This window comes from Diabrotica virgifera, chromosome 9, assembly GCF_917563875.1.
Source record: "Diabrotica virgifera virgifera chromosome 9, PGI_DIABVI_V3a".
Taxonomy (NCBI): domain Eukaryota; kingdom Metazoa; phylum Arthropoda; class Insecta; order Coleoptera; family Chrysomelidae; genus Diabrotica; species Diabrotica virgifera.
This window is the reverse complement of record NC_065451.1, coordinates 114715152-114859330: the sequence shown is the minus strand read 5'-3', so window position 1 is coordinate 114859330 and position 144179 is coordinate 114715152.

The window sequence follows — 144179 nt, the reverse complement described above, 5'->3', positions numbered from 1 at the left end:
GGCAATGGAACGAAGACAGATATCGAGAAAACCAAAATAGAAATAACACCCGCACATATCAAGAAGACAGAAATGATAATAGAAGGAATGAACAGGAAAACCGTGGAAACCGATACGGGTCCGAGAGACCAAAAGAAAATAGAAGAGCGGTAAACAATACGCAAATAGGTGAATATGAGGATGAGAGACAAAGCGACGGAAGAAGAAGCGAAGAAGAACAGCAAGCGTCTTTTTACGAAGGCGCTCACTAAACACAAAGGAACAAACAGGAATTTTTTGTCACCCGAAGGAATTTATTAAATCAGCAGGAAACAATGATAAAAGAAGTGGAGTAAATTTAAAATTTGTAGATGGTTTTATCAATGAGAAACCGATTAAAATTATGATTGATACTGGTTCAGAAATTACACTGATTAACAGAAAATTAATAGAAGAGGTTGATTTAACGAATTTAATTTACAAAATTCCCAGGGTAAATTTAGTGGGCGCAAATAAACGGACTTTGGCAACAATAAATGAAGGAATACGAATTAGGATACGATTGGGCAAGAAATTTTATGCACGACAATGTGTTATAATGCCGAACATGATGCATGATATGATCGTAGGAGTGGATGAATTGTCAGAAAAACATGTGGTGATAGATTTCAAAAATAATACAATGAAAATCACAGAGGAAAAAGAAGAAGAACAGGACATTCTGGAAATGGACAAGGAACATAAGAAACGGAAAAAGGATAATGTAGACAAAAAACAAACGGTGGAAATGAATTTGGCAATGAAGCAAGGAAAGAGAAGAAAGAGGAGAAAGCAGCAGAAGATAAGTAAAGACAATGAAACCTGGGATTCCTCGAAAAAAGAGATGAGCCCAGAAGAAGAAAAAAGAGTGACAAAAGAAAATGAAGCTTGGGATTCCTCAAAAGAAGAGATGAGCTCAGAAGAAGAAAAAGAAGAAGAAAAAAAAAAGGATTGACAAAAGAAAATGAAGCTTGGGATTCCCCGAAAAAAGAGATGAGCCCTGAAGAAGAAAAAGAAGAAAAAAGATTGACAAAAGAAAATGAAGCTTGGGATTTATCAAATGAAGAGGTGAGCCCAGAAGAAGAAAAAGAAGAAAAAGATTGACACAAGAAAATGAAGCTTGGGATTCCTCAAAAGAAGAGATGAGCCCAGAAGAAGAAGAGATCAGAATAGAAAAAGAAGGCAAAAGAGATACTATTGAAACTGTGGTATTTGAAGAAGAAGTATGCAAAATGGAGGAGGCAGAATACACAATAAACATGTGTAAAGAATCGGAAGAAAACGAAAGAAAATTGATATGGGGAGAAGAAGAGAAGGAACTGCGTGTAATATTGAGGGGGTATGAAAATTTAATAAATGAAGAAAACAGAGTAGCCAAAAAGTATGAACATTCATTTGAGGTTAAAGACTTAGGAAATTTTCGATCGAAAACGTACCCAATCCCATATAAGTACAGACACTGGGACAAAGGAAGCAATTGTTTTTCAGGCGGAAATAAATATTTTGACATAAGAGAAAACTGTTGTTGTTGAGAGAAAATCATTTTTTCGTTGCACTTATTAAAAACGATTTTATCTCAAAACAAGGCGGGGATGTTATTGTGGATCAATCTATCAATCAAAGATAGAATAAAAATTTTAATTTTTTTTTAATATAATGCGGGCACATAAATTTGATCCACCCTGTACATTGATTTGTAACTATTTATTAAAAGTAGTTTTTAAGAAGTGATTTATCGTTAGTAAGTTTTTTCCCTGAAAAATAGAACAAATTAGGGGAGAAAGTGATATGAATAGACAATAATTGTTCAGGGTATTTGGAGATTATAACGGTGTTTTGTTATACACGAAGCCAATAGCCATAGTAATTAGTTCTTAGGAAATTAAGGTAAAGAAAGTTTGGAATTTTAAATATGTTTGTTTAATGATAGGAATATTTAGATAATTTCCGGAAAGTCATAAGTTTGGGTAGGAATATTTTTGAGAGAATGACTGTTTGTTTTCAAATAAAAAAAGGAAGGTGGGGAGATAAATGTTTCTGATTGACTAGGCACTTTGGAATGGGGAAAGTTTTGTTTTGAATGTTGAGATAGTTTTAGGAAAGAGGAACTCATTATGTTATTGGCATCGCTGAAGAGCAGTCAACGTTTTCGTGGATAGTTAGATAGCAAGTACCAGTGGGTGTTTTGATAGTGGAGAATAGAGCTGAAAAGTGGAACGAGAGACAGATCAAATTGAGACGAAATACCTCTTTGATTCTGTATTACTGTGAGAAGGAGAGGAGAGAATTTTTGGAGTTTGTGTTTTGTTGGAGATTGGTGCTGGTATGCTGATAGATTTGAAGCTTGAGAACGGAGAGGGCTTTGATGGGTAGCCTAAAATAGTCAACGAGGGAGAGCTGTTTTGGGTCAAGAGAAGACATCAGAGTGAGTGAAGCAAAAGGTCAGTCAATTTATGTGAAAGATATTTTTATGTTCAGAAACTAAAATTTTGAGTAAAAGCACATGAATTAAGATTCCAATATTTCAAAAAGTAAATAGGAAGTATAGGTAATTTTGCGAATACGTAAATTTGAATACGAAGTTTGGGTAGGAATATTTTTGAGAGAATGACTGTTTGTTTTCAAATAAAAAAAGGAAGGTGGGGAGATAAATGTTTCTGATTGGCTAGGCACTTTGGAATGGGGAAAGTTTTGTTTTGAATGTTGAGATAGTTTTAGGAAAGAGGAACTCATTATGTTATTGGCATCGCTGAAGAGCAGTCAACGTTTTCGTGGATAGTTAGATAGCAAGTACCAGTGGGTGTTTCGATAGTGGAGAATAGAGCTGAAAAGTGGAACGAGAGACAGATCAAATTGAGACGAAATACCTCTTTGATTCTGTATTACTGTGAGAAGGAGAGGAGAGAATTTTGGATTTTGTGTTTTGTTGGAGATTGGTGCTGGTATGCTGATAGATTTGAAGCTTGAGAACGGAGAGGGCTTTGATGGGTAGCCTAACATAGTCAACGAGGGAGAGCTGTTTTGGGTCAAGAGAAGACATCAGAGTGAGTGAAGCAAAAGGTCAGTCAATTTATGTGAAAGATATTTTTATGTTCAGAAACTAAAATTTTGAGTAAAAGCACATGAATTAAGATTCCAATATTTCAAAAAGTAAATAGGAAGTATAGGTAATTTTGCGAATACCTAAATTTGTTTGTTTAGCTTGTTTTATCAAAGTCATCTGGAACAAACCGATAAATTGTTTTTTTTTAACTAGAATAAATTTAAGTGGTAAAAATTTCATTCGGACAGCTGTGTCCTCAGGTTTTAAATTTGATCGATGTTTAGAGTATTGAATTTGATAATAAAAGACAATTCTGTAGGTTTATTTTATATTTCTATTTAGTTCCTTTTCCTAATATTTTTTCCCGATTAGAACCAACTAAGAGATACTGAAACCACGAGAGAAGATAAGTATAACATAAGATAATTTAGATATTTTTTTTTTTGTATTATAAAAAGGCACCCTGAGATTTTTTATTATTATTTTTTTGTATGATTTGCGACAATTGGATAATTGATTAAATAATTAATTGGAGTAATCAAATAAAGATTAAGTGATATTAAAGTAATAAAAAGTAGATCATAACACTATATATAACATTACATGACAACAATTATAAATAGAGGAGGATATTATAATTACCAATAAACATGAAACTATATATTTAGATATTCATATAGGGAATATCACTTGAAAGAAAAGCAGTAGGCAGGTTAGACAGTATACAGGGTGTTTCATTAATACTTGAAAATATTTTAACTGTAGATCCTTGGGCGCAAAATATTAAGATTTAACCAAAATCACTTAAATAAAATATAGCTCCTTACTAATAAAATAAAACTACCTGAGTTGCAGGGTGGTTTATTTAATTTATTAAATTGAAAATTATTAGGACCAAACACTCTAAAATCGTCTGACATATCCGTGTACTTGGCAGCAAGTATAGGTACCTACCATACGCCCTACTAAATTATGTTAAACAAATGTTTCTGGCTACTTCCAGAGGTGTACTACGGGTTGGTTGACCCTTCCCAAATTCTATGCCACTGGCGGAATTGCTATTTTAGTACAATTTTTAGATTCTCCAATACTTTGTATGTAAATAATATACTTCTCATTCGTAACGATAAAGTCATTAGTTTTCGATATATCTGAAGTTAAAAATGAAACGGCACAGTTATTTTGATTAATGTATTATGCCCCTTCATTTTAACTTCGAATATCTCTAAAACTAATGATTTTATCGTTACGAATGAAGAGTATATTATTTACATAGAAAGTATTGGAGAATCTAGAAATTATGCTAAAGTAGCAGTTTCGCCAGTGGCGTAGAATTTGGGAAGGGTCAAGGGGGAATTTTTTAGCATAATTTAGTAGGGTTTAGAGTACCTACACTTTCTGCCAAGTATGATAAGGATATGTCTACTAGTTTTAAAGTACCGGGTACAAATAATTCTTAAAGTTTTAAATAAAGAATAAATTATTTAAAAAAGATAATACTTTAAAACTATTTGTGTCATATCCGTGTCATACTTAGCAGAAAGTGTAGGTACTTTTATACTAAATTATGTTAAATAATTATTTCTGGCTGCTATCAGAGGTGTACGACAGGGGAAAGTGAATGGTTGACCCTTACCAAATTCTACGCCACTGACGAAACTGCTATTTTAGAATAATTTTTAGATTCTCCAATACTTTCTATGTATCTAATATACTTTTCATTCGTAACAATAAAGTCATTCGTTTTAGAGATATTTTAAGTTAAAAATGAAGGGGCAAATATTAGGGAAATATTAATCAAATTAACTGTGCTTTCATTTTTAACTTCAAATATCTCGAAAACTGATGACTTTATCGTTACGAATAAAGAGTATATTATTTACATACAAAGCATTGGAGGAGAATCCAAAAATTGTACTAAAATAGCAATTCCGCCAGTGGCGTAGAACTTGGAAAGGGTCAACCATTCACTTTCCGATCGTACGCCTCTGGTAGTAGACAGAAACGTTTTTTAACATCCTACATTTAGTAGGATGCACAGTACCTACACTTGCTGCCAAGAATGACAAGGATGTGTCAAACAGTTTTAAAGTACTGGGTACAAATAGTGTTTTAATTTTTAAATAAAACACCCTGAAACTTAGTAAGGAGTCACATTTTATTTAAGTGACTTGCGTTAAGGTTAAATCTTAATATTTTGATCCCAAGAATCACAGTAAAAATATTTCCAATTATTAATGAAACACTGTATAGTGGCATAAAGATATAAATATATAAAGGTATATTTATACATATTATGCAGTGTGGTAAAGCCAAACGGAATAAATTGAGCGATTTTCGAAATAAATCCCGAAACAGGTTGATTTTTTTAAATTATGATTTTTTGGCATATTAAATCATACTAGTCGACGTAATCTATGATTTTTAAATAAAAATTAATAGGTGTTGTGCGTTACCTGTTTTGAAAGGCAATTCAGTTCTATATTCGATAATATAAACATTAGCGTAATTATTTATACAGGATGTCCAAAAAATTTTTTTAATTAATTGACACAAAAACAAGAATGTGTGTTATTTATTTAATTTAAAATACATTTTGCTGCTGTCAGACACCAAAAACCAATGTTTATTTAATAAATAAACATTGCTTTTCGCTTAATTTAAATGTTCAAGCTGCCACCCACCTGCCTCTTGGCAGTTTGAATATTTAATAAGCAATGTTTATTTCTCAAATTAATACATATTTTTTTCTGTTTTCTGACAGCAGTAAAATGTATTTTGAATTAAATAAATTACGCACATTCTTCTTTTTGTGTGAATTAATTTAATACAAACAATTTTTTGACAACCTGTACAAAGGTAGATGTAGGTATATTACAGATTAAATAATATTTACCCATACAATATTTTTCTGGAACTGCTTTTGCTATAAATTTAAAATAAACTATTCATAATAATAAAAGATTTATATTCATAATGGGTAAGTTATCATACTGCCCTTCAGAAAAACCCTCTTCGGTCATTTAAAAAAAAATTGTCTTAACAAAAACACTAAAATATTATGAAATATATATCTAAAGATTTATAAAACTGAGATATACCATAAAATTATTAAGCAAATAAACGAGTATCAAACATAATGAATTAATGGCGGGTACCACAAACAGTATAATGATATGACGTCACGCCCAATGGGGCTGCGTTTTGGGCTAGCTGCTATAATTTGAATTTTTCTCGATTTTAATTGTCTTTAGGGGCCAAACGAAAGACAAAAACAACTTTTTTTCTTTAATATATTTTAAATTATGTTCTGTTGTGATTTATAGCAGTTCTTTCGAATTCAAAATTGTATGCAAGTTCCCTATTACATTTACTCATGTACTAAAGAAAACATTTATTATTCAAAGACATACAATATATCCTCAATACGTTTAAAGTCAATCATGTGCTCTATTAAGCACATTTTCCAATTTAAAAAATCATTATCCCTCGCCTTTCACCCCTAAGTAGGGACCACCTATTAAAAAAATCCGCTGAACACTCCAGGAAATCAGTTCTGATATTACATAATAAACACAAAGTTGCCAACACAAAAAACCAACTAAAACATTATTCTCCCTTGTAATTACTTCCCCTATTGTTCGAAAATATACCCTCATGATCGTCTAGATTTCCCCTATGTAACGTTAACTAACCATAACTCTGTCTAATAGGCGTAACTGGCTGAAAAAAGTCCTCAATCTACTTATATAGTAAACATTGGCGCACCGAAAGGGTCCCGTCCAAGTCTGCCTTTTTATGACTATTTAACTTACTCTTTTGATGTTTAAATATTGTTCTGAAGCTGTTTCTTTGTGGCATCTTATGCAATTTATTATTTTATTGGGAAATAAGTAATAATAAGAATAAGAAATTCAGACATATATTATACATTATAAAGTAGAAGACTTTAAAATAATATTGCCAATATTTATGAGTTGCGTTCCTGGGACGACTTTATTGAAAGATAGTTCATTCGATTACATCATGTCAACTTAAACTTAAAAATATCCTTCACAAATATCAAAATTCTCGTGTTAGTGATTCCATAGTAAATCATGAGGAAAAACCAGAAAAATACCTAATGACACTATCCCGACATGGTAAGTATTCGGTCTTACATTCAGTTTACTCTCAAAATTAACACCAAATTCTGATTTTATATGTATGTTATTTTAAAATATAAATAATATTAATAATACATAAATATATAAATAATGCTAAAGTATAAATTATGTATCATATATATCTAGGAGTAATATATTTTTATTATGTTAGTTAAATATATGTAAATGTTTTATACTTGTATCATATACCTATTCTAGATATGTAATATTATACTTAGATGTAAAAATTGTCTGGCTAATTGGTCTTTACCAAAGCCATCAAATTAAATAAAAAAAAAATATGTATCCTCGATATGTTATTGACTCACTAATCGTGGTATTTTCTTTTTATCCATTTCCTCTTTTAATACGGGTAAACACATCCTACTGCATTCTGCCGAGGAATTTGTGATACAATTGGTTTCATTTAACATAATTAGAGCAGCTTCTTTGATTTTTCTCTTTTTGCTATCTGATTAACTCAGGACTGTAGGTACTTGAATCTTTCCACTGAACTCTATATTCATTGTCCCATGTGTGCTTACATATTTGAGATCTATCAAAATCTCTATTTTTAATATGAATGATGTTCACTTATTCTAACGTTTAATAGTCTTGATGTTTCACCTAAATAAAAATGTTCACATTCACAAGGTATTTTATAAATACAATTCTTTGTTCCTTCTTGTTCATTGTTAGGTTTAGTTTTAGATAAAATATAATCTCAATATGTTTGTTGTTTTGAATGTTGTTGAAATGTTAAATTTATTTCCTATGGTTTTAAATTTACCGGATAGTCTTTTTATATAGGGTGTCCCAAAAGTAGTGGAACGGTCGAATATTTCGCGAACTAAACATCAGATCGAAAAACTGAAAAATACGTGTTCAATAATTTTCAAAAATCTATCCAATGACACTAAACACCAACCCCCACTACACCCCCTGGAGGTGGGGGGGGGAGTAACTTTAAAATTTCAAATGGAAACCCCTAGTTTTTCTAGCAGATTCGGATTCGTTACGTAAAAGTAAGCAACTTTTATTCAAGACATTTTTTCAAACTGTGGATAGATGGCGCTACAATTGGGAAAAACTATGTCATTGGGAAAACGATTTATCCTGATACCACAGGTAAATTATAGAAACGGTCTAATATCTCGAGAAATACACTTCCAAATGAGAAACCAAAGGAAAAGGTTTTTAATACTTTTCGAAAACCTATCGAATAAAACTAAACATGACCCTCCAACCCACCCCCTGGAGGTGGGGTGGGGGGTAACTTTAAAATCGTTATAATAATTTTACGAATAATTTTTAATACCGTCATACACCCCCAAAATGACGCTTAGTTCTGGAGATACTGACCACGGATGGTGAATGGCTAATTTTGGTGTTACTTTATGTTTTTGACGGCACTGAAAGCGAAAATGTAGTTTATTTTGAATTTTAAGTGGGGAAACATTGTCATAATCGCAATTTTGCCCTAAAAATAAAAAATTTAAATCACGTTTTTCTGAGTTTAACTCATGGGGACTTAAAACATGGGACTTATATATAGCAAGCCTATATATTGTTCTAATAAAAGCTATGAATTTTTTAAAATAAAATGTGCACATTTGTGATTTGCAAAGTTTAATCACAAAAGTTGAGTGACAGAATTTAAAATGTAGCTTTTTAATTACGTTTACGTTAAAATATAGAGCACAAAGATGTTTTGTGGGAAGTTTTTTATATAAAAATGTTTTATAGAAAAATACGATGGTGCAACTTTTAATACTGACGTTATACACCCCCAAAATAACGCTTATTTCTCGAGATACTGACCACGGGTGGTGAATGGCTAATTTTGGTCTTGCTTTATATTTGTGATGGTGCTGAAAACGAAAATGAAGTTAATTTTGAATTTTATGTAAGGAAACAATGGTCGTCTATTATTACCGAGGGTCAAAAGTCCCTGGAAACCTCTATAATGTTTATTTTAATAAGTTACAGGAGTGAAAAAAAAAGAGAAAATTTAGTGTAATTTTTAATTTCAAATATCTCTTTCAAAAGAAACTGTTTGTTTATTCTAAGGGACTTTCGGCCTCGGTAATAATGTAACCTTATATTCTGCGTTTAAATTTTTCAAAAATATTTATTAGCTTTTTCAGGATTCGAAAAAAATTAATGCATTTAAATAGAATTGGCCCGAAATGTTGCGCTCACGCTCTAATTTTTCGATTTCTGATTTATTACTGGAATTACGTAACTTAGAGTAAGCTCCTTAACTACACCCGATGGATCCCCTTTTATGCATTATATTAAACGATATTAGATATTCGAATCAGGATGAGTCTCGAGACTCGGAGTAAACTGCCGTTTAATCAGGCCCTTAGGTACTGTTCTGGTCCAAATATTCTTACTGAATGTCTACCGTGAGAAAGCACTTTTTCTGTCTCGAATAATGCAACTCTAGACTGCACATGACACACCTTTGAACAAACAATAGCAATAGATAAAAAGTCAATTGTAGCAAAATAGCCGAGAAGAACATTTATCCAGGCGTGCGTTATATATTATGTTATGTAGGCAAAGAAGATCGTAATTGTTGGTCTTATAATTGAATGTTCATGTTTTGGATATGCGTTATTAGATACGTGATGGATACTAAGTAAGCATTTACTTTACATACATCAATCAAAATTATTGAGATAAAACAATTTTAATTAAAAGGAACTAAATAACTGTATTTCGTTCGATCGATTTTTATTTTTAAATCATGATTTTTTGGCATATCATACTAGTGATGTGATCCATCTGGGCGTGATGACGTAAGCGATAATTTTTTAAGCGAATACTTCTTATCGTTCGGTATGGAATTTTGGCGGGTGTAAAATCGTATTGGGTGGGCGTCATTCAAAAATCGTGATGCGAGAGCGTCATTCAAAAACCGTTATGCGATAGGTTAGCTTGCGGTTACTCCTCGCGAAATACCTAGGTACTTTACTTAAACTTATATAGGTACTTAAACAAATATATAGGTACGTTATATAAGAGGAGACAGTAGCGATCAACAGGTAGCGAAAACGCGTTCCAAGATTGCGGCTGTAATTTTAAATATTTTTTCGAGATATTTGGCACACGTATTCGTAATATAATAAATTTGAAAAATCATATACAGGCTCGTTTTTTTAATATTGTATTTAATTACAGAGTAATTTCCACAAATTAATATATTTTGCAAATTGGGCTCTGTACCGCCATTCTTTATTATATTACGAATACGTGTGCCAAATATCTCGAAAAAATATTCAAAATGACAGCCGCAATCTTGGAACGCGTTTTTGCTACCTGTTGATCGCTACTGTATCACCTTAAAATAATATGTTTAAATTTGAATAAAGGAATTATATTTTTTACACAGATTATATTATATTCTAATAATAAATTAACATATTTGTATTTATATCAGCAAAGCATACGTTATTTACGTTTGAGTTTGACACATCCGTCAATGTCAAAATAAATTTTAAATCAGGTATTAATAAAATATAAATGACATTTGATAGTGAATTTAATTATTATATAAAATAAAAAAAAATTTATAAATACAATTTGAGTATATTTTGAAAGGAATAACTTATTAACAACTTTAAAAAGGTTTGTACACTTTTGGGTAACGGCCTCTCCTTTAACGGGAGTAACTAATGATAAATGGATTTTTTCATCTATTGTTGATGATTCAAAACCCGATATTTACTATACTTGATCAGTATTTAAATTTTTCGCTACATTAAATAAAATATTGGTTACTTTATTAAAAAAATAATTAATGCCTGGTTGCCCAACAAAGCTTAAGCTCCAGCTTAGCACAGCTCAGCTTGTAGATAGGGCTGCTTTAAGTCTCACTTACTTTGCACCCTAATTTTCGATTCTTATCGATCCAATTCACGTGGCAATTGTAAAAAGTTTTAAATTGATCTGATCTTAGACTCAATGGTGTAGGGCAGCGTTTCTCAACCGGTGGATCGCGACCCACTAGTGTGGGTCGCGGGCGAATTTTAGGTGGGTCGCGACGTGGCTCTTACAGTAGCTGAATAACGTACATATATATCATCATGGGTGAGGGATGGGTCGCGAATATGAAAAAACATCAGAAGGTGGGTCGCCAGGCATAAAAGGTTGGGAACCACTGGTGTAGGGCGTTAATTTCGTAAGCTGAGCTCAAGGCACGGCTTAGGCTTGAGGCATTTATGCAACTTTATTTATACTAATTTAATTGGTTTAGATGTATGTAAGACATTTATAATTTGAAAAATTTGAAAAAAAAATTATTTTGAAAGTTTATTAATCCTAAAATTGACGGGTAAAATTACTAGATATTAATTATTAAATTGGGTATATACATATTATACGTATATTAAATTGCAGGAATAATCTATATTTTAAATAAAATTAAATCTAATCGAATGGAATCGAATTGAATCGAAACCGAATATAATCGAATATGCAAGAAGTATTCACTTCTGTCGGCACTTCATTTGAAAGGTTATCCAATTCTCAATAAATTACATGTATTCTTCTTTTTGCGTAAATTAATTTAATTCAAAACAAAATAATTTGGACACGCTATATAAATAATTATATTAATGTTTATATTACTGAAAAAAGAATTGAACAACCTTTCAAATGAACTATCACACGACCCCTATTCCTATTTAAAAAATTTATCGATTACGTCATCACGCCCAAATGGATGACGGCGCCAGTATGATACATATGCCAAAAAATCATAATTTAAAAATAAAATCGACTCAGGATTTTTTTCCAAAATCTCCCATTCGCGAAAAAATGAATTTAGTCCATAATTTTGCCCCTCTCTGTATTATATTAAAAGATTTAAAATTATTGTACATCTGTAAAACATCTAGGGTTAATGTCGTCGATATCATTTAGAATATTTCTACGGTCACAAATCCTGTTGGAATGTTCTTAAATAACTCATGTACCAACTTCCGAAATAGCATCTTTATCAAACCGACTTTCTAAGTCGTTATTATAGTAGTATTATTCGTCACTTCCTAAATATATTTAAATCATTAGGTAACATACCGTAATAATTTATATGGCCTACAACGAACACAAAACTTGTCATCGATAATCTAGTGACACAGAGAAAGAAAATTTATTCCTGAGGAATTTTTATCAACATCTGCTGTATTTTTTATTAATATTAATGGTTTTGTAGTAGCACTGATCGTTACTTTTTTATTTAATTTATTAGTAATTTGTTATTCAAATGAATGTGATTCCGGTTTAGGAAAATGTTAAGTTTACTATTAACAATGCAACTAGCTTACACGAAGCAACGAAGCACTAAAAAGCCCAAAACCTAGGAACTTTGTGCAGTAGGATGAATCGTCATGCAATTTTTGCATTCGATTCATTCATTTTGCATTCGAAAATGCATTTTCAAAGTGCATCTCGAAGAGATGGAAAATGAAAAATTTAGAACTCAGGAAATATTGACCGAAATGAGTTTAATTTTTATACTTCAGGGTTTTGGAGGTCACTGAACACGAATTTCATGACGGCGATGGTTTCCGAGGTATCTGGTGGCCCAGGCTGGAACTCGTCGCCTGGGACAATCGAACGATCGAATAATTCGCAAAATAAAGATTGGATAGAAAAACTGAAAAATATTAAAAAAAAAGATTAAGTTTTCACTCTTATGGCATACAAAACAACATAATGCTATTCTACATCCCACCAGAATGAAAACAATGGGAACCTTCTCTGGTTACACCTCCGAGGCTTCTACAATTTACAAGCCATACGGATGCTGAGACTAAGGAAGATGAGGGAATTCTACAATTTGCAATTCACGTCCCATCTGCTCATCGCGGTAAAGTTCCAACGAGAATGGTTCCCTTCGTACTCCAATCAGAGTAAATGTAAATCAAAAATGAATAACCATTTTCAATTTCGCTGCAAAACGAAAATACAGCCGAACCATATTCTAGTCCGATCAGAGAGTGCAGCAAGCACCTCTACCGGTTTCGAAACTTATTAGTCTCTCATCAGGAGGCACATATGCTGCTCTCTCTGATCCAACCAAAACAAAACCCCGGCGTGCAGTCCCGAATCGCAACGAACGAAATGGCATAGATGCCCTAGCGGCAACTGCTAACAAAAAAAGTTTTCACTCTAATGGCATACAAAACAACATAATGCTATTCTACATCCCACCAGAATGAAAACAATGGGAACCTTCTCTGGTTACACCTCCAAGGCTTCTACAATTTGCAAGCCATACGGATGCTGAGACTGAGGAAGATGAGGGAATTCTACAATTTGCAATTCACGTCCCATCTGCTCAGCGCGGTAAAGTTCCAACGAGAATGGTTCCCTTCGTACTCCAATTAGAGTAAATGTAAATCAAAAATGAATAACCATTTTCAATTTCGCTGCAAAACGAAAATACCGCGCTGAGCAGATGGGACGTGAATTGCAAATTGTAGAATTCCCTCATCTTCCTCAGTCTCAGCATCGGTATGGCTTGCAAATAGTAGAAGCCTCGGAGGTGTAACCAGAGAAGGTTCCCATTGTTTTCATTCTGGTGGGATGTAGAATAGCATTATGTTGTTTTGTATGCCATTAGAGTGAAAACTTTTTTTGTTAGCAGTTGCCGCTAGGGTATCTATGCCATTTCGTTCGTTGCGATTCGGGACTGCACGCCGGGGTTTTGTTTGGGTTTGATCAGAGATAGCAGCATATGTGCCTCCTGATGAGAGATTAATAAGTTTCGAAACCGGTAGAGGTGCTTGCTGCACTCTCTGGTCGGACTAGAATATGTTTCGGCTGTATTTTCGTTTTGCAGCGAAATTGAAAATGGTTATTCATTTTTGAAAAATATTTTTTAAATATTTTTCAAAAATCTATCGAATGACACTAAACAAGACTCTCTACCCCCTGGAGGTGGGGCGGGGGCAACTTTAAAACCTTAAATAGAAACCCCCATTTTTTATTGCAGATTTGGATTGTTTACGTAAAAATTTAATAATTTTTGGAATGAATTATGGATTTGTGACAGTCAATTAGTGTTCTTTCGTCGAAAACAGCTGAAAACTTTGTATTATAATAAGGGCGTGGCATCATAGTTATCTGCTACGTATCACTTAATGGTTCCCTTGTGGTGGAATGCCTGTTTTTAGAGACCTTTGTTATCGCTAACAAGTATGGAATAATAACTGTGTTTCCTTTATTTGCAGTGAAAAAGCCAGCCAGCCATTTTTATGAAAAACTGGCCCCATTTTTTCTGTGATTGGAATTTTGAAATTTGATGGAGTTAACAGTTTTTCTTCTCTTTAAGGTATTATAAACAGTTTCTCTTAAAATCTTTCATTTTATTACGAATAAAAAGAAATGAACATTTGACAATTTATCCCTTAAGAGTCTAAATTCAATATTGGAAGTTTTACACTGAAATAAATATTGCATTCATATTTTTTATAAATTTTTGATTGCAATTTTTCTTCATAAAAAGTAAAACCAACTTAATGTCTTCTTAAAAAAAAATTATTTAATTAAATTTTCTAATTTATAAGTGAGAAGTGACAGCCGCCATTTTGTATGTGTATGTCAAATTCCACTTGTAAACAAACTATACATATTATTTCCTTAGTTTTGAAGAAAAATTGCCCAAATATAAATTCAAGTCATCATAGTGTTCAAAAAGGTAATTATATTTTGTTTTATTCTAAAGATAGAGAAAGACTCTTGCCCATAATTTTAACTGTTTAAATAGGATAATGAGTCTAATAAAAAAGGTAAATAAACTCACTGAATAACATGGTAAGTTTTATTCAAACTTTAGACAGGAATCCCAGTGAAAAGTAACTAACCACTATAAAAGTTTTTAGGTGAACAAAAAGACAAGAAAACCCTAAGTGAGTTTTCCAGAAGTTCTTGAAAAAGGCGCTCTTTATAAATATTATCAGGAACATCTTTATCATTATCAGTATTTGGCACTCCTCATCCCCTAACCTCTGAAACGGTACTCAGCTCTCCGACCAAAACGCGAATAGCCGCCAAGCTACCACAGCAATGGGGTATATTGTTCTTCCACTATAGACCCTCTTTCTATTTACTTGTTCCCATAGTTTTCAACCCCTTCAGAGTAAGTACTCCATTTGCGACAATAGTAAATTGTGATGATAAGATATGTCCAAAACCATAAATGTCCAGTAAATAAGATAGGTCCAATAAATAAATTTTATTTTAACAGAAAAATATTGCTTCTTGAAAGTAAAAGACATTTATTTCTTGTCCCCTACACTCTAGACTCTAGACCATTTTGATGTGTGTGTATAAGGGAACAGAGAACTGTGAAAATAGGGCCACCAAAAAACTACTTTTAGCAATGTTTTTAATTGTTTATTCTTGAATATATTCATGTTAGTAAAAAATAATGATAAATTAATTAAATTAACTTTATAATATTGAACCCCCTCTGTGGCTCAGTGGTAAGAGCGCCTACCTTTGGATCGAAAGGTCCGAATGGTCGTGAGTTCGAATCTCACCAGGGTAATAAATTTTTCGTTTATTATAAATTAATAAATGAAAATAGTTTCTGTCCTTGTGGGATCGGTACTCACCGGAGAGACCGCAGACGTTCGGATACAATTAGCGTCTCTTTGCACAGACAATGACGTCGACTTTGCTAAGTAAGAAGACACTTACTCAACACACACACTACACATGAGACTAGGGGACATCTTGGAAATTAGTGCACCCTAATATGTGTATGTAGATTTTGGCATTGGATCCGATCATCACTTGTAACACCGTTGCCGTATCCTCTATTTTTCATACTATCGCGTTACAATTTTTTGTGATATTATACACGAGCGAGACACCCTCAAAAAAGCACTTAGTTTTCGAGATACTGACCACGTAAGGGTAAATGGCTAATTTTATTCATACTTTATATTTTCGAAGGTGCTGAAAGCGAAAATGGGGTTTATTTTGAATTTTATGTGGGGGAACATTGTCAAAATAGCAATTTTAACCTAAAAATAAAAAGAAAATTAAATCACGTTTTTTGCGTTTACCTCGCTACAACTCTGTCCCATTTTAATATTTTTTTCTAAAATTTTTACAGTATAGATATAGCTCTAACATTTCTGAAGACAAAGGTACCTGCTTCAAGTTTCTATTCTTATCATGATAAAGGTTATGAATTTTTCAAAGAAAAAGGTGCGGATTTGTGCATTGCAAAGTTTAATCGCAAAAGTTGTGTGACGAAGTTTAAAATTTAGCTTCTTAATCACGTTTATTTGAAAGTAGAGAGTAGGAGAGTACAAAGAAGTTTTCTGGTAAGTTTTAGATTAAAATGTTTTACAAAAAAATAGTACAACTTTTAATGTCGAGATTAGAAATCCTCCATATAACGCTTATTATTTGAGGGACAGACAATCTAGGTCTAATTTCTCACCTTTGGTACTATCCTTGGATTATAAGCTTTCATTTAACACCTCATTTGTCATTCTACCTAGTATAATGTCGGAGAAGTAAACGTTCTTATTCTATTATTCTTGTAGGTACATTTAACATTGACTGAAATTATGAAAGAAATGGCATAGCAACACTGTGACGCACAAACATAAGATTCAGCTGTGCGTTACATAGGGTGCACTAATATCAAAGATGTCCGAGACTAGGTACCTAAATGCAAAAATTCAACGTAATACCTACCACATATCATACCTACCACGCCAATAGCCACTAGTTGTCGAGGCATTAGCTAAATAAAAAAAATTTATAATATAAATATATACAGTTTTATAATATAAATATAAATAAAAAAATGTTTGACCTATGGTGTTAGTTGAGGTTTGTATAAAAACTCATCATCAAACAAATCATTCTATTTACTCTTTTACCTCTACCATGAACTCAAGTGACCACGCTAAAGGGTTAATAGAATCTCCCCCATTATAAACTTACCCACACCAGCGCCTAGACTAAATGTGGCGCCTCAATGAATACAAAACATTGCATATTAATGACATAAATCGTAATAGTAAATAGTAACCAAACACGCATATAGAATTATGTATACGCAAACCCTTTTGGAGAATTTATTATTCAAAATCAAATAAGAAAACGTACGCAATGCTGTTACATCTTTTAATAACTGGTATTGTTCAAATACTCTGGGGAACGGTTAGCTAAAAATTTATGTATTTACATTGATGCAACTAACGTTCTAGTATTTACAGTAACTAAGTAAGTAGATTTAGATTTTTAGTTTATGGTCCATAGGCGTCCAAAATACGAACTAAAGATGATCAGTAAAGGGCGGGATGTATGCATTTAAAAGCAGCCAAAATATGCGCATATATAATAATATGCTTGTTTGCCTTTAAAATATGCACTTATATGCCTTTTTTGACCAAATATGCTTGTTGGTATGCAATATTTTTTAATTTTTATTATAATAAAGTGGAGTAAAAAACAGATTGAGTTCTAAAAAAATGTTTATTTTAAAAATAATTAGAAAAAACAAAGAGAAATAAAAATAAACAATTTTTTAACCTGGAGATGGTACAAAAGGCATTTACCACTAAATATAGTTTTCAAAATTTTCAACCAACAAGGTTTATCATTAAAAATATGTTTGTATAAAGGGAAGCTTCTTTCAACGTCTACTGATGTAATCGGACAATACTGCAACTGAGGTAGTAAAGTAATACGCCAAGATATACAGTCGGAAAAATGAAAGAATACCCATGAACAGCATACCCAAGACAGCAAATACAACATAAGTGATTGATGTGATCGTTCATGGGTATTCTTTAATTTTTCCGCCTGTAACTTCGTTGTATGATTTAACTTCATAAATGTTTTTTACTGCAGTTAAGAACGTAGGCTCAAAATTTCGGACAAATTCTTTTTAAATGCATTCATTTAAGTCCATAGGCGTCCAAAATACGAACTAAAGATGATTAGTAAAGGGCGGAATGTATGCATTTAAACGCAGCCAAAACATATGCTTGTTTGCCTTTAAAATATGCACTTATATGCCCTTTTTGACCAAATATGCTTGTTGGTATGCAATATTTTTAATCCACTCTACCTCATATTATTGTATAAGTTTTTAGTTTGTGAAAACTGTCATTATAGATAGCAGTGCGTGAAGAATTTAAAGTGTGCGTGAAGTAGCAATATATTTCAAATGGGATTTACTTTTTCGCTCTGTTTTTTGGCACACTTTCATATAATCAAATATTCTTAACTTTTGCGTTGTCATGGTGATGACATGTGAGCAATAGATTACAACAAAAGTTTAGACAGTTTTGTGGTCTGAAAGAAGTTTTAAATGTCACAGGTCTAAAAATTGTAGAATAGAAATGAATTCCAGGGACGAAAAGTTATAGTTTTTTTTCATTTGTTTATGGTAGATACAATATTGTATGAAACTGTGCGTGAAGTACTTTTTGCGAACTTACGCGATGTATAGCACTCGCCCCGCTGTCGCTCGTGCTCTAAACATCGCGTGCGTTCGCAAAAAGCATACTTCACGAACTGTTTCATAAATAACTATTAATATATTATTATAATAAAGTGGAATAAAAAACAGATTGAGTTTTAAAAAAATGTTTATGCTAAAAATAATTTGAAATAACAAAGAGAAATAAAAATAAACAATTTTTTAACCTGAGATGGTACAAAAGGCATTTGGTACTACTAAACATATTTTTCAAAGTTTTCAACTAAGAAGGTTTATCATTAAAAATATGTTTGTACAAAGAGAAGTGTAACGCCTCACAACCCGGCCTAATTCTTCTCGATATTACTCCGCGTTACGAGTAAAGGCCAGATCTTCCACGGCGATTCGAGGCGACCGCTGCCAGAGTATTTAAGAACAGGAATCCGATCACAGGCCAGTCAGTCAACGAACGAGCCGCGACGCGTGAGATAATTGTATTCGAAATCGGGTTTAATGAAATGTATTAAGGATCGTTTAAACACAGCGATAAATCAAACAACTTATCAAGGTCAATCGAGTTGTTGCAACTTATCATTGTGTGTAAACGGTGCATCGCACAACTTATCAAAGTTGGAGTTGGGTTGAAGGTGGTATCGCATTGAATCGCAGCGTCTAAACAGCGTTTCAACTTGTCATCACAACTAGTTGCTGTGACTTGTCGTTGTGTTTAAACGACGCTTTATATTAGTTACCGAAGTTATTATGTTTAGTTAATTAAATCATAAATTTGAGTTGTAAATAAATTAGATGTGTTAGTTGGTGTTATTTGTAATTATTAAAATAAATAAGTGATGTAAATAAAATAATATAAGTAAGTCTTCCTTTATTTAAATTAAACTTAGTGCCTAAAGATATAAATAAATAAAATAGTAGAGTCAATCGCGTAACAAAATGGTGCAGAAGTGCACCAAAATGGAATATCAACGTAAATTTTCGGTTTAAATAAAGTGTGGAACCTTTAAAAATAAATAAAATATAAATCGTAATAAATAAAGTGTGTGATCATGTCTACCTTGTGTAAGCTAAAAATTGCAGACCTGAGACTTGAATTGGAAGAAAGGGATCTGAGTTCTACTGGGAAAAAGGCTGATCTGGTCGAACGTCTAAAGAACGCTCTTCAGGAAGAGGGTCAAGATCCAGAAACCTATTTGTTTGAAGACAAGCATGCTGCTGTGATCTCGTCGATTTCGAAAGTTTCCTCCGATGTTTCCCAAGTTTCGACAGACATTACATCGCTAGAGAACAAAGTTTCGACAGACATTACATCGCTAGAGAACAAAGTTTCGACAGAGATCACATCATTAGAGAAAAAGGTTTCTAGTGAAATTTCCCAAGTTTCCTCGGATGTTTTGAAAGTTTCAACAGACATTACATCGTTAGAGAAAAAGGTTTCTAGTGACATTTCGAAAGTTTCGGGTGATATTTCATCCCTTGAAAGCAAGATGACTAACGAGATCTCTGCTAGCATCTCTAAAGTCACCTCCGATTTTGACGACAAGATATCGTCCATAAAATCTACTTTTGAAGAAAAGATCATAGTGTAGGAAACAGAGGTTGAACCTTGCAAAATGGACACAAGTCCGGTTTTATTTTTTTTCTGGCATATCAAGGGGTGCTTATTATAAGACTAACTTTTTCTGAAAAATTTTCGCCCCGGAACCCCCCTTTTCACCCCTTTAAAGGGGGTAATTTATGGTTTTTGCAGAACGTAGCCCTTCCTGTACCTTTTACAAAAAATTTCTTTTATAGAAATATGAAGAGGACTATATTTTCTACTATTTATTTCCGACAGCATCTCTCTATCATCCGACGTTTAGCAAGGGTGGCGCCCCAAAGTTGACAAGTTTTTAAAAAAGATGTTTTTAAAAAAATATATTTTTCCCTAACTGTAACGGAAATTAAAAAGAAATGCTGCGGAGATTATTCACAAATAGATGATTGATTTTTTGGTATAGGTTTCACTTAAGGGTAATTGCCCTTTTTTTAATTACAGGGTGTTACATTTTAAAAAACCCCTTTTTATACCATCTGAACCGCTTATGCTAGAGTAAAAAGACTTTCAGCGATTACCCATGTACTGGTGTTATTTACAAATTTGTATAATGCACCCCCATTTTTTCCCCGGAACCACCCAAACAAAAAGAAGAATAAATAAATAAAGTGATTTTCTTGGAATCCTTCACACACAATGCCCTTCATTAATATGCTTCATATATCATTTTGTGCAAGTTATTATTACCCATGCATGGACACTAAAAGCGATTTCCTAGTGCAACCCTTGTAGCCAAAAACAATAAATAAAATGGGGGGTTGAAAATTTTTTTTCGTTTTTTGCTTTTTGATCCATATGGGCATATGCTTCATCAATAGTGCTTTTTAAAAATATATATGGTTATTGCAACATCCCTGCGCAAACCACCCCTATCCTTGAAAATATACTGCAGAAACTACCCCTATACCTTATCCAGCATGTTTTTACGATTTTCTCATTACCTATTCATTTTTTTTAAACAAAACTTATATAAGGTTAAAGACCACTATTTACTCTAAAAATTAGGTCCTATTCTTTTTTTCGTTTAAGCAACCGTTACGGCACAGTGGCGCCGTAAACCTCATATATGCTTTGACGGGCTCCAGTTTTTGTTTATTTTTTCGTCATCTGTTTGTTTTATTGATAAAGTACTTATGTAAAATAAAACAACACAGTGTAACCTACAAATCATGACCTATGCACATTTTACATTCTTTGCTCCCCAAAGCTACAGTGGTGGCCCAAAATAAATTTTTTCATATTTTCGCCACCTACACGCATTTTATTGCGTTAATGCTACCTTAATAGCACAATATTCACCCCTAAGTGGTCGCTAAGCAGTGGCGGATCCAGGGAGGGGTGATGGGGGCGATCACCCCCACCGCTCTCAAACCAAGTGATATTATATTTGAAGATTATAAAAATATTCATTTATTTTTATAGAAATACTTATATTATATTAATATTATTTTTATAAGAATGACTTTTATGCTTTAGCGACAGTGGCGGATCCAGCATCGTTAAGAGGGGGTGCCAATTGGTTAAATTTCTATAAAAATAAATGAATATTTTTATAATCTTTGAATATAATATCACTTGGTTTAAGAGGGGGGGAGGTGATCACCCCCATCACCCCTCCCTGGATCCGCCACTGCGTAGCGACCACCTAAGGGTAAATATTGTGCTGTTAAGGTAGCATTAATGCAATAAAATGCATGTAGGTGGCGAAAATATGCAAAAATTTATTTTGGGCCACCACTGTGGCTTTGGGGAGCAAAGAATGTAAAATGTGCATAAGTCATAATTTGTAGGTTACACTGTGTTGTTTTATTTTGCATAAGTACTTTATCAATAAAACGAACAGATGACGAAAAAAAAAAACAAAAACTGGAGCCCGCCAAAGCATATATGAGGTTTACGGCGCCACTGTGCCGTAACGGTTGCTTATACGAAAAAATGAATAGGACCTAATTTTTAGAGTAAATAGTGGTATTTAACCTTGTATAAGTTTTGTTTAAAAAGAACACATAGGTAATGAGAAAATCGTAAAAACATGCTCGCCAAGGGATAGGGGTAGTTTCTGCAGTATATTTTCAAGGATAGGGGTGGTTTTCGCAGAGATGTTGCAATAACCATATATATTTTTGAAAAGCACTATTGATGAAGCATGTGCCCATATGGATCAAAAAGCAAAAAACAAAAAAAAATTTTCAACCCCCCATTTTATTTATTCTTTTTTGCTACAGGGGTTGCACTAGGAAATTGCTTTTGGTGTCCATGCATGGGTAATAATAACGTCCCAAAATGATATATGAAGCATATTAATAAAGGGCATTGTGTGTGAAGGATTGCAAGAAAATCAATTTATTTATTAATTCTTCTTTTTTTGGGGTGGTTCCAGGGAAAAGATGGGGGTGCATTATACAAATTTATAAATAGCACCAGTACATGGGTAATCGCTGAAAGTCTTTTTACTCTAGCATAAACGGTTCAGATGGTATAAAAAGAGGTTTTTTAAAATGTAACACCCTGTAATTAAAAAAAGGTCAATTACCCTTAAGTAAAACCTATACCAAAAAATCAGTCAGTTATTTGTGAATAATTGCCGCAGGATTTCTTCTTAATTTCCGTTACAGTTAGGGAAAAATATATATTTTTTAAAAACATCTCTTTTAAAAACTTGTCAAATTTAGGGCGCCACCCCTGCTAAACGGTGGATGATAGAGAGATGGTGTTGGAAATAAATCGTAGAAAATATAGTCCTCTTCATATTTCTATAAAAGAAATTTTTTGTAAAAGTTACAGGAAGGGCTACGTTCCGCAAAAACCACAAATTACCCCCTTTAAAGGGGTGAAAAGGGAGGTTCCGGGGCGAAATTTTTTCAGAAAAAGTTATTCTTATAATAAGCACCCCTTGATATACCAGAAAAAAAATAAAACCGGACTTGTGTCTATTTTGCAAGGTTCAACCTTTGTTTCCTACACTATCAAGGAAATAGAAAAGAAAATGCAGGAAACTGAAAAAGTGGACAAAGTGGTGGAACACATCTTAACAGATATTAAAGATGATGAAACCAAATACAAATTGGAGCCACGGTCGATAGTTGAAGGGAGTGTAGGTCATGCTCGTGTTAAGGTGCCAAATTTCGACGGAAAGTCATCATGGAACAGTTATAAGAAACAGTTTGAAACAGTTTCAAGAGGGAACGGATGGTCTGAAAAAGACAAAGCTGTAAATCTGGTTATTGCCCTTCGAGGAGAGGCTTTGGATGTACTCCAGACCATAGCTGTAGAGGAGACGAATGATTTTGAACAACTTATGAAGAGACTAAACATGCGTTATGGGCACGAACATTTGGAGTATTTCTATCAAGCGCGGCTTAAAAACCGACGACAAAAGAAAGATGAAGCTCTTCAAGAATATGAGCTAGATATTGCCAGGCTAGTACGATTTGCTTATCCAACAGCTCCCGAAGACATGATGGAAATGTTGGCTGTTCAAACATTTATTGATGGTCTTCGTGATCATGAAATGCAAAGAACACTGCGATTAGCTCGTCACAAGACGTTGGTCGATGTATTGTCCGCGGCCCTCGAGTTTGAATCAGCTACGCAGGCCTCTGGTGAGTACAGTGCAGTTCGAACTGTGAAAGAAGAAGAGGATGAAGACAAACTTGACCAGCTGGTAAATATGATGAAAGGCTTTACATCGAAAAAAACGAAGACCATGAATTGCTGCAATTGTGGTGAAAAGGGGCACGCACGGAGGTTAAGGAAGAACGCAAATCAAGAAACTCACCAGCAGGAAATAAGAGAGCGCACAGACCCTAGGGGGGCAGCCTCGACTCAGAACTACTCTAAAGACCATCTCATACTAATAGCTTCTTTGAAATGTCGTGAAGATAGTGTATATGTAGATGGAGAAATAAATGGTAAAAAGTATACATTGTTGGTGGATACCGGAGCGACCAGGACCATTATACGACCGTCAGTTATAAACAGCCGTAAGAAACTCTTACCAACGAGGTTGCGACTGCGGACTGCCACAGGTGAAAATGCCAACACCCACGGATAAATCCAGATACAATTAGGGATTGGAGCAGAAAAGTTCGTCCATACTGTCATAGTTGCAGACATCGAAGATGTTATATTAGGAATGGACGTAATGAATTTGCATGGATTTCAATTGGATTTTAAGAACAGGGTAATCAAAGTTGGCAACGAGGAGGTATTTCTTCATCCACATGATGACAGCACTATGCTAGCAGCTATTAGAGAAGATACAGTTGTGCCTGCGAGGAGTGAAACGATCATCGTAGCGCGGCTACAGGGAATTGTAGAAGAAGGAACACCTGTTATGATGGAGCCATGGAACCACGACGAGGAGGTTGGCCGAGGAATCATAATTGGAAAGGAATTGGTTACTTCTGCTAAAGAAATTCCCGTGAGATTGATTAATATCAATGACTACCCGGTGACCATCAAGAAGGAGACAAAAGTAGGAACTTGTGTACCCGTGACGTCCATAATCCGTCAGACGACAACATCAGATAATTCCAACGACAAGTTCGACCAAATGGTTGCAGTTGCAGGCCAGTCTCTAAACCAAGTAGAAAAAAGGAAATTAAGGGAATTTCTTCGGCAATATCGTGACATATTCGTACCGAAAGGAGGAAAGACAGGAAGAACGACAGTTGTCAAACATAAAATTGACACTGGTACCGCTAGGCCAATTCGTCAATCAGCTCGACGATTACCACAGGCGAAGAGAGAGGAAGCTGAAAGGATTGTTCAAGAAATGAAGAAAGACGGAGTGATAGAACATTCTACGAGCCCATGGGTCTCTCCAGTGGTCCTAGTCAAGAAGAAAGATGGAACTACGAGGTTTTGTGTGGACTACCGTTTGTTGAACAATGTTACCAAGAAAGATAGTTATCCTCTGCCTCGGATCGACGACACGTTGGACACATTAGCTGGAAGTAAATTGTTTTCTACGTTGGACTTGAAGTCTGGATATTGGCAGGTAGAAATGGATCCAGTGGACAAGGAGAAGACGGCCTTCACGACAGGATCTGGATTATGGGAATTCAACGTTATGCCGTTTGGACTCTGTAATGCTCCTGCGACATTTGAGAGGCTTATGGAAAATGTGTTGAGAGGGTTATCTTGGAAAACGTGCCTGGTGTATTTAGACGACATAATCGTTTTGGGGGAGACGTTTGAAGACCACCTGAAGAATTTAGAAGACGTTTTTAATCGACTTAAAGCTGCCCAGTTAATGTTAAACCCCAAGAAATGCCAGCTATTTCAAAGTAAAGTCAATTATCTGGGCCATATAGTCAGCAAAGAAGGAGTGGCCGTGGACAAAGGAAAAATCGATTCCATTAAGGAATGGCCGGAACCAACTGATAAACATCAAGTGAGAAGTTTTCTGGGACTATGTACTTACTACCGGAGATTCATTAAGAAGTTCGCAGATATCGCTAAGCCATTAACGCGACTTACAGAGGAAGCAAGGGATTATTGCTGGGATGGAGACTGCCGAACGGCCTTTGAAACTTTGAAGAGGCATTTAATTACAGCGCCAATATTAGGGTATCCACTGCCAGAAGGAGAGTTCATCTTAGATACGGATGCAAGTAATGTGGGAATTGGAGGAGTGCTGTCGCAGATCCAAGGAGGACAGGAACGAGTCCTTGGATATTTTTGTAAAGTGGTTTCAAAACCTGAACGAAATTATTGCGTCACGAGAAGAGAACTTCTAGCAGTAGTCAAATCAGTGGAACACTTCTATCAATACCTCTACGGAAGGAAGTTTCTAATCCGAACCGACCATGCCGCCCTTAAATGGTTAATGCAGTTTAAGAATCCAGAGGGCCAGATAGCCAGATGGATTGAACGACTTCAAGAATATGATTTCAAGATCGAGCATCGGGCCGGAGTTAGCCACAGGAACGCTGATTCTCTATCTAGAAGACCGTGTCCAGCAGAATGTTCCCATTGTAACAAAACAGAGTCAAAGGAAGCAGCAGTACTAAGAACAACAGTGGTCAACGACGAGTGGACGCCTACCAAGATCAAGGAAGAACAAGAAAAAGATCCAGTTTTACAGCAGATTCGAAAATGGAAAGAAGAAAATCGTCGACCATCTTGGCAAGAAATATCAAGCCTAGGCTCAGGAGTTAAGACGTATGGGGCCCAGTGGGACTCATTTATCTTGGAAGACAGCTTGCTCAAACGAGTAATAGAAAATGATGATGGTTCAGTGAGGAGAACACAGTTGGTGATTCCAAAGAGCAGAATAGCCGAAGTACTTCGTCAGTTACACGACAGTCTACCAGGAGGGCATTTTGGTGTAAAGAAAACCCTTCAGAGAATTCGGGAACGATTTTATTGGATGAATAGTTCCGACGATGTGAAGGACTGGTGTAAGAAATGTACTACCTGTGCTACAAGTAACGGACCCTACCGGAAAAGAAAGGCTCCTATGAGACAGTACAATGTTGGAAGTCCGTTTGAAAGAATAGCTTTGGATATTGCCGGGCCATTTCCAGAAAGTGACAATGGATGCAAATACATGTTGGTGGTAATGGATTACTTCACGAAGTGGGTGGAGATCTTCGCAATTCCAGACCAGAAGGCCGCCACTATTGCAGATGTGTTAATCAAAGACTGCATCAGCCGATTTGGAGTACCTCTGGAGATCCATAGTGACCAAGGAAGGAACTTTGAGAGCGATCTATTTCAAGGAATCTGTGATAAACTAGGCATGAAGAAGACAAGAACCACGGCCTATCACCCGCAATCGGATGGAATGGTGGAGCGTATGAACAGGACAGTTGGCAAGTATTTGACAAAGATGGTGTCCAATCATCACCGAGACTGGGACCAGTACCTTCCGTTCTTCGCAATGGCCTATAGATCTGCTGTTAATGAATCAACTGGCCAAACACCAGCAAAAGTCCTATTTGGACGTGAGATGCGTCTACCCTGTGATCTAGAGTTTGGATGTCGACCTGGAGAAGATGTTGCTGGTGAGGATTACGTGAATGAATTACGAAGAAGAATGGACGATATACATGAGTTGGTCCGGTCTAACCTTCAGATCGCTAGCGACCGCATGAAGAAACGATACGATACCCAAGCTGAAAAGGGATGTTTCAAGGAGAACGACAAAGTCTGGCTTTATAATCCAAAGAAGCGAACAGGTTGTTCTCCCAAGTTGCAGCAGTTCTGGGAAGGTCCGTACCTCATTGTCAAGAAAATCAATGACGTTGTCTACCGAATAAGCAAGATTCCTAGGGGAAAGCCGATGATAGTCCACCATAACCGGTTGGCGCCCTACGAGGGAGACCACGACGTAGATGAAGAAGTGGAAGTCAACCAAGTTCGAGAAATACCTGACCTTACCTTTGAAGAGTTCATGGGTGCCTACGGAGGTACCGGTAAAGCAAGACATGGTGTTACCACTGAAGAAAAGCGAGATCTTCTCGCACTTCCCGATGACTACTCGCTGGCCCATACCATCCCGGCCAGTATCAAAGACGCACGAGGGTTGGCATGCGCCTTCCGAAGGAAGTTTGGTCGAGTTGCAGAACTTCAATGCCAACTGCCAGCTCCTGACAAAGCATTGAAACTCCAAGATGCATCACGTTACCTATTCTATCTGGTAACAAAAGACACTGTCCATGACCAACCTACCTACCAAGATGTATGGGATGCATTAATTCAATTGAGAGAGCACGTGTTGGAGTCCGACGTGCAAAAGTTAGCCATGCCAAAGTTAGAATGCCGCCAATTAGACAGGAGAGTTATCCGAAATATGGTAGAAGAAATTTTTAAAGGCACCGAGGTCCAGGTGTTGGTCTGTTGCAATCCGCATAGTTACTGGTGCGGAGAGAAGACCGTCCCCTGTCACTTTTATACAACTGGGAGTTGTAAAAGAGGGTCCAGTTGCAGATACCAGCATCCAGTTCCAGTCCCGACAAGGTTCCAGGAGGAACCATCTTTTAAGGAGGGGGCAATGTGACGCCTCACAACCCGGCCTAATTCTTCTCGATATTTCTCCGCGTTACGAGTAAAGGCCAGATCTTCCACGGCGATTCGAGGCGACCGCTGCCAGAGTATTTAAGAACAGAAATCCGATCACAGGCCAGTCAGTCAACGAACGAGCCGCGACGCGTGAGATAATTGTATTCGAAATCGGGTTTAATGAAATGTATTATATTAGTTATCGAAGTTATTATGTTTAGTTAATTAAATCATAAATTTGAGTTGTAAATAAATTAGATGTGTTAGTTGGTGTTATTTGTAATTATTAAAATAAATAAGTGATGTAAATAAAATAATATAAGTAAGTCTTCCTTTATTTAAATTAAACTTAGTGCCTAAAGATATAAATAAATAAAATAGTAGAGTCAATCGCGTAACATAAGCTTCTTTCAACGTCTACTGATGTAATCGCACAATACAGAAACTGAGGTAGAAAAGTAATACGCCAAGATATAACTTCGTTGTATACTTTAACCTCATAAATGTTTTTACTGCAGTTAAGAGCGTAGGCGCAAAATTTCGGACGAATTCTTTTTAAATGCATTCATTTTTTTTTCGAATCCTAAGAAAACTAATAAATATTTTTGAAAAACACTAACGCAGAATGAATGAAAGATTACATTAATTCCAAGGGCCGAAAGTCCGTTAGAATAAACAAATACATTCTTTTGAATGAGAGATTGGAAATTAAAAATCACACTAATTTTTTTATTTTTTTCACCCCTGTAACTTATTAAAATAAACATTATGGAAGTTTTCAAGGACTTTCTGCCCTCGGTAGTAATTAATCTTTGATTCTGCGTTTAAATGTTTCAAAAATATTCATTAGTTTTCTAAGGAATCGAAAAATATGAATGCATTTAAAATGCATTTGTCCGAGATTTTGCGCTTACGCTCTTAAGTATTAAATCCTTCATTCTTTTTTACAATAACCTACAATTTGTTCCTTAATTAACCTCCTACTTTACCAGGAATGCTTTACATTTAAGGGAAAAGTTTCAATAATACCAATTCAGTCTCTCAAACTTAAATTTCTGCTCTTTAACGAAGATATGATGTCCGGTATTTTGAATTAACCTTAATAAAAACAAGATCTTTAGCGAGAATTGCACTTTTTACAACCCTTTACTTTTCACAACACATTGCGAATCTAAATCCAAAATAAGCCTTTAATGGTTTCGGAATATTCTGAGTAGAATATTGCGGCCTTAGTCCACGTTCTCCACCAGATAATAACAGGTTCTGGAGGTAAACTAACTCCTGGTATTCTCTTCATATACATCGGCACTCTGAATGTACGTATCCATACAACGGTGATCCGTGCTCGGTGTAGCTGCTCAAATGGATACGGCATGCGCTTCCCTACATTTATCCGCAAACCGGTTGAATCGAAGAGGGTGAGTGCCGAGCGGCGATCACCAACATATCCACTATGTGGAGCTGCTAAACCGAGCGCGGATCACTCGTATCTATGGATACGAACCTTTAAGCCGGGTCCAGACACGTGTAATGTAATGCGTAACGTAACGTGTAATGAAACGCGAATTCTGCGTTTGGACGGCACTACGAGCATTACATGTACCATTCGCGCTGGAGCTCGCCGGGACCCATCGGTTTTTGCCATGAACAAAAAGGCGCTCGCAGCACTCGTTTGGACGGCGTTAGTGAAAGTTTTACCGTTTGGACGTGTGACGAGCAATCGCTTGACGAATCTACCTGATTATACCAACAAAACCCCGGTATTTGGGATCCAAAAAATTTAGTCTTCAGTTAGTAAATATGTACATACAAATAAAAGCAGTATAAAAAACTACCTGCTGTCACGACCTCCCTTATTCGTCTGTTCGTAGAAATTGAGTGGAAACCAAGATTAAGATTCGCTAAACGATTCGTGTGGACGTTCGTGCGACGTCCACACTGTTGATGCTAAATTACACGTTATCTTATATTACACGTTACACGTGTCTGGACCCGGCTTTAGAGGTGCTTTTACAAACACTTTTTTCACAATTTAAAATTAATTTATTTACTAAAGGATATTTGTGCGACTCGGTTTATTCCATCTAATCGTTGATTGAAATATTAATATTCCCCAATATATCAATCAACGATCTAATAGACAAGTCACATGTACCGTATTGGGTTAAAAAATTTTTAAGTTTTGGATTACTTTTATAATACTATACGGTATTGCATCACTCACAAACACTAAAAACTTCTCATCTGAGATTTAATTTGTTGAGAAAAAGCTCGATAGGGATTGCTGAATAAATCGGGTTACGGTCACATTATTAGTTTTGTCTAGCTACTTGGAAGCTACTAAATATGGGTTTGTTACTTTATCTTCTTGCAAAGATCCAATCATAAGATGTGCGATATATACCGCAAGCATCTGTGGTTTCATCAATAACAATGTAAGAAATTTTATCACCCAACGATACTCTAATTTCATTCAAAACTGTTTCATATACTGAACGGACATTTTTCTTAACTAAGTCAGAAATAGTTTGTATATAATATGTTTGCAAGAATCCTCCAAACTGAGAATTTTGCAACTTTTTTATAGAATGTTTGCTGCGATCAAAGCCCTTCATAATAGTCCATTAACTGACGGTAAAATATTGCAAAACCTGTAAATTTTAAAAAACCGCTTGGATTGACATGAAGTTTGGCATACACACACATAGCTAACATGCCAAAGAAAAAAAGTGATATTGTGCCGATGTGTGCTTTTGCCTTGGGGGTGAATATCACCCCTTCTCGGGGGTAAAAAATATACGTTCAAAACATCTCCGGAAATGGATAAACTGACTAATTCTAAGAAAATTTTGTTCCATTGAATTTTTTAACCAAGTCAATACTTTTCGAGTTATTTGCGAGTGAATATGTTCATTTTTCTGCAAAAAAAACACGATTTTAGACGGTTTTTCGCAAATAACACAAAAAGTAAGTATTGTATTGAAAAAAACATGCTTAGTAAAAATATAGCATATAAAAAAGTAAAAAATGGTGTACATATGAGGTCTTTAAACCCAGTACAAGCAAAGTTATAGCTAATAAAAAATAGATTCATATTAGTCAAATTCCTAATCGAATATTTCAACGTGAAATAACCAAAAGATGAAGCAGTTTTTGGGAAAACTTATTACATCTTTAAAAGTTTTTAAAAAAAGTTTCTAGCATCAAAAGTAAGCGAATTACGCTCAAAATAAAGTTAGTCACTTTTTTTGGTAAACAAATCGGGAAAATCATTCTGTAATAAGCATCTCAAATGAAATTAATAATTACCGCTTCACAAGTTGCTTTACTCGTGTATGTATTGTTTATATGATCTGTAAGTTTCATCGATTTAACGTGCTTATTTTTGAAAGGGCTGTAGTTCAAAGGGCTTGAACGAGTCACTATTCACAAGTGTATGCAAATTTAGAAACACCAAATCTTGACCAATTTTTGTCTTACAGAAAAACAAAAAATCCAGAATATGCAGAAAAGCCAAGTCTACATTTTTTATTGTGCGAAATTTTTGGTATCACTAATAATTTTTAAGATATTTTGAAAAAAAGCATTTTGTTCAAAACGGAAAAAATTTACGTTAAAACCAATATTTTTCAAAAATAAGCATTTTGAACCGATGAACCTTACAGATCATATACGTAAAGCAACTTGTGAAGCGGTAATGATTAATTTCATTTAAGATGCTAATTAAGGGGTGATAATCCCGATTTTTTTATCAACAGAACAGAGACCAACTTTATTTTGAGCGTAACCTACTTATTTATGTAAACTTTAAACTTTTCTGTTTTTTTAAACTTTAAACACAAATAGGGTTTAAAAGTTAAAATGAGTTTTCCTCAAAAATTGCTTTATTTTTTGCTGATTTTATGTTGAAATATTCGATTTGGAATTTGGCGAATCTAAACCTGTTGTACATCTTAGTTTCTACTAGGTCTAGACACAGCACACATACACCATTTTTGCTAAGAATAAGTTTTTCGATAAAATACTTACTTTTTGAGTTATTTGCGAATAACCGTCTAAAAACGTGTTTTTTTTTATTGAAAATGAATATATTCACTCGCAAATAACTCGAAAAATATTGACTTAGTGAAAAAACTATATAGAACAAAAGTTGCTTAGAATTAGTTAGTTTATCGAATTCCGGACTTATTTTGAACGTATATTTTTTCACCCCCGAGAAGGGATAAAACTTCCCCCATGGTAAAAGCACACATCGACACAATATCACTTTCTTTATTTGACATGTTAGCTATGTGTATGCCAAATTTCATGTCAATCCAAGTGGTTGTTTAAAATTACCAGTTTTACCAAATTTAGCAAAAGCCGTATCTTCTTGAAAAATTTCCTTTTCAGGTTTTGATTTTTCTCTAATATTTTGAAAGGCATTTTTTGACACTTCTGTGCCAGTGTAACATTGTTTCAATATTGGTTCTGGTCTTTGTCTCGGAAAAGTTCTTCAATATACTCTTGCTATGTCTTTATTATCTTGGCCTCTTGAATTTTTGTTCATTCCTGCCCAGCAATGTAGTGATATATGGATGCCAAATTTGTATTTTTTATATTCTATATTTTTGTTTACTTGTTTAAATATTTCGGGCAAGCCGTTTTTGCTTATAATATTTATATCTCTTACATTAAGTCCTACACGTTTTCAATAAATTTAGCAGCTTTATATCTCTAACAATTTGTTTTTGTTTCAGATTAAGAGTGACGTAGAAATTTTGGTTGACAAATATTTTGGGAGTTTATATAAGAACTATGAACATTCCAGAAAATGTTTGGTCAGACAAGCTCGGGATGTACTGGTCTGTGAATATCATGGCTGCCTACAGAAGTTCGAAGGAGAGTTTTGCGTCCAGGCGGAGAAACTGTTACAGCATATCAAGGTACAATATTCAGTTTAGTATATAACCCTCGTAAGGCGGTGCGGAGTGCAGCTGCACCCCAGACCTCGTTTTTATCACCTATCTTTTTTAATAATTTTTTTTTTGATTTTTGTCCATTTTTTATTCGCAATAAATTCAATTCCAAACGCATTCCACACATTACAGCATTTAAAACTCTTTGCGTTTACTTGAATTTTTTTTTTGGAAAAATGGCTGTAGGGTGCAAATGATGAAAATTTCGTATCCTGAATTGGACGTTTCTGATGTTCCACCTGGAGCTAACAGAGTTACAGGACAAGGTATGTGTTACTTATGTCAGAGAAAAAAGACCGAAAGTCCCGGCATAACTGTATTGAGTGTAAAAACTTTGTGTTGCTCACTCTGTGTAAAATTTCATGTGTTTGTCTTGCAACAATAATAATTTTTTTAAAGAAGAAATGAGTACTTTGTTTGTGAAATTATGTTTCATAGTATAATAAACAAGTCCTAAATTATCTTTCAAATCAATTTCCCCGACGTTCACATATAAAAAAATGGGTATACAGATGGGGTGCAAATGCACCCCGCATCGTTGTTTACGTAATAATCTAAGCACCGCTTTACGAGGGTTAACAGATATTCGATAGTTGGTTAAATGTGTAATATAATAATATATTATGCATCGAGCATTTAATGATGGTCATTATGAAGCGAGTATGAGGGATACGAAACGAGCCGCCTAGCGGCGAGTTTCGTATAGAGTACGAGTTTCATAATGATAATTAAATGCAAGTTGTATACACTATTTTTTCTATGATCATTCACAACAAAAAATATATTAAAATTTATTAATTTTGTAACGCAAACAAATTAAGTAATTTGTCAGTTTGACAGTTTGTTTATGTATTGAGAACTATCAAAGCGTATGTATTTGAGTCGCCATTGGTCACTGCGCGTATGCCACCTTTCTCCGTTGGTTAAAATTCTGTATCATAATGAAAATATGTATCATAATGAAGTTCATTATGATACAGGTAGTGACATCATAATTGATATATTATAGTATGAAAATAGAAAAACATAATAAAAGTGTTCGTTTTTACTATTTTTTAAGTTGTTAATTTATTCCATGTGCCACATCTTCACAACTCAAATGCTAAATATTGTTCAACAGTGTAAAATGGTGTCCCATTTTGTTCATTCTCATTGCTTGCGTTTAGGTTTTCCTCGAAGTATTCTCTCCATATATTTTAAGTTTTTTGGTTCTCTGATCGTAGTTCTCCATCCTTGTTTTTGCACAACGTCCGTCTTTGCATCAATTACTGTGTGCTTTATTTTATCCTTTTGTAGAATTTTTTCGTTCGTGTCTGTTACTACGCTTTAGGATTTTTTTTACTTGTTTTTTTGTAAGCCACTATTTTCTTTCGTATGCTCTGTTTCTCTGCGGATCGCGACATGATTATTTTTAATTGCCTCTATTCGTCCTCTGCAGTAACTTCATCTCTAGTTTAGTTAATTTTTATTTGTAGAGCATGTTGATCCTTGTTTCTTTGAAAATTTTTTGCTCAATTAGAAATCCAATGAAATCAATTAATTTGTGGTCATCTGATTGAATACAACCAATAAAACCAACATTATACTGAAAACAGATCCCATGGAAAACGAAATATTCAATATTTCAAAATGTCACGATTTGGTTGTAATACTGATGAGAATATTAATGAAATTATCGAATCAAATATACCAAAGAATACTGTTTACAGTAAAAAATTTTCTATCCGAATAACCCTCGAACATTGATAAATGCTCAAAAATTTTTTAACAACTTTCTCAAGCTTGTTGCTTACAGGCAACAGACCTCCGCCTACGGCGTCGGTCTGTTTCCAAGCAACAAGCTTTCGAAATCTGTTATAAAAATTTTTCGAACTATTATCAATGTCCTTGGGTTATTACTACTGATGATTGGCTGTCGAATTTGATTTGGTTCGTTGTTACGAATATTACTAAGTTGTTTATTAAGTTTATTTTTTTACTGGCAAATAATCCTCCTATATGTTAGTAAGGCAACCAAAAATGCTTAAATATATATTTATCTACTCTATGTCATATTAAGTAAGTTTGTCATTATAAGTAAGTATATATGTGTAAGTTTTTAGTTAGTGAAAACGGTCATTATAGATAGCAGTGCGTGAAGTGTTTAAAGTGTGCGTGAAGTAACAATGTATTTTAAATGGGACTTACTTTTTCGCACTGTTTTTAACACACTTTCATGTAATCAAATATCCTTAGCTTTGGCGTTGTCATGGTGATGACATAATGAGCAATAAATTACGACAAATGTTTTGACAGTTTTGTGGTTTGAAAGAAGTTAGAATTTTTAAATGTCAAAGTTCTAAAAATTGTAGAATAAAAATGAATTCCAGTGACGAAGAGTTACAGTTGTTTTATTTGTTTATTGTAGAGTAGATAAAATATTGTATGAAACTGTGCGTGAAGTACTTTTTGCGAACTTACGCGATGTATAGCACTCGCCCCACTGTCGCTCGTGCTCTAAATATCGCGTGCGTTCGCAAAAAGCATACTTCACGAACTGTGTCATAATTAACTATTTCATCATCCAGCCTTCTGCGACCAAATTTGAACGTAAGCCTCCCCTAATTTCTTCCAGTTCTGTCGGTCTTGGGCTTCCTTCAACCAATCACCAGCAACCCTCTTGACGTCATCTGTCCATCGTGTAGATGGTGTACCTCTACTTCTTCTGTCTGCTCGTGGTCTCCACACTGTAATTTTGTGGGTCCACCTCCCGTCCTTCATTCTGGCTACATGACCCGCCGAATTTCGCATCAGTCATGCTACTCGCTCTATGACATCTGTGACGCCTGTCGTTCTTTAGCTTTCCTCGTTTCTGTCTCTGAGAGTCAGTTTAAGTAGTGGCCGTTATATTTTTCTTTGAAGATGTCTGATAGAGCTCCATATGCAGCCCATGCTAAGGTCATTCTTTTTTGCAGTGTGGCAGTTTGATTGTCCCTGGCAATTTGGATTTCAGGTTTGTCATGTATTGTGTCTTTCCAAAATTTATGTTTAAGCTAACTTTCTTACAGGCGGTATAACTCAGTGAGCATAGTTCTAATCTCTTTTAAGTTGTCTTTGTATAAGAACTACGTCATCTGCGAATCGTAGGTAAGAGTGCCTTTCGCCGTCGATATTTGTTCCTTTGGCGTCCCACTCCAATTGTTTGAAAGCATGTTCCAGTACTGCCGTAAAGAATTTGGTAGATAACGTTTCTACCTGTCTAATTCCTCTTTTGATTTTTATAGATTTGGTTTCTATGTCGCTAAGATTTTTATGCCAGTAATTTAGAACCGCATTCACAATAAGTGTGAAGAATACCTGAGTCGTTCTCAATATGGTTTTAGAAAAGGTACAGGCACCAGAGAAGCAATTATGGGATTGACATTAATGGCAGAAAGGTATCTCGAGGTTCAAAAACAGCTGTATGTGTGCTTTGTCGATTATAGAAAGGCCTTCGACCGCATTAGACACGAAAAATTGATTGTGGTGCTAAAAGAAGTAGGGCTGGACGGACACGACATAGCTATAATAAGCAATACATTCTGGAACCACACAGGATGTGTTTCAACAGACAACGGAAATACCAATTATGTAAATATAGAACGAGGAGTGCGTCAAGGGTGCATTCTGTCCCCTCTACTATTTAACGTCTATGCGGAACATATCATCAGAGCTTCTCTTGAAGATCGCCCTGAAGGTGCCAGAGTCAATGGAATTATCATTAACAATGTAAGATATGCCGAAGACACCGTAGTATTAGCGGAAACAGAAGACCAACTAAAAATATTGATGAACATACTATCAGAAGATAGTCACAGACTGGGCTTGGATTTTAATCTTTCAAAAACCAAAATCATGGTATTCCACAAGGGAGCGTTCAAGTATTACGTAATGCGATTTTTGAAGATTTTTGGCCCCCCCTCCTCCCCTACGTAACGCACTGTAATGGAGTTTAACTATTACGTAACGCAATTTTGGAAGATTCTTGACCCCCCCCCCCCCAACATGCGTTACGTAATACTTAAACGGCCACCAAGAACCCCCATGAACAAATTACACCCAACATACAAATCAATGGTATCACCCTTCAGAGTTCCCAAAGCTTCATATACCTGGGCAGAGAGACCACACAAAAGAAATTAAGACGCATTGAAATAGCAAGATCTGGTTTCATGAACATGCGTAAAATGCTCTGTAACCCCAAGCTATCAGTCACAATAAGATTGAGAACACTAAACTGTTATGTGTGGTTTCTATTACTATATGGCTGTGAGACCTGGACATTAAAACAGTATGACGTCAACAAACTGAATTCATTCGAAATGTGGATGTACCGCCGAATGCTAAGAATAAGCTGGACCAGCAAAACTAGAAATGAAGAAGTACTGAAAATAATGAACACACGTCCTCATCTGGTCAACACAATCAAAATTAGAAAGACGTCAGATCTAGGACACATAATGCGCCATAGGGAATTTGAGCAGGTCCAGGTAATATTAGAAGGCAAAATCGAAGGTAAAAGGGGTATAGGAAGAAAAAAAAATCCTGGCTCCGAAACATCAGAGATTGGACTCACACAACAGGGAATGACTTAATCCATCATGCCCAGAACAGAGAGAAATTTGCCATATTGATCGCCAACCTCAATAGAGAAGGCACTTAGGAGGATGAGGGTTTCTTTGTGTGGTCGGACGGTCATGGTTGAATTATTGTATACGTTCGCTATCAGTTTGGAGTACCGATAATCTATACGACTTTCCTCCAACGCTCTCATTATGCTGTTAATTTCTATCGTATCAAATGCTTTGCGAAAATCTACGAAATCCAGGACCAATAGTCGGACCAATATACAATGATGAGCGCGCTAATAACCGACAAAATAACGCAAAAGATGGAAAACATAACACAGTGTGAAATAAAAGGAGACGAAACTAGTAGAGGTGGAAATTATCGATATAAACGTATACAATTAACATTACATTACATATTTTCCCACTTTTAGGTGTCTGTGACAAGAGTATTTTATAAAATTCTCCTGTCAGAGTGATAGTTGTCATACCCCTCCGATAGGTCTAAAGCTGAGAAACTATGTAATGTAGTGTTAATTTATACGTTTATATCGATTATTTCCGCCTTTACTAGATTCATCTCTTTTTACTTCACAATGTATTATGTTTTCCTTCTTTGCGTCATTTTTCCGGTTATTAGCGCGCTCATGACTGTATTTTAGACAATCGTGTTTTAAAGAAATTATACGATGTAATATTAATTTTGAATCCCTGGTTGAGTGCCGTTACTAGCTACCCAGAAGATGGAACTTATTTCAAATCTTACTCTAATTACGATTTTTTCAGCAGCTCCGTATTAAACGATTATAAACGAAAAGTATGAATAAATGAAGAAGAAATGTAGAATCCTACATTTAACTTCCTGTCAAATATTATTTTTATTTAATTAATTTTTTTCGTAACACATATCACATCCGTGTGGTGTTTCTACCAAGAATATGAGTGATGATGGACCGACTGAAAGAAACATAATTCAATAAATTTTGTAATGGACATTGATAAATTATAATACATCTGTGCATCCTTATTAATATTAACAATAACCAAAATTACAGTGACCCATCTTAAAATTTTAATTAAAGAATTGACCTGTCAGGCATAATTTATTAAGATTTGTTTTTTAATTGAAAATTTTATTCATCAAATTAATTACTATCTTTGCTGGATATTAAGTGTAACACTTTATGTCAATTGTATTGACCATAGATTTTTTGAAAGATGTCCTTGACACTCGTTATTTTTATTACCTGTTACTGATACTGAAATCAGAAATATTTTGAGTGGCTTGAAAAATTCACATTGTACAGATTTTTATTTCTTACAAACAAATAAATGTTGAAACTCTCGATATCAATATTGACAAATTAGTTTTACTTTATAATAATTGTCTTACAGAAGGGATTTTCCCAGATCTACTAAAAGTAACAAAAGTTAATGTCCACTGTCCAAAAAGGGCTCTTGAAAAAGATAAAATTGAAACTATCGTCCCATCTCTATCATTCCAATTTTCGGTAAAATTTTTGAAAGTATTCTCAATGCTCGTTTGATAAAATATCTAGATAAACACAAAATACTTCACTGTAATCAATAGGGCTTTAGAGAGAAAGTGTAGCACTACACAAGATATACAGACAATTGTGAGAGATATAGTTGACGGCTTAGAGGAAGATCCTTTCGTGTTTCTGACATTATGTGACTTATCCAAAGCTTTTGACTGTGTTTCGCATGAATTACTGTTGAAAAAATGCATAAATACGGTATTAGGCAAACCACTCTCAATCTATTTATATCATATTTAACAAATAAAAAACAGGTAGTTTTTCTTTTTAATAGATATTCTGATTTGAACACGGTCGAATATGGGGTTCCTCAAGATTCGATACTAGGACCCATTTTGTTTCTCATTTATCTGAACGATTTATTTCACTACACTTTTCCTATAAAATGTGTGTGCTTTTCAGTACTAATACTGATATTAATCAACATAATTTAAAAATTAAAATAAATAGTGATACTTGGAAAACAAAAAACTGGTTTCTGTATAATGAGCTAAATGAAGACAAAACTCAGAATTTGATGTTTAGTTCCGATTGGAAGTATGTCTTAGGAAATAGTGTCACACAGAAATTTTCTAGATTATAATTTGGACTGAAGTGCTTAAATTGACTACTTAAATTCTAGACTTGCTAAAACTATATTTTTAAAACGCAACTTAGTTTATATTATTATGATTTCTAAAAGTGAACTTATTAGAATGATCTACTTTGCACTGTTCCATAGCCATTTGCAGTACGGGATAACTATTTGGGGTGTATCTTGTCACGCAGACAGAATTTTTAAACTACAAAAAGAGTAGTGAGGATACTTTGTAACCTCGGAAACCTTTTTTGGGTGGTGCTAGAAAGGTCACCAATGGAGACACTGCGAACGGCAGCCAGATGGTTGGTGGAAGCGAGTCGTTGGTTCGAAACTAGCTTTTGGAACGTGGAATGGGGCCAATAGAAGAAATAGGTAAAGATAAGACAAGAGAAGGTAGATTAGAGAAGAGAGGGAAGCAGATAAAAAGATAGATAGGTAAAAGTACCAAAGATAAGGGAAGATAGAAAGAGGGCGCCACTTAACTTTTTGGGGTTACAAGGGGAAAATTAAGAAACCTTAGAGACGGAAACAGGTATGAACAGTTAATTAGTAAAAGAAATAAATAAATGTTGTCAACACATTAAAGTATATTCGGTGACATTCGTCCACCTACTTATCTATAAAACTTATTCTGCGAGATCTTTCTCCTGGTCCAAGATAATATAGTGATAGTTATGTTACTTAGCAAATATTTACAGGTTATCTCTTATTAGGAAACTTATTAGGAGTAGACAAATAAAAATCGTAAAATAAACAAAAATAATATATTGAACAAATGGTTCACCAAAAGGGTGAATCCCAAAAAAACAACAAGAAATAAAGAGGAAACTATATACACAAAATAAATAAAAACTGCACCAACTATTAATGTGCGGTTGGGTAGAGGTAGAAATAAACAATAAATATGATAAAAGAAATACAAATATCATATGGTAAAATCATTCACAATTAAAAACACAGTAAAGAGAGCCTGGTTATTAATTTAAAAAATCAAATCAAGCATCTATCATGAAAAATCTCTCTGTACTGTTTTAGGGCTTATCTCGAGATAACTGATATGGTAAATTTAATGATAGATAGAAAATATAAAGGAAAAATATATAATAAAATTAAAGGCAAAGCGTACAAAGTTAACAAAAGTTTATAGTTCAAAATTCAAAAACCACCCCGCACTCGGTTTTATAAAAAATAGCCAATCGCACAGCTTTTAATTAAATAGTTAATGTTTGTAATTAATGTTTGATAATGAAAAGTTCTTATTTAGTGAATAAAAAGTTCTATTAATGAAATCGCTGTTTTTTAGTGAAATAAATTTAATTCGGTGGTTAGCCTTAACCACATATGAAGAAAGGGTAGATAGCCCGTAGATTAGCTCTACTTTCGGAGATAATTGGATATATGTTTCATTAAGACGCTTACAGTAACTGATGATGTTGCCTCTTAACTTGCACTGAATCTAACTAGTAATCAAGCACTGAAGTTACTTATATTGTGATTTGGGATCTAATCGTATGTTAGATCTCAATCAGGAAGATGATATAGTGATTTCACACTAAGATAAGGTAAGAGAGTGGCTTCTCACTCCCAAGATATATTGCTGATAAAATATAAGATACTAGAGACACACGTCTGCACTCCCAGATACTCAGTCACCCAGTCCTCTCCTAATCGCAATTTTTACGATGCTTTTCCTCTAACAAAAATGGGGGTATATCCCCTCTCAAAAAATTGCAACTCTTAAAAAAGTAATCGACCTATTTTGGTTTTTAGGTATAGTAACAATATTTTAGTTGTAAAGTGTTCAAAAAATATAGATCCTTTGAATTAGGGTGGCGCTTCAAACAGGCCGCAAAGGAGGCAAGGAACCTAACGGGATCTTAGTAGACTGGTAAAAGGTTTTTGGCGCTATATCGGTAAAGAGCTTTTATTACCCTAATTTTAACGTTCTAAAAACGGAACTAGTTTTATGATGCGAAACTTGTAGTTTAAATTTGTCTTTATGGAAAAAAATTCTAACAATACTAGTTTATTCTTCTTCTGCAAGTGCCATCTTCGTTCCGAAGGTTGGCGATCATCAGAGCTATACGTATTTTCGAAATTGCTGACCGAAACAATTCGTTGTTGCTACAGCTATACCATTCCCGTAGATTCTTTAGCCAGGAGTTTCGTCTTTTCCTATGGACCTTTTTCCTGCTATCTTCCCCTGCATAATTATTCGAAGCAGTTCATATCTTTCGCCTCTTGTAATGTGTCCCAAGTATTGCAGTTTTCGTTTTTTGATCGTAAATATGACTTCCTTTTCTTTATTCATTCTTCTCAAGACCTCGACGTTTGTGACTCTCTCCGTCCATGATATTCTCAAGATTCTGCGATACATCCACAGTTTAAATGCCTCTAATTTTTTGGTATCAATCTTTTTCAGCGTCCATGACTCCATTCCGTAGAACAGCACAGAACTAGTTTATTAGGGTCTTTATAAGCTATTTGCGTAACCAAATATGCCAGTACCGTTAGTTCCTATCGTTTTGATAATAAAATTAGCCAAGGGTAGTTATTTACGGAAACGGCCATAGGCGTACCCGTAATGAGAGTTAGTAAGCTTAAAATCTAATCCAACAGGTATATTAATTATTTACTAATCCTATTATATAAAAAAATGTTACAACTTGCAGGAGCAGAATATAGGAAACACTGTAAACCTTTATTTCTGAAATTAGGTATTACGCCACTAGCTTCAGTCTAATGAGACGCTAATTGATATTCATGCCAACAAAGGTAAGTTTAACATAAACTCAAACTTCCATGATCACGATAAAAGATCTAGAGATGCTATTAGAGCACAACGTTTTAGGTTGACAAAGAACATAAAACATTCGACTGATGTTGGTTTGTACAACTTTTTGCCAGTTGAAGTAAAAAGTCTTCATTTACTATCGTTTAAGATTAAAATAAAATCATAATTTGGAACATTGTTTTTACTCAAAGACAGAATACTAAGTACAGCTTTTATAAAATAGTCCTAGTTTGGTCCGGTTTTTTTTCGTATTCTAAAAATATTTCACGTTTTTTTGTTGTTATTTCATGTTTTTACGTTTTTACATAGTGTGTTATATTAGCTTAAATTGTTATTATAATAAAAGTCAAAGTTTCACAGTATCGTGATAGACTTCATAGGTACCGGACGTATTTCTATCAACAAAACCAGTGATAATTACCGATATCGGCTATTAATTATTTAATTTTTACTTTGTAAACTAGTTTAAACTCTTTTTGCGATAAAGTGTACGGAGTGTAAATAGCTCCCCCTAAATGGGGGAAGCTGTAAATATACAGACGCCGTTAGGTGAAACGATTAACCAGACAGTGAGTGTAAATAACTCTAAAAGTGATGCGAATTATGAATCGGTCCCCGTACAAGAGATGGATACCACTGCTTGTTCTGTAGCAACAGCTGGAACCAGTCGTCAGCTCATTAGTGATAATGAAAAGGATATTCATAAACAAAACAAAATACCTAAACTTTTTAACCTAAGGAATGGAGATAAGTATAATTTGAATAATATTTGTGTTTATATCGAACGGAAAAATATTCAAAATGCAGGTCGGTTGCATCCTTTATGTGTGGCAGATATTTTGCATAAGAAATTGAACGTTAAGAATATTATTCAAATTCGAAGCGTTGGAAAAAATAGAATAAAAGTTTGTCTAAAAACATGTTCTGATGCCAATGCTTTGGTAAACAATCCTCTTTTATCAGAAAATGATCTTGTAGCGTTTATACCAAATCATTTATTGGAAATTAAGGGTTTGATAAGAGATGTTGATACTCAATACGATACGAAATATATTTTAGATAACATAACATCTTCCGCAACAGTAGTTGATGTTAAACGTACACATCGTAGAATAGAAAAGGATGGTGATATACAGTATGTCCCCAAAAAAACCGTCATTGTAACCTTTGAAGGGAATATTTTACCCAATTATATTTCAATAAATAGTGTTTATTTTTCGGTAGAGCGGTTTTTCAGCAGAATTACTCAATGTTTCCGGTGTCTGCTTTTTGGACACATTTCCGGGAACTGTAAAAGGGTTGAGGAATTGTGCATTAAATGTAGTAACGTAAAAGGCGAAAATCACGTTTGTAACGATTCAGAAATTCGCTGTATATATTGCAAAACTAATGACCATGTTTCCATTTCAAGAAAATGTCCGCATTATGAGAAACAACGTAAAATTAAGAATATTATGGTTGTGGAGAATATTTCCTTTATTGAAGCAAGAGAAAAATATGAAATGTCTTATTCGGGAATATCTGTTAAAAATAGTTTTTCTATTTTGTCCAACGAAAATTTTCCGCCTTTACCAGCAGTTGAATCCAGGTCTGGAAATTCTAACTCCTTTTTACACTCCAATTTTAAGAAAAATAGCAATTATGTTTTGCCCACACATCCTACACGTAGTCCTACCGGCAACAGCAATAAAAAACGTCGAATTTCTAATGACACTCCTCCTCCACAACCGATGTTCCCTTTTCAGTTTGGCCCTAATCAACCACTGCCTCGAAATAATAATCCACCAACTTATCAAGATTTAAATAATAAAAACATTGTAAAGTCAATTGCAGATTGTATAGTTGATTTTTTAAAAAGTATTCATACTATTGAAGATATAAAAAATTTAAATAATGATTTAATTCAAACAAGAATAAATAAAGTGTTGGAGGACACATGTAAAAAGTAACCTTCACTCCATTACTAAAGACATTAAATATTTGTCAGTGGAACGCACGTTCTGCTGTTTCCAATAAAAATAGTTTAATGCATTATCTTGTAAATAATAATATTGATGTGGCAATAATAAGTGAAACATGGTTTAAACCCAACAAAGTATACAGTTTTGTAGGTTATAATTAATGTAATTCGTAAGGATAGACAAGATGGTTTTTCTGGAGTTTGCATTTTGGTCAAAAAATCGATTTCACACCTAGAATTAAGCATAGTTTCCAATTTTGATGTCGACCTTCTTGTTTGTGGTATTAATATTAAATTCAACAATAAAATTTTAAGTATAGTTTCCGTTTATAGGGCACCGGACATTAAAACCAACACGACTGATTGGGTAAATATTTTTTCGCAATTTTCAACTCCATGTATTATTGGTGGGGATTTTAACGCGCATCATTCTACCTGGGGATCGCATAAAAACGATTCTATTGGTAAACAACTCATTGAAGCAAGTAATAATTGTGATTTTGTAGTTATGAATACGGGCGAACCTACGTGCATTACTCGGCCAGGCTGCAATGTTTCTATGATAGATGTTACCTTTTGCTCCTCGGATGTAGCTAGTGATATAGATTGGGCAGTTTACTCTGACACACTAGGATCGAATCATTTTATGATAAAAATAACTCTTGCAATGCAACAAATTCCGCAGGATATCACAGTTCCGCGATATAGATGGAACCTAAAAGGAGCTAATTGGGAGCAATATAAAGAGATTGTGGAAGACTATTTTTATAATTTTACTGATGCAGAATATCCAACCACCAAAGAAAAATATGCATTCTTAATCAATTGTATAAATAATGCAGCACAAAGAACTTTAAGAGAATACAGACCATTTAAGTGCAAAAATCGAACACCTTCACCTTGGTGGGATGCAGAATGTGACAACATAATTTCTGAAAGAAAACATTTACTGCGAGTATACAAAGAAACCCCCACAGAAGATAATTTTCTTGCTTACCAAAAATGTATGGCACTTACTAAACGAACATTAAAAGAAAAAGCTAAAAAAAGTTGGATTGAATGGTGTTCCAATCTCAACAAAAATACTCCAGCGAGCATGATATGGAAACAAGCAAAAAAAATGAATCGTAAAGCAATAAACCTGGGTAAGCCACATAATGATGATTTAATAGATGAGTTTTTTAATCATGTAGCTCCCCAGACTGTTCCTTCCACTGTAAATATCGAACAAACGTTCTTAGATAAAAATCATTTTTTGGCAAAAAAATTTCACATTAATGAACTAAATTATGCTTTAATAAATAAAAAGTGTACTGCCCCGGGTTTTGATCAAATAAAGTATCCAATGTTAGAGAACCTACCAATTATAGCAAAAAGGTTTCTTCCACAAATTTTTGATGAGATGCTTGCAGGTGAATGCATTGAAGACTTTAGAAAAATTATAATCACACCGATTCCTAAACAAGGTAAAGACCCTAATTTGGCCCATTCGTATAGACCGATTTCTCTGCTATCATGTGTGCAAAAAACTTTCGAACGTATGCTAAAACATAGGCTAGAATGGTGGCTACATTAAAAAGACCTGCTTACGCCCTATCAATTTGCATACAAAAGAGGAGTGGGTACGCTAGATGCACTTACAACCTTAGTAACAAATATTCAAAATAATTTCTCTAGAAATAACTATCTTCCAACAATTTTTATTGATATTGAGAAAGCATATGACACCTTAAGCTTAAATATTTTGAGTAAAAAAATGATTATTGATTTTAAAATTCCTAAGGCAATAGTATATGCTATTGTCGGATTATATTCAGAAAGACATGTTTATGTCAGGGATTTTAACAACCATTTATTAGGCCCAAGATATGTTTTTACAGGAATTCCACAAGGAGCTGTCTTAAGTCCTTTGCTTTTCAATTTATACACAGCTGACCTACATAAATTAAAGTTGGAAAAATATCCTTTTAAGATTATCCAATATGCAGATGACTTCAGCATATACTGCGAAACAAAGAAGAGAGATGAAGCTTTTGGATTTTTAATGGATACTTACAATGTTGTAGAAATATGGTTGGAAGAAAATCACCTTCAACTGTCGACCACAAAATCAGTAATGACCATTTTCAGTAGACATAATATTCCCAATATAGAAACATTTATAGTAAAACAGCGAGAAATTCCTTTTAAAAAGGTAGTTAAATATTTGGGCATTATACTGGATCACAAACTCACATGGAAATTTCACATAGAATATATGTTAAATAGATGTGAAAAAGGCCTAAACTTTCTGAAAATGACAACTAAAACTTGGTGGGGAACAGATGTTCAGACTTCCTTACTTTTTTATAGGACGTACATTCGCTCTATCGTAGATTATGGATGTTGGTTATATGGATCTGCCAGCAAGAACTTACTAAACAAATTAAACATATTTATAAACCAGTGTCTGCGGATCTGTATTGGAGCCATGAAGACAACTCCTATTGAGCCCCTTTATGTTGAAGCACTTGAGCCTCCAATTTCTCTTAGAAGACATTTCCTGGCCGAAAAATTTTTACTGAAAATTAAACACCAGAACACTTTCCTTTATACCGAATTAATAAATTTAAACAATTATGATTTAACGAATAAATATTGGATGAAGAAAAACTCTCCAACCCTATGTGAAGCTCTTAGAGAAAACACAGTTTCTGCTGATGAAGCTATTAACTTAAAATCACACACAGATACAAATGATTTTGAAACATTTTTTTATGACGTTAAATTTATTAAACCAAATTATGTAAACACTGGAAGAGCAAATAACAACATTATAACAAGCATCTTATCCAATTGGGATTACCACAGTACTATCTACACGGATGCCTCCAAATCAGGAGACGGTACAGGATGTGCCTTTTACATCCCCATGGAAAAGGTAGAAAAAATGTTCAAATTAAAAGCAAATATTTCCATATTTAGTGCGGAAGCAATTGCCATATATCAAGCCCTAGTTTTTGTTTCTAACAGGGAATCCTCCGTTATTATTGTTACAGATGCGATGTCAGTTCTCACAGCTATTAACCAACCTATTTTTCCAAGCACATACTCCAATCCCTATATAATATTAATGAAAAAATTGGTGAAACAATTTAAAGAAAATAAAAAAAATGTGATATTTATATGGGCAAAAGCACACAGTGGGATTAAACATAATGAGCATGTGGACCATTTAGCCAAATTAAGTATTTATTCAGGGGAAACCACAGAATATCTACCAAGTATTTCTGATTTGGTTGCCACACGTAAGGCAGCCTTGAAACATAAATGGAGTGACCTATGGTCTGAGTTTTGCTTTACCAACCCAAATAGATACACTTCTTTACACACAACTGTCCCTGTTTCACATTGGCATAGAACCTATAATGTCCCTAGGCGTTATATAACAACGATATCTAGGCTAAAATTTGGACATGCTTGCTTTCCTGCTCATCTTGCAAGAATTCATGTGGTTGAGAGTAAAAACTGTGTGGAATGTGGAGTAGAAGGTGACCTAGATCATGTAATTTTTGGTTGTGCCAAAAATAATCTGGAATCCACCTTATTATATAATAATATAGTTCACATTACCGGTAAATCTCCGTTTAACGTTTTATCTGCTCTAGCGACTCAAAACAGATTAATTTACGACTGCATAATCGATTTTTTGGCCAAATGTAATATTTTTCTTTAGATAAAAAAAATAATAATTTGTTTTTACTGTTTACCTATGTTTTCTCTCCTTTATATGTTTAATCCTATTTACCGTGGCCTAGTTTTCCTGTATATGTTTTATATTATAATGTCCTGATGGGCCCCTGGACGTGAAGCGTGTGACCCTTGTTATGTATATATATAAAATTTTCTCTTCTTTTCACTAATTGTTGTATTGATTTCCAACTTTAAATTTATCTATTCTAGTCTATATTTAATTGAAAATAATTCATAAACTTTTTACTGCTCCTAATGAGATTAAAAAAAACATGTAACTGGCTGTATGGCAAACTGCCAAAGCCATATAAAGAAAAAAAAAAAAAAAAAAAAAAAAAAAAAAAAAATAGTCAAAGTTTTTCAACCTAATAAAAATATTTAAAAATATTTTTAAAAGATATTTAATTGAAAAACTTATTGGACCATTTTCCTGGTGACACCTCCATGGCTTCTAAAAATTGCAATCCAGATGGCAATAAAATAAAAATAAAAAATAAAAATGGTATATATTTTTATTTTTCTATTAGTATTACTGCTATCGAGTAACTTGGTCCATTTTCCATTGGAATTTACCAAGCTGTGCAGACGGGGTTGTGAATTGCAACTTTTAGAATTCCCGCTTATCTTCATTGCAGCATCCATCTGGCTTGCAATTTTTAGAAGCCATGGAGGTGTCACCAGGAAAATGGTCCAATAAATTTTTTAATTAAATATTTTTTAAAAATATTTTTAAATATTTTTATTGGGTTGAAAAACTTTGACTTTTATTTAGTAGATGTCGCTAGGCACCTACTCCATAACGTCAGTTGCAGTGCGAGGACTAGCTCTCGGAAGATCGTCACTTGAAGCAGAGATAGCAAACCTATGCCTCTCTGATGATGCCTCCAATGAGAGGCGAAAATCGTCGATTTAGAGTGTTGGTTTGCGCTCTCTGAAATAAGTGAAGGTTAAGACAGTTTTGCCTTCGCATTGAAACTGAATAAAAATAGAATAAATTTTTATTTTTGTTTTTATAATATTTATTCTCAAATTTTAGAATGTACCTATGTATTCTTTTGACTTCAATTTTGACTGTCAAAGACAAAAGAAATTTTGTATATTGACTTAATATTATTATTATTTTTTAAATTATTATTAAATTATTCTATTCTATTCTTTTTTATTGTTTGAATTACGAAAAGCTTATTATAATACCTTTTTTTAAGTATGGAGTGGTTCTGAAGAATTAATAGTTCATTGAACTCTAAAATTAAGAATGTAAACTCCAAGCTTCAGCCAAAAAGTAGTAAAACAGGTGTAAGAAACGCACTTGAAAAACAAATAAAAAAAATTGTCAAGAGGCAATACAGAAATGTTGAAGAATGAAAGAAAGGCTGTTATAAATACCCTCCACCCACTGCTAAATAAAATATTACGAGAATAGAGAGATCCCGAAAAGTGGAACGAACCAATAATTCCATTATTGTACAAGCGACAAAAGAGACTTAAACGATTATCGTATCTAGCACATTATCCATGTATAAAAAGAGTATTGGATTGGATGCGCCGAGGTGAGAAACCTTCTTGGCAGGACATTAATGCATGTAGTCCAGAAGTCAAGGCCTACTGGAGCCAATAGAATTGCCTGGAACTAAACGATGATCTTCTGTACATAATCTTTGAGAACGATGACGGGACAGAATTTAAGCTTCAGTTAATTGTACCTAAAACTAAAGTGTCAGAAGTATTGCGTCTGTTGCATGACGGTGCATAAGATGTACATTTTGGTATTACGAAGACTCTGCAAAAGGTTCGAGAACGGTTCTATTTTCTGTAAAGATGATGTAAGAAGATGGTGCCGGAAATGTTAACTGTGTGCGTCCAGTAATGGTCCAGTTGGTAAAAGGAGAACACTCATGAAACCATACAACGTTGGTAGTCTTACCGAAAGAGTAGCAATCGACATTGCAGGTCGATTTCCAGAAACCGATGCCGAAATATGTCTTTTTGGCCTGGATTATTTTACGAAATGGACCGAGTCCTATGCGTTACAAAATCAAGAAGCTGCTACTGTTGAAGAGGTACTGGTTAAAGCATTCTTCAGCCGATTTGGTGTTCCCGTGGAGATCCACTCCGATCAAGGGCTGAACTTTGAGTCAGCCCTCTTCCAAAACCTTTGTAAATTGAATGTCGTCAATCTTAATAACAATTTGTCTCTAAAATTATAGGTATATCAGACACGAGAATAGGCAGGATTCAGAAAGGAATTTTGCACTAGTGACAACTTTTTATCTGTGAAATTTCTAATCGAAAAAGCCAACGTCTAATCGAGAAACATTACATTCAACTTCATATGTACATTTAATTTATAAAAAACTGAAAAACTCCTGATACAAGAGTGAAAAGATACAAGCTAAACATCGTAAAAATGAGTGGCTCATACAATATTCCAGCTACAGAAGAGATGATATGAATATTACGTGGCGCGAAAATGTATTTTCATTTTGATATAAAATAAAATTCTATTTTTGTTTTGAAAGATTTTTCCATAATATTCCATAATATCCAAACTATATCAAAGTTACTCTTTTGTGGCGCGTTTTACTTCGAAATAAACAAATATTACGGAAAAATCTTTCAAAATAAAACTAGAATTTTATTTTCCATCAAAATGAAAATACATTTTCGCACCACGTAATATTCATATTAGATCTTTTGTAGCTGGAATATTGTGTGCGCCACTCATATTTTCGGAGTTTAGCTGTCTTTCATTTTTGTTGAACTTACTGACAATATATATACCAAAAACCAATAACAAGCATGAACTCACTCAACAGACGGATAACGAAAAGTGGTAGTAATGTCACCAAATCTGTTTAACCAAGCACTATATGATGTATTGAAGAAACTAAGTTAGCAAGAAAAAATAATAAATAGAGAACATCTTAACCATCTACGATACGTTGATGATGTCTCGAGGCGATTGATTTTCGAACAATCTTACCCATATAGCCGCAGTTCAAAGATTTGTAGATTTCTTGGTTGAGAACTATATCGCAACTGGAAAATGCAAGCAAGGGACAGAACAGAATGGCGTAGAAAGCTTGAAGAAGTACGAGGCCCTCTAAGAACTGTAGCACTAAGATGATGATGAGAACTCTATCTCTGAAGACGCCAAATTTCCACCTATTATTCAAAATTTATTTCTTTTTTTATACTTGCCATCCAAACATTTTCCAATTTTTTAAGGTTTTAAAAAATGTTCAAATAGATACCTATATTAAAGTAAGAAGTAGTGGTGCCCCTTACTTACTTTTACTTAGTCGTGCCCGGACATATCATTCATAGAATTTCTGTTCAGTATCGGGATACGTCGCGTCGGTTCCATCTTTGTTGGCGAGCCACAAATTTTCGAGGGTCCTCCGATGAGGACAGTTTCTGCATGTAAGAACATGTTCCGTCCTAGTCCTAGGCTCTTCACCGGTTCTTTGAGGTTTTTTTTATTTTTTTTATATATGGCAGGCTGCTAACCTAACCCTACAATCCTCCTTCTTTATCCGTGCTTGGGACTCACTCACCAAGCTACTCGATCCACCTAGTGTAGGGTGACCAAACGTCCCATAAAACGGGATTGTCCCGTTTTTTAACGATTTGTCCCGGGACGCCTAAATGTCCCGTATTTGCGTTGGGTTGATTTTATGTATCTGACTATAGTTTCTCTCTTTAATTTTTCTTCAATTTCGGAATTTGTTTTCATTCTTATTTCTCCCTCTCTTGTTACATTGTGGCCCAGTATTGTTCTCATTATTTTTCTTTAAAATTTTAGAAATCTATCTTCCTCTTTCTTTTTCATCATCATTATTTCCATCCTATATCAATAGGTCTTACTATCTTATATAGACTTCATATTATACTAAGCCAGTATTGTTCTCATTATTTTCAAATTTCAGAAATCTATCTTCCTCTTTCTTCTTCATCATCATTATTTCCATCCTATATCAATAGGTCTTACTGTCTTATATAGACTTCATATTATACTAAAAGTCTACTTCTCAGCAGATTTCTATTAATTCCATATGTTTTTCTGCCTTTCAGGATTCTTTCCTCTGTTTTCTTTTTCGGCTTTTAGAGGTGGATACAGTTTCAAATTTATGGTTCTGTGTTATTAGATATTTCTGAGTTGTTGTGTTATCCTTCCCTGTCGTCATGTATTTTATGTGCTGATTTATCTCTAGTCCTATTCTCTTCGCTTCCTTATCTAATTTTCAAACTGTTTTTATAAGTATCATTTTTTAGTTGAAGTTGATCCGTAATAATGTTTTTGTTTGCAAAGTTTGTCCTCCTTGTGATTACTATCATATTAAATAGTGTCTGAGAGATATAATCATCTTGTTTCATGCCTTTGTTTACATTTATCTCCTTAGAAGTTGTTCCGTTGAAACTGACCCATGCTCTGGTGTTCTTTAGGCTCACTGTTAGCATATGTCTTAATTTCTCTGGAATTCCAACACTCTCTAGCTCCTCCATCATTTTCGTCCGATTGATTGTATAAAAAGCGCTTTTAAAATCTACGAACACATATTAGGTAAGTGCATTTCTCTGTTGTACTCTCTCGATTTTTGATTTATTTGCTCCACTGTTTGTATTCAATTAATCGTCGACGTCCCTGATCTGAACCCGTTCTGTTATTCTCGTAATATGTATTCACTTTTCCCGATCTCCTTTTTTATATATAGGTACTATAATACCTGAGTTCCAAATGGTCTGGTAGTCTGTTTTGTCCATATTTGTTGTATTAGCTGGTTTATTTCTTTATGTAATTCTTTCGTTCGTGTATTTTATTAATTCTACTGCTATTTCATCTTCTCCTGCAGCTTTTCCGTTTCCTAGGTTTTTAATATTTGTTTTTGTACTTCTTTTGTGAAAATTTCTACTTCGTCGTTATCTTGTACGGCCTTACTTCTTCATCGCAGTGTGTTTTCTTCATAGTGAATAGCATTTTTTCGTAATATCCTTTACATATCCTGCTGATCTGTTTGTCTTCAAATACGGTTTCTCCTTTTGGTATTTTAGTCCTCTTGTTTTAATGCTGGGGGTATTTTTTGTTGCACTGACTTTTTTGTAAAATTGTTTTATTTTATGGTTTTCTGTCTTTTCCAATATCCTCCAGCGAAACCAGTCATTTTTCTTCTTTTTATTTCTTGAGTTGCCTTTGTTTCTCGTTATTTTGTATTCTTCTTTGTTTTGTTCTGACGGGTTGTTGATCCATGTCATTCTGGCGGAGTTTTTTTGTCATCTGTCTGTTTCGCAGTCTTGATCGTACGTAAATTAAATATTCAAAGGTAAATTGAAAAGGATTTATAGATCCCGAATTAGCTAAAAGACCATATTTCAATCGCCCCTCCCTATTTGGGTATCGTCTCAAACCTTCCTTGGCCGAGGCGCACTTAGGAGGGGTTTGCGGTTTAAACCCCCTTTCCCCATTTGAAATATATATAAAGAACAGTAGGAAAATGTAACTTGTCTTTCAAAAACAATACAAAAAAAATTCGATGACCAAGCCAATCACCCCCCAGAGAAAAATTCTAGGTGAGCTACTGTTCCTTGGATGTGTCCCGTTTTTCAGGTTTATGATTTGGTCACCCTAACCTAGTGAGTAATGCTGGCGAAGTAATACCTCACAACTTAACGAAACCCAGGATATATAAATCAACAATAAGACCGATAATGACGTACACAGAGAAAACAAGAGCAGATACGGCGAAGACACAAAGACTGCTGCAAACAGCAGAAATGAAAGTCTTACGAAAAATAACAAACCAAACTCTAGAAGACAGAGTAAGACGTGAGGAAATACGAGCGAGATGTAGTATAGCAGAAATCAACATGTGGACCAAAAGAAGAAAAATAGAATGGAATCAACACATAGAAAGAATGACAGAAAATAAGACAGAAAAGAAGATCATTGGGACGACCGAGGAAAAGATGGTCAGACAACGTCAATTGAGGCTAAAAACCGAATAAAAACAGGCATTGAGCCTATTTATAAAGTAGGAAGAAAAAAGAGGAGATATTCCATATTCTGTGTCCCTCTAGCGTCACAGATCACATCATCTTCATCTATTTTCCCCCATTTTACCATGCTTGATTTTACTGTAGCGACCCTCTTTTTTATCGTATTCATAGTTTTCCACGTTTTAAAGTCTAGAGATTGACCAGTCCATTGAACCTAAGGAAGAGAAAAATACTCAAGCGGTTCATCCTGCACTGTCCAAGGAAGTTTTTCCTGGATTTTAGTCACTTTCGTGGTGTTCGAGCTTTGTATAAGGCATGCCGTTCGTCCACCATCTCTTTAATTTTCATTATGTGCTCTGCAACATCTCTGTGCGTTGAGGATTTTACAAAACCCTCTGCTTTATATAGATTTTATAGTGGCTTTGGTTTCATACACCCCGTTACTATTCTGCATGTCTCATTTAGCCCAGTATCAACTTGTTTGGTGTAGGCAGATCTACCTTAAACGGGGCACGCATATTCAGCAGTTTAAAAACACAGTGCCCGTGCCCTTGTTTTTAAGACACCAGTACATGCATCCTATTTACCGTTTTTATGCAATGTTTTCTGTAGGTGAGGGACCGGTCCAGAGTTACTCCAAGGTATATACATAGCTCAGGCGTATTACCCAAAGAATGGTTAACGTCGATCTTTGTTTGTCTCCCCAAAAAGAAAAACGCAAGATAATGCGCCGATTACCGCACCATCAGCTTGATGTCCCATGTGCTGAAGTTGCTACTGAAAGTCATCCATAACCGAATATATCATAAATTGGACATAGATATTAATGATACACAATTTGGGTTTCGCAAAGGCCTAGGAATTCGTGAAGCTCTTTTCTCACTTAATATCCTAATACAAAGGTGCCTAAACGTCAATCAAGACATATATGTATGTTTTATTGACTATAATAAAGCTTTCGATAAAGTATGACATAAACAATTAATGAATGTCCTGAAATTAAAGAAGATAGACTACAATGACCTTAGGATCATATCTAATTTATACTATAAGCAGCGAGCAAAAGTACGTGTTAACGAACAGTTGTCAGAGGAAATTGAAATTAGACGTGGGGTGAGACAGGGATGCGTATTGTCTCCAGTTCTCTTTAATGCCTACTCGGAAGAGATCCTAAAACTCTTGAGGGTGAAACAGCTGGAATAAAGGTGAACGGAGTTCCCATTAACAATATTAGATATGCGGATGACACTGTCGTCTTAGCCGAAAATATTGAAGATCTTCAGAGACTGGTTAACAGAATAGCGACATATAGCCAAGAATACGGTTTAACAATGAACATCAAGAAGACAAAATTTATGAGAATATCTAAAACTCAAAAAAATAACGAGAATCTCCTCATAAACGGAACCAACGTCGAACAAGTAGACCAATATTCATATCTTGGAACAACGATCAACTCCACAAATGATTAATTCCAGGAGATTAAAATTAGAATAGAAAAGGCTGGAGCGAATTTAAACAAAATGAGAAAAGTGCTCTGCACAAGAGATCTAAGGTTAGAGCTAAGAATAAAGTTGGCTAGGTGCTACGTTTTCTCGACTCTGTTTTACGGAATGGAGCTTGGACCTTGAATGGTGAATTTTAAAAATATCATGGACAGAACACGTCACAAACAAAGAGGTTCTGAGAAAGGTGAATAAAGAAATGGAAGTCTTAAGTACAATTAAAACCAGAAAATTGGAATATCTCGGACATATTACACGTGGAGAGAGATACTACTTGCTCCAACTCATTATGCAGGGAAAGATTCAAGGAAAAAGAAGCATAGGGAGACGCAGAATATCATGGCTGCGCAACCTGAGAGAATCGTACGGATGTACATCAAACGAACTTTTCAGAGCAGCCGTCTCCAAGGTCCGAATAGCTATGATGAAGAAGATATACATAGGTTTTCTCTTGGCTTCCTTTGCGCGAAGGTGGAAGGCGCAGACTTAGGTTTTAGAAGGATTAGGTCTCAGGGAATTCTGCAGGTAGTACGCTGGTGTTGTTTTTAAAGCAGTTTCGAGTTTTTCCTTCACTTCTTCAAAACTATTTTCTTGGGCACATATTGCGAGATTGTCAGCATAGAGGAAGTGATTGGTTTCAGTCGGCGCGGGTTGGTTGTTTGTGTATATATTGAAAAGTATTGGTGCTATTACACTTACAGCTCCTTGAGGGAGGCCATTCTTTTGAACTCTATAAATACTTACTTTTCCCTCCAGCATAACGAAAAACTTCTGTTTTGCAGTAAGGATTATACGACCTTACCTAGATAGTGGTTATTGAGATTGTCGTATAATTTGCGGAGCAATGTTTTGTGCCTAACTGTGTCGTAGGCTGCTGTCAAATCTACAAAAGCAGCCCCTTTTTTACGACGCCCTCTTCAATCTGTTCTGTTCGTACGAGTAATTGACCGGTGCAAGATTTGCCGGGTCTGAATCCCCGTTGTGGTGGGATGAGTTGCTTATCGACATTTTTTTCTATTCTGGCGAGGATAAGTATCTCGTATAGTTTGAATAAGTGACACAACAATGAAATAGGTCTGTAGCTACTGGGATTTTCTAGGTCCTTTCCTAGTTTTAACAAGGCTATTACTTGACATTTTCTCCGTGATTCTGTAATTTCACAGATTTTCTAGCACGTGTTACAGAGTTGCAAAATCCAGTTTATGGCCTAGATGCTTTATTTCTTCACTGCATATATCATCCACACCTGCAGCTTTCCTGTTTTTTAACCTGTTCATACCGTCATGGAGTTCTTTTAGTGTCAAGGGATTTCCTAGGTGCTTTGTCTGCTGATTAAATCTTCTTCTACTATTTGGATCCTTATCCGGTTCCGGATCCTTATCTGGATCCGGTTCTTAGTTGTTCCATTCATAAGGAATTAAGGAAGGACTTGGTTTGCTGTAACCTTGTAAGGTGGTTTACGTTCTTTTGGATCACCGCTAAGTTTTTTTTACAAGGTTTCATGCTATTTTGCTAGTGTGTGTCATGTCAATTTTTTCCAGGGTTTCAATTTACTTTTCCTTGACAGCTCCGCAGTCAACCGTTTTCTGGCTAAAAGGTTCAGTGGAATAGAAGGTTTCGTGTGTTCTCATTAGTTCTTTGGACTCGCTTGACATTCCGGGAACAGATTGTTGTCTACATCCTCTGGAGATAGCTTTTCTTGGCACATTTTTTATTACCTCTACAAAATTATCGTAGTTCTCTATTCTTGGTTCCAGACGTAGCAGCTCAGAATCTAGCATGTCTGCATACTTTTGCCAGTTTGTCTTTTTAAAGTTAAATCTCCTTCTGAATGGAATAGCTTGGGGTTTGACTATTGGAAAGATGTTAAAAGGTTGGCAGTAGATTTAAAGAGACATGTTGGTCCAAGATGTATGAAAATCGCAACGGACATAGAAAAATGGAAATTAGAGCTGGGGGCTCTATCCGAACTTATATTTATATAAATAGGGCTTTAGATAAATTAGATAGATGGGGTGGTTCTGTAAATTTTTCATGTGTGAGTTTTTGAAAATTAATTTTTTTATAATATAAAAAAATATATTTTATTGATCCAATAGGTATCTGCCGTATATTGAAATTGACTTTAAATTTGATTATTATTCAATTTATAATTGTATCATAAAATAATTTGACTATTCAAATTTCTTCTGCATTAACTGTACCAATCTTTTATATTGAAAATTGGTATACCATTATGTTTATTTATTAATAGAGAAAGCTGTAGTAGAAAGAGCCTTTCTTACCTTTCCTTTGTTTTACGTAAATTTTGTAAACATAAATGTCAAATTTAAAGAGAAATTTTAATTTTGTTCATTCGAGTTGAAGGAATTCGATTGTAGCAGCGGAAGCGAATAGTTCTCTGTGTGATCGAAGTGCTAATTATTAGAGTTGTTGTTGTTTTTACCAAAAAATGGAATTAAATTCAGATGGCAGAGGAAATCCACCTGACAGAGGAAGGATTGACGATGTTGCTAGTAATATGGATTATGAAGTTAATGAAAAACAAAAACAGTCTGAGGAAATTATAAATATTAATATTAATACACAATCAAAACAGGTACCGATAACAAATCCAAAAAACTTTTTACCAGATTATCAGGTAAGCAATAAAACAAATAATAATATAGGCCAGTCCATAATGTCAGAGGTGAAAAATAAATACAGTCAAGGTGACCAAGGTCCTTATTTTGTTTTTATGCAGAATAAGGAAGGGAACATCGGCCGATTGCATCGTATCGCGACAGCTCGGTTAATTTTAGGTGCAGTACCTGCAATTAAAGATAATATTGTTAATATTAATATTATAGGAAAAAATAAAATTAAAATTGAATGTAACACATATAAAAGCGCTAATATTTTAGTGGAATGTAAAAAGTTAATAGAAAGAAATTACGATTTATATATTCCAAATTTTTTTTACTCAAAAGAGTGGGGTAATTAAAGGGGTAGACAAAAATATTTCAGAAAACGAATTAAAAGGTATTATTGTTCCAAGATACGGCAATTTTAAAGTAATAAACGTTAAAAGAATAAAGCGAAAAGAAAATGATCAACTGGTGGAGACGGGTACGATAGTGGTGTCTTTCAGAGGCCAAATGATTCCAAAACAAGTAATCATTGAGCGAATGATATATCAAGTGGAACCTTATGTTCCAAGAGTAATACAATGCCTTAATTGCATTAGGTACGGGCACGTTACGTCACAATGTCGTGGTAAGAAAAGATGCAGCAAGTGCGGACAGGAACATGATTCAGATGTATGTGATTTAACAGATCCCACTTGTATATTATGTTTTGGAAACCATTCAGCATTAGATCGAAACAAATGCGCTGAGTTTGAAAAACAAAAGGGTATTAAATATATAATGGCAAATGAAAATTTACCTTTTGAAGAAGCAAAATTAAAATACAGCAGTAGCTATAGAACAGTCCTAAATTCAACAAACACAGGAAATAGGTACACAGTGACAACCAAAAGAAAATGGAGCGAAGGAGCTCAAAATAAATCAGTTTATCCTTATTCAAAAGAACACGAAAATATACTGGACACTGCAAGCGCTTCTGCTTACCCGTCGCTACCAGTTATAAACAACCCATTATATCAAAATCAAACAAAAATAGTCCAACAAAACTCACTAACTAGTAAACAAATTACTGATAATATAGTAACAATATTTAAAAATTTCTTAGACAAAAACTTAATTCCAATAGCAAACAAACAAATTTTAGACGACATTAAAAGTAATATAGAAAAAGTTTTAAATGGCCCTAGTAAATAATAAGATTTTACAATGGAATTCACGATCAATAGTGAACAATAAAGGCCATTTTGAAAAGTACATTTTCGAAAATAAATTCTTAGCTATTCTTTTAAGTGAAACTTGGTTAAAACCAAATTCAAAGATAAGCTTTTCCCAATATAACATCTTCCGTGAAGATAGATCAGATGGTTATGCAGGAGTAGCGATATTATTAAGAAAAAATATCAATTTTCAGAACAATTTAAATTTTTATAAAATAAATAATGTCATGTGCGTTGCAGTACAGATTAAGATAAATAATAAAAACTTAAACTTATATTCCATTTATGCAAAACCCAAATTATGTGTGTCAAAAAACGAATGGGTTAAATTTTTCAATAGTTTACACAAACCTTTTTTAATAGGGGGAGATTTCAACTGCCATAATAAAATGTGGGGGTGTGATGTCACCGATCAAGAAGGTATTTATCTTTTTGAGGCTATGGAGCAATGTGGACTTAATTTCCTAAATGATGGGTCAGAAACATTAATTCGTAAACCTATGCATTTAAATAGATCTGCTATAGACTTAACAATTTGCTCTAGGGATATTTATTACAAATTTGATTGGCACACAGAAACTTTGAGTCTGGGTTCTGATCACTACCCAATAGTAATAGAATTTAACCATAATACTGATAGTAACGTTACTAATAGTAATGCTGTCATTGACACTAATGATATATCTAGATCTAGAATTACATGGGATATTAAAAAGGCAGACTGGGCTTTCTTTACCTATCTCTTAAACAATGAAAAGAATAATAATATATCAGATGGTTCAGAGCAAGAATATTCCACATTTTGTGACTCAATCAATTTAGCTAGTAAAAGCTCTATTCCAGAGAGGAAGAGAGGGCCCAATGCAAAATTTAATAAACCATGGTGGAATGATGATTGTAGGGACGCTATAAGACAACAAAAAGAAGCTTTTTTGCAGTTTAAAAGACTATCTAATTACGATAATTACTTAAAATATCAACAAGCAGAAGCTTATAAAAAAAGAATTATTTTAGGCAGCAAAAGAGCTTCTTGGAAAAACTTTTGTAGTAGTTTAAATAAAAATACACCTATTAGCAAAATATGGAATGAAATCAGAAAATTAAAAAACGTTTATAATCCTCCCAATAATCCGATAGTTGAAAATGAGTGGACAGATATATTTTTTAATAAAATTGCTAGACCTTGGGTTATAGAAGGAGAAATTAATCACAGGAACCCAACGGATAATAGACATGACAATGACGAAGCAAACGAAGACAACATGTTTCTCACTGAAGCATTTAGTCTGGAAGAAATAAAGAACTGCCTAAAAAGACATAATAATTCAGCTCCAGGATTAGATGGTATACACTATAGTATGTTGTATAATTTACCCATACATAAGAAAGTTCAACTACTAAACGTAATAAACAATATCTGGATGAGTATGGATATACCACGTGCATGGAAAGAGTACATCATAGTTCCAATTCTTAAGCCACACAAATCACCAAACTGTCCGGATTCGTATAGAGGCATTTCACTATCATCATGTGTGTTAAAAACAATGGAAAGAATGATTAAATGTAGACTAGAATTATGGTTAGAAAAAAATTCTAAAATACCTGCAACACAATTCGGCTTTAGAAAATCATGTTCTACGATGGAAAATTTAACGCACTTAATACTGGATATATATAACTCATTTTCCGCCAACAAGTCGGTATTTGCTACATTCATAGACATAGAAAACGCATATGACAATGTGAACCTACAACTTCTATACCACAAAATGAAGGAAATAGGACTGCCAGATACACTCTGCTGGAAACTTCATCAACTTTACATCAATAGAACTCTTTATCTTCAAATCAATAACAAACTAATAGGACCCAGAGTTTCAAACATCGGGTTACCCCAAGGGAGCATCTTAAGTCCAATATTATACACTATTTATACAGCGCATATAGGTCAAAGCATAATTACTAGCAAACAAGGTAAAATATTACAATTCGCAGATGATATATGCATATATGTAGACCAATTGGAAATAGAACAAGGCAGTAGAAAAATAAATACAGTATTTAAACATCTACAAGAAGACCTAGATCAAATAGCATTAAACATATCAACAAAAAAAACACAAGCTTGTATATTCTCCCGAAAACGAAACATTCCAGAAGTAGTGGAGTTGCAAAATGTCTCGTTTAAAGTTCAACCTAAAGTTAAATATTTGGGTATTATACTGGATAGGAAAATGATTTGGAAAGATCATATTGAGTATATCGTAGCAAGAGCTGACAAAGGGTACAATGCGTTACGAGCAGTAAACTATACAACCTGGGGAGCAGATCCCAACATAGCATTACTAATGTATAGGTCATATATAAGGTCAATATTAGATTACGGATGTTACTTTTACAATCAAGCCGCCAAAACCCATCTTCAAAAAATAGACATCCTTTCAAATAAATGTCTCAGATTATGTATAGGAGCTTTGATGAGTACTCCAATATCAAACCTAAGCGTAGAATGTAATGAACCACCGTTATGGTTAAGAAGGAAAATTCTGTGTGAAAAATTTATAACTAAAATGATAACTAAAGAAAGCATAATATGTAACAACTGCCACAAACTTTGTATAAATGACCTAACCACAGAATACTGGAGGAAAAAGACAACATTACTACTTGCTGAAAGTTACAATAGATTAAGACAATTTAAAAATAAACTACATACATCAACTCTGCCATCTATGTTTCAGATAAATCTAAACAATATACCAAACATACAACCAACCTACATGAGAGATTACTCGAAATTTCCAGTGTACTTAAGGAATGCCATGTTTAATGTGGATATAGAAACTTTATTTCCGGGACATTACCAAATTTATACCGATGCCTCAAAAATGAATTCGAGGGTGGCCGCTGCCGTGTGGGACCCTAGGACAAGGTATAAAGAGGGTATACGACTTAATGAAAATTTTACAACATTTTCAGCAGAACTTATTGCAATACTGAGAGCATTGCAGTATATAAGCAGTATAAACAATAATGAAGAGAAATTCCTAATCCTTACAGACAGCAAAAGTGCTTTACTTAAACTGGAAAGTTTGAAGGACATATCAAACTACATATATATTGATATTATTAAGGCATATATCGCACTTAAGGATAAGGGCAAACAAATATCATTTTGTTGGGTAAAAGCCCACTCTAATCTTAAACACAATGAAATAGTAGATACTTTAGCTAAGAAGGCTACCGAACAAGAAATTGAAAGTGAATATAAATTAACATTAAATGATATTTACGCTAATATTACTAGCAATAAAACCAAAACCTGGCAACAATGGTATAACAACTCAACAAAAGGGCTATTCTATAAAAACATACAATTAAATATTCCAGCTAAATCCTGGTTTAATCATTATCACGGCGAAAAAATCGTTGTTTCATATATATGCAGACTTAGATTTGGACACTGTCTAATTCCAGAACACAAATTTAAAATAGGTCTTAGTGATAGTAATCTTTGTGAATGTGGTGAGTTAGGATCTGCAGAACACATGATACTAAACTGTAGACTAAAGATAATCGAAATAAATCATTTCATGAATCAAGTATATAGAGAAACCAATATTACAAGACCTTTTAATCTAATAACAATATTATCTAGTTTAGACGAACGTGTATATGAGATCCTAATTAAACACATACTTAGTATAAAATTAAAATTGTAAACTATAATACCTGTGTTTATCCCATTTGTCTACCTACCTTTCCGTGGTCTAGTCTTGTGTGTGTGCATTGCTCTGAAAGACCCCTGAGCAGAAGTACTCCTTGTTGACATTCCTTATAATACAATTAAAAAAAAAAAAAAAACAAAAAAAATAATAATAAAAAAAAAGAAAAAAAAAAGAAAGAAAAAAAAAAGAAAGAAAAAAAAAGAAAGAAAAAAAATATATATAAAAATAAAAAATAAAAAAAAAAAAAAAAAAAAAAAAAATAATAATAAAAAAAAAACATAATAAAGAATAATATTGAATAATACTAGAATATATTTATGATATAGATATATGTATATAAATGTGTAATATTGTATGATTGTAGCTAAAGATTAAATTATCCATTTATTGTTATAGAATCTAGGTATATCTTTAAAATACAAAATCTTATTTTAATAGTAATATGTGAGATAAATATCTGTAGAGCAAAAATAAGTTCGGCTAATGGATTAAGTCCACAGTCAGGAAATTCGATGACACACACACACACACACACCTTTCCTTTGTTTTACGTAAATTTTGTAAACATAAATGTCAAATTTAAAGAGAAATTTTAATTTTGTTCATTACCAAATAAAAATTATGAGGTGCAGCACTACTAATTACGAACAGCTTGTTTTTAAAATAATTATACTCATTGATTTTGCGCAATATTTATTGTAGTGCGCCTTCGGAAATACGCGTACCATTTCACTTAACCGCAGAAAACGAGTTTATGTTTAGATTTTCACTTTTTATGTCATATAATTTTGATCAGTCACTAGTTTTCCAATAAGTAGGGTGGATGCTTGGATTTTAATTACTGATTTGCTTTGGAATCATTATATGTCTGATATAGTCTAAGCCGATAGTCTATATCCGAATCTAGGCCGACCTTCACCGTTCTGTTTACCGGATGAAACATTTTTTATTAAATTTTGTACACAGACAAATTAGTCGAGGAAATGAAACTGAAAAAATGGCAAAACCTCGCGATTTTTTCGTCCAGCATCGATTTGTACAAAAATTTGGGATTAGGCTCATTGCACCCTCTAGTTCATTTTCTATATCGAGCTGTTGTACGCTTTTGGTTTTTTAAGGGTGAAAACTACCCCAATTGTAAAAAATTCTAAAATACCATTTTAAACTTTAATATTGTCAAAATTTTATTCTTATTAGTTACAAAATGATTGTTTTATACTTTAAGATATAGTACCATAATATTTCAACCCTTAAAACCACCCATTTTGGAGCTATATATAAAAAAGTTACTTATCCTAAAAGAATAATTTCGGCTTGCATCGATTTACGTAAAAATTTAGGATTAGGATTATCCCACCCTGTACTTTATATTATATATCATGCTAAGGGCGATGATTATTTTTAGGGGTGTAAACTACCCCTTACTGTCAAAAATTATATAAAACATTGTAAACTTTAATATGGGTAAAATTTGGTGTTGATTGGTTAATATATGATTGTTTTATGCTAAAGGGTATAATATCATAATATTTGAACCCTTAAAAACCACCCTTAATTTTTATAAGTAGATAATTTAATTAATCTATATAGAAAAAAAAGTAGAAAAAAATGATTTCAAAAACATTTATTTACAGAAAAATACGAATTTACAAATTTGCACAAATACAAATACAAATAGTTTTTTAGTCATCTTCCAGTTTACGAACCGGTTCAGTGGTATTATACATACATTGTAAATGTTCCATAAGCGGACTATACCGAATTTTTCGAAAAAAAAAATCGTTTTATAAACATAGCTTCTTCATTTTTGGCAATAAACAGTTTTTTCAAAAATGATTTTGTAGGATTTTTGAAGAGCTATAAGACTGTGTAAATTAAATTCTCTTTAACTCCCTTAGTTTTTAATTGGGGTGGGTTTAAAAGGCTCGAATAAGGGGGTGTTTGCTCGTAAATAGAGGTTTTAAACAGCTATATCTCGCTAAGTGTTCACTGTAATAAAAATCTATGTACAAGTAAAGTTTAGTTGTTAATAAAGCTACAATTTAGTGATACATTATTTTTTTCATGAGCACCAGATATATCCTAAAGTTCATTCAAGTATACGCACCTACTACAGGCCATTCAGATGAAGAAGTCCAAATATTCTACGACCAAATATCCTGTGCAATCAAGGAAAATCCTGGCCACTTCTTAATAATAGGCGGTGATTTCAACGCCAAAATAGATACCAAGGAAGACCCCTCTGAAATAATATTGGGAAATTTTGGAAGCGAAGGCAGAAATGACAGAGGCAAACAACTGTTAACTTTTATTTTGGAAAACAATCTCTATCAAATGAACAGCTTCTTTAAAAAGAAAAAACACACAAGATGGACCTGGGAAAGTCCAGATGGAAAAACAAGGAACGAAATCGACTATTTCTTAACAAATAAAAAAGAATTATTTAAAGACGTAAATGCGTTAAACCAGTTCAGCACAAGCAGTGATCACAGGTTAGTAAGAGCTAAAATAACGATATCGATCGAAAAGGAAAGACTCAAAATGATAAATAAGAAACACCCAAAGAAATGGGTAAAACCAACTAATATTCAGGAGTTCGAAAAATATATTAATGATACATTGAAAGATACAACAACAACAGACATTAATATACTGAACAAGCAAATAATCACCACAATACAACAGGCTCAAACTAAATACTGTCCAACAAACCAAAAAGATGAAAAACTAAGTCAACCTACTAAAAGCCTTATAGAACTAAGACGACAGATGAAAGGAGATACAAGTTCCAGCAAAGAAGCGCTAAATCAAATAAATAAGACTATCACAAAGTAAATAAGAAAAGACATAAGAAACTACAATGTAGAAAAAACAAAACAAGCAATAGAGCAAAATAAGAACATGAAAGTTTTGAAGAACGTAAGCGTACAAAAAGGAAAAATAGAAATCAACAAACTAAGAAACAGAACTGGAAAAGAAACTACAAACAGAGATGAAATATTAACAATAGTCGAAGAGTTCTACACAGAGTAACAGTTATACAAATCAAGAAAAAAAGATGACAATGGGCAACCTCCAATTACAGTAAAAACTGGGGTATTAAATCAAGGATCGGATTTAATGCCCGATATAACAAAATCAGAAATCAAAGAGGCTCTGAAGAAAATGAAAAATAATCGAACCCCAGGTGAAGATGGAATAGTATCAGAAGCACTAAAAATTGGAGGAAATATACTACTTGAAAAAATTAAACAACTTTTCAATATCTGCCTTCACAACGCCAATATTCCAACAGACTGGAACAACGCTACTATGATTCTATTACACAAAGCAGGAGTCAAAGCCAATTTAGAGAATTACAGACCGATTAGCCTCCTCAGCCATTTATATAAGTTATTTACGCGAATAATAGTTAAGAGAATGGAAAGAAAGTTAGAGACTTATCAACCAAGAGAACAGGCAGGATTCCGAAAAAATTACGGAACAAATGACCATCTACAAAGTATAAAAACCCTGATAGAGAAAGTAACCCCTAGTTCTAGTTTTTATCGATTTTCATAAAGCCTTTGACACAGTTGAACTTAGCAAAATATTACAGGCGCTTAAAGAATGCAGGCTAGATTATAGGTATACAAAATTATTACACAAAATATACTTACAGGCAACAACCACTGTCAAATTACATACTAACAGTAATCGCATAAAAATAGAACGGGGGGTTAGACAAGGAGACCCAATGTCACCTAAACTTTTTAATACGGTCTTAGAACATGCTTTCAAGAGTTTGGATTGGATGACACAGGGAATAAAAATAGATGGAGAATACCTAAACAACTTACGTTTCGCTGATGATATAGTCATAGTAGCTGAGGATCTAGGTATGGCAAGAGAGATGGTACAAGAACTCGTTGTAGCTACAGAAAATGCAGGTTTAAATATAAACATCTCAAAAACAAAAATAATGACAAATTTGGTACCCAACCAGAACATCAGTATTGGTGGGAAGGAAATAGAACTCGCAGATAGATATAAATACCTGGGACATGAAATTACGATTGGCAGGGATAACCAGACTCATGAGCTGAAGAGAAGAATCGGTCTTGGGTGGGCAGCATTTGGAAAACTGAGAGAAACTTTTAAAAGTGAGTTACCCACATGTCTAAAGAGAAAGGTATTCGATCAGTGCGTCCTCCCAGTCTTGACGTACGGATCAGAAACACTTACCTTAACTAAAGCCTCGGCTACCAAACTAAGAGTCACGCAGAGAAGAATGGAGCGGACAATGTTAGGAATAACTCTGCGAGACAAAATCAGAAACGAAGAAATCAGGAGAAGAACAAAGGTGACTGACGTCATCGAGAGGATAGCCAGGTTGAAGTGGAGATGGGCAGGACACGTAGCCAGAATGACAGATGGGCGATGGACGAAGAGGTTATTGGAATGGAGGCCAAGAGAAGACAAGAGAAGCGTCGGTCGACCGCCTAGAAGATGGACTGACGACTTAAGAAAGGTAAATAAAAACTGGATGAGGGCGGCGCAGGATAGTTGGGGTTGGAAACGAGGGGAGGAGGCCTATGTTCAGCAGTGGACTTTTGAGGCTGGATGATGATGATTATTTTTTTCGTAACTCCAGTATTTCCGGAGATATTTTGAAGTAAAAGGTGAAAAATACGAAATTGCAAAAAATCAATTCTTCTTTAAACTCCAATTTTTCTAAAATTGGGTCTTTTAAATAGGTCAAACTTCTTGGATATATTGGTAATACAAATATACAAGGAATTACAGATAGTTTAAGATTAATTTTTAATGAGGAGGGTAGTTAGGGGGTTGTTTTCACTGATTTTTTCGTAGAGAAAAGCAGGTACCGACGTTTTTTTGATCATAAGTCGCTAAATTTCCATGCTAGAAACTTTCTATTATTATTTTTTGAAAGATCTAATTGTATACTTAATATTTCAAATTGTACATTTGATGAAAAAAGCTAACCTTTAACGTACCGTATCTCGGTTTGTATTGGTCTTAAAGATATTATAGAAAAAGAATTTGATCTGTGTTAATAAAAGATATTATTTTGATAGAAAGAGATTATTTTGATATCTAAAGTTTTTTTGATTAAGTGCATATTTTTTGAGGTATTCTCAAAAAACCCTCTAAAGGAGTTGATTATTTCGTCAAAAAACTGTTACTTTCAAGCGCAAAATAGCTCGAAAAATATTAGTTTTACGAAGAAAATGTAAAAAATATTTTTTTTAGAAGTACTTTGTACTTTTTACATGGTTATAGTTTAATAAAAAATTTCCACCCCCGAGATGGGGTCGCAACCACCCCCAAGGTTTTAGCGTACAGCGGTATGATATAGAAAATGATCCTTGGACTATTCCCTACCTTTTGTGAACATTTCAGGTAAATACATGCTGAAAAAAAAAAATTGCGAGCCAAAATGCTTCATTTCCTCGACACGGCTAGCCAAATAATAGACAAATAATAGCTATCCTTAAGGGGAGGTGTAGGGTCCAAAATCAGCATTTCAAGCACATTTTTGTGATTTTTTTTTAATATGGTAGAAATATTTTATGTTTAAATTAAAGAAGCATATTCAGTAAAATTCAGAGAATACTCAAAAAAAAATTCAAAGAAAAATATTAAAAAATACGCCAACGATGGCAAATATTTAAAAACACCTCAAACAAAATGGATTTTGCGGTAGACATCAGAACTCATCATTGAAACAAAATGTGAAACAAAAAATTCTTTTATTATTTTATGAGTTTCTCGGGGTAACGCTGTCGAGTTTTTTAGTTTTAACGATTTTTGGCTTTCTAGTATCACTCAGAAGTCAAAACAACGTATTTTTTGCAAAAAAAAGGTGAAAATCAACATATTTATTATTGTTAAACAAAAAATAAGCATAAAGCAAAACATATATCAACAGCGTTACCTCACAAAATGTCTATAGACAATATATCAAAATTTTAGGTGCATCGGTCCAGTCGTTAAAATGTCCACCGTCTTTGAAAAAAAAAACACTTTTGAGAAAAACGCGTGTAAGGTTTTGTCTACTTTTATTTTCGATTTTTTTTTTGTTTGTTAAATCGTAACGTGATGCATACCGGAATATTATGTTTTGAATCGCGGTGTCATTTACAAAAGAGAATGGGAACATCTGTTGAACGTCTCTCAGGCACGTGTATTTCCGGTAATTATTGTTACGCAGAACAGTGACTTTTTAGTCTAACTATTTCCTCCTTTATCTTCATAAACTTTCATTACAACAGGAGCCACAAAAGTATGTCAGTAAAAGCATTTGCAAAACAATTGCCTTTATCTCTGATCGACAATCCGGAGCATTTTTCACATATGTACTGTAATGTACCTATTCACCCTGTACATTATTTTTCTAAATAAGAAGTCAATAACAATTCCTTATTAAGGATTTTTCCGTATTTTGTTCGAACGTATGAAAGTCTAAATTATAAACTAACGCAATATTGTTTTTTTGATAATAATATTTTGCTTAATATCTAAATAACTATATTCTTAGTATTAGATTAACTATTTACTGTAAAATTGTATTGTCTAAAATCAATTATTGACCATAGTCAATTCATATCTATGTTTAATTAAGAATATTCTTCTTTTTCTTTTTTTGGCATCATAACCCTGGATGGGTATTTGTCTGTCAGGCTATGTCCTTCCATTCAGACCTTTCTTGTGACCTTTTTCTCCATTGTCTTATATTCATGATGATCAGATTGTCTTCCACGTCATCCAACCATCTCGTTCTGATCCCTCCTTTTTTTAGCCTTCCTAGCGGCTTCCATTGTAATATTTTCTTTGTTGTTTTTGCATTTTCTTTGACATGTCCCAGCCATGACAATCTCTGACCTTTCACAAATCTTACAATCTTAACTTTCATTTAATTCATTAACCTTCCGATGACCAACCTTTTTTTGTTACACGGATGACCAAGGGGGGGAAAATGACCCCAGGTCAAAAATGTCAAAAATGACAATTAACAAAAAAATGAAGTGTTTTTTTTATGACATGGACTTTATGTCATTCAGCCAGTCACAACATGAGTATTAGTGTCATGTGTACTGTGTATGTTGAGTAAGTGTCTTGTTACTTTGCAAAGTCGACGTCATTAGCGTAAAACTACTTGAATCGGTTATTTCGAAAAGGCCACAACTCCAGAAATGTTAATTTTACAGGAAACGAAAAAAACGTTTCATTTTGGTATTAATGAAGATATCTTTCTCTTTTCGGAGTAAAGTTTCAAAATGTGATGCATGACGAAGTTTCATTAACAAATCCAACATAAAAAAGACATAGGTACACTGTAAAAAATAATTTAGTTTTTGGAGTTGTGGCCTTTTCCAAACAAACACTGATGATTTAATGATTAATAATAGAAAATTCCAATATTATTAAGAAAAAAATTTATTAGGTGGCAAAAAAATATGTTGAAAGTTAAGAAATAGTCTTTTAGTAATCTTCCTCTGGTGGTTCCTCACTATTAGTGGTATTCCATAAAATCAGCTCATTATAAAAAACCATTTTGTCTTCTGGCACATATTGTACAAGTTTCTTGATGTTGTCCATTTTTTTCGAATTAATAGGGATTTTTTCTGTGTAAGCAGACTCTGTTGGCAAACTAGGATCAACTCCAGCTGGTTTTCCCAAGGAAAATTCATGAAACATAAGCCCATCGATAAATGGACGTACTTTAACAATTCCCGGTTTTTTGTTGTCATATTAGAACTCATTATAGTGAGAAATTTGAAAAGCTGTTTTCTTTGTTTGGTTTGGTTTTTTTCCCATAGGAGTCAATGCAGAGTACGGTTTTCTTATAATGCATGGGCCACCATTTTTTGAATTCCAAAATTGTTTTATTGTTTACCAGTTCTATAGAAAAAAGAGATTTTCTTGACGATTTTTTTATCAATTCGTAATATTCTTCAGGAAGAAAAATTCGGTCCTGCTTGAGAATGAGTCTTTTTGCTACCCCGAAGTCTCTATCGCACGGGAGGAATGAGGGGCCTCTGATTGGAAAATAATGAAAAATGTAATTGAATTTTCCTGACGAAGCAAGAGCTAGAAGAAATCTTATTACCGTGTGGTTCTTATTTTGGCCTGCACAACCATCTGAAAATGTATGGACCTCTTTTACATTATCAGAAACCTCATTTTCAAAATAATTTTTCTGGAAGGTGCACACTTTCTTGGATCCTTTGTTGGCCTCGCCCTCGTGATAAGAAAAAAATTTAGCTTCTCCTGTTTTTAAGTTGTGTATACTGAATTCAAAAACCCATAGCTGCCGATAATAAAAAATTTCCTGTACAGGTATGTCAGGTATCCACAAATTTTGCATATAATCCATGGAGATTCCTAGTATCTCGTCCGTCTCTGAAGAAAGTTTTTTAATCTGCTCTAGTTTTTTATAAAATTTCTTAGCCCTACTTTTGGGAATTAATAGTTATGTCACAGCAACTCGTTTTGTAATGTCGTTGAGAGTGGTACTTTTAACTTTCTGACCAAGTTCTTCACAAGTAAAACATACATCAACTTGAGGACGACCAAAAGAGTATGTAAAATGTTCATGAAAATACTTCAAATAAAAACTGTATTTCACTTAAGATTCCGGAAATTTTCCGATAAACATTTTATGCATTTGTTTGGCATCCAAAGTAGCAGGCAAATACTTTTTTAATATATTAGCATAATGGACTTACTTTACATCAAATGATTGTATGTGCTTACATATTTGAAAGCACAATTCATCTGGTATTAAATTATGCCTAGATTTAACAGATTTACATCTATTATCTCTTGGAGTGGATCCAGTCACTAGTAGGTGGCATAATCTTCTTACATGCTTTTCGCCAACACCATATAAACTTAAGAAAGCTGTCTTACATACCTGCTTACGTACTCCTTTTAAACAAACATGAAACAATAAATTATTGGGTCTCTCAATACGTTTAATGGCATTCTGAGATTTTCTCTCTCTCTCTTAATGGGAGTTACTTTGATAATATATTTTGTAAGTATGAGTCTTGTGAGTTGTTGTCATCAAAGTCATGTAACGACGTTAACAACGCATTCTTGTCCATTTCAGAAAAATGTTCACAACACTTCTTGCGACAAGTACAGTCGATTCCAGTTTTTCGCGCCATAACTTGTTTTCCCACGTGATTAATGTGGGCTTGGCCCTTAACTTTAGCCTTCTTAATAACTTCGCTTTTATACACGGCCCGATTAATAATACCTTTCTTTCTTTTCCTTTGTTTATTTTCAATAATGACACTAGTTTCATTATCAGAGCTACTCATTTTTGTATAAACAATACACAATGGAACCTAATCGTACTAAAGATAATCGTCAACAACTGGTCTAGGAAACTAGGAAGGTCCGCGACCGTAACCACTAAATCATATTATGTCCGGTGCGCGCAGTTTGTTTCGGAAACGCCACATCTCCGGAGAAGTGGCCTTTTCGACATAAACAGAGAAATACGCCTGTCAAGATAAAGGCGGGTTGACGTTACTAGTGAATAACGAACGTGGCTCACGCTTACGTATTTTGCCCGTGCTATTGTTAGATATTTAATTATCTATTTTCAGACTCGAGCAGTACATTTGCATAAATGCAATGCATAGATACAAATGTACTGCTCGAGTTTGAAAATAGATAATAAAATATCTAACAATAGCAGGGACAAAATACGTAAGCGTGAGCCACGTTCGTTATTCACTAGTAATGTCAACCCGCCTTTATAGTAACGAATAGCCGATATGTGGCGTTTTCACGTGTAATAAAGCTTAAAGGATATTCTGAACAAAATGGCGAAGTTAACTCATTTTGTGAAATTAATGGAGATGTGGCCTTTTCGAGATAACCGATTCACTTGGAATTACACATAATAGTCGGTATTTTACTAAACATCAACTTTAAAATATATTTTTTATTCGTAAAATATAGGGAATTTTTTTTATTTCAAAATATGAGGATATCTAGAATGATATTAAAGTCAAATAAAAAAATAATGAGTTAAAAATTGAAAATAACTTTTGAATTTATTAAAGAAAAACATACGCTGGGGTCACAATTTCCCCCGCTTGGTCGTCCGAAGGTTAACCTCGTCGTTTCTCCTGACTCTCCACGTACCGGCTTGATCTTGCACCGGGTCATATACTTTTCTTAGTATTTTTCTCTCGAATGTTCTGAGTTGGGCTTCCTCTTTTTGTCATTACCCAGGTTTCACAACCATAGATTATTGCGGATCTAATCAACGTTCTGTAGTCATTTTGGTTCTTTTGTCTAATAATTTCAATGTCATCAATCTATTATTAGCCATAGTATGTACGATTTCGACTGGAAATACGTTCATTAATTTCGCTACTTACGGAATTCTTTTGATTGGTTTTTGCACCCAGATATGTGAAGGCATCCACAGGTTCAATAGTTTAGTTATCTATCTATATATCTATATAAGAATTTTTACAGCTATCGTCGCCTTCCTTCTTTCAGCCAACGTTTCCAGTACTTTGTGTTCTGCTATTCTCCATATCTAAGAGCTCGTCTTTTCATGACCTCGTCCACTTCATCCCTCTATGATCTTCGGAATCTACCCCTTCTTCTGTTTCCTATTAGGAGCCAATTCGTAATCTTTGATATCCACCTTGTACGAACAGCTGTTCTCACATATCCATACCAACTTAAACGTTTTTCTTCGATGTAGCCGAGTATGTCTTGTTCTACTGCCATTCTTCGGTTTATTTCCTCATTTCTAATACGATCTATTCTTGTCATTCTGTAGCTTCTTCTGATGAACTCCATTTCAGTTGCTGTAATTTTGGACCTGTTTCGCTTGTTTATTACCCAATTCTCTGCTCCATAAGCCATTCCACTACGTACCAAGGTGTAATATATTATCTTCTTTGTATTTCTGGTAATCTGTTTTTCCATCCGTACCCCGTTCATTTGTTTAATACATGTTCTTGTCTGTGCTAATCTACTGGTTATCTCTTGCTCGGTGGTTCCATTCTTTGAGAGTATGAATTCTAAATATTTGAATTTTTCAGTGCCGTTAATTTCTCTGTCATCGTCCATTTCCAAGTTCCTTACTGGTTCTTGTTCTGTTGTTAAGTATTCGGTCTTTGGTAGGTTTATTTCCAGTCTATTTTTTGTGTATTCCTCTTCTAATTTTCGGAGCATACAGGACAGATCTTCTTCATCTTGAGCCATTACCACTTGGTCATCTGCAAAACTTCATGTGTACAAGAAGTTGTCCCGGATTGGTATTCCCATCCCTTCACATTTTCTTTTCCATGGTTTTAATATTTGTTTCAGGAATATTCTTGAATATTGTCGGAGATGTAGAGCTTCACTGGAATAAGCCTTTTGTGTCTTTAAATTCATTGGAGTATTTATTGTCTTAACTCTTACCCTGTTGTTGTTGTTGTAAAGGTTTTTACGGCTTTTATTAACCTCTGAGTTATTCCGATTTCATTCATCGTGATCCATAGTTGTTTTCTGGGAACCGTATCATATGATTTTTTAAATCGATGAATGTCATGTGTAGTGGTCTATTTTTTGCCATTTTTTCTCAATTAATTGTTAGGCCATTATTAGACTAGGTAACTGGTGACGCAACTAGTGGGGCAACTGGTGGCGCAACTAGTGGCTCCACCAAATTAAAGCACACAAAATATTATGGGCAACTGGTGGCCGATATGAGCAACTGGTGGCGCAACCAGTTACCGTAGTCTAATAGGTCTCATTTACTTAAATGCCCCGTGACGTAATGAGTCACTGGTGGAGCAACTTGGTGGCGTCACCAGTTGCCTAATATAATACTGGCCTTAGGGTTTATGTATGTGGTCTATGTAAGATCTTCCTGCCGTGAATATGCCATACATGCTATCACACTGTTGCAGTGGCGGCCGGTCAGGGTCGGCAGGGTCGGCAGTGCCGACCCACACATTTATAGATATAGATTTTTTTAATATTTATATCTGTGAAATAAAAAAAAATCTGTCAGATAATACAGACTAAATTCTATTCATGGTTTTTAAAAGGATTTGATCAATCCGAGCGTTAAGGTATCCCTGCGCATAACAAACTTCTCAAAAAATGAATGATCCGAGCCATTCATCTGACTTTTCGGCTAGCCGTCCCCAACTCATCCGTAGCTTGACGATTTACACGTAAAACTCAACGAAATAACAAGTCGATGAGCAAGCGAACAATAGCAGATACGGCATGGCAGGTTAAGCGGCAGGTACGGCACATTTCGGTCTGCCGGTCGGTGTTTCATTTGGAAGCATGCATCGGCAGAAATTGTCAAAAATAATCACGCCGTTTTACGTCGTTTAATTGATACTGTAATTTTTTTAAGTTGTCAGGAATTATCATTTAGTGGACATGATGGATCGAAGCATTTGTTAAAAATCAAAGTAATTATAGAGAATTAATAAAATTGTTTTAGAAATACCTATGGACCATTCCACGAACATACGCCTGTTTTGGATTACTTCGACAACGAATATTTTACTGTGCAACATAAGAAGTACGAAAGTAAATGGCGCTAATAATTATTCCAATAAACAACAATGTAATTTGCAATTTACTTTCGTTCTTCGTATTTTGCACAGTAAAATATTGGTTGTCGAAATAATCCAAAACAGGCGTATGTTCGTGGAATAGGGTGTAGTTACTTTCTGATTCGAAGTGTATTCGTAATACAGAATGAACTAATACATATAATCAAATAGTTACATTTTGAATAACGTTGTTGAATCTGAGATTAAAAAACAATTTGCTTTTCGCTGGAAGTAGATGAAATTGATGAAACTTCTGATTATCATGTCATTCACAATTATCAATTATTGTGGTTCGATACGCGTTACGTGGTAATATTTATGAGAGGTTTTTAGGTTTTAGAGATGTGAGTAGAAGCAATAAGGCAGAATATATTTTTGGTGTTTTAAAGAACAGATTCAAATTTTTTGATATCAAAAATAAATTGGTAGGGCAAACTGGGGCAATCTTATGACGGCGTTGCTGTGATGAGTGGTGAATTGAATGGTCTCCAGGCAAAAGTTAAAACTATTGCATCACAAGCTTTATTTACTCACTATTATGCGCATATAATGAATTTAGTTTTACATGATACGTGTAAAAAAATAAAGAATATCGTCTTTTCTTGCCAGTTTAGCTCACCTAAACGGATTACTGCTTTAGAACAAATTTGTTTCGAAAAAAAAGCGAACAGTTTGTCAGACGCGATGCAATTTTAAATCTCGGTTAGTTTTATCTAAGCAGATTATCTCTGGTAGTTTTAGTATCTGTAGCAGATTTTCGTGAACAGATTTTGGAAGTTTTTGATTTTATTATCGAAGGCCATGATTTTGAAAGTGGCGATACCTCGATCCGTGAAGCAATCGGTTTAGCGAACTTTATTAAATAATAATTACTCTTTTAATATTCTTTTAAATATTTTTAAAACAGAGCTTGTCTAAGATATTCCTTGTTGTTCAAAATCAGTCAACTGACATTATTTATTCCAAAAATAGGATACGAAAGCTGGTGCAAAATCTCAGAGATTTTAGTAATGATAGTAGTTTCCAATATATACGCAGTGACGTTTTGGATTCGCTTGATATTTCCGAACCATCCCAAAAAAGACAACGACATGATACATATCTCGAAAAACGTATATCTTGAAAGTATATCTTGAAATTTTGGATACCTACTATTATATGCAAATAGATACTCGTTTTTCGAATTTTGAAGATTTGCAAATTTTTGACCTTTTTGACGATTCAAAATTTAAAAGTTACCTTCGCCAAAGAATTTCCAAGATATTTATTATTACAAGTTAGATACTTAAAAATTATGCCGATCCAAATATTTTCAGAAAATAAGATAAGTTACAAAATATGTATGTATAATTCTATGTAGTAAGTACTGCAATTCATTACAACAAACTGTTCATCAGTTTTCTTATTACCACCAATTTCTGCCTCAAATAAACGGGATTTACCTTGTCTCAAAAGAATCAACATGTATTGTCGAAACACCATGAAACAAGAGAAACAAGAAACAAATACATCAAATAAAAAAAAAAGCAAAAAACAACAAAATCTCCTATGATGATTTAAGCCTTTTAGGTTGATGGTATACCTATATGAGGAGAAAAAAAAACCTTGCCGACCCTGTCTCCAAGGCCACGAGCCGCCACTGCACTGTTGCCTTTGTAGAGAAAAGAAAAATCTTCTGTGTAAAAGGTTTATTTATTTTAAAACCCCAATAAAGGGCTACAATTACAAAACAGAACGTTTTCGCTCTAAAGAGAGCATCATCAATGTTCTTTGTCTAAAAAAAGTATAACCATAATTAGCAACCATATTCTGTTTTGCAATTGTAGCCCTTTATTGGGGTTTTAAATACACAGAAGATTTTTCTTCAATTTTTTGTAATTAATGGTATACAGCCAGCTACGCTATAGAAGAAAAACAAATTGGAATATTGGTCGATTTAATACAATATACAGTACAGGAATCATTCCCAGAGATTGGCTGCTGTCAATGTTCATAACGCTGCCAAAAAAACCAAATGCAAAAGAATGCCAAGACCACCGGATAATAAGTTTAATGAGTCATACACTCAAAATATTTTTAAAAATTATACACCGGAGAATACATAACAAACTTAAGCAGCACATAAGCGACACGCAATTTGGACTTAGAAATGCAATGGGAACGAGGGAAGCCCTGTTCGCTGTAAATGTACTTGTGCAAAGGTGCATGGATGTTAATCAGCCAGTTTATATGTGTTTCTTGGATTACAGCAAAGCCTTCGATAAGGTCAGACATAACCGCCTTATCGAATTACTTAAAAAGAAAAACTTAGATATGAGGGACATCAGGATCATTAGTGCTAACTATTATAATCAGATCGCTGTGGTAAAAGAGAACAACTCCTTTTCAAATGATATACAGATTGAGGGGGGCGTCAGACAGGGCTGTGTCCTGTCTCCTATTTTGCTCAATTTGTATTCAGAGGAAATAATCCAGGTTTGCCGACGACACTATTTTATTAGCCGAATGTCTTGAGGATTTACAACAAATGGTTGACAGGGTGGTAGAAGTCAGCCAAGAAAACGGACTGTCCCTAAACACAAAAAAGACACAATTTTTGGTAATCACAAAAGCTCAACAGCGCCAAGAAAGCATAACAATACATGGAGAACAAATTAAAAAGGTTGAAAAATATAAATATTTGGGTACAATAATTAATGAAACTAATGAGTACACAGAAGAGATTAAAGCAAGAATCGGACAGGCAAGAAATGCTTTCAACAAACTGAAAAAAGTACTCTGTAGCAGGGACATTACAATGTCTTTAAAGATAAAACTTCTGAGATGCTACGTGTTCTCCGTATTATTCTATGGATTGGAGGCTTGGACATTAAAGAAGGATGTTTCGAACAGATTAGAAACCTTCGAGTTATGGGCCTACAGAAGAATATTAAGAATATGTTGGGTGGATAGAGTCACGAATATCGAAGTGTTGAGAAGAATGGGAAAAGATAAAGAGGTTTTAAATACAATTAAAGTAAGAAAACTGCAATATCTGGGACATGTTATGAGGGGTGAGCGTTATAACTTGTTACAATTAATAATACAAGAAAGAATACAGGGTAGAAGGAGTCGCGGAAGAAGACGCATCTCCTGGTTAAACAATTTGAGAGCTTGGTTTAATTGCACTTCTGCTTATCTCTTTAGAGCAGCGGTATCGAAAGTGCGAATTGCCGTGATGGTTGCCAACCTTCTTAGAGAAGATGGCACATGAAGAAGAAGAAGCCAGCTACGGGAAATTTTTCCTTATGGGTTCTTCTATCTCTCTTTTTATGTATCGAGGTTATATGTGCTTTGGACCATTCATCTGGTATTTCGTTTAGGTTTATAGCGTTACTGAACATTTCGTGTATAATTCTGTGTAGTTTGTCTGTTTGTCTAGTTATCTATAGTTATTATTATGATATTATTTTTATTGTCAGGTATTCTTTTGACGGCCATGTACTTCGTTTTTGCTTCTTTTATTTTAAGCCCCCTTTTCTGTGCTTCGGGATCAATTTCTTTGAACGCTTCCATTAGTCGTGTCTTGTTCTTATTAATGTATAGCATTGTTAATAGAGCGTCTCCCTGTCTCACTCCCATGTTGATGTCAAACAGGGGAGTCAGTTTTCCATCTACTCTGTCCTTAGGCTGATGTATTTCTTATGTATATCTACACTACGCAGGTCTTCCAGCATTTTGTCTCCTTTTACACTATCAAGTCATATTATATAGTTGGATGTTGTATTCATAAGCTTTTCTTATATTTGAAGTAAAGAAACACAGACTTACTCACAATCATTTAATAATACTTCGACGACCGGTTTCGATCTCTACACTATTCAGATCATCTTCATGTCGGAATTACAAGTAGTTAAATAATGCCGTTACAAGGGATGCTTTGTAGGTTCATCGATAACATGTTTAAACGTCCAAATTATGCTAATAGGAGAGCTAGGCGAGGGACTGGGTAAGCGGACATGCTTCGTGGATCAAAACACAGTGAACTGAAATGGATCCTGAAGGTAGATGTGTGTTGTGAAACAGGGACAGATGTATTAGTTATGTGAAAGAAAAAAGTTCGGGTGGGAATGTTCATAAATGCAGCTGAGGTGTAAATAGACTTATGGTAAACACTTGTACGATTGTGAAGGTCTTTGCTCTTAGGTGTTTTGAGCTATGGGCAAAGGTCGAAGTAAGGAAAATGACAAATAGGAATAAATATTCCCGGTCACAGGAAGTTTGTAAGTTTGTAAGTTTGTATTGTTCCCGGTCACAGGACTACGGGATGTCAGTTATTATGTATCACTGTAGGTGCCTAACACTTGCAAATATATGAAATGTAGAGGATTATAAGAAAATTAATTAGATAAAAAAGGTTGTCAAATTAAAAATTGGTTGTAAACTGTAGAATATTAAAGGTGATCTGAGAAAGGAAAGGGTTTGTTTAAGCTATTGTATGATAGTGTATGTTCAGAAAGAAATATTGAATAAATAATTACAGGGTGTAGGCACTTACATTGAAAAATTAATAAAATAAATAAATAAATTAACACAGAATACATAGGATTTTTATAACTACACAGATTTTAATTTATTTATTTATTTTAATAATTTCTCAATGTAAGTGCCTACACCCTGTAATTATTTATTCAATATTTCTTTCTGAACATACACTATCATACAATAGCTTAAACAATCTCAGATCACCTTTAATATTCTACAGTTTTCAACCAATTTTTAATTTGACAACCTTTTTTATCTATAGTGCGGCCGATATGTGAAACAATTGCACATTTAATGATACAAGCATATAATTTGTACCACATATACTACACATATAAAGTTCAAATTTAGATATGAGGCCATCTCAGATTTTGCCTTTTACAAAAATGACGGGCATTCAAAATGGTGACTATACATATGTGTTTAATAGTACCATAACTCTTGAACGAAAAGTTCGATTTCAACCAAATTTGGTATGTAGGTTCTTTTTTAATTTACAAGATGGACGTGGTAAACCAGAAGAATCGGTTTACCAAAAGTTGTGTTTTTACTGGTTGTTTATTTAAAAATATGTTTTTTTTTCTATTTTTTCCCTCTGTATATATCAATTTTTCAAAAAGGTAATACCGCAATGGAAAATAAAAATATTTTGTAGAAAATATTTTGAACTTTTTAGTTATGCTAATTACCATTTAATAAATGCATAACATATCTTCACATGTACCTATGTGTGGCAGATTCGTGCAAATATTATAAGAATTATTGTGAATTTAGTGGTAGAATTTTATAATTTGGACCACATATACTACACATATCAAGTTTCAAATTTATATATAAGTCCATCTCAGATTTTACCTTTTACAATAATGGCGGGCATTCAAAATGGCGACTATACATATGTGACTAGTAGCACGATAACTTTTGAACGAAAATTCTAATTTCAACCAAATTTGGTATATAGGTTCTTCTTTTGCTGTGTAAGACCAAGGTCTTGAAGTGAAAGAGTTGATTTACCAGAAGTTGTGTTTTCCTAATTTTTATGTAAAAACATGTTTTTTTAACAATTCTTTCACCCTGTATATATTAATTTTTCAAAAAGGTAATACCGGCATTGAAAAGAGCATAATAATATTTTTTATCAAATATTTTGAACTCTTTAGTTTTGTTAATTACCAATTAATAATTGCATAACGTATCTTGACATGTACCTATGAACCTATGTGCGGCAGACTCGTGCAAATAATATAGGAATTATAGTGCACTTAATGCTAAAAGCATATAATTTGGACCATATACACTACACATACAAAGATACACTACACATACAAATTTAGATATGAGGCCATCTCAGATTTTGTCTTTTACAAAAATGGCAGGCATTCAAAATGAATTTGCCGCACATAGCTACATCTGAAGATACGTTATGCATTTATTAAAAGGTAATTAACATAACTAAAAAGTTCAAAATCTTTCCTAAAAAATATTTTTACACTCTTTCCAATGGCGGTATTACCTTTTTGAAAAATTAATATATGCAGGGTGGAAGAATTGAAAAAAAAAACAACATATTTTTACATAAAAAACAGTAAAAACGCAACTTCTGGTAAACCGATTCTTCGGTTCAAAACCTAGATCTTACTCATCAAAAAAATAACCTTGGTGCCAATGCTAAAATCGGACTTTTCGTTCAAAAGTTATCGTGCTATTAGTCACATATCTACAGCCGCCATTTTAAATGCTCGCCATTTTTGTAAAAGGCAAAATCTGAGATGGCCTCATATCTAAATTTAAACTTTTATATGTGTAGTATATGTGGTCTAAATTATATGCTTCTACCATTAAATGCACAATAATTCTTATAATATTTGCACGAATCTACCACACATAGGTACATGTGAAGATACGTTATGCATTTATTAAGTGGTAATTGACATAACTAAAAAGTTCAAAATATTTCCTAAAACATATTCTTACGCTCTTTTCAATGGTGGTATTACCATTTTGAAAAATTAATATACACAGGGTGAAAAAATTGAAAATAAATTATTGACATACTTAATATAAAATAGTTTTACATAAGAAACCAGATAAAACATAACTTCTGGTAAATCGATTCTTCCAGTTCACGACATCGATCTTGTAAATCACAAAAGGAACCTATTTAGCAAATTTGGTTGAGATTGGACCTTTCATTCAAAAGATATCGTGCTATTAGTCATATATGTATAGTCGCCCATTTTTAATTACCGCCATTTTTGTAAAAGGCAAAATCTGAGATGGCCTCATATCTAAATTTGTATCTTTATATGTGCCGTATATGTGGACCAAAATATATGCTTGTATCATTAAATGTGCAATTCTTATAATATTTCCACGAATCTGCCGCACTACTAATTAATTTTCTTATAATCCTCTACATTTCATATATTTGCAAGTGTCAGGCACCTACAGTGATACATAATAACTGACATCCCGTAGTCCTGGGACCGGGAACAATACAAACTTGAATATTTATTCCTATTTGTCATTTTCCTTACTTCGACCTTTGCCCATAGCTCAAAACACCTAAGAGCAAAGACCTTCACAATCGTACAAGTGTTTACAATAAGTATATTTACACCTCAGCTGCATTTATGAACATTCCCACCCAAACGTTGTCTTTCACATAACTAATACATCTGTCTCTGTTTCACAACACACATCTACCTTCAGGATCCATTCCAATTCGCTGTGTTTTGACCTACGAAGCATGTCCGCTTACCCAGTCCCTCGCCTAGCTATCCTATTAGCATAATTTGGACGTTTAAACATGTTATCGATGAACTTACAAAGCATCCCTTGTAAAGGCATCATTTAACTACTTGTAACGCCGACCTGAAGATGATCTGAATAGTGTAGAGATCGAAACCGGTCGTCGAAGTATTATTAAATGATTGTGAGTAAGTCTGTGTTTCCTTACTTCATTTAAAATGAACTCACATATGCAACCCATTCAACATTTTCTTGTATCGTTTTTAGTATGAATATATTATCTGCAGTGGCTCTATTTGGTCTGAATCCATTTTGATAATCACCATTTATATTTTCGGAGTATTCTAACAATCTATGGACCAATGTTATTATTTATTTATTATGTTATTATTTATTGTCTTCTAGAAGACATAAAAAACCTAGATATACCAATGAAACTTATAAAGCTTACGAAAATGACAAGGAAAAGATTGTTTAAATAATAATTATACAGCTTTCAAATGAGAATATTTGTGTTTTTAACGTTAAATGGTACAGTTCTAGTAAGTTTATCTAAAAAAAGTCTACATCTGGAAAAAAATATGTAGTTTTCTTTTCGTATAAATAAATTAATATATTATAACAAAACAAAAGCAAGTTTGACATTTAATAATGCGTTAGTTAAATGGCTCTACTCGAGTTACTTGGAAACAAAAAAGAATGAAGAACATTGCTCCATGGGAAGCCGAGAAACTGCATTTTTTTAACGTATACCGATTTTGAACGTTGAGATTAAATTTTCTCCAACCTGAGTTTTTATTGGAATTTTGCTATTTTTGGCAATTTTCACTCGTAATATCGATAGTTTTTATTATAATATTATATGTTATCATTATTTTAAAGATATGAAAACTGGTGTGAAGAAAGAGAGTAAAAATAAAAAGGTGATGGTTCGAAAATTATGAACCTATTGTTTATATCGTTGCCGTAAATGCTGGTCAAGTTTAACCGGTTGTATCTCAGGAATCACTCATCACATTTAAACGTTTTTCTTTTAAAAGAAGCGTCCTACCGCTTTTTTTCCAATGTCTTTTTTATGATTTAATTTAATTTAATATTTCCCGATATATTCTATTTGTTTATAAGCCAAAAAATTGTTTACAGTTTTAAAATATTCCTGAGGCCACCTAAATTGTCCAATTTCAATTCTGTAAAGTACAATCGATAGGTACAGTGCCTTTTTATACAAAAAGCATAGCTATTCTTATGTGTTTTAATTATTGTGGTTATTATAGCGACCGTAAATTTTTAAATTACAATTCAATTGTTGTTAAACTATTCATTCAATTTCCATTGGCTTCTGGAATTATAATCTATACAAAAAGAGCTTTTATACTACCAAGTTATTTAGTTATTGAGCAAAATTACTTATCTAAAATTTTAGTTGAAAATTAAAGATTTTGTTGGAAAAGGGGAAAATTTTCGTCGAAGTAAATCGGAAAAAACACGTCTCTATGCAGAATTTAATATTTGCGGTGAATTTATATTTGAGTGTTTTTGGTGCAAAGTTAAAATATTTGGAGTTATAGAGCAAAAATTGAAAAAACACGGTTTCGGGCGCCATTTTGTTTATAAAAAAAGTAGCACACTATCTGCGGCCTTTGCATACCTATATTATTAATATACAATCATAAGATTCAATTTCAGCAATAAAATTGCTGGTAAATAACTTTTACTTGTATTTTGCTAATTAGCCCAGAGTATTAAAGAAAAGTTGAAAAGAGAATCTTTCTAAGACTGTGAAAAGCGCTTCTGGTTTTTCCAATACGAGTTTTGCTTTCGTAGCTATGATCTCAAGTATCTTTAATATTGCAGTCCAAATAGCATATTTTCTATAATATTTCTAACGGTGTCTTGTTTATTTTAATTTTGGCTTTTATGTTGGTGTTCTTATTAACGATCATTATTTTTGTCTTCTTACAATTTACTTTTAGGCCGTATTTGTTACATGTTTCTACAACATTATCCATCATTCTTTGGAGCCCCTGCGCACTATCTGCCAGCAATACTGTATCGTCTGCATATAAATAATATTAATAAAAATGTATACCATTTTTATTCATTCAGTTGCGGTGCGAAACCAAAACTGTCTTAATTTTTACTCAGATCAGAGAGTGCAGCCAGCACTCTTATCGACGATTTCACCTCTTGTTAGAGGTTCATCAGAGACTGCATAGGCTGCTTTTCTCTGGCCCAGGTAAAAATCTTCGACATATCCATCTCCCACCGCAACTGACGAGATGGTAGTAGGTGCCTAGCGGCATCTGCTAAATAAATGACTAAGTTTTTCAACCTAATAAAAATATTTGTAAATTAAATATTTTTAAAAGATTTTTAATTGAAAAACTTTATTGGCCCATTTCCTGGTGACAACCTCCAAGGCTTCTACAATATGCAAGCCAAATGGATGCTGCAGTGAAGACTAAAGGGAAGGAATTCTACACTATGCAATTCACAACCCCCGTCTGCCGCGTGGTAAAGCTCGAACGGAAAATGGACCTAGTTACTCTGTAGGAGTAATACTAATATAAATAAAAATGTATACCATTTTTATTCATTCAGTTGCGGTGCGAAACCAAAACTGTCTTAATTTTTACTCAGATCAGAGAGTGCAGCCAGCACTCTTATCGACGATTTCACCTCTTGTTAGAGGTTCATCAGAAATTGCATAGGCTGCTTTTTCTGGCCCAGGTAAAAATCTTCGACATATCCATCTCCCACCGCAACTGACGAGATGGTAGTAGGTGCCTAGCGGCATCTGCTAAATAAAAGTCTAAGTTTTTCAACCCAATAAAAATATTTGTAAATTAAATATTTTTAAAAGATTTTTAATTGAAAAACTTTATTGGCCCATTTCCTGGTGACAACCTCCAAGGCTTCTACAATATGCAAGCCAAATGGATGCTGCAGTGAAGACTAAAGGGAAGGAATTCTACACTATGCAATTCACAACCCCCGTCTGCAGCGTGGTAAAGCTCCAACGGAAAATGGACCTAGTTACTCTGTAGGAGTAATACTAATATAAATAAAAATGTATACCATTTTTATTCATTCAGTTGCGGTGCGAAACCAAAACTGCCTTAATTTTTACTCCGATCAGAGAGTGCATCGTCGATAAGAGTGCTGGCTGCACTCTCTGATCTGAGTAAAAATTAAGACAGTTTTGGTTTCGCACCGCAACTGAATGAATAAAAATGGTATACATTTTTATTTATATTAGTATTACTCCTACAGAGTAACTAGGTCCATTTTCCGTTGGAGCTTTACCACGCTGCAGACGGGGGTTGTGAATTGCATAGTGTAGAATTCCTTCCCTTTAGTCTTCACTGCAGCATCCATTTGGCTTGCATATTGTAGAAGCCTTGGAGGTTGTCACCAGGAAATGGTCCAATAAAGTTTTTCAATTAAAAATCTTTTAAAAATATTTAATTTACAAATATTTTTATTAGGTTGAAAAACTTAGTCTTTTATTTAGCAGATGCCGCTAGGCACCTACTACCATCTCGTCAGTTGCGGTGGGAGATGGATATGTCGAAGATTTTTACCTGGGCCAGAGAAAAGCAGCCTATGCAGTCTCTGATGAACCTCTAACAAGAGGTGAAATCGTCGATAAGAGTGCTGGCTGCACTCTCTGATCTGAGTAAAAATTTAGACAGTTTTGGTTTCGCACCGCAACTGAATGAATAAAAAGGGTATACATTTTTATTTATATTAGTATTACTCCTACAGAGTAACTAGGTCCATTTTCCGTTGGAGCTTTACCACGCTGCAGACGGGGGTTGTGAATTGCATAGTGTAGAATTCCTTCCCTTTAGTCTTCACTGCAGCATCCATTTGGCTTGCATATTGTAGAAGCCTTGGAGGTTGTCACCAGGAAATGGGCCAATAAAGTTTTTCAATTAAAAATCTTTTAAAAATATTTAATTTACAAATATTTTTATTAGGTTGAAAAACTTAGTCTTTTATAAATAATATTGTTTATAAGTTGTCCATTCACTGCAATACCATTTTCTGATTCGTCCGAGGCCTCTCTAAAGATGTTTTCGTATGTTAAATAATGCTGGTGACAGTATACGGAACATGTAAATCTGTTTTAATATTTAACAGTGTACAAACACCTGGCCTAGTTTATCCTTCCAAAAATTTCCCAACCCGTATACCTAAAGATACGGTGGTAATTACTTCACAACCTTTTGAATATTCAATTAGTAATAACAGCAATTAACGACAAAAAGCGCGGTATTAAAGGGATACACCCACGAAGAATGTCAAAGTGGCTTTTAAAACATTGAAAACGTTTAATTATAAATGTATTTCGATTTGAAACGCAGCGTGACCGGACATGTGATAATATATCGATATTTACTAACTCTTTTCAATTAACACTACAAAGATAAGTCGGCTCCTTGAAGTGTTACAAAAATGAAGTATCTTTAGGACCGGACCGGACTCGACTACTTAATAATAAACTTTAATTTTTACATCTACGTTTCAACGCATTTTCATAGAAGCATTTTTTGCGTTATCTGCTAGTGATCATCATTCAATCTTGGCTTGCCCACTGCCGGACATAGATCTCCCTCATAATTTTCCATCTACAGTGGAACCCCGATAAGTCGGCCCCCGATAACCCGGAAGTCCGGCTAACCCGGACCGATTTTCATCAGATAAACATTTTGATTTTCAATATTTTGTATTTTTCAATTTAATTGTGGCTTATTTCCAATCAAAATAGTTCATTATCAGACAAACCTTTCAACAATAAAAATGTATGTAATATAAGATTTGAGAGATAATGTGTACTTATGTGTGTAATTTGAACTATACGATATTAAAAATGACTCATAGCACACGCCGCAGAAACAACAGCCACCTGTCTGTAGTATCTATTCCTTTTTATTTCAAACTGTCAGCATTGTTTAGGAAAGACTATTTAAAAAATTCTTTTATAAACAATGGTCTTTAGTATTGTGTGTCTTGTATTGTTCGCTTCCATTTGCTTACGCTTGGGTTTGGTGTTTTTTTAGTAATTTTAATGAGTAGGTACTGTGCATATTTATAAATATATTTCATGTTATTTCAATTCTAACGGAGTTTATCTGTAAGTATACCGTATTTTATTAATTTTTACCATATTCTCCGGCTATCTCGGATTTTCGATAACCCGGATCGGTCGCGGTCCCGATTAATCCGAGTTATCGAGGTTCCACTGTATTTTGATCTTGTGTCTCTTGCATCCAATTCCTATGACAACGTTTTAGATCATCTGTCCAACGTGTTGGTGGATGACCTCTCCTTGGGTAGGCATCTTGGTCTTCATTACAATATCCGCTTTGTCCATCTGTTATATGTCATTCGAGCCACGTGACCTACCCAGTTTCATTTCAGTGTTGCTATTCTTTCTATTGAATCAGCCAATCCTGATCTTTGTCGTAGCTGGCTGTTTGGGATTTTGTCTCGTAGTGAAGCCCAACAGAGCACTCCCCATTGTCCTTTGAGGCACACGGATCTTTTGCACTCTTCTCCTTGTCATGGTCAACGTTTCCGCTCCGTAAGTCAGCACTGGCAAAACACACTGATTAACCTTTCAAGGCATATTGGTATGAAAGACGATTTGTACATATGGTTCACCTTGCCGAAGACTGCTCAATTCAGTCTTATACGGAGGAGTTCAACGATTTGGTTATCTTTTCCTAAGCGAATCTCATGACCTAGGTATTTTTAAGCCGGTACTTGGTCTTGGTCTATGGATCTTGTTCCTACGCATATACGTTCGCTGACTACAAGATTTGTCATCATATGGATTTTAGATATATTTATTTTTAAAACCCCTTCTAGCGAGGAGAGGTAGAGCTAATTTAAAAGTTCTTTGGCCTCATATATCCTATCATATCAGCTATTAGCACAATATCATCTGAAAACCTCAGATGGCTAAGCTTTTCTCCGTTTATGTTTATGCACTTGTGGGTCAGTTTTGACCTTTTACATAAATATATTCCAAAAGCGTAGTGAACAGTTTTCGGTGATATGGTGTACTCCACGTTGTATCACTCACTCTAACACTAGCTGTTGCGTTTTGGTATATAATATGTTTAATTATATTTATATGCTGATAGTCAATTCGGCATTCTGTCAAGGCTTCCAGCATTGTTTGTTGATTTATTATATCAAAAGCCTTTTCATGGTCCACAAATATAAAAGTTTGGTTTGTTATAATCAGTACATTTTTCTATAAGACTTTTCATTACCAATACCTGATCGTTTGTCCCGTAGCCTTTTCTAAAACCCGCCTGTTCTATGGGCTGATAAAATTGCCCATAGAACAAAATATCTGTTAGTACTTTTAGCTAAATATGAAAATGAACAATGTTAGGATACGTCATCATCATTATCAGAATCTTACAATCCCTGGTGATTATGGCTAATCCCACAGCGTTTTGATAATACTTATCTGAGGTGAGGTGGGCTATTTGTATCTTTATCGTTTGTAGGTTGCTGTGCGGTTTTGCTGCTATCGCGACTCTTTTCCATTTCTTCCTGTCTTTAAATTGATCTTGCCAGCCCCTCATATTTATTGCTCTTGTAGGTGGCTCTTACAGCTTCCTCTTTTACCAAGCATTACTGTTTCCATTCTAATTAAGTTTAATTAAGTTCTGACATTGGTTTATTTTTGTTGTTTCTTACTACTGAGCAGATTTCTATTCACTCCATACAGTTATCTTTTATTATTCAATTTCTTTTATGTCGATTTATCTTTAGCCCTATTTTTGCTTCTTTATCTGACTTTTCGATTGCTTTGTTTTGTTTGCCATTGCTAGAATGTCCAGATCATCTGCTTATGTTATTAATTAAAGCTGATTTGCGATTTACTTTTGTTCATGAAGTTTACCTTCCTTGCTACTTCTTCTAAAATCAGGTTGAATAAGTTCGAGAAGATGTTGTAGTGTTCAAATTAAATATAACAGAAATCATTATCAAATATTCTCAATATATTAAAATATACAGATTGAACTACGAAATCTTGCATTTATAACACTGTAGCCTTAAATAAAACGAGCGGTATCAATTTATTTAAAACTATTCATTTACTTACAAGTTTACAGCACGGCTGTTAACTTCCTTATATTAGATACCAAATAAGTACATCATTTTTCTTACAATTACAATTACAAAAAAAAGTGAAAAAATAAGATCTTAGTCAATTTTTAAGCACAAAATTCAGTTCTGGGTATGTATAAACGATATTTTCTGTGTTGCTTGAATATTCCAGAGATGTCCATTCGATTTCTCAATTCATAAGTCATAAATTTGGAAAATTTAACAATCGTGCTCACGAACTATGTATATAAAATATGACGCAGTTAAATTCAAATGTGCTCCCGTCTAGACATTTCTCCAAATTATCTTACCTTTATTTTATTTAATTACATTGGATTAAACCTTCGTTAAATTTAATTAAATTCGTACGAAACCATTATAACAATTAGGTGATTTTGTTTTACCATTAAAAATGTTAAAATAGGCCATTGAATAAAATATAATGTAAATAGGAAACTGTTTAAGGATTCACAAACGGTGTTAATAATTTTGGTGTTGTTATGAAAAGATTAGATTTAAAGTTACACTCATCAAAAATGTCTAAGGAACACCATTACTATTCCACTGGGGGACATGAAAGGAGCCTCCACGTAGATTGTGATCACTTGTGAATACAATCGGGCATCCCCTGGAAACGAGTAATGTCGGGTAATCCTTTCAACACCGGTGCACCAAAAACACAGATGCAATCAGAATCAAAACGGTCTTTATCAAGGCCATTTTTGATGACGACCTCAAATTATATTGAAGGATTGTCAGCAGATAAAGGAGACCTATTGTCTAATATGTGCAGAGAACATGGTGTCGATGTTCTACTGGATCAAGAAACCCATAGAGCTACTGCAAGCCGCAGACCAAGGATTCGGGGTATGAAGCTTATACTGGAGAGACCACACGACCCATATGGTAGCGCAGTCTTCGTCAGACCAGATATCGACATAGCTGCCATATCTCTAACAGATTAAAATGACATCGAGATCCTCACAGTGGAGATAAACTCCTGTATAGTAACGTCAATCTACAAACCACCAAACGCTGACTTTGCTTTTGAGGAACCGAGTAACTTTCAATCACAGCAAATCAAATTCGTACTGGGTGACTTCAACTGTCACAGTGTCTCGTGGAGTTATAACGAAACAGATTCCAATGGCGAAGAACTAGAAAAATGGGCTGAAAGCATGAATCTAAAACGTATTCACGATCCAAAGCAGCCTGCGTCGTTCAACAGCGGAAGATGGCGCAGAGGTTACAAGTTACAACCCAGACAATATATTTGTCAGCGACAGAATTGGAGACCAGGTGACAAAAATCGTTGGAAGCGCCCTCCCAAAGACACATCACAGACCAATAATTTGTCTTTCCAATGCGGCAATCAGATACGAAATTGTTCCTTTCAAGAGAAGGTTCAACTTTACTAAAGCAAAATGAAAAAAATTCTCTGAAGCATTAAATCAAGAAGTTTCTCAGCTAGAACCTTGCCCTGATTCATACGATAAATTTGTAGAAATCGTAAAGCAAGTATCACGGAAATTTATCCCTAGAAGTTGTCGAACTGAGTACATAGCGGGGCTTAATGAAGAATCTAAAGCCCTACTTAAAAGATATGAACAGCTATATAAAGAAGACCCTTTCTCAGAAGCAACAATACAGGCTGGGGAGGAAATGTAACATGCGATATCCGCCAACAGAACGGAAAGGTGGTGCAAACTGGTCACGAGTCTGGACATGAAACAAAACAATAGACGTGCCTGGAAGCTGATTCGGAATCTGGGCAACGATCCCGCTGCTCCGGAAGTCAACATGACAGAAGTCACACCCGATCGGATAGCCCATCGTCTTCTAATGAACGGTAAGACGACATCAAGAAAGAACAAGGTGAGAGCTCAACTGAATATCGACGAAGAAAGAGATGTTCTTAGGTACCTCTTTTTTTCTAGAGGAGATGAGAAGCGCGATCCACCAAATGAAAGATAATAAAGCGGCTGGCCTGGAGGACATACGAACAGAACAAATAAAGAACTTTGGACTAAAAACCATAGAGTGGCTCGTAAAAAGGATAAATTGCTGCATCCGTACATTACAAATCCCCAAAATATGGAGAAAAGCTAGAGTGGTAGCCCTCTTAAAACCAGGGAAGGATCCGGCGGATTCAAAGAGACTTGAATGATACTGAATCGGATCGCTGAATATGTGGAGACTAAAATTATTCCAGAACAAGCAGGATTCAGACCCGGAAAGTGCTGCTGCAGTCAAATTCTTAATCTCACCCAACATATTGAAGATGGTTTTGAACGGAAAGAAATAACAGGAGTAGCGTTCGTACACCTAACTGCCGCCTATGACATAGTTAACCATCAACGGCTACTCGCAAAACTCTAGGAAACTACAAAGGATTTTCAAAGGATATTTAAGTTTCTTGTGAAGGTTGCAACTGTCACGTTTTTTGGAGGTCCTCTATTTCTTTGGCTTGTTTAATTTTTCTTCTTATGAATTTGTTGATTTCACGGTATTAAATAATATTTTCATTTTTGTTTTTCCGTCGATAATTATGTATCTGTAAAATGTTCGTCATTTTTTGGAATAATTTTTTTTATTCTTATAAATAACAATTACTTTATACATTACTTATACGATATTCGCACCTTTTTATACATAGCTCCAGTAACAAAAAGTTAACAACTACGGGTGGTCTGATACGTAGGAGCTCATTAAGTATACTTCCTAGAAAACTTTATCTACCCTTGTTGTAAGTCATTTACAAAAACCGTCGGCTTCACCACTATCACACAGATAAATCTTCCTCCTTCCTGGTGAGCATATAGTGTCAGCCATTGTTTTCTAATACACAGTGTGTCTCCTTGCTAACAATAAATGTCACAGTAGGCATTTTAGAAGATGACATCTTAGTGTATAGTTTTTATAGGTAAGTGTGATGTTTTAAGGTGAGGTGTCGAGGACTATTTAGAAGATGAGGGTAGGGTACGCCTAAAAAAATATATTCATATGAAATGTTCTTAGGGTAGTTCTGACAATAGAAACGGCAGGTAGATATATTTGATAGGGTAAAACTAATGGCTACATTTACAATAGCGTGTTTTTAACGTATAAATAATAAACCATAGTTTTTAGAAGACAGTCCTGGCTGTATCTGTAGACTGTATTGACTTTTTTAAAAATAAAGTGAACCTTTAAGAATTTATAAGGATCATTTTATATTGGGACTTAGCGCGTATATCGTTTACCACTTATTATAAAGTTGGCTCCTTTTTTATTCAAAACTGTCAAATCTATAGCATCGTTTGCTCCATTATTTAATGTGTTGATTATCAGCACTCAATCATGGCACAAGAAAATAGGTTCAGAAGACGACCTAGTTATGAATCCTCATTTAGGCCCTATGTTTCTACAAGGTATGGCTTCTCTTTTTGAAAATAGAGGTGGTACGTAGTTTGTATGGTATGTTTGGATTTTGGATGGTGAGTGAACGACTGAGTTCCCTCGGAGTATTGGGAGGTGTAACAGGAATTGGTTTCAGATTCGGGTAAATGTTTGGTTTCCTCTCGCCTTTTTTATATGTGGAATTTCAACAAATTCTTTCATGTCACTGTTCTGTTGCCGTATGAACCTCCTTATTTGTTTTTGTTTGCCGTAGAAGTCTGCCTCTAACCTTCTTGTGAATGCCTCCCAGTGGTATGTCTTTGTTTTTCTATAGTAATTTATGTATTTCTTTCCTTATTTTTGTAGATAATTTTTAAAAAACTTATGTAAGCATTAATAACCAAGCCGTTTTAATGCTTGGCATCTCTCAAACGTTGTTTTCTGTAACTTCTTTGGTGAACAAAAGCGTCTTTGATTTGAACTTTACCTTTCTGTTTCTGTTTGCATTGCTAAAATGAATCCACCTGTAAAACAGGCAAAGGTCACGGCCAAATTCTTGTTTATGTGATACGCAAAACACTATATAATACTCAGGAAATGTTGACAAATACTCTTAAAATGGAGTTGAAGTAATGATAAGCCGAACCATCGATAAACCAGACGTAAATTTTGATATGAAGCTGATAAAATGTTTCTCTATCGGCAGCTATATGAAATAATTCCTCAGCCGTTCGACCTGTCCATTGTCTAACGTTACGTAGCCAGGACAGTTGTTTTCTTCCAACCCAGTGTTTTTCTTCGATTTTGCCCTAAATGATCAACCGTACTAAACGATATTTAGGTCCTCTCATTATATATGACATTATATTTTTCAATTTAATTGTGGCTTATTTCCCACCTAAAAAGTTAATTATAAAAATGCCACAAATATCTGATTCCAAAACCAAATTATGTATTTTTACAAGAAAACGAAAAGAAATACCCAATTACATCTTAATAAACAATATATCCTATCCTGTACAGAGTTATGTTAAATATTTGGGTATTACTCTGGATAGACAGCTTCTCTGGAAAGAACATATAGACCATATCGTTAAAAAAACAGAAAAAGGAATAAACCTTCTTCGATTCGTATCACACTTACGTTGGGGAGCAGATCCAAATATTTCATTGTTGTTATTTAAAAATAATATAAGAGCTATATTCGACTACGTATCAATATTATACAGTGACGCATCACAGTGTCATTTAAGTAAAATAGACAAAATCATTAATAAATCCCTTAGATTGTGTATAGGAGCCCTAAGAAGTACACCGATAAATAATCTACAAGTTGAATGCTGTGAAATACCGATGGATATAAGACGAAAAAAACTTGGCATCAGCCTTTTAGTTAGATTGTATGAAAAAAAGGCAATTTTAATTTCCAAAATACATCAACTGTTTTTAGCAGACTTGACGGAAAAATATTGGATAAAAAAGAAAACTCTAAATATAGTAGATTTATATTCAAAAATGATAATATATGATAAACAACTTTATAAATATGACATACACCCAAATTATAATATCGACTTTAATACTATGGAACAAGTTCAGGTATGCTTTTTAAGGGACTATAGCAATTTGCCTCTATCTTTAAGAAAATTAGTGTTTATCTCAGACAGTTCACAAATGTTCAAAGATTGTTTTATGCTATATACAGATGCATCAAAAAATATTGAAGGTGTGGGGTGTGCCTATTGGGATAGCAGTAATAAAATTAGTAAAATGTTTAAACTAAATTCTATTATGAGTATATACACAGCTGAATTAATAGCGATAATGGAAGCACTAAAATATTTATCTAATATAAATCATTCAAAGTTTATAATTTTTAGTGACAGTAAAAGTTCTCTTAGTAAAATTAGTGCTATAAATCCTAAATCAAAAGTGAACTACATTGAATTATATATCATAAATAAAATTATAGAACTTCAGCAACAAGGAAAGTCTGTTAAATTGGCATGGGTTAAAAGCCACTGTGGAATAACTGGAAATGAAATGGTAGATGAATTGGCTAAAAACGCGGTGACACAAGGAGTATTAACCCATTATCTTTGTACGCCAAAAGATATTGAATCAAATTTATTCAAAGAGATTAAGAAAGAATGGAAAGAAAGGTATATTGATGAAAACGCAAATACAGGAAACCACTACAGATCCATCAGAAACTATATAACGGATAAACCTTGGTTTTCTAAAATGGAGTCGACAAAAGATATGACAAGAACCATATGCAGAATGAGATTTGACCACTGTCTTACTCCATCATATTTATTTAAAATTAATATAGCTGATAGTCCACAATGTATTTGTGGACAGTTGGGCAATCTACAACACAAAATTTTGACATGTTCTCTTATCTCTAATAAAGTTAATATGTTTTTAAATTCACTGTATTCTTTGACTGATGTCCACCATCCCGTTAATTTAAATTATTTATTAACATTAGAAAATAGTGAGTTGGTATACCGACTATTGTATAAACATATTTTAGATATTAAGCTTAAATTGTAATTGTAAAATATAGAGTAAGTATTTCTTGTAAATTGTTATATGTTAAAAGATAAAGAAAAGAAAAGAAAAAAAAGAAAAAGAAAAGAAATATAAAAAAAAATAAAAAAAGAATAAAAAAAAACAAAAAAAAAGAAAAAAAAAATATAAAAAAGATATATAAAAAAAAATAGAAAAAATATATAATAATTAAAAAAATATAAAAAAAATATGTAGATAAAAATGAATGACGAACTTGGAAAGTCCATAGTAAAATAGCTTTCGAATGAAGTAGAGGACTAAAGAAGAATGTTGCAGTTTTTGCTGTGGAACTCTGAGAACATCATTTAGAAAAAAATAAATAAAAAAAAAATATATAAAAAATTATAAAAAAAAAAATACAAAAATAATTATTTATTAGTAGAATTGTTTATTATATTAGTATTAGTTTTAGGATAAGATACGAAAAAATGACTAATAAAATAAAAAATAGTAAAATTGGCGAATGGATTTAGTGTCCGCAGTCATATAAACCCAAACAAACAACAATCTTAACCCTTACAAAGTATTCGAACTTCTATTAGTAGTTTCTACATCTACATACAGTTGAGTCCGTGAGTCTTTACCCGTGCGTCATTAATACCTGGCGACATAAAACACATACTTTTTATCTAGCATCATTCTCTTCCATGCATGAAACTCATGACAAACCAGCTGCCGTTTGTTATTAAGTAACAACACATGTTATTTTTATGAACCATCTAGACTCAGTGCATTGAAAAGAGATAGGTACAAAAAAAGACGATTCGGTATGTTTTCATATTTTAAGCACAATTTCTTTGACGTTTCTGATTTGTTTAATTTTGTGGCTGTCAGTCAGTTGAACTTTTTGCGGTTTTTGTCGAATTTTTGCGTTTTGAAGTTTCTTTATATTACACAAACAGTTGTTTTCACAACTAATTTTATATTGGGCTTTGAAATTTTAAGGTAAATAATTATATTTAGGCAATTAATATTTAAAACATACAAAGCTAACGTCATTCACACAGTAAAGAAATGACTGTGTTTAGATTTCCGTCAAAGTGAATAAAATAACAAAAATAAAATAAAAATAAAATATGTTATTGGATTTTTTTATAAATTGTTTATTTATTTATTAATCAATAATAATAAAAGAATTTATTAAGCTACTTCAAATGTAGCTGTAATTCGGCGCAAAAATTTTGAAGCAAAACTTACATTTGACATTCTATATATTTGATAACGTCAAATTTTATAATAAAACCCGTAATCGGAACAGTAGCCACTTTCGGTCAGTTGTTGTTGCGTGAAATAGATTTCCGACTTATTTCGTATGCTTTAAGTGATGACGCACGGGTAAAGACTCGCGGACTCAACTGTACGTATAATCTCGTACGTCCATTATAAAAACTAATTCGAATACTTTGGAAGCGTTAAGATATTTTAATTTTTGCAGCAAAACGGCGCCTCGTATGAAAAAATGATAAGATAGTTTTTTTATCGCAAATTGAATGAGGAATTTAAAAATGATTGTTAATTTGAAATATGTCAGTGGCGTACTATCTTTTTTTCTTTGAAAAGTTCAGACCATTACCCCTAAGCGCGCCAATGATGAATATCAAATCCTTAATTGTATGTCAAAACATGCACAATAACTACCTCTTAAAACCCGCCAAGTTTTATTATAATGTTGCCAGTAGTTTCGGCAAAATCGTTAAAAATGTGTAAAATTTTGTTTTCTTCAACGCCCTGTATCTTGAAAATGGATGGTGTTACAAAAAATTTTTATTAAGCAAACCCCAATTATTTTTAAATTTTTTACCTGCTCCAGTGACGGTGTTACCTTTTTTGAAAAATATGTATAAAATTATATCAAAAAACGAAAAAAAAAACCGAAAAATGCGGTTTTTTATTTTTTAAGGTGCGTTTCACCAATTTTAAAATTTTTTAAAAATTCAGGGTGAAATATTATGCAAAAATACACGTTATATATTTTTTTCGTGAAAACGAATGTTTTAGTTATTTTTTTATACTCATTTAAAATTTTAAAATCGTTCTAAAATTTAAATTTCCCGCCAAAAATTAAAAAAAAAAATTTCCGCACAGAACTTTTTAAATCGCACAAATTTTTTATTTAAAGTTTTTCGCTAGTTCTCGATGCGGCTGAGATAAAAAATAAAAACATAAAAAGCCTAATTAGGCTCTAGGTGGGTCACATGACCACCTAGGGGGCTAAAAATTTCAGAAAGTTAGTTTCACTATATATGCTAAACGGTGACCTATATGGAATTTGAATCGAGTTGGGGGCACTTTTCATCATCTTACCCGGCTAGGCCCTTTCATGTCAATCCAATGGCGTTTTGCAATAGTTTACCGTGAGCAAATGGACTATATAGTAAAACCCTGCAGGATATGTTTTTATTGCCCAATAACGTATTTGCTGGGAATCATGTCAATTACAGTTCAAATTAATACGGAAATCGTATTACTACTACTCAGGCGTATGAATGATTCTGGCTTTAAAAGCTTTTTATGTTAATTGGATGTATTTCAAACTTTACAAGGTTGATGTTTATAATTTAATTTACAGACGATTTTTAGTTGTATTAAATGTATTAACTACAAAACAGCTTTAACTGCATTAATTAAAACATTATTTATAGTCGGAATTAAATCGTGTTGTCCCATTTTAGTCTTTTATGCCCAGTTGCACCAACAGACTGTAAAACAACTGAATTTCTAACCGTCAATTCGACGATTTAAATCAATGATCAATGATTACTTTTCAAACGAGTTGCACCATTCTAAAAACCTGTTGGTTTACAAACCGACAATGTATAAGTGGCCACATCGTATCAGTACAGAGTATTCCATTCGAATCCGGGTTTGGTCTGTCAAAGATGATTGTCAAAGTAAGTTTTGTAAGGTTTGTTATGAAATTGAATTGTCAAAATAAAAACAGTCGATTATTTAAATACCCGCAGAAAATGGGCTGGTTACTTTTGACAGTTCAAAAACTGTCGGTTCCAATTGAGTAATGGTAGGGGATCCCAAGCGGGGATTTTTGCAGTTACTCGAGCGCGTCAGATTATCATATGGGGAGAAACCTGGTACCCTGCAGATGCACCTCTACCATATATTGGCTCTTAACACAAAGGACTTCGTTAACGGGGGCCCGAAAAAAAAATCTCTCCTTAAAAAAACTCGAAATTGTCAGATTAAGATAAGGTAAGGTAAGTACATGCAATAAACGAGTGTATATTTAAAAAATCTGACGATTTGAGCCAGGCGTAAGGAAATGGGCGATTCCCAAAGTTTCACAAGAAAAATGCGAATATTTCACGGAATGAATGACAGATCGAAAAACTAAAAAATATGTGCTCCATATTTTTTAAACATCTATCGAATGATACCAAACACGACTTCCCACGGAGAGGGGTGGGGGGTAAATTTAATATTTTAAATACGAATTCCGCGATATTTCGCGAAATTAACATCAGATCGAAAAAATATCTATCGAATGGCACCAAACACGACCCCCCACGGAGGTTGGGTGGGGGGTTACTTTAAAATCTTAAATAGGATCCCCCTTTGTTATTGCAGATTTGGATTCCTTACGTAAAAATAAGTAACTTTTATTCAAAACATTTTTTCGAATTATGGATAGATGGCGTTATAATCGGAAAAAATGATTGTTGGAAATGGACAATTAAATTAAAAATGGACAAGTCCCCACTAAAATGGAAAACTTTACTTAACTTTTTTGGTTTTAGGACCTACTCTTCACAACTCAATAGGTCCCCATAACGCTCAAGTGACTGCACATTTAACATACTTTGCTCCCCTACTATAATGGTTGGTGCAACATATTTTAAAACAAACGGACAATCCGAATTAGGGAGCGGATTTTATGCTAAATGTATATTGCTTGCATATTTCGCATATTTGAGAAATATACCAAATTTTGCATATTTTTAAAGAAACGTGCATATTATGTGTCTATTATTTAAAAACATTTTTGTCCAAACGAAAAAATTCAAAAATTCCCTCTTCCGACCCGGAATATCCCTGAACGTGTTCAGTGGATGAACGAAACATGGGGATATTCCGCGCAGTCTAAAAAGGATGTCTGGAGATATCTTACGTGTTAAAAAAGCCTATTATGCTTGCCTAGAAGTGGCAGGCACATAGCAGGAAGTCTGTATCTGAAGTTTGAATAACTGAACCCAAAGCACCTGCCTAAAAGCGGCAAACGCTTGTGGAATAGGTCCTGGCTCAAAAGTTTCACCAGAGCAGCGGAGAAACGTAGCTAGAGGTATTATCGTATCTATGGTCCTGGATCAGGGATTCCTCTCAAGAGGGAGAAAAAATTGTCTTTAGAAAAGAGAATTAAGGTGTTGGAAATTTGTATTGGACCACCATAATAATTTTTTTAAATATATTTTTATATATATTTCATATACGCTTATATACATATACATACACATACACACATACATACACATGTATATATATATTTTTTTATATTTTTACATTTTTATACCTTTTGTAACGGCCTGGAGTGACCCACCTCAGCCATTTTGCTCCAGCCTTTCCATTAGGGACTTACGCTTCATTATTTTTGTTATACTATCAATAATGGTTTCAAAGTTGCTCTTACTGCTAGTCGCTATTCGCAGAAAATTATCAGGTCCAATGTCGCCTAGCCTATTTCGCAGGGTGCCCTGCTCACGGGCGAAAACATTGTATCTGAAAATACAATGTTCTGCATCCTCCCTCACGTGGCAGGTTTGACACGTGTCATCGTTTGATTTCCTGATTGCGAAAGTGAATGCTCTGAAGGATCCATGTCCTGTTAAAAATTGTGTAAAATAATAATTGACACGCTTAAACTTGCAGTCGTACCACGTCCCAATATCTGGGATCAGTCTCTTAGTCCACTGGGCTTTCGTGTGCTCTGCCTCCCATTCTCTTTGGCAATCTTCTATGATCCGCTCGCGTGCGATTGACCTTACTTCCGGTACGTGACCATTACCGTTTTCGTATAATAATTGGCGTTCCTTGGCTAATAGGTGAATGGGGGGAGGCGCGCCCGCTATCACCTGCAGGGCCTTGGTAGAAGTAGTTTTATATGCACTAGTGACTTTCAACAGAGGTTTACGCTGCGCTCTTGTTATCATATCCCTGTACTTTAGGTATCTTAGTACCCCGAACCAGACTGGGATTCCGTAAAGAAGGGTAGATTGAACGATATGTAGGTGTCCTAGTTTGGCGCCTAGACTAATGTCCAGTTGCACCAACAAATAAACGATTTATTTTTTGATTCGGATTAAGGAGCGGATTTATATGCGAGCAATTTTGATGAAATATGCGCATACATATGCAGTAAAAAATTACGAAATATGCGCAAGATATGCACAATAATTTCAAAAAAGCGCATTTTGGGAAGCCACATATTTATCTACAATAAAATAAATGTATCGATTTTCCACTATGTTCTTGATTTTTTTATGGTATCGTTGTAAATTTGAAGTGTGATTTTTTCTCAATGTACTTTCATCGGGAAGACTTTTCTTTGAATACGTTTCCAAAAAACTTTTAAACATAGGATTTTCCAATTTTTTCAAAGGTATATTTGCACAAGTCATCGCCTCGCATAAATCCAAATTAAATTTATATTGGTCATTGGATGAAGTAATCAACGATTGTTTACTATCAATGGGTAACTAACTGATCAACTTTCGATTCGGTCACCTTCTTCACCGTCACCGAAAATTTTCGCAAAGTGGTAAGTATCTACGACAATAACATATACTTTTTCGAATTGTTTAAACTTAAAATGTTGAGGAAGCAGCCAAATAATATTTATTAAAGAAAAAAGAGGAAGAAAGCAATTTTAAAACTCACCATTTAAAACAGTAGTATGCTGTGCAGAATAATTTTCCATTGGTGTACAGAAGCTAGAGATAGGTTCGGATTCGGAAATAAACCAGGCTAGAATCTTTCGGCATATTGCAAGTATGCCGCAAACAGAAATACGTTTACACAAAAACTGAACATTCCCATTGACCGACTAAAGGTGACTAATTTTAGTGATATACGGAATCTGATTTAAATCATATTTAAATTTAAGTTACAGAATCGTAAAACAATGTTTAGAGGTGTAAATATTCTCTTAACAATAGGGTATTTAACATTCTACTATCATTTTATGACGTCGTACTATACGCACTTTGTGGGTAAAGATCGGGTGTTTTTTAAGAAAAACCGAAAATTAAAAAATTTTTGAATTTTTTCGTTTGGACAAAAATGTTTTTAAATAATAGACACATAATATGCACGTTTCTTTAAAAATATGCAAAATTTGGTATATTTCTCAAATATGCGAAATATGCAAGCAATATACATTTAGCATAAAATCCGCTCCCTAATTCGGATTGTCCGTTTGTTTTAAAATATGTTGCACCAACCATTATAGTAGGGGAGCAAAGTATGTTAAATGTGCAGTCACTTGAGCGTTATGGGGACCTATTGAGTTGTGAAGAGTAGGTCCTAAAACCAAAAAAGTTAAGTAAAGTTTTCCATTTTAGTGGGGACTTGTCCATTTTTAATTTAATTGTCCATTTCCAACAATCATTTTTTCCGATTATAACGCCATCTATCCATAATTCGAAAAAATGTTTTGAATAAAAGTTACTTATTTTTACGTAAGGAATCCAAATCTGCAATAACAAAGGGGGATCCTATTTAAGATTTTAAAGTAACCCCCCACCCAACCTCCGTGGGGGGTCGTGTTTGGTGCCATTCGATAGATATTTTTTCGATCTGATGTTAATTTCGCGAAATATCGCGGAATTCGTATTTAAAATATTAAATTTACCCCCCACCCCTCTCCGTGGGAAGTCGTGTTTGGTATCATTCGATAGATGTTTAAAAAATATGGAGCACATATTTTTTAGTTTTTCGATCTGTCATTCATTCCGTGAAATATTCGCATTTTTCTTGTGAAACTTTGGGAATCGCCCATTTCCTTACGCCTGGCTCAAATCGTCAGATTTTTTAAATATACACTCGTTTATTGCATGTACTTACCTTACCTTATCTTAATCTGACAATTTCGAGTTTTTTTAAGGAGAGATTTTTTTTTCGGGCCCCCGTTAACGAAGTCCTTTGTGTTAAGAGCCAATATATGGTAGAGGTGCATCTGCAGGGTACCAGGTTTCTCCCCATATGATAATCTGACGCGCTCGAGTAACTGCAAAAATCCCCGCTTGGGATCCCCTACCATTACTCAATTGGAACCGACAGTTTTTGAACTGTCAAAAGTAACCAGCCCATTTTCTGCGGGTATTTAAATAATCGACTGTTTTTATTTTGACAATTCAATTTCATAACAAACCTTACAAAACTTACTTTGACAATCATCTTTGACAGACCAAACCCGGATTCGAATGGAATACTCTGTACTGATACGATGTGGCCACTTATACATTGTCGGTTTGTAAACCAACAGGTTTTTAGAATGGTGCAACTCGTTTGAAAAGTAATCATTGATCATTGATTTAAATCGTCGAATTGACGGTTAGAAATTCAGTTGTTTTACAGTCTGTTGGTGCAACTGGGCATAAAAGACTAAAATGGGACAACACGATTTAATTCCGACTATAAATAATGTTTTAATTAATGCAGTTAAAGCTGTTTTGTAGTTAATACATTTAATACAACTAAAAATCGTCTGTAAATTAAATTATAAACATCAACCTTGTAAAGTTTGAAATACATCCAATTAACATAAAAAGCTTTTAAAGCCAGAATCATTCATACGCCTGAGTAGTAGTAATACGATTTCCGTATTAATTTGAACTGTAATTGACATGATTCCCAGCAAATACGTTATTGGGCAATAAAAACATATCCTGCAGGGTTTTACTATATAGTCCATTTGCTCACGGTAAACTATTGCAAAACGCCATTGGATTGACATGAAAGGGCCTAGCCGGGTAAGATGATGAAAAGTGCCCCCAACTCGATTCAAATTCCATATAGGTCACCGTTTAGCATATATAGTGAAACTAACTTTCTGAAATTTTTAGCCCCCTAGGTGGTCATGTGACCCACCTAGAGCCTAATTAGGCTTTTTATGTTTTTATTTTTTATCTCAGCCGCATCGAGAACTAGCGAAAAACTTTAAATAAAAAATTTGTGCGATTTAAAAAGTTCTGTGCGGAAATTTTTTTTTTTAATTTTTGGCGGGAAATTTAAATTTTAGAACGATTTTAAAATTTTAAATGAGTATAAAAAAATAACTAAAACATTCGTTTTCACGAAAAAAATATATAACGTGTATTTTTGCATAATATTTCACCCTGAATTTTTAAAAAATTTTAAAATTGGTGAAACGCACCTTAAAAAATAAAAAACCGCATTTTTCGGTTTTTTTTTCGTTTTTTGATAATTTTATACATATTTTTCAAAAAAGGTAACACCGTCACTGGAGCAGGTAAAAAATTTAAAAATAATTGGGGTTTGCTTAATAAAAATTTTTTGTAACACCATCCATTTTCAAGATACAGGGCGTTGAAGAAAACAAAATTTTACACATTTTTAACGATTTTGCCGAAACTACTGGCAACATTATAATAAAACTTGGCGGGTTTTAAGAGGTAGTTATTGTGCATGTTTTGACATACAATTAAGGATTTGATATTCATCATTGGCGCGCTTAGGGGTAATGGTCTGAACTTTTCAAAGAAAAAAAGATAGTACGCCACTGACATATTTCAAATTAACAATCATTTTTAAATTCCTCATTCAATTTGCGATAAAAAAACTATCTTATCATTTTTTCATACGAGGCGCCGTTTTGCTGCAAAAATTAAAATATCTTAACGCTTCCAAAGTATTCGAATTAGTTTTTATAATGGACGTACGAGATTATACGTACAGTTGAGTCCGCGAGTCTTTACCCGTGCGTCATCACTTAAAGCATACGAAATAAGTCGGAAATCTATTTCACGCAACAACAACTGACCGAAAGTGGCTACTGTTCCGATTACGGGTTTTATTATAAAATTTGACGTTATCAAATATATAGAATGTCAAATGTAAGTTTTGCTTCAAAATTTTTGCGCCGAATTACAGCTACATTTGAAGTAGCTTAATAAATTCTTTTATTATTATTGATTAATAAATAAATAAACAATTTATAAAAAAATCCAATAACATATTTTATTTTTATTTTATTTTTGTTATTTTATTCACTTTGACGGAAATCTAAACACAGTCATTTCTTTACTGTGTGAATGACGTTAGCTTTGTATGTTTTAAATATTAATTGCCTAAATATAATTATTTACCTTAAAATTTCAAAGCCCAATATAAAATTAGTTGTGAAAACAACTGTTTGTGTAATATAAAGAAACTTCAAAACGCAAAAATTCGACAAAAACCGCAAAAAGTTCAACTGACTGACAGCCACAAAATTAAACAAATCAGAAACGTCAAAGAAATTGTGCTTAAAATATGAAAACATACCGAATCGTCTTTTTTTGTACCTATCTCTTTTCAATGCACTGAGTCTAGATGGTTCATAAAAATAACATGTGTTGTTACTTAATAACAAACGGCAGCTGGTTTGTCATGAGTTTCATGCATGGAAGAGAATGATGCTAGATAAAAAGTATGTGTTTTATGTCGCCAGGTATTAATGACGCACGGGTAAAGACTCACGGACTCAACTGTATGTAGATGTAGAAACTACTAATAGAAGTTCGAATACTTTGTAAGGGTTAAGATTGTTGTTTGTTTGGGTTTATATGACTGCGGACACTAAATCCATTCGCCAATTTTACTATTTTTTATTTTATTAGTCATTTTTTCGTATCTTATCCTAAAACTAATACTAATATAATAAACAATTCTACTAATAAATAATTATTTTTGTATTTTTTTTTTATAATTTTTTATATATTTTTTTTTTATTTATTTTTTTCTAAATGATGTTCTCAGAGTTCCACAGCAAAAACTGCAACATTCTTCTTTAGCCCTCTACTTCATTCGAAAGCTATTTTACTATGGACTGTCCAAGTTCGTCATTCATTTTTATCTACATATTTTTTTTATATTTTTTTAATTATTATATATTTTTTCTATTTTTTTTTATATATCTTTTTTATATTTTTTTTTTCTTTTTTTTTTGTTTTTTTTTTTATTCTTTTTTTATTTTTTTTTATATTTCTTTTCTTTTTCTTTTTTTTCTTTTCTTTTCTTTATCTTTTAACATATAACAATTTACAAGAAATACTTACTCTATATTTTACAATTACAATTTAAGCTTAATATCTAAAATATGTTTATACAATAGTCGGTATACCAACTCACTATTTTCTAATGTTAATAAATAATTTAAATTAACGGGATGGTGGACATCAGTCAAAGAATACAGTGAATTTAAAAACATATTAACTTTATTAGAGATAAGAGAACATGTCAAAATTTTGTGTTGTAGATTGCCCAACTGTCCACAAATACATTGTGGACTATCAGCTATATTAATTTTAAATAAATATGATGGAGTAAGACAGTGGTCAAATCTCATTCTGCATATGGTTCTTGTCATATCTTTTGTCGACTCCATTTTAGAAAACCAAGGTTTATCCGTTATATAGTTTCTGATGGATCTGTAGTGGTTTCCTGTATTTGCGTTTTCATCAATATACCTTTCTTTCCATTCTTTCTTAATCTCTTTGAATAAATTTGATTCAATATCTTTTGGCGTACAAAGATAATGGGTTAATACTCCTTGTGTCACCGCGTTTTTAGCCAATTCATCTACCATTTCATTTCCAGTTATTCCACAGTGGCTTTTAACCCATGCCAATTTAACAGACTTTCCTTGTTGCTGAAGTTCTATAATTTTATTTATGATATATAATTCAATGTAGTTCACTTTTGATTTAGGATTTATAGCACTAATTTTACTAAGAGAACTTTTACTGTCACTAAAAATTATAAACTTTGAATGATTTATATTAGATAAATATTTTAGTGCTTCCATTATCGCTATTAATTCAGCTGTGTATATACTCATAATAGAATTTAGTTTAAACATTTTACTAATTTTATTACTGCTATCCCAATAGGCACACCCCACACCTTCAATATTTTTTGATGCATCTGTATATAGCATAAAACAATCTTTGAACATTTGTGAACTGTCTGAGATAAACACTAATTTTCTTAAAGATAGAGGCAAATTGCTATAGTCCCTTAAAAAGCATACCTGAACTTGTTCCATAGTATTAAAGTCGATATTATAATTTGGGTGTATGTCATATTTATAAAGTTGTTTATCATATATTATCATTTTTGAATATAAATCTACTATATTTAGAGTTTTCTTTTTTATCCAATATTTTTCCGTCAAGTCTGCTAAAAACAGTTGATGTATTTTGGAAATTAAAATTGCCTTTTTTTCATACAATCTAACTAAAAGGCTGATGCCAAGTTTTTTTCGTCTTATATCCATCGGTATTTCACAGCATTCAACTTGTAGATTATTTATCGGTGTACTTCTTAGGGCTCCTATACACAATCTAAGGGATTTATTAATGATTTTGTCTATTTTACTTAAATGACACTGTGATGCGTCACTGTATAATATTGATACGTAGTCGAATATAGCTCTTATATTATTTTTAAATAACAACAATGAAATATTTGGATCTGCTCCCCAACGTAAGTGTGATACGAATCGAAGAAGGTTTATTCCTTTTTCTGTTTTTTTAACTATATGGTCTATATGTTCTTTCCAGAGAAGCTGTCTATCCAGAGTAATACCCAAATATTTAACATAACTCTGTACAGGATAGGATATATTGTTTATTAAGATGTAATTGGGTATTTCTTTTCGTTTTCTTGTAAAAATACATAATTTGGTTTTGGAATCAGATATATTTAGTCCATGTAATTCACTCCATATTTTAATATGTTTGTCTCCTTCTTCAATGGATTTGACTGCATTTTCTATTTTAATGTTTTCTTGATAAATAACTATATCATCTGCAAATTGTAAAATTTTTGTTGAGTGTAAATTTTTTTCTATATCAGAAGTGTAAATTAAATATAACAAAGGGCTTAATATTCCTCCTTGAGGTAAACCACCCATCGCTAGTCTTGGACCAAATGTGTTATTATTTACCGATATATAAATTTTTCTACAGTCATACAATTTTATTATTTTTTGACAGAAACATTCTGGCAGACCTATTTGTATCATTTTGTTATATAGTATATTTAAATTAACGTTGTCGTATGCTGCTTCGACATCTAATAAAAGAGCTATTACTGAAGAATTTTTCGTAAACGCTAAATTGATATCTGTTACCAAATGGCTCACTGCTTCCACAGTAGAATGATTTTTTCGAAATCCAAATTGTGTTTGTGATAATTTATTGTTTTTTTCTAGCCAACTTTCGAGCCTAAGTTTTATCATTCTTTCCAGTGTTTTTGTTATGCAGGAGCTCAATGAAATACCTCTATAAGATTCTGCTGAATCAGGATTCCGATTTGTTTTGAGAATAGGAATCACCCGGTACTCTCTCCAGTTATCTGGAATATCTTCTGATAGCCATATTTGATTAAAAAAATTTAATAGTGTTTCTTTTCCTTTTTGATGTAAATTGGCCAACATAATATAATGTACATTATCTATACCTGGAGAAGTATTTTTCTTATTCTTAAGGCTTATTTCTAATTCACAGAAACTAAATGGAACTGAAAGTGGATGGTTAGAATTTTTCCTTTCCATTACATTAATTTTTGAAAATATATTATCTGGACATAATTTTCTTAAAAACTCCTCAACCCATTCTCCTTCCGTCACTGGATTTACTTGTGGTTTAAAAATGTTTTGTAATCGTTTGGCTTGATTCCACATATCTTTAATTGGTGTATTTTTGTTTAAAGTTTTACAAAAATTTCTCCATGCATTACGCTTACTCTCTAATACAACTTTTTTGGTTTTTGCTACACATTTATTATAATTTATATAATTTTGTATATTAGACTGTAGTTTAAACTTGCGTAAGGCTAGTTTTTGTTCTTGTATTACCTTTTTACAATTGTCATTCCACCAAGTTTTTCTAAATCGTGGATTAGTCCCTGTTCTCTTCTCCGGTATACATATCTTACAATATTCATTTAATTTATTTAAAAATTGTTGGTAACTTAAATTATTATCAATTTCCATGAAATTATCAGTGATAGAAGAGAAAAGAGACCAATCCGCTTTATTTATGTTCCACTGGAATTTTGTATTTACACATTCCGCTTTATTGACATTAATATTTGACTTAATAACAATAGCAAAATGGTTTGAACCTAATGTCTCGTCCACAACATCCCAATCGAAAAAATGACTAATATTTGCTGAGCATATTGTAAGATCTATTGCAGATTTATTATTGCTATTCGATCTACGCATCAAAGTCTCTTTACCATTATTTAAAATTACAAGATTACAGTCCTCAATAGCTTCTAACAGATTTTTTCCTATAGTGTCTACAGTACTACAACCCCAAACATAATTGTGGCTATTAAAATCACCACCAATGATAAAAGGCTTCTCTAGACTATTAAAAAACTTTTTCCATTCATTTACTGTGATTTTAAGATTGGGTTTTACGTATATTGAATAAATGTTTATCTTTTTGCCGGATTGAATTTTAATTGATATGCTATTGCACATTATGTCATTGATTTGGTGAAAAGTAGGACTGTTGTAAAATTTAATTAATTTTTTTTAAATTATGGCTACTCCACCATATCCGTCATCTCTATCATTCCTAAAGACATTATAACCAGTAAAGTTAATAAAATTACTTTTTTTTAGCCAAGTTTCTGATATTAATCCTATATCTATTTTATTGTCATACAAGAATTTTTCTAAATATCCCTTATTTGTTTTAATTGATCTCGCATTCCATTGAAGAAATGAAACGTTAGCCATCACGAGGTAATAATAATTGTGAAATATTGTTTTTTAATAATTCCAACGTTTTTTTATCTAAGTTGTGATTAATTTGATTTAATGTTGCTGAAATAAAATTTACTATTATTTCTCCTATATTATTTTGATTATCGTTTTGTGTTTGTGTTTTGGTAGAATAAATGGGATTATTAAGATTATAACAAGGCTGACTTTGTACTTTTGGTGTTTGCAAAATTTTTCTGCGTGCTTCCATTGTTTCTTTATCTACACTACTAGAATCAATACTACTTGATCGTTTTCGTTTATATATTGTATATTTATTAGAAGTATTTTCTTGTTCTTTGCTTACTGTTGAATAATATTTTTTATATTTATTATTAGCTTCATAATATGTTATATTTTCATTATTCATAACTTTTTTAATATATTCCTGTTTTTGTCTTTCTGTACAATCTGCTCCCTTGTCAGTAGCGCTGTGGTTTCCTTTGCACAATACACAAAGTAAATTATTCGGATTGGAACAATTAGATTTGTTGTGTTCTTCGCCACATCTTTCACACCTATCTTTTCCTCTACATTGAGCACTTATATGCCCAAATCTCAAACACTTTAAACATTGGATTATTCTGGGTGTATAATTTTCCACCTCGTATATCATTTTTTCTATTATTACATTTTTTGGTATTGACTGACCTTTAAAAGTGACAATTACGGTTCCTGTTTTTACATAAATAGTATTACCATTATCTTGAGTCACTTTCCGCATAATTCTTTTTACATGTAATACTTCGAACTTAATTCCAAATCTAGGTTTAATTAATAATAATAAATCATTATCTTCTATCTCTTTATCTACCAATTTTATAACACCTTTCTTTTGAGTAAAAAACGTTGGAATATATGCCTCGTACTGTTTGCTTTTTAGAATTTCAGAATCAATTAATTTATTAGCACTAGCAAAATTATTTAGTTCTACCTTGATTTTATTTCTACCAACTACTGTAATTTGTGTGATATTATTTTCAATTTCAGGTACTGCACTTAAAATCAAACGGGCCGTGCCGATCCTGTGTAATCGACCAATGTTACCGTTTTTATTTTCTATGTGTACTATATAAGGTGCATTATCTCCAAATTGATATCTATGTTTTAATCTTAAATTTATTACTTTATTTAAATTTTGCTTACCTGACTTATCTGTTTGATTTAAATTTGTCAAAGTTTCATCGTTATTGGAACTAAATTTGTTACTTACCTCAATAATGCTACTTGTTTGGTTTTGTTTGTTTGTTACCTTATTATTTAGCCTATTTTTATTTAATTCCTCATATTCCATCATCCCATCTCCTTCCATTTCTACATAAAATTTCTCTTTATCTGGAGGTTCAGGTGGTATACCTTCCATATTACTTGTTTTCTGAGATTTAACTTCTTGTCGCGAAATTTCACACTTTCTTACAGAGCACTAGTTTAGTACTTCTTTATTCAACTAGCAATACTCAAAAAGTTAAGAAAAAACCTTAAAAATTAATAATTTTTAGGAGGACTTCTAAATAAACTGCCTTTCAATTTGACGTTTATTTGACAAATGGAGGGTTAAGATGTTTTATTTTTTGAATAAAAATGGCGCATCGTATGAAAAAATAGGAGGATAAATTTTTTGTCACAAATTAAACGAGGAATTCAAAAAGGATTGTTAATTTGAAATATGTCAGTGGCGTACTATCTTTTTTCTTTAAAAAGTTCAGACTATTACCCGTATACGCGCCAATGATAAATATAAAATTCTTAATTGTATGTCAAAAAATGCACAACAACTACCTCTTAAAACTCGCCAAATTTTATTACAATGTTTGCAGTAGTTTCGGCAAAATCGTAAAAAATGTGTAAAATTTTGTTTTCTTCAACGCCCTGTATATTGAAAATGGATGGGATTACAAAAATTTTTTATTAAGCAAACCCCAATTATCTTTCAGTTTTTTACCTATTTTAGTGACGGTATTACCTTTTTTGAAAAATATATATAAAATTGTATCAAAAAACCAAAAAAAAAAACCAAAAAAATGCGGTTTTTTATTTTTAAAGGTGCGTTTCACCAATTTTAAAAATTTGAAAAAAATCAGATTGAAATATTATGCAAAAATACACGTTATATATTTTTTTCGTGAAAACGAATGTCTTAGTTATTTTTTTATACTCATTTAAAATGTTAAAATCGTTCTAAAATTTAAATTTCACGCCAAAAATTAAAAAAAAAATTTCGGACAGAACTTTTTAAAGCTTACAACTTTTTTATTTAAAGTTTTTCGCTAGTTCTCGATGCGGCTGAGATAAAAAATAAAAACTTAAAAAGCCTAATTAGGCTCTAGGTGGGTCACGTAACCACCTAGGGGGCTAAAAATTTCAGAAAGTTAGTTTCACTATATATGCTAAACGGTGACCAATATGGAATTCGAAGAATCGAGTTGGGGGCACTTTTCATCATCTTACCCGGCTAGGCCCATTTGGCACACACATGGCTAACATGTCAAAGAAAAAAAGTGATATGTGTATCTCACCCCATCTCGGGGGTGAAAAAATATATATTCAAAAGTCCAGTAATGGATACACTGACCGTTCTAAGCAACATTTGTTCTATTGTCTTTTTGACTAAGTTAATACTTAGTCAAAGTCGAGTTATTTGCGAGTGAAATATGTTCATTTTTCCAGAAAAATCTACGTTTTTACACTGTTTTTCGCAAATAACTCAAAAAGTAGGTATTTTATAAAAAAGCGTTCTTAGTAAAAATATAGACTATAAAAAAGTGAAAATAATGGTGCATGTATGAGGTCTCTAGACCCAGCAGACACAGAGTTGCAACTAATGAAAAATAGGTTCATATTCGTCAAATTTCAAATCGAATATTTCAGCGTGAAATAACTAAAAATGAAACACTTTATGGGGAGAAATTTTTTAAAAAAGTTTCTAGCATCAAAAGTAAGCAAGTTATGCTCAAAATAAAGTTGGTCCTTTTTTTGGTAAAAAATCGTGAAAATCACCCCATAATGAGCACCCCAAAAGGAAATAATCGATTCCATTTCACAAGTTGCTTTACTCATGTATAGTGAGACCAACTAGCCCGAAAAATCCGGGACATGGCCCGAAGTACGAAGTCGTGTCCCGGCGTCCCGGACAAGGCTTCCGGGCCATTCGAATTTTCAACGTTTTGGTAAAATTATATTTTGAAAATTTTATTACGTTATTCTTCTAAGAATTCACATCAAATTGAATTGGTAGGACGAAAAAAAGTGGACAATTTCTAGAGTGTATCCACATCCAAAACGCATGCATTTTATATCGTGGTATTATAGTTCTGCGAAAACTAAAACGGTGGAAGTTTTTTCGTTCCTGTATTTTAATTATCGTCTTCTGAAAAAAAAAAATGGCCCGATTGTCATTGAGAAGTCCGGATTTCAGGTATTTTTTCAGCCTTGTCCCGAATTCGACTGAATTGCAGTTGGTCACACTACTCATGTATGTACCGATTCTTTATATGATCTGTAAGTTTCACCGATTCAAGGTGCTTATTTTTGAAAGGACTGTCATTTGCGGATCTAGACATTTGTCTTGGGAGCGAAAATTTGCCTTAGGGGGAAACTTCCTATGAAACACCTAACAAAAGGCATAAAAAAAGATAAATCCATAGACATGATTAATATGCATTAAGATCAATATTTTCCTAACTAGTGTGTTTATTGTGTTAAGCTTGTGTGTCTGTGGTTTAAGTTTCATGTCAACTAAATATTTTTATGTTTCAACAATTTTTTTTCTTTAATTTTTGACCTTGTTAGGGGGGCAATTTCCCCATTTTTTCTCTCCGTAGATCCGCCACTGGGCTGTAGTTGAAGGGGCTTGAACGAGTGTATGCAAATTTTGAACGGCCATATCTTAAACAATTTTTGTCTTACAGAAAAACAAAATATTCATAAAAGTAAAGCCTACATTTTACTCTTTGAGATTTTTGTTGACACTAATAACTTTTAAATTATTTTGAAAAAAAGCATTTTTTTCAAAATAAAAAAAAATAATAAAAATTTCCTTTATAGTCGGTTTGCTAAACTCAGGCACAACTGGCTAGTGATTTTAGTAGGTATTTTTTTTGTTTTTTGCCAATTTTGCCAAAATTAGCAAAATTACTAACTAATTAGTAATTATTAAGTATTTAGTAATTATTGTTTTGCCAATTTTACCAAATTGACAAAATTACTTACTAAACGCACTAGCCAGTTGTGTCTGAGTTTAGCGAGCGGACTATAACAGCAATGTTTTGTTCTAAAATAAGCAATTTGCCCCTATGAAACTTACAGATCATATAAATAATACATAAGTAAAGCAACTTCTGAAGCGATAGCGACTAATTTCATTTGAGATGCAAATTGGGGGGCTATTTACCGATTTTTTTTACAGAAAAGAGGGACCAACTTTATTTTAAGCGTCACTTGCGTACTTTTGATGCGGGAAACTTTTTCAGAAAACAAAAATAAAGCTTTTTTTAAACACTTTAAAAAAGTTGTCATGAGTTTTCACTAAAAAGTGCTTCATTATTTGGTTATTTCACCTTGAAATATTCGATTTGGAATTTGACGAATATGAACCTATGCTTCATTACCTACAACTCTGCTTCTACTGGGTTTAGAGACGTCATACGTACACCATTTTTTATAAGCTCTATTTTTGCTTAGAATGTTTCTTTTCGATAAAAACGTGTGTTTTTGTTGAAAAATGAACATACTCACTCGCAAATTACTCGAAAAGTATTAACTTAGTGAACGAACCCTATAGAACCAAAGTTGGTTAGAAGTAGTCAGTTTATCCATTTCCGGACTTATTTTGAACGTACAGTAAAACCTCGATATAACGGACTAATTGGGGGGACAGGGTGTCCGTTAAAGCCGAAAGTCCGTTATATAAAAAAGGGTTTAAAATTAATCAAAAAATCTTTTTTTGAAAGTTTTGTAAGTATTTACATTTAGATATAAATAAAAAATGCAAAAGACAAACAAATTACTATTTAACTCGGATATTTTTTGTTTTGGTTGCACTTTTGAAATTTGCTCTATTTGAAATTCTTTGTAAAATACAGCATGTGGGGTCCACGGAGACCCCGTTTGTATGTAACATATCTGGGTATGGGACGGGACAAGCATGTATAATATTGACAGGACGTTTTTAATTTTTGTCCGGATTTTGTGTCCATTATATCCGAATTCCGTTCAATAGAGGTCCGTTATATCGAGGTTTTACTGTATATTTTTCACCACCGAGAAGGGGTGAAACTTACCCCAGGACAAAGGCACACATCGGTACAATATCACTTTTTTCTTTGACAAGTTAGCTATGTGTATGCCAAATTTTATATCAATCCAAGCGGTTCTTTAAAATTCGGAGGATTTGCAATAGTTTACCGTGAGTGAATGGACTAATATGCTTATTGGAATTACTTTAGCCATAAAATTGCAGCAGTACATAGCAGTACATGATATGTAATTAAAGATAGGACGAGGTCCTTTTTTTACTTTTAGTTAATGAAAGCTATTGAAATTGCTTAAACGTAAATTAAAGAAGTAAAGCTGCGGATAGTGTTGAGGATAAAAAATAAGAATAAAGAAGAGGAAGAAAAACGAAATAGGATTTAGATATTGATATTGTATATCATTTAAATAATTAGAGTCAAAGACTTTTTCCTTCTAGTAATAATGCTGCTGATGTATTTCCGAAGTTTTTCAAGTTTACGTGATCCTCGAAAAAATAGAGTCCGATGATATAATTTTCAAGAATTGCACCCCAAACATTCAACGACCATCATGTTTGACTGTGGAAAAAATGTGGTGTGGGTTAGAAGTTTAGCAATAGTGGAAATTATGTCAGTTTACTGTACCATAAAAACCTGGTAAGTACCAAGCGGGAATCCAAAAGTCGACTTCAACGAAATAGCATTGGTCCATAAATATAAATACTTAGGGCATGAAATCCAAATTGCCAGGGACAATCAAACTGCCGAACTACAAAGAAGCATCACCTTAGCGTGGGCTGCATATGGAGCACTATCAGACGTCTTTAAGAGCAACATGCCAAATTATCTGAGAAAGAAGACGTTTGGCCAATGTGTGCTCTCAGTCATGATTTACGGTGCCGAAAAACTGTCGTTAACCTAGGCCACAGCAACCAAACTTAGAGTGTCCCAAAGAAGAATGGAACGGCCACTACTTGGACTGACCCTCAGAGACAGGGTTACAAACGAGGAAATCAAAAGGACAGGCGTCACAGATGTCATAGAGCGAATAGCATGGCTAAAGTGGAATTAGGCGGGCTATGTAGCCAGAATGAAGGTCGGGAGGTGGACCAAAAAAATTACAGTGCGGAGACCACGAGCAGAGAGAAGCAGTACAGGTAGACCAACAGACGACGTCAAAGGGGTTGCTGGGAATTGGTTGCAGAAAGACCAAGACCGACAGAACTGGAAGAAATTTTTGAAGGCCTATGTTCAACTTTTTACGTTCTTAACGCGAAGTTTACATAATATGGATGCCTCTTGTTCTTTTTTAAAATTATATCTTGCTGTGACCACTAATATCAAAACCGTTTGCAATTTCCCTCTTATAAACATGCGGATTTGTAATCTATGTGTCCAGTCCGTTGAAGCCGTTCTAGTAAATTATATGAAAAAAAGGGGTCAATACTCACAATCTTTCTGGAGAATAGAAAATAGGAAGGTCTCAGATACAGAATACAGTATTAAAAATAATAATATACACTAATTTAAACCTAGAAACCTTCCTTATTAGAGCAATTCTTTGTTAGCATCCTGCATCTCTGCCTTCTACCATTTACAAGGTAAAGAGACGATGAAACAGAAGACGGAAAGGATTCTACAATATTCAATCACATTTAGTTTTCCTTTATTAGTATGATAGAATTGATCCAAAAGATGGCATAACCCGGACATCCAAAGTGAAAGTTATCCTCCAACACCAAATTGTTCTATATGGTCCACATAAAGTTCAGAAAAAAGTCACACCATTTTGAGCGTCGGGTTTGGGGAGAGAGGTGGAGAAATCGGTAAATTAGTAGTTTTTTACGTTTTTCGTCAATATTTCTAAAACTTTGCGGTTTAGCATGAACAACTCTCTATACAAAAATGTTCTACATTAAATTTGAAATAAGAAAGGTCCTATGCATAATCCATCTAAAATGAACGGTTCCAAAGTTACGGAGGTAGTATAGTACAATTGGTCCAAAAAAAGGCCTAACCCAGACATCCAAAATAAAAGTTTTCCTCCTACACCAAATTGTTCTATATGGTTCAGTAAAAAGTTACACCATTTTGAGCGTCCGGTTTGGGGGGGGGGAGATGGGGGAGAAGTCGGTAAATTAGTAGTTTTTTACGTTTTTCGTCAAGATTTCTAAAACTATACTTTAGCGTAAACAATGTTCTATACAAAAATGTCCTACATAAAATTTAAAACAAAAAAGGTCCTATACATAATTGTTATAAAATCAACGGTTCCAGAGTTACGGAGGGTGAAAAGTGGAGGTTTTCGATACTTTTTATATTTTTTGGGCAATTGATGATGATTTTGGATGGTGAGGTTGACGTTTCTTCAAGAGCTTATCACTAACATACCATCGGCCACTGAAATAGCACATTTGATTTATAAAACACAATCCTGTTAAAGAAAATCAGTAGGAAATTGCCCTGAAATATAAAAAGTATCGAAAACCTCCACTTTTCACCCTCCGTAACTTTGGAACTGTTGATTTTATAACAATTATGTACACGACCTTTTTTGTTTTAAATTTTATATAGAACATTTTTGTATAGAACATTGTTTACGATAAAACATAGTTTTAGAAATATTGTTGAAAAAAGTAAAAAAACTACTAATTTACCGACTTCTCCCCCATCTCTCCCCCAAACCGGAAGCTCAAAATGGTGTAACTTTTTACTAAACAATATGTGGACCATATGGAACAATTTGGTGTTGGGGGAAAACTTCTACTTTGGATATTTAGGTTAGGCCTTTTTTTGGACCAATTATACTATACTACCTCAGTAACTTTGAAACCGTTCATTTTAGAAAGATTATGCATAGGGCCTTTTTTATTTCAAATTTAATGTAGAACATTTTTGTATACAAGGTTTTTTATGCTAAATCGTATAGTTTTAGAAATATTTAAGAAAAATGTAAAAAACTACGAATTTTCCGATTTCTCCCCCTCTCCCCCCCCCACCCCCAAACCCGACGCTCAAAATGGTGTTACTTTTTTCGGAATATTATGTGGACCATATAGAACAATTTGGTGTTGGAGAATAACTTTCACTTTGGATGTCTGGGTTTGGGTCTAGTTATATCATACTATATACCTATAGGAAAAGGTTCAAGAAATGGTTCTTAGTAGTCAAAATCTGAGTAAAGATAGAAGTGAAAGGCAATTTATGATTTTTTTTTAAATATAAATTAGTTTATATTATTATTTTTAATAATGTATTCTGTATCTGAGACCTTCCTATTTTCTATTTTCTTTAATAGATGTTCCGGCAGCGTCCTCAAAGTGGATTTCAATCTATTTTTGAAATTTCCCTTAAATAGGCAATTTGGTTTTGTGTTAATTCAGAAGCGGATAAGCATCTGTACTGACGACGGTGATACCAGAAACAGCGCTGTCTGCAGATTGTGTCTTGCCTCTGAATCGAAATAAAATATAAATTGCCCTTCACTACAATCTTTATTATTGGTGTTAAATAAGGCGACCGGTTTCGAGGCTTACAATTTATGCCTCATCCTCAGGCCCACTGTAAGAGTTTTTAATAAACACCCTGGTTTGTTATGTTATTTATTTGTAACCGTCTATTTTGTACTTTAACTTTTAAGTTTTTATCAAAAACTCTTACACTGGGCCTGAGGTGAGGCATAAATTGTAAGCATCGAAAGCGGTCGCCTTATTTAACACCAATAATAATGATTGTAAGTATTGACCCTTTTTTTATATACTATACATCATGGAATCACACCTGCAACCATTTCTCAAGTGGCGTACTATTTTTTTTCTTTAAAAAATTAAGACCATTACCCGTATGCACGCCAATGATAAATAAAAAATTATTATTTGTATGTCAAAAAATGCGCAATACCTACTTCTTAAAACCCACCAAATTTTATTTGCATATCTCAACCGGTTTTAGAGCAATAAATAAATTTTTGGTTTGTAAGACAAATTTCAACACCCCGTATCTCGGAAACGAAGCATTTGCGGACATTCGTTTATAGAACAAAATGTCATTATTTTTTCATGCAGAATTACCCCTTAAAGTTTGTCATACTAATTTAGAAACGCCCTGTATTGCAAAAATTATATAAATTGCAAATTGATACAACAAATAAAACAAAATAAAATAAAACCATAGGAACTAATCCAAAAAGTTTGTAAGCTGCTCCATGTGAGACTCCAAATATAGATAAATATACTTCAGTTACTTGTACGCAGATGTAGGTACTGTGGATTTCTTAGTTATTCATGAAGAAACTCTTCCACTGGATAATAGAATTTAGGTAGATAGGATTTTCTCATTTTACAGAACCTGGGGAAAGCTGTTGCAGATTTAAGTTGTAAAGGGATATGGTTGTATAGTTTTTTGGCGGAATATAATATAAATTTCTTTATCAACTCAGTGGACGGGATCAGTAAATAGACATTAAAGGTTGAATTTCTGTTGGAGTAGACATGATTCGGCCTTGGCAAGGACATGTGGTGTTTACAAATTAAGCAAACGGGTTCTAAAATATATAGAGATGGACATGTTAAAATTCCGGGATATTTGAAGTAACTTCTGCAATGTGTTGTTCTTCTTAGGCCAAACAAATATCTTATTGCTCTTTTTTGTAATTTAAAAATAACATCAGATTGGGCAGTTGTACTAGAACACCAAAAAGGTAGACCATATTGAAGATGAGACTCTAACAAAGAAAAATATGTTACTCTAGAAGATGCTAAATTGATTTTCTTCGAAACAGAACTACACTCTGGACCAAAATTAACCGGCCACCTTAAAAATGGGCCATTTTTGATGTCTTATATCTCGTAAACCTGTTGTCTCATTTAAGTGATTTTTTTAGTACGGTATAGCCTTATTCCTTGAAAATAGCGTTATAATATTATTGTTGCTAAACAGGTAAATTTTCATTGTATACCAGGTGTACGAATTAAACTGTGTTTTTTTCTTAAACTTTGCATCACCATGTGGAAAATTCTAGCATTTATAAAATATTGAAATTAAAACCTAACTATAGCCACATGTTTTCTCAACATTCTGTTTTTTGATTTATTCGCTTATGTTGGCTAATAAAAAAGTTAGGTAGTTTAACAACTAGCCATGTTTTTCATCAATACAGACGATTTAACTCACCATCAAAATTAACCCCACCACCTTTATTATTGTTTTGTTTACTTTACCTGTGACAGTTTATTTCCTAAATTTGTGTCATCGAAGGATTTTTGACATACAGTCGTTGTATGACATTGTTGCAAAATCTCTTTCCGTGTTAACAACAATTCTTGAACAATCCCTATAATTTTATATCATTGTTAGCGAATATTGTTTAAGTTGAAATTTTAGTGCTTTTTTATTGTTTGTGATTTGAAAAATGCCACTCGTTCCAACTGATGCTGCTAGGGCAGTGGCTTTAGTTGATGCTGGTTACAGTCAACGTCATATCGCTCGTACAGTCGATGTACCCAGAACTACGGTACAAGATGCCATTAGATGATTTCGAGAGACAGGATCATACAACCGCAGGCCACGTCAAGGCCGACAACGATGCACTTCAGTTCGAGATGACCGCTTCATTGTCACCAAAGTATTGAGAAATCGCTTTTGCACCGCTTCTGAAGCTCGTAGGTCTCTTCTTGAGGTGAGAAACGTTAATGTGTGGATACAAACGATTAGAAGAAGACTGTCAGAAATAAACTTGGGGACTTTCCATCCAGCTCGCGCACCACAACTGCTCCCACAACACCGTAGGGCTAGACTTCATTTTGCGCGAGAATATGCTAACTGGACTCTGGCCGAATGGAAACAATACTGTTCTCAGATGAGAGCAGAATAACCCTAACAGGTCCAGATGGACGCCAACGTGTCTATAGGCGTCAAAATGAAAGGTTTGATCCATGCGCTATAACCGAAACAGTGGCTTACCGAGGAGGGTCAATAATGATTTGGGGAAGTATTTCTTACGATTCGCGTACTGATCTTGTTGTGTTCGGTAGAGGCAGTGTGAATGCCCAAGTATACGTGCAAGAAGTTCTCCAAGACCATGTTATGCCTTTTGCACCATTCATTGGTGATAACTTCAGACTAATGCATGACAATGCACGTTGCCATACAGCAAGATCTACCCGTGAGTACCTTAATGAGGTCGGGATTCAAGTTCTACCATGGCCAGCACACAGTCCCGATCTTAACCCAATTGAGCATATCTGGGACAACCTCAAAAGACGGGTAAGAGCTAGAGTACCAGCCCCTGCATCATTTGAAGAGCTGAAGACAGCTGCGGTAGAGGAATGGCACAATATCCCCCAATCTGATATCCAGGATATCATGAATGGATTGCCAAACCGGCTCCAAGAAGTCCTAAGGGCTAGAAGCGGCAACACCCATTATTGATTTTTGACCCATTATTGAATTTTTTTTTCAATTAGACTTTGATTTCCAAAATATTGTTAATTTGAATGTTCTTCTAAGATTTTATTCATTAGATTTTTGCTGTAACAAACGACTTTTTTTCAAAAAGATTATTTTTTCACTTCCGAGGAGGTCGTTTTCACCGTATCCTTCATAAAATGTGGTCCAAGGTTAACAATTTCTGCAAATTAAAAATACAAGGTGGGCGGTTAATTTTGTCGGTGAGTTTATTTATTACTTTAAACCGGTTGAGACATGCACAAAAATTTGGTGGGTTTTAAGACGAAGTTATTTCACATTTTTGGCATACAATTAAGCATTTAATATTTACCATTGGCGCGCATACGGGTATTATGATGCCTCATATTACCCGTATGCGCGCCAATGGTGAATATTAAATTCTTAATTGTATGTCAAAAAATATACAATAACTACGTCATAAAACTCACCAAATTGTATTTGTATATCTCAACCGGTTTTAAAGCAATAAATAAATCGTCAGTTTGTCAGAAAATTTTTAACATCCCCTATCTCAGAAACGAAGCATTTGCGGACATAAGTTTATAAAGCAAACTGTCATTATTTTTTCATGCAGAATTACCCCTTAAACTTTGCCAATTTTTTTTGAAAACACCCTGTATTGATAAAACACATGTCTAGTTGTTAAAGCACCTAACTTTTTTATTATCCAACATAAGCGAATCAATCAAAAAACAAAATGTTGAGAAAGCATGAGGCTATAGTTAAGATTTAACTTCAGTATTCTACAAATGCTAGAATATTCCACAGGGTAATGCAAACAAAGAAAGTAATACAGTTTGATTCGTACACCCGGTATACAATGAAAATTTACCTGTTTAGCAACAACATTGTTACACCTATATTGTTAAAGAATAAGGCTATAACTTATTAAAAAATCGCTTAAATCGGACAACAGGTTTATGAGATATAAGACATCAAAAATTACCCATTTTTAAGGTGGCCGGTTAATTTTGGTCCAGATTTAAGTTGTAAAGGGATATGGTTGTATAGTTTTTTGGCGGAATATAATATTTTCTCTATCAACTCAGTGGACGGGATCAGTAAATAGACATCAAAGGTTGAATTTCTGGTGGAGTAGACATGATTCAGCCTTGGCAAGGACATGTGGTGTTTACAAATTAAGCAAACGGGTTCTAAAATATATAGAAATGGACATGTTAAAATTCCGGGATATTTGAAGTAACTTCTGCAATGTGTTGTTCTTCTGAGGCCAAACATATATCTTATTGCTCTTTTTTGTAATTTAAAAATAACATCAGATTGGGAAGTTGTACTGGAACACCAAAAAGGTAGACCATATTGAAGATGAGACTCTAACAAAGAAAAATATGTTATTCTAGAAGATGCTAAATTGATTTTCTTCGAAACATAACTAATAGCAAGCATAGCATACCAAGCTGAGGCGAGTTTCTTACATGAAAGGACATTTGAGGTTGTTACCTAAGAAAATACCAGTAAAAAGAAATTTTCCACAATCGACGGTTCTGATTTGGCTGTTTTTAGCAAGGGTTGAAGAGCTCTTTTATAAGAGAATGCTACTGTCTTATCCACGTTAAAAGAAAGTAAATTAGACTCAGACCAGGTTTTGATCGTAAGCAGATCAGAAGTTATAGTTGCATAAAAAGTTGCAATAGTTAAGTTGCCCCAAGTGATACTGGTATCATCAGCAAAAATCAGTGATGTCAGTTGTTATAAAGATAAGGAAAAGTAGAAGGCTCAATACTGAACCTTTTGGTACTCCACTTACAATGATTTTGAGACTAGAGTCAGTATCATTTTCTCTAACCAGTTGTTTCCTATTATCCAAGTAAGATTCAAAAAAATACTTCAAATAAGTACTACCAATTCAAAAAATACTTCAAATTCCGTAAAAATTTTGTTTTTTATCAAAATGTCGTGATCTATATAATCAAAAGCTTTGACATAGTCACAGAAAACAGTGGTAGTATAAAGATTATTGTGTAGTACTTTGTAGACCTCATGTAGTACAGAAAACATAGGATCAGTGGTAGATTTATTAGTTAAAAAGACTAACTGATTTTGTGATAAAATGTTGTTATCAACAAGAAAAGACATTAGTCGGATTCTTATGAGTCACTTAATACTATTGGAGAGTACCGGTAGTAGGGCAACAGGTCTGTAGTTGCAGGCATTAGATAATAATAATACTAAATTATATTATAACTTTGTATAAATTGGTCACATCCTGCATAACCCGGTGTATCTACCAACACTGTGCTCTAAACAATATCATAGAGCCTCAACAGAAAGGATGCGCTAAGGGTTCTATGGGTTGTAAAGAACAACTTATCATCGACTCAGTCATTTCTAACCAGGCATTCACCAAAAAAAGAAACCTCTTTACTGCCTTTATTGACTATAAAAAGGCCGTTGATTCAGTGCCGCATGAATCGCTTATAGATATATTAAGAATATACAAAGTCGATGATAACATCGTGACTTTTTTAAGGCATATAATGACAAGTTGGAAGACTAAAATTCATCTCCAAATACCTGGTGAAAACAATATCGAAACGGAAAATATCGCAATCAACCGGGGCCTGTTTCAAGGAGACTCGTTGAGTCCATTGTGGTTCTGTTTGGCTATGAAACCCCTATCACAGCTATTAAACTCCACTGAATCAGGTTTTAACATTAAAAAGTAGGGAAGCTTAATCATCTGTTGTATATGAATGATTTGAAATTAATGGCTTCTACTCGAGACAATCTAGAACACATGCTAAAAACAGTAGAAACATTCTCTAATGATATTAATATGCACTTTGGACTAGACAAGTGCCGCGTTTTAAATATAGTCAGAGGAAAGATACAGCATACAGCCCGGTGGATTCGATATGCAAAATGGCCAGAACATCGAGGCCGTGGGTGAAAACGATATATACAAATATCTTGGAGTAAAGCAGGCGCGGAAAATTGACCATAAGCAAATGAAAACTGAGATAACTACTAAGTTTATACGAAGGATAAAACAGCTGCTTCGTTCACAGCTTAACAGTAAAAATTTGTTTAAGGCACTAAACACCTACGCTTGTTTCGCGCTTAGCTATTCATTTGGTATTGTAAAGTGGACAAAAACAGATATAGAAAATCTTCAGCGAAAAGTACGAACACACCTCACAAAGGCACAAAAACACCATCCTAAAAGTGCAGTAGAAAGAACGACATTACCACGGAATCTAGGAGGAAGAGGACTTATGGATATAGGTGAGCAATTAGATAAACAAATTGCTAATTTAAGAACTTATTTTCAGATGCAAGCTGAGACATCTACTCTACATCGCGCTATTTGCGCAGTAGATGACAAAACACCGATCAAACTGGGGGAACCAGAAATGCGCATAAACCACCTCACTAAAGACGAAAAAATGCTCACCTGGATGGGTAAACCTCTGCATGGGCGATATCCCAATGAGGTCAGCCAAGACTACGTCGATAATACAGCGTCGAACTATTGGTTGACATCAGGAAAGATGTTCCCTGAAACGAAGGGTTCATTACTGGCCATTCAGGATCAGGTTATACCAACCAGAAATTACCTGAAATATATCATCAAAGACCCTCAGGTCCAAAACGACAGATGCCGATATGGATGTCAAGCCCAAGAAACCATCCAACATCTTACAGGGAGTTGCCAGGCATTGGCTGCAACTGATTACAAGGAACGGCATGACGCAGTGGAAAAACCCTTCATCAAGAGATAGCTATCAAGCGAGGACTTCTCCAAACGGACCATCTCCCGTATTATCAATACGTCCCCGAGAGTATGCTTGAGGATGGCAACTACAAGCTATACTGGGACCGCACTGTGCTCACAGACCAAGCAGTGGCACATAATAGACCAGATCTCGTACTAGTTAATAAATTACCAAGACAAACAACACTAATTGATGTGGCGATACCTAACAACAATAATCTACGTAGTAAATTTACTGAAAAGAACGTCAAGTACAGAGACCTGGAAATTCAAATACGAAGGCAATGGAGAATGCAAATTACCCAGACGATAACGATTAGTATGTCTACTACTGGAGTCATTCCGAAGACCCTCCTCGAAAGCATAAAAAAGCTGGGTCTGAATGAACATCTCTATAAGACCATGCAGAAAGCTGTACTACTCGCGACGGCCAGATGCGTACGAAAATTTCTGGGAGAAACTCCAGCATACCAAGTCACCTAGGGCTCGATAACACGGAAAGAGTCCCACCAGAGCTCAATCCTTTTGATACCGTAGGTATCTGGGATGAGTCAATTCTCCCCTTAGAGGGAGTGTGAGCCGTATGGCTAAATCCCTATAATAATAATAAATTAGGCAATTATTTGACTTTCTCGCACTAATGCTGCACCCTGTATATTCCCGCTCGTTTGTAATATATTCCTCGATAATTCTTATTTAAGTTGAATGGAAATGTAAAAATTATTGAATAAACTGAAATATCCAGTTATTAGAATCTAGGCAATTATACTTAGCGTTTGTCAGGCCTGCGGCGAGGTGGAATTATCTGCAAATCTTCACATTGAGGTTACGAGAGTAGTACCTTAAATGGGTCGTGTACATGATGTTTTTGAAATTCTTGGAAAGGAGGGTGGGGTTGCCAGTATGTAGGTACAATACAACTGTCTTATTACGAAAACAATATCATTAAAATAAGAGCTGGTAGCGTTATTTGCATCACTGCAATGAACCAATTAACTAGTGATTACATACTATGATGGTACTATAAAGACATTGATACACAATTAGATGCGTTCTTGGATCACCAATATAAATACTATGTTATCTAACGGTAGGGAATATTTTTAACGTTTATTTCATAATTACAATAATATTTTAATTAAACTACACACTATATAGTCCAGGGTAATAAGGTTTTTTCCGTGACACTTCAACAGCCAGGGCCCTGAAGCGTTTTTCGACAGGTAATACCTATAAGAACAAATTGCAACTATTTCCTGCCTAGGATCTAGCGGCCATTTTTATTTATAAACAATTTAGTGTCAAAAACGGTTTTCTTTCGTTTTTTTTTCAAATTTTTGGAAAACAGTAAGACGGTTTGGAACCATAATAGAAAAAGCTTTTAAATGATGTACTACAAAGTTTAGTATATCATACATTGTTATAATATAATTGCAAAAAAGGTCGAAATTAAAAAAAATTAATTCACAAAAACTATTGTATAAATAAGGGTACAGCTTTGAAATTTTTGTCAAATGAGGCTTCTTTGGTGCTTAATATGTGACAGAAATTTCAAAGCGATCCATTCAATTGTTTAAATTTTATTCAAATTGTTTATCCCAGAGAGCTTTTGGTTGCCATAACATAAGTCAGAAAAAAATGTTAGTACCATTCTACAGGTGTCAAATGAAAGAGCATGAGCTAAATTTTCAAATTGGTTTAAAAAAAGTAAATAAAAAAATGCATTTATTAGTAATAAATAATTATGCAAAAGTATGGTCTACTTTTCCTTATAAACTTTTTATTTTTTTATAGAATAAATTATATATATTTATTACAGTTTTTCATCAATTATCATATACATAACATTACTTGGTAGTTGTGCACCTAACACGGTCAAAAAATAGATTTTTTTGAAAAAAGTTATTCCAAAAGTTTATAAGGAAAAATTGACGATACTTTTGCATAATTATTTATTACTAATAAGTGCAATTTTTATTCACTTTTTTTAAACCAATTTGAAAGTTTATAGTCCATTCTTTCACGGTTTTTGCTCTAAATTTTAAAGAACCGCTTGGATTGACATGAAATTTGGCATACGTATAGCTTACACGTCAAAGAAAAAAATTGATATTGTACCGATGTGTGTTTTTGTCCTGGGAGTGAGTTTCACCCCCTCTTGGGGGTGAAAAAATATATGTCCAAAATAAGTCCGGAAATGGGCAAACTGACTAATTTTAAGTAAATTTTGTTCTATAGAGCTTTTTCGCCAAGTCAACACTTTTCGAGTTATTTGCGAGTGAATATGTTCATTTTTCAACAAAATAACCACATTTTTAGACGGTTTTTTGCAAATAACTCAAAAAGTAAGTATTTTGTCGAAAAAAACGTTCTTAGCAAAAATATAGCCTAAAAAAAAGTAAAAAAATGGTGTACGCGTTAGGTCTCTGGATCTCGTAGAACCAGAGTTATATCCAATGAAAAATAGATTCATATTCACCAAATTTCAAATAGAATATTTCGACGTGAAATATCCAAAAAATTAAGCACTTTTTGGGGAAACAATAACTTTTTTAAAGTGTTTAAAAAAAGCTTTATTTCTGTTTTTACAAAAAGTTTCTAGCATGAAATTTAAGCAAGTTACGCTCAAAATAAAGTTGGTCCCTTTTGTTTTTGTAAAAAAAAATTGGGAAGACCACCCCCTAATTAGCAACTTAAATGAAATTAATCGTTACCGCTCCACAAATTATTTTACTTATGTTGTGTTTATATGGTCTGTAAGTTTCATCGACTCAAAGTGCTTATTTTTGAAAAAAATTGTTTTCCAATTAAAATTTTTAAAAATTTAAATTTTGAAAAACATGCTTTTTTTCAAAATAACTTAAAAATTGTTAGAGATACCAAAAATTTCGAAAAACAAAAAAAGTCAGATTTGCTTTTCTGAATATCATGTATTTTTTGGTTTTTCTGTTAGACAAAAATTGATTAAGATTTGGTGTTTCTAAATTTGCATACATTCGTGATCAGTGACCCGTTCAACCCCTTTTAACTACAGCCCTTTCAATAATAAGGACTTTGAACCGATGAAACTTACAGATCATATAAACAATATATACACGAGTCAAGAAACTTGTGAAGTCGTAACGATTAAGTTCATTTAAAATACTAATTAGGGGGTGATTTTCTCGATTTTTTTACCAAAACCAAAAGGGACTAACTTTATTTTGAGCGTAACTTGTTTAATTTTGATGCTAGAAATTTTTTTTATTAAACAAAAATGAAGCTTTTTTAAACAGTTTAAACAAGTTGTAATGGGTTTTCCCCGAAATGTGCTTCATTTTTGGTTATTTCACGTTAAAGTATTCCATTCGGAATTTGACGAATATTAACCTATTTTTCATTAGCTATAACTCTGCTTCTACTAGGTGTAGAGACGTGATGTATACACCATTTTTTAAAAATTTTTACAGGCTATATTTTTGCTAAGAATGTTTTTTCGACAAAATTCTTACTATTTGAGTTATTTGCGAGAAACCGTCTAAAAGCGTGGTTATTTTGTTGAAAAAATGAACATATTCACTGCCAAATAACTAGAAAAGTATTGACTTAGTGAAAAAACTCTATAGAACAAAAGTTACTTAAAATTAGCCAGTTTATCCATTTCCTGACTTTCTTTGGACGAATATTTTTTCACCCCCAAAAGGGGGTGAAAACCACCCCAGGGCAAAAGCACATATCGGCACAATATCACTTTTTTTCTTTGACTTGTTAGCTATGTGTATGCCAAATTTCATGTCAATCCAAGCGGTTCTTTAAAATTTAGAGGTTTTGCAATATTTTACCGTTAAAGAACGGACTATTAGCTCATGCTCCTCATTTGACATCTGTAGAATGGTTCTAAAATCATTTTTTTCTGACATGTTATTGTAAAAAAAGCTCTCTGGGGTAAAGAATTTTAATAAAATTTAAACAATTGAATGAATCGCTTTAACATTTTTATCACATATTAAGCACCAAAAAACCCTCATTTGACAATTGTTATTGCGAAATTAATTTTTTTGCAATTTCGACCTATTTTCGCAATTATATTAACAATAAATGAGTATATCAAACTTTGTAATACGCCATTTTAAAGCTGTTTCCATTTTCTGGAAGATATTTGTACTAAGAAAACCGTAAGTCTTAATGTTTTCCATTGACTTGAAAAAATAGGCCGTTTTGTGACACTAAATTGTTCATAAATAAAAATGGTCGCCAGATCCTACGCAGAAAGTAGTTACAATTTGTTCTTATAGTTGTTATATATTTGTTCTTGAAAATCAACAATGTAAGGGTTTATAGAGGAGCAACATGCGGCAGTGATTATCATCTTCTAAAAGCGGAAGTACTGTTCCCCGGAATGAAATCTCAAAAAAATCTAAATCCACGAGAACAAGTAGGAAACAAATTGGAACCAAAAAAAAGAAATACAACCTAGAAAGCTTACAACAAACAAGCATAAGAACGCTATACGAAAAGCGACTGGACGAGAAACTGAAAGGACAATATACATTTATAAATACGGAACATCTTCATACACATATAACACAATGTATACACGAAGCTGCATATGAGGCATTGGGGGAGTACAAAGACAACATAAGAAATAGACCATACTGGTGGGACTTAGAAATAGCCACCGATATAGACGATAAGAGAGAAAAGTACCGGAAATATATGAGTAAACAGAAAGATTCCGATAAGGTTTTATACAAAGAAGCACAAGCAAGAGTGCGGAAAAAAATTACACAAAAGAAAAACGAAACGTGGGCAAAAAAATGCAATCAACTTAACGCCTATATAGGGGGGACAAGAAACACAGAGAGCTGGAAATTCCTTAAAACGTTGAGAACAGATACCAAAAGGGATATAATAACACCGATTACTCTGGAAAAGTGGGATGGCTATTTCAAACAGTTACTAGTAGAAAATAGAGAAGATTTTATTAAAAACGAAGATCACGAAAGTTTCAATGTAACTGTCAGTGGCTCAACGATTCAGTTAAGACTGGAAGAAGTACGAAATGCATGCAAATCCCTAAAAAATAGAAAAGCGTCAGGGCCTGGCGACATAGCACCAGAACTGCTCAAATATGGTAGCAACACCCTGTATGAATACCTAAGAGATCTATTTAATAGATGTATAAATGGCGAAGTCACACCACAAGAATGGCAATTGTCTGTAATTTCTACAATACACAAGAAAGGCAGTAAAAATATATGCGATAATTACCGGGGAATATCTGTCACAAGCACCATCAGCAGAGTTTACGGAATAATTATCAAAAATAAAATAGAACAAGAATACAAGGACTTAGAGGCCGAAGAGCAATCCGGTTTCCACGCTGGCAGATCCACCACTGACCACCTATATTGTGTAACACAGTTAATGGACAAACAAATAGCCTAAAATCAAGAACTGCATGACTTAAAAAAAGCATACGATACTGTACCACAAAGTAAACTTTGGTAAGCCCTCGAAAAAACTAACATCAGTCTGAACCTCATTAAAGCTGTAAAAAATCTATACCACCATAATATAGCAAAAGTTAAGCTAGGCAAGGAAATCTCGTCAGGATTTGAAGTGAATAAGGGTCTTAAATAGGGCTGCTGTCTATCGCCGACACTATTTAAAATATATTTAGAGCAAGTTTTGAAATCCTGGCAAAGGAAATGTAAGAATATGGGTATACCGCTAAATGATGATAACATGCTATACACTCTATGTTTTGCGGATGATCAGATTCTTATGGCCCAGGATTATCACGATATTGAATATATGACCCGAAAAATCATAGAAGAGTACCGGAACTGGGGTTTAGAAGTGAATACCAAGAAAACGGAATATATGTGCGTTGGAGGTATACAGCAGGATCTAGCGTTGGAAAATGAAATAACTATTAATCACTGTCAGGAATATAAATACTTGGGTCTTAAAATTACACAAGATGGAACATTGGACAAGAATATCCAAGAAAGGTGCATACAAGGAAGGAAAGCTATCGCATTATTGAACAAAATCCTACGGGACCAAAGTATCTCCAAAGAAAATAAACATAATATCTATAACAGCATTGCTAAGAGCATTATAACATACAGCAGCGAAGTTTGGCCACTTAAAGAAAAATCCGGAAATATGCTCAGAACAACTGAAATGGACTTCTGGAGAAGATCTGCTGGTATATCAAGAATACAAAAAATCAGAAATACAAGAATATTGGAGATAATGGGTGTAAAGCATACAATAATGGACGATATAAAAACAAAGCAACTAAGATAGTTTGGCCACGTACAACGTATGGAAGACGACAGATTATCCAAGCAAGTGCTACGATAGGCACCAAAAGGACGGCGGAAAAGAGGAAGACCTAGGAAAAGCTGGATAGAAGGAATCCATAGGGAAATCAGAGAAAAAGGCTTGAACGAAGACATGTGCTACGATCGAGAGCAATGGCGATTGGGAATCGGAAGACGTCGTAGAACGTTATGAACCGATTAGATATATATATATATATATATATATATATATATATATATATATATATATATATATATATATATATTGTTATATTCTTATTTGATATGAGAATTAAAATTTTATAATTATAAGCAAAATTCAAATTAATATAAAAGATCTTCAATTTTCTCAACCACGGGCATGTTAATTTAGAACAACCTGTATACAACAAATTATTATATTTAGTTTTTAAGAAAGTGATTCGAAGAAGAGGACGAAACTCGGTAACAATGCGCCAAGACAAACAAGTTTGAGTGACGCGGGCCATTATAGTGTTCGCGGAAGATTCGATCATTAGCCTACGCTAAATAAGACTCAGTGAAATAGATAATAGGTCATTAAGTTTTGTAAAAAGTAGAAAGTAAGTTTAAATTGGGAAATGATTATTTTTTCTTGAAATCCATTAAACATATTTAGAAAGATTAAAAGTTGGTATTGAGGAATACGGCGAATTATAATTTGTGGTGGAATGTTGATTTTTGAATCTGGAAGGGATATTTAGAAAGTAGGGAAATGAATGAGGATGAGAGGTCAGAATGTTTTGAGAGGGAGAGAGGTGAAGTCCAGTGGTGGACGGTAGTGTACGAAGAGTGAAAACGCCGGTATAGTTCCGTGAGTGTTGAGTACCCATCGGAACGAGAGGTAGACCGAGTCGAGAGAAAAGAATCTCCTTGAGCAAAGAGTGTCCCGGTGGCTGATTGAAGTGGTTCGAAAAAGGTAGAACACGGCATCACGAGAAAAGCAAGAACGAGAGCTGTACGAGGTTGTTTTCAAAGGAGAACATTACTGGAGGCCAGGACGAGTTTTTCATCGCAACCAAGGGTAGGAGGAAACGGGTTTTGTGTGAGGACATTCGCAGTTCACCAGATAAAGGTCAGTCTCATTTGTCAAGACATGAATGTATGGGTTTTTGTATTAAATACCACATTAAAAATTGAAGAACATAATCGCTAATATCAGAAGATTTTCATCAAACTTAAATCAATTTGTTGCTAATAAATAATAGTTTCATTATTAATAAAAGTTTTAAATTGGAAACCAAAAGGAAATAAGATTCCCATTTTTAAATGTTTGTAGTAAATAAATATAAGATCTAACAAATATTAAGCAGTAATTGCCATTTATATAAAATAAACAAAATTTTGATTTATAATTGTAATCCATATGTGTGTATTATTTTATTTTTTTCCTATCCCGATTAGGAACCACTGAGAAATACTTAGAAGTCACGAAAGTAAGTAAGTAATTTTATAATTCGCCCTGAGATTGAAAACATATTGATAGGTGATCTGGTTGATTAATTAGATTATCACTAATGCATTAATTAAATTAAATTACATATAAGAATATCATCACATATAAATAAAAAAGATCACAACAATATATATATATATATATATATATATATATATATATATATATATATATATATATATATTGATGTGATCTTGATTATTGATATGAGATAATATTCTTATATGTCACTTAATTTAATCAATGTATTAATACTAATCTAATTAATTAACCAGATCACATATCAATATGTTTTCAATCTCAGGGCGAATTATAAATTAATTACTTACTTTCGTGGCTTCTAAATATTTCTTAATGGTTCCTAATCGGGATAGAAAAGAAAAGAGTAAAAAAAATACACATATGGGTTACAATTATAATCAAAATATTTTTTATTTTATTTAAAAGGCAATCAATGCTTAATATTTGCTATTTCTTATTATTCTTAAACATAACATTTACAAATGGGAATCTTATTTCCTTTTGGTTTTCAATTGAAAGTTTTTATTAACATTTAACTATTAGGAGTTATTAGGAACAACTCTATTTAAGTTTGATGAAGCTTTTCTGATATTATTGATTATGTTATTCAATTTTTTATGTGGAATTTAATACGAAAAACCCATACATTCATGTCCAAACAAATGAGACTGACCTTTTCCTGGTGAACTGAAAATGTCCTCACACAAGACCCGTTTCCTGCTATCCTTGGCTGCGATCAAACCTCGTCCTGGCTTCCAGTAATGTTCTCCTTTGAAAAACTAGCTCGTATAGCTCTCGTTCCTGCGTCTGTCGTGATGCTGTGTTCTACCTTTCTCGAAACTGCTATCAGCTACCGGGACACTCTTGGCTCAAGGAGGTTCTTTTACTCTCGACCTGGCCTACTTCTCGTTCCACGATAGATACTCCACACTCACGGAACTACATCGGCTTTCTCACTTTCCGTACACTACCGTCTACTACTCGACTTCACTTCTCGACAGCTCAAAACATTCTGATCTGACTTTCTCATCCATTCCCCTACTTTCTAAATATCCCTTCCAGATTCACAAATCAATCTTCCACCACCAACTCTCATTCGTAATATTCCTCAAAACCAATTTTTAATCTTTCTAAATATGCTTAATGGATTTCAAAAGAAAATATTTAATTCCCATTCTAAAATACTTTCTAACTATTTACAAATTTTAATGACCTATTCTCTCTTTCAAATGAGTCTTATTTAGCATAGGCTAATGATCGAAACCTTCCGCGAAAAACGATAATGAACTATCATCTATTTAACTGAGTTTTATTTAGCATAGGCTAATGATCGACCTTCCGAGAAGAACGATAATGGTACGCGTCATTCACTTTGTTTATCTAAGCACATTGTTCCGAGTTTCGTACGCTTATTCTAATCACTTCTTAAAATTAAATATAACAATTTGTTGTATAAAGGTTGTTCTAAATTTATATGCCCGAGGTTGAGAAAATTAAAAATATTTTATATTAAAGTGAATTTTGTTTATAATTATCAAAATTTAATTTTCATATCAAATAGAAATATAACAAATCCCCGCCTTGTATTCGATAAAATTTATCTGCATTTTTAAATAAATTTTCTCGAGGCAAAACCAACTCCCTGTATATTTCCTTACTTTAATCTACGTCTTATAGCCTAACTTACTATCTACTTCATGTAATTCTGTCTTTTATTCGTGATATTTGTATACATCGTGAATATTATAAATTCCTCGGATCTTTTCCGAGTTCCTGTGCCTCAACTCATAACTATTTATCCCATTTTCATTATTCACGATGTACGGGCCTTCGAAAACAGGCATCAACTTTGCGCAAATGCCCCCAGGAAGATTTGATACTCGTAATGCCCTCACGAGTACTTTTTCACCCTTTTGGAAAGTCACTGGTCTTCTTTTTCTATTTTGTTCCTGTCTTTGGATATATTTTTCGTTGCTTCGCCGTAATCTTCTCTGTACGGTTTCAATCACCTGTTGATATTCTTTTGGCTCTTGGTCTTCCCATGGCCTTATCGGCAGTACACCCTTCATGATGTATTCTGGGGTCTCTTTTGTTACTGTGCTCGAAATTGTATTTAGATACCTTTCTATTTCCGCCATTTTCCTGTCCCAGTGGCGATGTTGACCATCTGTTGCAATGCGAAGAAATTTCGTCACTTCCTGTATGAATCGTTCCGAAGGATTACTCTGTGGATGCCTGATGCTGACAAAATTTGTCTCTATTCCTCGTTCTCGAAGTTGTCCCTTGAAACGATCATTTCGGAAATACGTTGCATTGTCCAGTAGAATCTTTTTTGGTGTTCCTACTATGGCTATAAAATTGTCGATTTTTCTTAATATTTCCTGCCCCTTTGTGGTGCGGCAACTATATAATTTTACGTATTTTGAAAACACATCCACCATTACCAGAATATGTTTGTTCCTTTTAGTGGTCATAATTAGATCGCTTAACATATCTATTGCTACAATGTCTAGTTTGTTTCGGGCTTCAATATTTTTGGCAACATTTTCGTTTTTGAAATTCCGACTCTTATATTTTTGACATACATCGCACTTCTGGGTAATTTCCTTTGCAATGCGGTAATCCTGTCGGCTGATGTAATTTTCCCTAAAAACGAGCCAAACTTTTCTGCTACCGATATGCCCATTGTCCTCATGTAATTTCTTTATTATCTTTTCGGCCAATGTCTGTGTCACTAAATATAGTTCCTTTCCGTCTATTCTCTTAAAATATATGTCATTTTCTATTTCCGCTCTTCTTTTCTCTCTTTCCTCTAGGTCTTCTTGGTTTGTCCTTATCTCATTTAACGAATATATCCCTTCTTCTTGTATTAATCTATTTAGTCCCACCTGTAGAGTAATTGTTTCCTTTTTTCCGGTGTCCTCATCCCGTGTTAGAGCGTCGGCTATTATGTTGTCTTTTCCTTTTATATATCGGAACTCAAAATCATACTCCTGTAATAATAGAATGCCTCTATGTATTCTATTATTTACTAATCTACTCTTCATGATATGTACTAAAGCTGCATGGTCTGTTTCGATTGTGAATTTTGCTCCCAATAAGTAAAACCTCAATTTGTTTACGCAATATAGTACACTGGCAAACTCCAATTCTGTAACACTATATTTTCTCTCATGTGTTTTAGTCACTCGAGATATAAAACATATCGGCACTTCTTGGTCGTTTTGTATTTGAGACAGAACTCCTGCAAATTTTTGTATGGACGCATCTTCGGAGTATAAAAGGTAAATTGTAAATGGGGTGGTATATTTTCGTTCCTTTTGCGAATTCTCGTTTTAATGTTTCGAAAGCTTCCTCCTGTTCTTCTTTCCAATTCCATTTTATTCCTTTTTTAAGCAACTTTATCAGAGGGATTTCCTTTTGGCTCAAATCGGGAATCAGTTTTTTAAAATAATTAATCGTGCCAAGAAAACCTCTCAATGTTTTCAAATTCGTTGGTCTTGGGTATTCATCTATGAGCTTGACTCTGTCTTCGGATAATCTTACTGTTTTGGTGTCCAATTGAAAACCCAAATAAATGACTTCTTTTTGAAAAAATTGACATTTTTCAATGTTTAATTTCAATCCCGCTGTGTCCAATTCTTCCAGAATTATTTCTATGTGTTTCAGATGACTCTGAGTATCTTGTGAAAAAATTAATAAATCATCGATATAATGAACTATGAAATCTTCGTGGCGATTCAAAATGGTATGTAGAGCTCGGACGAGTGCAGCACAAGCACTCTGCAATCCAAACGGCACTACCTTAAACCGGTAGACAATACCATCAATAGAAAAAGCGGTGTAGTTTCTACACTTTTCAGCTAACGGTATCAACCAAAAACTGTGTTTTAAGTCAATTTTCGAAAATATGTGTGACCCGGTGATTCTTCCAAAAATGGCCTCGATGTTTAGAGGTGATTCATATTGTGATACTGTGTGCTGGTTGATATTCCTGGCATCTAAACATAATCTCAATTCTCCACTGCTTTTCTTTACTATCACAATCGGGTTAACATACGGTGAATCACATCTTTCGATGATTTGATCTTCCAACATTTCATTTATTTCTTCTTTCACCTCTTGTCGATACTTGTATGGAATCGGGTAAGTCTTTGATCGAAAATTTCCCAAGTTTTTCACCTCAAATGAATGTTCGTACTTTTTAGCCACTCTGTTTTCCTCATTGATCAAATTTTCGTAGTTTCTTAACATCAACCGCAATTCTTTTTCTTTCCCTTCTCCACATATCAATTTTCTGTCTTTTTTCTCAGATTCTTCACACAAGTTTACCGTGCATTCTGCATCCTCGTTTGCATATACCTCCTCTTCAAATACCACTGTTTCAATCATATTCTTTTCACTTTCATTTTTTAGCTTTATTTCTTCTTCTCCTGAGCCCGTCTCTTCTTTTGAGGAATCCCAGGTTTCCTTTGTTTCTGATACTCTCAAATTTTCTTCTTCTGGGCTCAACTCTTCTTTTGAGGAGCCACAGGTTTCATTTTCTTTTATCTTTTTCTGACCTTTTCTCCTTTTTCTTCTTTGTCCTTGCTTCGCTGCCAAATTCATTTCCACTGTTTGTTCTTTACCTGATTCGTCCGTATTTTGTTTCTCATGTTCCTTGTCCTGTTCTTTTTCTTTTTCTTCTGTTAGTTTCATCGTATTATTTTTAAAATCTATCACTACATGTTTTTCTGCCAATTCGTCCACTCCTACTATCATGTCATGTGACATGTTTGGCATTATTACACATTGTAGTGCATACATATTCTTGCCCAGTCGTACCATTACTCGTATGCCTTCATTTATAGTTGCCAATGTCCGTTTGTTTGCGCCCACTAAATTTACCCTAGGTATTTTATAAATTAAATTTGTTAAGTTAACTTCTTCTATTAGTTTTCTGTTGACCAATGTTATTTCAGATCCAGTGTCTATCATAATTTTAATTGGTTTCTCGTTGATAAATCCATCCACAAATTTTAAATTAATTCCATTTTTCTTTTCGTTGTTTCCTGCCAATTTAATAAACTCCTTGGGGTGACAAAAGATTCCTGTTTGCTTTTTGGTTTTTAGTGAGCGCCGTCGTGAAAAGACGCCGGTTGCTCATCGTTGTTTATATTTTCGTCATAATGTCTCTCTCCGTCATATTCATCTGTCTGGGTATTATTTACTTCTCTTCTATTTTTTCTTGGTCTGTCGGATCTGTTTCGGTTTTCTCGATATACCTGTTCATTTTGTCTACCATTATTTCTGTTTTCTTGATTTGAGCGTGTGGTGTTTCTATTCTGGTATTCTCGATTTCTGTCCTCATTCCATTGCCTATTTCTTTGTTCATAATTTCCTCTTCCGTTGTCTCTATTTTCGTTTTCCCTTCTGGGATTAAAATCTCGTCTTGTATAGTCCCTCCTATTTTGATTTCTATCTCTGTAATCTTGTGTTTCTCGGGGCCTGTAATCTTCTCGCGACCTTCTTGATTTTCTTTCTCTTAGACGTGATTCTCTTATTTGTAGGAATTGGCATAAACTATCTATGTCTTTGTAATTTTGCAATGTTATATGGTCTTCCAGCGTTTCCTCGAAATGTCTTGCAATCAGTTCGACTAATTGTTCCGATGAGTAATTATATTGTAAATGTTTTGCATTATTGTAAATTTGCAAAGCATATGTCCTTTCTGATACACCCATCCTATCATTGTATTTCCCATTTTGCAATTCCTTGTTAATTTCCAATTGTTGGACCTTTCCCCAGAAATAATTCAAAAATTTTTGTTCAAATTGTTGCCAATTGCCGAATTCTTCTTCTTTACTATCGAACCATAGGCTTGCTTCATATTTGAGATGGTTTCTGATAGTTTCTTTTGCTGTATCGAAATTTCCGATGTGTTGTATTTTCTTTTTCAGGCTATTTATGAACGGCACTGGGTGTAATCTTCTTACATCCCCGCCAAACCTTATCTTCACGTCATCTGTGCTATGTATAACCATTTCTCTTCCTTCTCCGACATTTTGTTGCGTCCGGTTTTCGGTGACTTGTTTTTCTATTTCTGTGATTCTTTTTTCCACTTCTTCTCTGTCTACTTGAATAGCATTTTCCAACTTATTTTCCAAATTTTCTAGTTCCTCTTTTTCTGGCCATTCGTTAACTCCTTTATTTTATCTTGAATTTTCATTTCATACTTTTCTATGCGTTCCTCCATTTTCTTGTTGTTCTCTTCTACGGCTTGTTTTGTTTCCTTCTGATTTTCTTGCATTATTCTTTTTGTTTCATCCATTTTTTGATCCAATTTTTGTTGTGTTTCATCCATTTTTCGTTGTGTTTCCTCCATTTTTTGATCCACTTTATCCATTTTCTTTGATGTTTCTTCCTGATTTTTCTCCATTGTTTGTTTTGTTTCTCTTTGATTGTCATCCAGTTTTTGTTGTGTTTCATCCATTTTCTGTTCCATTCTTTGTGACTGGAGTTGCATCATTTGTAATAATTTATCTATTCCTGATAATTCTTGCTGTTCTGATGCCATGATTGTCTTGTCTAAAATATCTTCTTGGTCTGAATTATTCTCTTGATTTGAATGTTCTTTTTGTTTTTTGTTGTCTTTGCTTTGGCTTCTTGTCACAGACATTTGTTTTCAAGAAGTACTGTCCCCGCCAAATATGAAATTTTACTAGTATGTTACCAAGACGACTTTTTCTCACCCAAATATTATAAATTGTCAATAAATATATCAAATGTAAATATCGTAAAATAAAATATTAAATCAGTTATGTAAAATTTGTACCTAAAGAGATCTAAAATTTTATGTTATCAAATGTAAGTATCTCACTTTTTACCACAGGCATATAAATTTTCAAATACCGGCTTTACTCTTTCTATCCTTCAAATTTGCCACTAGAAATACTTTACAATGCTTTCCACGTTGGACGACAGTTGATGTGATCTTGATTATTGATATGAGATAATATTCTTATATGTCACTTAATTTAATCAATGTATTAATACTAATCTAATTAATTAACCAGATCACATATCAATATGTTTTCAATCTCAGGGCGAATTATAAATTAATTACTTACTTTCGTGGCTTCTAAATATTTCTTAATGGTTCCTAATCGGGATAGAAAAGAAAAGAGTAAAAAAAATACACATATGGGTTACAATTATAATCAAAATATTTTTTATTTTATTTAAAAGGCAATCAATGCTTAATATTTGCTATTTCTTATTATTCTTAAACATAACATTTACAAATGGGAATCTTATTTCCTTTTGGTTTTCAATTGAAAGTTTTTATTAACATTTAACTATTAGGAGTTATTAGGAACAACTCTATTTAAGTTTGATGAAGCTTTTCTGATATTATTGATTATGTTATTCAATTTTTTATGTGGAATTTAATACGAAAAACCCATACATTCATGTCCAAACAAATGAGACTGACCTTTTCCTGGTGAACTGAAAATGTCCTCACACAAGACCCGTTTCCTGCTATCCTTGGCTGCGATCAAACCTCGTCCTGGCTTCCAGTAATGTTCTCCTTTGAAAAACTAGCTCGTATAGCTCTCGTTCCTGCGTCTGTCGTGATGCTGTGTTCTACCTTTCTCGAAACTGCTATCAGCTACCGGGACACTCTTGGCTCGAGGAGGTTCTTTTACTCTCGACCTGGCCTACTTCTCGTTCCACGATAGATACTCCACACTCACGGAACTACATCGGCTTTCTCACTCTCCGTACACTACCGTCTACTACTCGACTTCACTTCTCGACAGCTCAAAACATTCTGATCTCACTTTCTCATCCATTCCCCTACTTTCTAAATATCCCTTCCAGATTCACAAATCAATCTTCCACCACCAACTCTCATTCGTAATATTCCTCAAAACCAATTTTTAATCTTTCTAAATATGCTTAATGGATTTCAAAAGAAAATATTTAATTCCCATTCTAAAATACTTTCTAACTATTTACAAATTTTAATGACCTATTCTCTCTTTCAAATGAGTCTTATTTAGCATAGGCTAATGATCGAAACCTTCCGCGAAAAACGATAATGAACTATCATCTATTTCACTGAGTTTTATTTAGCATAGGCTAATGATCGACCTTCCGAGAAGAACGATAATGGTACGCGTCATTCACTTTGTTTATCTAAGCACATTGTTCCGAGTTTCGTACGCTTATTCTAATTACTTCTTAAAATTAAATATAACAATTTGTTGTATACAGGTTGTTCTAAATTTATATGCCCGAGGTTGAGAAAATTAAAAATATTTTATATTAAAGTGAATTTTGTTTATAATTATCAAAATTTAATTTTCATATCAAATAGAAATATAACAATATATATATATATATATATATATATATATATATATATATATATATGTTCTTATAGGTATTACCTGTCGAAAAAAACGCTGCAGTACTCTGGTTGTTGAAGTGTCACGAACAGGGTATATTTTTGTCTTATTACCCTGGCCTAATAGGGCCGTCACACAAGATACCGGCCAGATTCCAAAAGATTGACTTCGCTCTATATTTGTCGCCCTACTCTGACAGTGGCGTAGCTGAAGATTGCGGGGCCCCCCAGCGACAGTTTTTGTGGGCCCCCGTATTATAAACATAACGACAACTAATAACAGTATAATTACATACTAAAATATGTGTAAATGACAATAGTTGGCCTTTCTTTAATAAAGTCTTCATTAGTTTATGAATAGACATGAAAACCTATTATACATGTATCTTAATCAGACAAACCTATTAGTAAGTTGTTGCAATATTATATCTAAATTTACATTGAAAACATTAACTACAAACCTTTTTTGCTAATAGTTACTTTTTCGTCACAGCTGAGCTCATCGTAAATTTTTTTATACGTTTTATCCGTTTATTTTTAAATTCCGGTGTAATACCCCCCTATTCTGCTATTCCTGCTGCTTTTGCTAAAGTTTCGAAAATAGAATTTCTCATTTCTAGAAGATTATCACGAGTTTTTTCAAAAAGTTGAAGGGCGACCGTTACCTCTGCCGTTTCAGATTGCAAAAGTGTTGATGTTAGATTAATAAAGTTAAGTATATTAGATTGAATAGTAATGTTAATGACAAATTCAAAATTATTCATATGCTCTAATAATGCATTCGCTTGTAATTTTTTATCTTTTTTTAGAGAGCTATGAAATTTTCGTTAAAGATTTCGTTACTTGTCGAAAAGCTCGACGCAAAGCCATAACAGCATCATGTCTGGATGACCACCGGGTTTTATATAACCTTGTGTTGGTAAGCGCGATGGATCCAAAGTTATAATAGTACATAGTACATCCTATCTGTTAATACTTGCACTAAAAAACATAATCTGTTTAATTATATATCTTAAAAAACCAACTCCTGTACACCAACAATGGCATCATTCAACACTAATAGGTTCAGATTATGGGATGCACAAAAAAACATAGGAAGCTGTTTTTTCAATCTCAGTTATACGCCTTTGTACGCCTGAATATACACCACTCATAACCCTTGCCCCATCATACCCCCTTCCTCTGCAGGTGTGTACGGAAAGGTGCTTTGACTGTATAAATTTTAAAATTTCATTTACTAGACCTTCTGCACTTTGGTCTAACATGCGAATAAATCCCAAAAAACTTTCAACAACTTTAAGCTGATCGTGTTTCGAAATATCTTGAGTGCTATCAAGAATAATTATTGAATAAAAACAATTTTTTTTAATTAAATTAATCAATTTGTTTTCAGTTTCTTGAGCCAGCAAATTTATAACTTCGTTTTGTTTTTATCGATTAATTTAGCTAAAACAGGATCATATTTAGCTAGTAAAGGAACCACCAACAAAAATTACGTTTTTGAGATTTACTTTCATCTAAACTACCAACATGCCCACGAAAGTACGAAACGCTAAATTGCACAACGAAAAAACTTACGTCAATTATTACCCGCTTCAATATTTCTTTCCAAATTCAATATTTTGATGCTTATTATGAAAATATGTTTTGGTCCCAAATTTAAAGAAAGTAGAAGTATTAACACATTGAACGTCACGTGAGCTGTATTTAACTCACGCCTTGTTTGGCCCAGGCGTTCAGTGAGTTAAATATTATTAACATTAACATTAAGATTCTCAACGTGGAGCTTGAAGGCACAAACAAAAAATTTTAATGTGGCGGTTAATGTGTTAAGCTTGAAGGCTTTAAAGGGCCCCTCCTAACGTCGGGCCCCCCGTAAGCTCTACGCCACTGGCCTACTCAAAACCTCAAAACGTGAAGAGGTCAGTGGCCGGAGTCAGTCTGGTTTCAAAAATGGCACGAAAGAAACGATCTTTAGTATACAAACAGAATTGTTTATATCAAAGAAAGGATGTTTTT